Here is a 144,179-nt window from a genome sequence, read left to right on the forward strand (position 1 = left end):
TTTTGTATTGGCTTGTCCCTTTAGTGACCAGAGGCAAAATCTATTTTCACTTTAAAGGCCTGCAGCTGGACCTTTGAGGAAAACTTAATAGTAATATAATTATTTTTCAAAATTGGATTTTGGATAAGCTAAAGAAATGATAATATTCATTAAAGCCAAATTTTGATACATATATATACTGTAAAAAGTTGATTTGAAAAAGTTTGACGTTTCCAGTCTGAACGATTATTAACATTAGCCTAATAGAAGCTGTACCCTATTAGTGATTTCCCTCATCTGAGGTTCCGTGACGATTTGAACCTGTGTTTTGAAGTTTGTCGGAAATACACAATATTGGTATCAGCGAACCGCAAATGATCCATTTAGTATATCCTGGTGTTTTCGCTACGCTACGAGCAAGAGCACTCCTTTTATAAACACTTTTCTGATCTACCCACGGCATTCATCTTAGATCATGGCCGCCATTTTGTGTTTCTTGCCCTCACATACGCAATAACCTCTGATCATTTCATTTCGATTAAGGACACATAGTCTTAGCCGGAGATTCACCTCTTTCATGACACGTGCACCTTAAACCAGATCACGCTGTAGCTGCATGACTCGACAAAGGCTGTCTCCTCTGCCCGAGGCCAGTCCTGCCAAACTGGTCTTCGTGTCCATTGTCCTGATCATGATTAGGCGGCCGAAGCCGGTAGCCTTGCCCATTTACAACCCACAAACATCCCTTATCCCACTTTTCTATCTTCCACACCTGGCTCTGTTTCTTTCTTTCTGAATCTTTATTAGGGGGAGGTAACAAACTTTACGATGAGGCGGTCCGGGTCCTGAATACAATATTGACAGGGAATTGTGACGAACTAGTGGGAACCCCTCTTCATAGATGTTTTGTATCAGATTTTATCAACGGATCCTGTGCACGCCAAATATTTATTGTCTATGACACAAAGGTTTTGGGAATGTACCAACATGTGAAGAATTCGCCTGAAGGCCAAAAACTAGTATATAAGGAGCAACCCGCTTTGTACAATTTGAACAGGCTCCTAGTTACTGCCCGTGTGTAGTATCTGTGACTTCTGTGTCCCTGCAGTAATAAACCTTTGGTCTTTGACGCCACCATCGAGAAGCCCGTGTTTCTGTTCATTTGTGCACCAAGGCAGGTGGAACTCCGGGGTCTTTGGGTGTTGTTCCCTGACACCTCTGGACGGAACCAAAAAGTCCAGAACTCCAATTGGCGCCCAACGTGGGGCGACGTCATTCGGTACCGGTCCAAAAGCCTGAAGAGTTCGAGAAGCTTCGTGTGAAGATTCCTGAGGGAGGCGCCCCACTTCATCGATCCCGGCATATCGCAAAAGTGGCCCGAAGTTCTCTTCCACGAGGGTTTCCCGTTCAGGACGGCTGCAGTGGGCCGTCGCCTTGACCGTCGCCCTGTCTTGGACCCGAGGTGCAGTCCTTAGTACGGCGAAACGTGACGGGTTTCTCCTTGGTGACGTCTTCAGTGACTCAGTTAAGTATTTAGTGATAGCTAGCTGGTTACTTTGTGAGGATTGTTAAAATCCTTGATCGGTTCTTGGTTTGGTTTGGTTTTGTAAGATTATCACTGGTTGTTCTAGTTACGATAATCTATTTGGTTTAGTTTGGGTATCGATACATCAGTTTGCTTTGGTAGGCCTAAGTTCTTAGTTCGAGTGCACATATTTGTTCCGTGTTTTGTTTGTTTTGTGTTCCGGACTGAAAATGGTAAGTCGGAAAATGTTGTCTTGTTTTAGTTGCAACAGTGATTCACGATTGGAGGACTCATGTCTGGTTCCTCCGATTGGGACTCCCCTATATGATTTATATTGTAAGCATGGCGTGGGTCCTATATCTTATAATGAGGTATGGGTCCGTTACTGTAAGAAGGATGGTGTCCTTAGTTGGCCACTGCATGGTAGTTTTGAACCCGAGATTCTCGACAACTTAGAAGCGAAATTGTTTAGGAAGAAAGCCCGGCCGGCAATGTTTGATTCTTTCCGTTACTGGCGAAAAGAATCCAAACAGAGAGAAATGAAAAGGTTGAAGAAAGAGCAGAAAGAGCAAGAAGAGTTGACTTTAGAGCAAGCGGCTAAACAGTTGCAGGCTAACGAGTGTGAGAAGGCCATAGATGTAGCAATTAGAGAGCATAACTTAGCGATTGACAAGTGCTATCCTGCCTTGCCATCGAAAATGGCTAAGATACTGGAGGATTCCGAAAACGATCCTCTGTTATCTTACCTGTTACGGTCACCTCCACCGTACGCACAAGGTGCTACGGCTCCACTTGTCCCGAATGTTCAATTGCCGGTTGCTGGTCAACCTGGTGTTCCTGCTCCTGTCCCTCAGAATCAAGCTCCCGTACCTCCTGTGATGAATGTGAATGTTCCTACAGCTCCTCCTCTTCCTACACTGCCAGCCTCTATACCTACATCTGTACCTACTATTCCACAAACTATTTTTCTCGATACTCCTACTGTTCCGTTATCTATTCCTACCTCTACTGCGTTCTCTACGTCTGCGAGTGTACTAACTCCACTTTCTGTTCGTCGAAGAATCACTGATTCTGTTACTAATATACTGTCTCCTTTATATAAAACTTTAATTAAGACTCCTACTCCTGATTCAGTTCAGAGACGTAGTCAGCTTCCAAGTACTGAGGAACGGGGAATTTTAGATTCCACGGCTCTCAGATGGATTTCGAAGAGTAGAAGATATAGTACGAGAGATGTGTTAGACACATTTATGCAGTGGGGGGAACCAACACAACGGTACGTCTTTGATGAGATGTGCTCGTTGTTACGTGAAGAAATAGAAGAAGATGATGTTGAATCAGATTTGGAAGATTTAATTAAAATACAGAAAGAATTTGCTGCTGGAATGATAGTGGGTGAGAATATAAAAGAAGCGATGGAACTTATTTTAAGTTTTAGGAATGATCCATCTCTTCGTTCACCGAGAGACTTAGAAAAAGGTAAAATGAAGCTAAGTCGCCAATATCCTATGAGGGAGGTTCCTCCAATCTGGCGCGAAGCAATACAACGTGATGATAATGCTGGTATTGCAGCTGCTCCAGCACAGTTCCAACGAGTGTGGATACACATTCCATGGAAGCGAGCTGAAGTGTTAGCGGTGAAACAGGCCTTGCCAGATCCACGTAAGAATCCTGCTGGATATTACAAGGAGTTAACACAGACAGTGGAGGCTTGTATAATGAACCTAGCCGACATCGATATGTTGTTTGGTAATGTAGTTCCACAACCAGTGTGGGCTAAAATTCGTAGAGAGGATCATCAAGCTGCTTTAGGTGGTGATTGGGCAGCTATCACTGCAGCAGATGGTCAGCAAATAGGTGGTGCAAAACCTGAACCCTTAATTGCTAATCTTCCAGGTAGAATAATTGATCTAATGAAGACTCTGATGCCAGCATTGCGTGTAAATTGGGACAAGCTGTCAGCATGCAGGCAGAAGAAAGACGAAAGTGTCTCCGACTTCTTCACGAGGTTTGAAGAGACTTTTGTAGATCATAGTGGTCAGGACATGAGTACAGAAGGAGGGCAAAGACTGTTTGTCGATAAATTTGTGCATAATTTGTTACCTGAATTATGTAATAAACTGAAAGATTCAGAGAGTGCATGGGCTGTGTCCACAACAGCGCAAATACTTGCAACTGCACAGTACTACGAAAATAGGGATAAAGAGGAAAAGGAAAAATCAGAGAAGAAAACTAAAGATTTAAAAACTAAAGTTCTTTTGCAACAGGCGTATCCGCCTCGCACGAATCAATCTAATACGCAGCAAGGTTCGTACCAAAGGACAGATTATAGCTCATCAAGACCTCAATACCAGTGGAACCAGTGTGCATACTGTAAGAAAGAGGGTCACTATAAAAATGAATGTCCGATCTTAGCGCAAAATAATGCAGCAGCAGCTCAGAGAGGTCGTGGTGGTTTTGTGCAGAATTCTAGAGGTCGAGGATGAGGTGCTATGCCTCCACAAACGAATGATCGTCCCTCCAACCACTTTGATCAACGAAATGGACAATCTACTCAGCAGAATAGATCTCAACAATATCTTGTTGAAGACTATTGTGAAGTGGATGAGGGATTTCAACAAAATGGGTACTAGGACAGCCATGGACAGAGAGAGGGAGTAGTATCAGTTCCAGTGGATCAGAGTGGGCCTTATGTCGCAGTAGCAACATCAGGTGTAGTCGAACTGTTTCTGTTGGATACTGGTGCCGCAAAAAGTTCTATCATTCATGCGAAACTCCCTGGCGCACCTTTGTCCGGCTCAACAAATGTTTCTGTAGGTTTTTCAGGCGCCCCTGTTTACAACCCGATATCTGGTCCTTTGTCTATTTCTGTTGGACCATGCCAATTGAAAGCACCCCTGATTTTGACGACAGGTTGTAATGAAAATCTGCTTGGTTTAGATTTGTTAAAACGACTATATGCGACATTGTACTGTTCTCCGGGAGGAGTACAGCTTACATTGGGTAAAAATATCACTTCTCCGATGTACTTGTCAATGGACGCACTCCCGCCAGAGCTACGCTCACTCCCTGATTCTCTTTGGGCGACTGGTCCTAATGATGTAGGTCTCCTAGAAATACCACCGTATGTAGTGACTTTGAAAGCGAATGTAAAATTTCCAAGAATTCCTCAATATAAAATATCTAGTGAAGGAGAGCGTGCACTTTTATTGATTGTGCAAGATTTGATTAAGAAAGGTGTGGTTGAGGAAACTAGAGGAAATGTCTGTAACAGTCCTGTATTGCCGATTCTGAAAAGAACTGATCCTACAAAACCTCCAGTTTATAGGTTTGTCATAGACCTTAGAGAAGTTAATAAGATTGTGGTCCCGCAGTTTCCTGTAGTGCCAGACATTACTGCCTTGTTAACATTGATTCCTGCTACAGCCACATGGTTCTCAGTTATTGACTTAAAGAATGCCTTTTTCAGCATTCCGATAGCAGAAGAAAGCAGGGATATTTTCGGCTTCTGTCTAGGAGGTCGCAGTTTCAGATTTAAACGCGCTCCACAAGGCTATTGTGAGAGTCCATCCATTTATAGCCAAGCATTAAAAAGCCAGTTAGATTCTTTTGTCCTTCCTCCAGGTTCTGCCCTAGTACAGTACGTAGACGATCTTTTAGTGGCTGCCGATGACAAGGAAACTTGCAAAGCAGCTACAATTTCCCTATTACATCATTTGTCTAATTTGAATCACAAGGTATCTCCTTCCAAAATGCAATATTGCTGCCAAGAAGTGACCTACCTAGGTCATCTCTTGTCAAAGGAGGGAAGGAAGTTGACCCCAGAAAGAATAAAAGCAATTACACAGATGAGTGTTCCACGCACACAGAGAGAGGTACGTGCCTTTCTAGGTATTACCTCTTACTGTAGGCATTGGATCCCAAATTTTTCTCTTTTAGCGAAACCATTGGTAGCTTTGACTGGGAAAAATGTTCCGAGTCCAGTGCCATGGTCTGATGAATGTCAAGAGAGTTTTTCTGAATTACGAAAAGCTTTGTGTTCAGCTCCTGTATTGGGTACACCTGATTACAGTAAGCCATTCACGCTCTACGTTCACGAGAGAGAAGGTTGCGCGTTGAGTGTTCTGACACAGAAGTTTGGTGATAAACAACGCCCTTGTGCGTATTTTTCATCAACATTAGATCCGGTAGCCAGAGCGTTGCCTAGTTGTTTGAGAGCTACAGCGGCAGCTGCGGCTTCTGTAGTGTAGTTTACTTTCACAGTATGTAGAGAATAGAGAGACGGGCGTTTATCAATAAAGGGTTAACATTTATTGAACAGTCTTTCTTCTCATACAAGAGAAATGTATTGCCACAATTGCAATAACTGTTATTATGAAAAGTACGTACAGTAAGATAAGAATAGCGAAATAGAACTGTAAAAGCATTGATATGGTTTCTTAGCCATACAATGGTTTAAAAGTAATAAAACATATATACAGTCATATATACATTAGGCTAACATACTCAACTGGTGCTTCTAACTAAGCCTACCCCAGTGTGCCTGACCTAAGCCTAACACGTGAGAAGGGGGAGTAAGTAAGTAGCTTAAGTTAAGTTGGTTTTGCCAAGGTTTGTTTCAAGAATTCTCGTCTAAGGGTTTAGTCAACACCATACCTCTGAATAGAATGATGGAGGATTGGTATCTCCTTCAGGGGTCTCTCTCGATATCCCAGTCACCCGCGAGGGTAAACTGGAAGCGCCGGGACTGGATTTCTCTGCACGAGAAAGGCAGCGGCTTCTCTCAGCGCGTCTGGAGGAAGGAGGGGTGACAGCGTCCGCGGGCAGCTGGGCTGGATGTCTTCGCAGAGGACGGCTGCACGGCTCCTCAAGCGTACTGCACCATAGTTCGCGCTGTAGCGGCGATAATGGTAATCAGTAGCTTCACCACCACAGGATAGCAGGCTGCAGCGACAGGCAACGCTCAACAGCAGTTAGCTTCGCTCTCACAGCTCACAGCTTCGTATTGCTTAAGGCAACGTTGGTAATATTTATACCTGACAGGTGCCGGGTTTGACGCAAGTTTGCTGGACATAAGACGTCAATTAAAGATGTCACTAGGAAGTGGCAGCTATCAGTTGCTCATTAGAGTTCCATTACTAATCAAAACATAGCAAGCGGGGATTTCCAGGTTTGCTAAGTTTTTATCTTGTTGAAGAACTCGGAGTGTTATCTAGGAATATCAGATAGTGACTGCTGCTCTGTCATTGCACTAATTGGTCGCAAAGGAAGTAGCAGAGAGTCATGCTGGAATGTGGCTCTGTGGCTCTGCTCGTGTGAGGCCAGAGATGACTTTACAGAAAATCGCACTTGAACGGTTATGCCAATATAGGGAATAAATGGATTTATAGCCGAATAGGGGCATAAGGTCACAGTATCGATCAGGAACCTAGATAAGCACATGACACCCACTCCACGAATTCATGTCCATCAAAATTACTAAAACTAAGCAATTAGATGCATGTGTAACATTGTGTAACATAGCCCACCCCAAAATACATAAATGCATTCGAAATAGGCGTACTTGTAATACATGGAATTTAGGTACTGTACGTTTTTTAAAGCATAGTAATCATTCAAAAGGTATTGCATATGAAGTCAATGAACGATTATGCAAAAGAATTACACATGAAGTATCTCTGACAGAAGAAATGCGAGATAAATCATCACATAAAAATGCATTGTAATAATATGTGTGCTAGAGGCTGGTGTTATGTTATTATGTCTCTAGATGTGTTTAGAAATAGAAGTGTGAAGCTTCTGTTCTCTAAGAATAGTTTTTACGTTAAGCAAAGAATTGTTCGTGCCAAAAAGAGAGGGTCAATATTTTTTAAAAAATTGTCCAATTCAAAGAAAAATCAGTTTACCAAAGCTCCTGGCAGTTTTATGTTGATCAAAACTGAAGGCCGAATTCAGAGTTCATGGGAACGCTGTGTGTCGGAAAGCTTCTCAAAAGTTATTGTTTCTCTGTGGGTGAGAACATCGTATCAGACAGGCTCGCAAAGAATTGGTCTACAAAATCAGGTGATAGTTCAACCAAATTAGATAGCGCTGAAACTTGGCAGGTGTGAGAATGATTGCTGTCATCGAATGCAGGATCAGCAATGCTCACAGAACGTTGTACCTGGATGATGTTGCTTTTGTCACTCGCTCCACTGTTACCACTTGGCTGTAGTACAGGAGTCTCCACGAATGCCGTCATCAGGATTGGTAGCCGCTGGGGACAACACAATGCGTGAGCCGTTATTGGACTTAGCAAAGTATCGACGTCCATTGGTACTGCTGATGGAAGTGAAAGACAGATGTCCAACACGCATTCCTCGCCGCAAAGCATACACCGTAGCACAGGTAAAATGCAATTTTGCCATATCGGTCTGAATGAAAGGAACCAGGTCATGTTTAGATCTCTCAGCCTGGCCAATCCGAGGACGTTAGTTATCCTGTCCCTGTAGCGCATTGCTAGGATTGTTTCTTCCATTCCCATGGGAGCTATGTCTGAGCCGAGGCTTGCCATAACGTAGCAGAAGGGTCAAAAATAGAATCCCTGCGATGAGTCCAAAAAATAGTGGGATACCACCAAAGATGGAGTGCACAAAATTTGGAAAGATTCCCAAAATTGCCTGGAAGGGTGTTAGCAGTCCCGTAAAGACTGTCTTAAATATGCCTGGGATGCTTGTAGCACTAGACATGTTAAGGAGTTGGTCGAGCATTTGTACGAAATGCACGGGGCAATTTGTTGATAAAAGGTCATGGACTTCAGTAGCTGTCCTTGCAACTATAAGATCATACGTCTCTTTAGATGACGTTATAGGCACTGTTGTCTGTAAAAGCACAGATTTCATTTTGCTTAATGTATCAATTCGTATAGAATAGAGATTCAGACGAGGCCAGAGGGGAGTCACTGTGTCTGGAGGCCCGCTCGGGAACAATGCTTGCATACAGCATTTGACCATGGACGTTACTTCTACTAGATAACTTAGTCCGGGCGCGAGGCCACAGCACCTGTGATCCGTTCTTAGAATGTAACTCCCGTTTGCGAGTTGCATAAAGAAGGGCTCTATCTGAGTTGCAGGTGTGACTAGCTGGTGGCATGAAAGGTTGTTTGAATTACCATCACATGCTCCGTGTAAATTAATACCCTGACACAAAAGTATACCGCTTAGTGAGTGTTTACAGTTGTCACCACTAAGAAATACATTTTTGTCGCTGTCACTATAGCAAGAATGAGTGTATGGTAATTTCCATTCGGATTTAACATATCCCTTACCCAATTGTTCATACTGGCCAGCAGGTATGTATTCAAGGCATTTATGAAATCGGAAAGTTGTTATCGGAATTGTGATAATTCCGTGTATTATCCATTCAATGACAGGGCTCTCTGACATTGTCAATGATAATCTCTCGAGTTTCTCGATGCTCAAAATTGTATAGTCTGCTCCTTTCTGTGCCAAACTGATCTGTTTATTAGTAAGGTTAAAAATGGAAAATAATGACGTTGTGTTTATCAGACGCCAAGGCACATAGCCTGAACGAAGATTTTGCAGCGTCCAGCCTAGTTCTATAATAGAGCGTAATTGAGACTGGCCATGTTGTAACATTAGCAAATCTCTGTCTATCACATCAAAGGCAGAGGATACAATATTGTCCAAAGAATATATTCTGGAAGACAGAGTCATTAACCCATTGTCTACCACAGAAAGTGATTTTTCCAAATTAATACGATCAATTTCTCGTATCTTTTCAGCTGTTTCAATTTGCTTTACTTTCCAAGCCTCGTTGTAAGCAGCATAGATACTGGTCGCTATGAAACGCTTTTGACGCTGTTTGCGTGGTCCAAGAATGAAATCGCGCAAATCAGCACCATCTTTTAACAAAGACAAGTGTTGCTTAATTTCAGCCAGTGTGGATGAAGTTAGCCATTCTAGGCAGAGTTTACCTACACTGTATGTGGTTATAATTCCTGGATGTTGTCTCTGGGAATATCTAGGGTCTAATCTGGTTATTTTTAAACCCTGTGTTTTGTTCAGGAATCTATCTTGACAGCTATTTGTGTCTGTAGGCCAGATTAACCACTTTTTCCAATCAGGATGTGTTCTGTTGAAATGTAAAATGTGTGACACGTCTAACTCATTATCTGCAGTTGTATTCTCAGCTATTGGCTTTGGTATAGACGGTGTTTTCATTTCTTTGTTCTTAGCTAGGCCAAGACAAGATGTTTGGTGTACAGTGTCATTTAAAAATAACATTTGTTCTGGTATCATGCAGGTTCTAAACAGTGCTTCTATGCCTTGCACCTGCCAATCTTTTGTACCTCAAATTGATTTTGTTTCAATATTATTTTTCCAATAATCAAAACCAAATGTCATCATTTTGTCATAAAATGCTTCTGAATATATCAATTTAGAATTTGTCAGCATTGTTTTCATGCCTGTTTTATCTAACAGTTTATAATAAAACGTTTCTGCATCACTGGTGTTAAACCCTGAAAAATATTTGAATTTCTCAAAAAATGCTTTAGAACTGCTTTTAGGTGGTGTAGAACAATGTTCCCATTGATTATACATAAAAACATTTCTAGGCTGTGCAGATTTATGCAAGTAATGATCCCCATAGTGGGTATAACAGAATAACTGCTCATAACTAGATGAACCTTGTAAATAATCATGATCTGTGAATCTAGCTGACATTACTAAATCAGACATCATGTCATTAATACTGTTAAAGTCCCAATCATCAGAGAATGTACTAGGTGTAACAAAGTCACTTAAGGAAACCTTTAGTTGATGAGGATACTTCAGGATTTCGACCGGACCATAGATCTCATAGTCTGTTTTCTCCCATACTACCCCACCAGGTATTGGAATTGCTGTGACATTTACTGTTGACAGTTCTCTTTTCTTCACGTGGGATGATCTGTGTGGTTTCAGGACTAGGTTGATGTTCTGACTTGCTGTGTCCATTGTAATATATTTTCCTTCAATGAATTTTCCCAAACACAGTACCATGATGAGCCAAAGCAGGAGGAAAAATACACCTAGACCGAACCAGAACTCTAGCCAAGGGGAAACGAGGTAGATTTCCTTCAGTTGATAAAAGAGTTCAGTTGCTTTTTCTTTAAAAGACTTTTTTGTTTCTGGCATCACTTCGGGGTCGTTAAAATCTTCAGAGAAGTTGTCGAAGTTGATGAAATAACCAGAGGCAGTTCTGTCAATTGATGGTATTGTTCTTTCAATCTGTCTCTCGGTAGCACTTTCTGATGCCACATTATTGTAGACTGGTGTTGTTTCTTGACGAACTGTTTCAATCTGTGTTTCAAGAGGCACGAGTTCCATGGCATTATTGCATAGTCCTTCATTGTGCACTGCAGGCTGATCGAATGTGATTAGTCTTTCAGTTTGAACCTCTTGGATTGTTGCAAGTTTGGGTATTCTGTTGTTTCTTGGGAGTCCACTGGGCCTACTGTTGATTATAGGCCACATGCTTGTGGTTTTACCAGATCGATAGACACGACTCTGTTCTCCTTTTTACCAGCAAGGGGCGGTAGCACAACTGATCTTGTTCCGGTGACTGCTAAGACAGGTACTGCTTTTCTGTAAGAAGGCCCAAATTCCTTCTTAACCGCGATCTTTTCTCTGACTAGATCCCCAATCTTTGGAATCCAGACAGGCCTTGCTGGGGCTGTTGCGGGTGGTGCCTCGTCAGTGGTATTTGGCTGTTGCTTTAACTTTATGTTGCTTAATGATTTTCTTGTTTCATTCAGTTCCTGTAAAACAGCCAAACGGTCTTTTACTTCAAACTGCTTTGTTTCTTTTTGTACCACTGACATCTGACTATCGAGGTCCTGAACGTTCATTCTTATTCCGAACAATAGTTCGTATGGGCTGAAACCTTGTAGAGAATTTCTTGGCATGTTGTTAAGACTAGTCTGGACACTTATTAAATGTTTGACCCACCCAGCGCCTGAACCTAATACCTTCGCTGTTATAGATTGCTTTATGTCCCGGTTTTTTCTTTCTACCACACTTGTGCGACGGACAAGAATACCACAACCCAATTCCCATGCTAGCCATGGCCTCCTTATAGGCTCGAGAGCTGAAAGCAGGACCCTGGTCAGAATGGAACGTGGTAATTGCGTATGTGCCGATATGGACTCGCTAATCTTTTATAACCGTTCTAGCGTCAGCCGAGCGCTGGGGACCTCATTTTTTTAAGTGCTTTTCGTCTTAATGGTGTACACTGGGACGCGCTTCTCTTCTTTGATTGCGCAGATAGACCGCCTTATGCTGTCTAGAAGGGATCCTGAAACTACACTTGCCTGTTCATTACTGCGATCTCGGTTGCAGTTTTCACATTTTTTAGCAAAACATTGAATATCTATACTCATTCCTGGCCACCAGTACTCTGATTGCATTTCTTTCAGAGAGGCTTTGATTGTTTGGTGTTTCAGACCCAACCCCATGTGTGCTTCCAGTAAGAGGAAGCCCCTCCTGCTCCTGTTTGGAATTACTCTATCCCCCACTCCAGGGATTCGAGCAAAAGGAACGGAGTTTGCATCGATTATGTATGCATAATTGAGTGGATAGTTTACGGGTAGTGCTGCACAGTCGCCTTTTACGGTCGTTTTTACTGCCAGCATGGTTTCCCCGTCTATATACTTATCTGTACGCTTTTCTGTGGCTACGGAAGCCGGGTTAGTTGCTTCCGCGGTGGCTGTATTAGCCAATGAATTCCCTGCAACGTGAACGCCATCACGTTGAAGACTCTGTGCGTGAATCACGTGAGTCTTTTGTAGTTCTTTACTTAAAAGAGCTACCTCGTTCCAGAGCAATTTATGCTTTATTGTGGCACCTGTGTCATCTTTGTAGTCGTTTTCGATCCAACTCTGCAGTTTGTTGTTGTAAGAATTGACGCAAAAATGAGAATCGCACACTATAAGTGTGGGGAATTCGCGTTCTGCATTTTCGAGCGCCATCTTTAAAGATCTGATTTCAGTTCTCTGAACCGAACAGTTTCTTACAGATTCAGTTTTTGTTACTTTCGGTCTGAATTTACCGCACAGCCAACGACCTTTAATGATCGCACATGCTGCATTGTAGGATTTACTCTCTACGTTGAAATGCTGTACAAAGCTATCTGTATAGATTATACATGCGTATTGTGGGAGAGGCAGGATTTCGATTGGCAGAGGATATTCTTCTTCATATTCTAAATCATTCAGTTCTTCGTATTGCGGGGCGAAATAGTATTTCACGTCTTCCGCTCCAAGAGAATCTATGCACTGTATCCATTTTGGATCCAGTGACACTGTAGGCAGGTTTACTGGGCTGAATAGCGCCTCGAAGGCGGATTCCGCTGTAAGGATATTAATCCGTTTGCCGTGTGCTAGTTCTCGTTCATTTGCTAATGCGATTTGCACTGCGTTCACAGTTCTTTCTGTGCGACTGAATGCTTTTTCTGCTTGTGTGTACAAGTGAGATTTAATTGAAATTGGTACCTTTTCTCCCTCATTAGAGGTTAGGTACGTGAATCCGCATCTTCCTGGGATGACTCGGATTACAAGATCGATCGTGTTGTCACGTGTATCTAATTTTGTTTTTGCTAACATGTCTGTTTGCAGTGATCTCAAAATTTCTGTGTGTTTTTGAGTCCAATTGATTTGTTTTAAATCAGGTTTTATTAGTTCGTAGAGAGGTTTAACCCTCTCTGCGTAATTTAGAATGTAAGTTCTTCCGAAATTCAGAAAACCTAGTATTGATTGTAAATTCTTCAGCGTTTTTGGAGCTTGGAGTACAGCGCACTTTTCTAAGAAGTTGTCCGCTAGGCTTTTTCCTTCACTTGATAATTCGTACCCTAAAAACAGTACTGTCAGATGGGCAATTCGGGACTTTTTAAAGTTGAATTTGTAACCCTCTGCTGCGAACCCAAGTATAATGGTGTTCACTCTTTTCAAGTGAGTATCCAAGTCGTCGTCTGTGAGATAAATATCATCTACGTAAGACAATGCTTCATCATCATAGATTTGTAGTAACTCTGTTACCCTAGCTGAGAATAGTCCTGGGCTGTTCTTGAACCCCTGTGGGAGTCGACAGAATTTTTTCTGTGACCCAAATGCGGAGAAAGCGGTCAAGTATCTGCTTTCTGGTGCAATGTTTTGACAAAAGAAACCATTAGAAATGTCTAATGTCGTTTTGTATTTTTTCCTAACTATGTTATTCATTAGGGCTGCACTATGCGAGTTTTGTACTGCAAAAGTTTTGCAACATGTATTAAGGTGTCTGTAGTCCAAAACTAGACGATATGAATTGTCTGGCTTGGAGACAGGAAACAAAGGATTGTTCATTTGAGAGGTGCATGTTTCAATCACCCCCTGGTACTCAAGTTGATCTAAGATCTCCCTGACCTGTTTTTTAGCTTCTTGCTTTATGGGATACTGCCGTTGGGCAGTTGGTTCACTTTTTAGTTGGATTTTGTGAGGAGGTGAATCCTCATCCCATCCTACATGATTTTTATACAATGCAGGTGCCTGGGCTACAGCCCATTTCCTTGCATATGTGTATTTTTTGTGAATCGGTATGTGATTCGAGAAGGCAGGCATAATCACTTCTTCGCCACGAGGGCACTCCCTGACAAACTCCGGGGGCCAATCTTTTTCAGCTAACAGAATATCATAGCCTTTTGAGAGCTTATCCCAAAATAGACCCTTAATTTTCCTAGTCTTATCACCCTCTATACGCAATGTTATTTCGTATATTTTATGGGGCTCGCTAAGCCTGGCGTCGGCAGTTTCAACCTGAATGTATTCATTTGTGTCCACTGTCTCCAGATGACTCATCAAGATCTTGCGCGCTATACTGATTTCTGCTGCACTGTCCAACATTGTCAATGCCCACTCCCCGTTTTTCAACTGTGTCCTCAGTATTCTCGGCATGGTTGATTACTCTAATACTGGCTACCTTCTTTTTCTGAAATTGAGATTTCTTATTTTGAGCAGGTTCCTTGTCTTTGGACTTGGTGTGCTCTCCTGGGTCTGACCGTCCTCTTCTTTCCGAATTCTGTGGAAAAGATCGAGAGGGACGTGTATCAATACTTTGATATCTATCAGGTTTTTTTATATTATCCCTATTTCTAAGGTTATATCTTTTCTCAGAGGGCTCCCGTTGGGGAGACTGGCGTTCTCGAGTCGGAGTTCTCTCCCTCCGTCGAGGAGACCTTCCTCTGGACTGGAAAACTTTTTCCTTGGGAGTGGATTGTTTATTTCCATCCCAGCTCTTTTTAGGAGTGTTTAAATTATTTTTAATAAATAATTTTTCTGGATTTTCGAGCAGTTGGGGCTTAACTGGTTTCCCACCCAAGCTGTCTCTACCTAATTCTTCATAGCATTTTTCTATGATTTTGGCAAGCTCAACAGGATCTTTTATATCTGTTTCCCTCAACTTCTGGCGAATCGCCACAGATGCTGCTTCTCCCTTTACGTTGGCTAATAATATAGCCGTGACCTGCTTGAAGTCTTTCAGTAATTTCATACCTAGATTTAAAGCTGGTTCTGGACCGAATTCATTTTGAATCTGTTTTAGCACGTCTGGTATTACCGCCATAGACGGAACACCGTGTGTTTTTGTGTAAATGGAAGCAAAGACTGTACCCCAAGTGTCGCAGTCCTCCACGTGTGGTGCGATTCCCATAGGAAGGCAGATGGTCAAGATTCTGTGTTTCTCAATAGGGGTAGTATCAGGAAATACTGCCTCTATTTGAGTGATTTTCTGGGCTAACCAGAAAGGAATTTGTTCCCGTTTTACGGGTGTTTTACCAAGACATGACTGTATGTTCTGTGGTGTAATTTTATTTGTGTTCCCCTGATGAGGGGTCAGCTGTGGAGTATTAACAGCTGGCTGGACTGTTGCAGTCCGCATTACATATTGGACTAATTGCCTATGTATTTTTATTAATGTGTTTAGCTGTACTAACAGCTCTTCTCTAGACATTTTTACAATGTCAGGATGTGGTGTGTAGCTGGCTAGAACCGGCCACGTGGCTCCTGGTCTACCTAGTGGACCGAGCCTGGTTATGTGATCATTGTGTTTTAGGGCGCCATTAAACCAGAGCAGATGCTCTTGAAATTTAAGTGGGATTTCAATCTCCTCGAAAGGAGCGTACTCTCCCTGAGGTTCCTCTATCTTGTAATAGTGAAACTCTTTTGTTATAGCGTTTACCGCTGGAAAGTTTATCCATGAATAGAATACCTCTGTCTGCCGATACTCGTGAGCCTCTATCACGAAAATTACTGTACCACCTTGAGGTGTCAGTCCGTTTTCTATAAGTTTTAACGTTATAGATCTTCTTAAGTGGACCGGGATGATAATAGCATCCGGGTCTGTGTATTCGGGACCTTGCTGAGTCGCATCTGCTGCGGCCCCAGAGGTTCCGTTTTCTGGCATTGTAAAAATGCGAGGTTTGCAGAGTAGGTCTCCAAGGAGAAAAAGATTAGGTGCACAATATTTTGGAACACTGTATCCTTCAACGTTGAATAAACCAGAGCTTTACATAGGAATCTCTTCCTACTAAGGTCGGGCGGATTTTAACCTTTCACCCACTCCAGACGTCTATTGGAGTATTTAAGGGAGAAAGGGGTGTGAAATATGCACGACTGAGTTACTCTACAAGTCTTGCGTTAGTTTATCGCCTTACCAAACGTTAGGGCGCCATGTAGTGTAGTTTACTTTCACAGTATGTAGAGAATAGAGAGACGGGCGTTTATCAATAAAGGGTTAACATTTATTGAACAGTCTTTCTTCTCATACAAGAGAAATGTATTGCCACAATTGCAATAACTGTTATTATGAAAAGTACGTACAGTAAGATAAGAATAGCGAAATAGAACTGTAAAAGCATTGATATGGTTTCTTAGCCATACAATGGTTTAAAAGTAATAAAACATATATACAGTCATATATACATTAGGCTAACATACTCAACTGGTGCTTCTAACTAAGCCTACCCCAGTGTGCCTGACCTAAGCCTAACACGTGAGAAGGGGGAGTAAGTAAGTAGCTTAAGTTAAGTTGGTTTTGCCAAGGTTTGTTTCAAGAATTCTCGTCTAAGGGTTTAGTCAACACCATACCTCTGAATAGAATGATGGAGGATTGGTATCTCCTTCAGGGGTCTCTCTCGATATCCCAGTCACCCGCGAGGGTAAACTGGAAGCGCCGGGACTGGATTTCTCTGCACGAGAAAGGCAGCGGCTTCTCTCAGCGCGTCTGGAGGAAGGAGGGGTGACAGCGTCCGCGGGCAGCTGGGCTGGATGTCTTCGCAGAGGACGGCTGCACGGCTCCTCAAGCGTACTGCACCATAGTTCGCGCTGTAGCGGCGATAATGGTAATCAGTAGCTTCACCACCACAGGATAGCAGGCTGCAGCGACAGGCAACGCTCAACAGCAGTTAGCTTCGCTCTCACAGCTCACAGCTTCGTATTGCTTAAGGCAACGTTGGTAATATTTATACCTGACAGGTGCCGGGTTTGACGCAAGTTTGCTGGACATAAGACGTCAATTAAAGATGTCACTAGGAAGTGGCAGCTATCAGTTGCTCATTAGAGTTCCATTACTAATCAAAACATAGCAAGCGGGGATTTCCAGGTTTGCTAAGTTTTTATCTTGTTGAAGAACTCGGAGTGTTATCTAGGAATATCAGATAGTGACTGCTGCTCTGTCATTGCACTAATTGGTCGCAAAGGAAGTAGCAGAGAGTCATGCTGGAATGTGGCTCTGTGGCTCTGCTCGTGTGAGGCCAGAGATGACTTTACAGAAAATCGCACTTGAACGGTTATGCCAATATAGGGAATAAATGGATTTATAGCCGAATAGGGGCATAAGGTCACAGTATCGATCAGGAACCTAGATAAGCACATGACACTTCCATTCGACAATCTGCTGGTTTGGTGATGAACAACATGCTAGTGGTTATGGTTCCTCATGCAGTGGATACACTCATGAACCGAACGAAGACACAACACCTTACTAGTGCGAGATTATCTGGTTACGAGCTGACATTACTAGCGAGTCATATTCAGATCAAAAGATGTAATGTATTGAATCCAGCAACACTGTTGCCGACTGATCGAGAGTCGAGTGATTCCGAGCCACATGATTGCTGTTTCAAAACGGAGGAAGAGACAAAAGGACGCATTGACTTGAAAGATACTCCGTTATCCGATCCGGATGGTACGCTGTATGTGGACGGGTCATGTTTTAAATTGGAGAATGGTGATGTGACTGCTGCTTATGCAGTAACGACTTTGAAGACGATTGTGGAGACTGCAAGAGTGAGTCAGAATTCTGCCCAAGCTGCAGAATTAATAGCCCTAACGAGAGCGTGTGTTTTAGCTGAGGGAAAGAGAGTGAATGTGTTTACAGACAGTCAGTACGCATTTGGCGTGGCCCATAGTTTTGGCCGGTTGTGGAGAGAAAGAGGTTTCATTACGTCCCATGGGACTAAGATCCAACATGGTCAGCTAGTTAATGACTTGTTGGAATCTCTAACCTTGCCGACTGAAGTTGCGATTGTGAAGTGCAGTGCTCATAAAGCAATCACGGATGATGTTGGACGTGGGAATGCTTTTGCTGATGAAATTGCTAAACAGACAGCTAGAGACACGATGAGCAGAATGTATGTTGCTACGTCTGCAAGATGGATTGCTGAGTCTGGAATGTGTGAGGATACTATGGAAAGTGTGAAAGAGATTCAGAAAGAAGCAACTGAGGAAGAGAAACGTGTATGGAGAGAAAGTACGGGCAAGTTGGACTCGAATGGATGTTGGATTGATTTGACAGAACAGCAGCGTTGGATGTTGCCCGATGCGTATGTGCTTGCAGTAGTGACGATGGCGCATGGAGTAGCACATATAAGTTCTTAAGGGATATGTAAGATGTTAGCTCCGGTCTGGAAAAATGAGGGAATCAGTAAATGTGCAGAGAGAGTGGTGAAAAATTGCATGGTGTGCTTGATGCATAATCCTGGCAAGGGAACTCCAACTCCAGCTGGTCATTTCGCTCCTCCTTCCTGCCCCTTTGAAGTGATTCAGTTAGACTTCATTCACATGGAGCGCTGCAATAATTTGAAGTATGTCCTGGTGGTAGTTTGTGCTTTTTCCAGGTGGATCGAAGCATATCCACTAAAGGACAACACTGCCCTATCGACTGCCAAAATTCTTCTCAAAGAATTTTTCCCTAGATTTGGAATGCCACGGATTGTATGGTCAGATAACGGAAGTGAGTTTATAGGGAAAGTTATGCAGAGTGTGTGTGCCGGCCTAGGACTGAAACAGAAATTTCACAGTGCAAACCATCCCCAGTCTGCTGGTTTAGTCGAGGGTTACAATGGCACCCTCAAGCTGAAAATAGCTAAAATACAAGCATCCACAGGTTTAGCCTGGCCAGACGCACTTCCTTTGGCCTTGTTATCAACGAGAGCAACGGTACATTCTAGAATAGGGCTTAGTCCGTACGAAATAGTCTTTGGTCGCCCGGCAAATATCTGGGGTGTGCCAAGGCCTAAAGAATTTTGCTCCATAGAATACCCTATGTTGATAGACTACCTTTACGACTTGACTGCTAAATTGAGTCTTATTCATCAACAGGTTTTCGATGCTTTGCCAAAACCTCCGGAGAGTCCAGGACATCAGCTGAAACCGGGAGACTTCGTTGTCATCAAGAACTTCGCGAGGACGAAGAACCTTCAGCCGAGATTTGTGGGGCCTTTCCAAATCTTACTGGCAACGAGGACAGCAGTTCGTGTAGCTGGCCGCAAGCACTGGGTACACGCATCACATGTTAAGCGTGTCCCTTTGCCGCTCCCTTACGACGACTGGGTGAAGAAGGGAATTGGTGCCTCCGAATCTGAAAGCACACCGAAGTTCATCTCTTTCAGCGATGCCGAATTGATTACTGACGCTTCAAAACCTGACTCTCCTCCTGAAAAGACTCCTTTGAACACTGAACATTTGTCTCCAGCATCAGAAGAAACTTTGCTACCTGCGAACTTAAACACTGAAACAGCTGCTAGTGATACACTATTTTCCGATCAGACAGTACCAGCGAAGCAGAAATATAACCTAAGAAGCCGTAAAATGGACAAATAAAGCAGGCAACTGCATATTGTGATTTTGATATATTGAACTTTTGCCTTTCAGCCAGGAAGTTTGCTATTGTTTATTGTTTTTAAAATTGCCTTGCCGTCTGGGTAGCCGTAGGGTCGTGGCTGTGTACCTAGTTTGAATCTGCAGGGGTCTGACACAAGGTCGATCTTTCTGTTGGTTCTGGGAACTCCCAGGGCTGATAGAGGCATTTTCATCTACGTACACATCATCAGTGGTCGCGAGCGGATTGTAGAAGATGGAGCTTCCTGCGCTGCAACGAGAAAATGTGATTTATGTTCGCAGAAACAGACTTAATAGAATTCTTCATAGCAAATGCTTTTTGATGCAATGTGCCATTACATTCTTGATTATTTTAGCAACATTGGTGGGTGGAATCGTCTTTAGTATAAATTTGATTTTTGTGCCAGTTACTACAGTACCTCCCCTTAATCCTGCCACTTCTACTGTTTCTTCTATACACTCTTTTCACTCGTTTCCGGAACATGAGCAAGCCCGACGCTCAGAATTCACCAACAACACTTTTGTACAGCTCTTGCACCAACACCAACTGGTAGTTAACACTACAAACTGCTGGGTGTGTGGCTTGATACCCCACACTATGGATAAAGGTATTCCCTATCTGGTTTTGCCTTTCAGCTACAATGGATCATTTCAGGCCCTCCAAACCATCTTTGCTTATGCCCTTGAAACCTACCCTCCACGTCCACCACGTTCCACTAAATATAACTCTGCCAACAAAGCCTTAGTCCAGGGAATTATTGACATGGTCAAGGACGTCAATAATACTCCATCATACCCTAGAGACGAATTGCGAGTATATTTAAGTTGGAATACTTCAGAGTATCGCCTTAGTTTAGGAGAAAGCAAGCGTAAAAGCTCAACTCCAATCTGGGTCGTACCTCACCGAGGTCAGGTCTGTTTGCAAGGTAATGGGAGAAATCCGAAAGCTCAGCTAGGGAGGAGTGAGTGCGTAGAGACTTATGTGTTTCCGGCTAACTCTTCCCCTGCCTTTCTTACTGCTAGGGGTACCTACTTCATTTGTCGAGACAGAGCTTATACATGGTTGCCTGCCGACTTTTCAGGATCATGTTATATTGCTCGATTGTTGCCTCCGACATACACTGCTTCATCTGATTACCACAGAACCAGAGTAGCGAGAGGTGTCTTCAGCAAGGAGGATACCGCTGGTCAGGAAGCTGGAGACTTCTTCAAAGGCTTCCTTCCGTTCTGGGGACCTATGGCCAATAGTAGAAACATACGTCAGCTAACACGGGTAGTTGAATCTACTATTACCGAAACTGCTGGTGCCCTTAGCAACTTGACAGCTGAGCTTCAGGCGGATAGGCTCATGACGTTGCAGAACCGTATGGTTCTAGACGTTATACTTGCAGATCGAGGTGGGGTATGCAGAATGATCCAATCGAGCTGCTGTGTCTTTATTCCTAATAATGCTCCAACAGTCTATGAGGCGATCTCTAAGCTACACAAGATTTCCGACTCCATACATGTAGACAAGGGAAACTGGTCCTTCATGGAGTGGTTTTGGACTCTGATATCAGCGTGGGGATGGAAGGTTCTGATGGTTATTGGTGTCATCCTAGTATTCCTATTCTCATGTTGTCTGATTATCCAGTGTGGTCCTGCTCTGTGTAGTCTTTGTGCTGCAACTTGTTTTAGGAAACCACCTGCGTTTGGAGAAAAGACACGAGAAAGGATGATGATACAACAGCATGTCACTGACCTGATGAGCATAGAATTAGATTCTGACATAGACTGAGTAATTGCCTATGTAAGGGCAAAAGGAGGGTCTGAGGTTTCGTGACGATTTGAACCCGTGTTTTGAAGTTTGTCGGAAATACACAATATTGGTATCAGCGAACCGCAAATGATCCATTTAGTATATCCTGGTGTTTTCGCTACGCTACGAGCAAGAGCACTCCTTTTATAAACACTTTTCTGATCTACCCACGGCATTCATCTTAGATCATGGCCGCCATTTTGTGTTTCTTGCCCTCACATACGCAATAACCTCTGATCATTTCATTTCGATTAAGGACACATAGTCTTAGCCGGAGATTCACCTCTTTCATGACACGTGCACCTTAAACCAGATCACGCTGTAGCTGCATGACTCGACAAAGGCTGTCTCCTCTGCCCGAGGCCAGTCCTGCCAAACTGGTCTTCGTGTCCATTGTCCTGATCATGATTAGGCGGCCGAAGCCGGTAGCCTTGCCCATTTACAACCCACAAACATCCCTTATCCCACTTTTCTATCTTCCACACCTGGCTCTGTTTCTTTCTTTCTGAATCTTTATTAGGGGGAGGTAACAAACTTTACGATGAGGCGGTCCGGGTCCTGAATACAATATTGACAGGGAATTGTGACGAACTAGTGGGAACCCCTCTTCATAGATGTTTTGTATCAGATTTTATCAACGGATCCTGTGCACGCCAAATATTTATTGTCTATGACACAAAGGTTTTGGGAATGTACCAACATGTGAAGAATTCGCCTGAAGGCCAAAAACTAGTATATAAGGAGCAACCCGCTTTGTACAATTTGAACAGGCTCCTAGTTACTGCCCGTGTGTAGTATCTGTGACTTCTGTGTCCCTGCAGTAATAAACCTTTGGTCTTTGACGCCACCATCGAGAAGCCCGTGTTTCTGTTCATTTGTGCACCAAGGCAGGTGGAACTCCGGGGTCTTTGGGTGTTGTTCCCTGACACCTCTGGACGGAACCAAAAAGTCCAGAACTCCACATTGAGACATGATGCCAGAGAAGAATTGTTTTGGGCCTTTATCATTAGGATCTGAGTGTGAAGTCTGTAACTCATCTCAGCTCATGAAGGGCAGTTTTGGGAGGGTTCATGAACTTAATTAACTTCTAAAGGAACAGAGCGAGGCCTGCCTATTCATTGTTACGTGGCTATGGAGATCTGAGGGCAAACAGCCTTTTGATCCGACGGTTCAGTGTAGGCAGCTTAGCACCATCCTAGTGTTAAGGGGATGTGTTTCCAGAATGACTATGTTGTGTATCAGTAGCGAAAGGTGACTGCCCCTTTTGCTACACACAGCCTTGGCTGACCCACTTTACACACTTTTCTTGAAGCTAAACCTGTCTGCGCTGTGCTATTGCTGGCAGGGTTTAAGTCCAGGATACTTTATTGAAATTGTTTGTTGGATCGGACAAGATTTTGAACTTATTTCATGGGAAGGGTTCACATCCTCCCCAACTAAAGAAATACCTTGTTTTCTTAGAACACTTAACCTCCCATGCTTTGAGTGCATTTTTTGGTACAATTTAGAATGGACTTATCAGAAAATTAAATAGCCAATCAGTGAGTTCCAATGTACAGCACACGTCTCAGAGGGTAGCAATGGTGCTCTGCTTGTGTTTTGTAGTGGTGCAGCACACCAACCCCGATAAGCCAGGAAAATCAGTCATGTAGAGATGGGTAACCACAACAAAATGGAATCAATTTGTGCAATTTATTTTCCTTAATAGCTATTATGTCAGTTGCTGTGCAGCACAGCATGTTTTCCTTCTATTCATATAGTTTAAAACTTTTTTTCCTTCAATAACCAGTTTTTATTATTTCATATGAATGATTGTTTTACTTTTTCTGTTTTATTTCTTAATTTCATAACCTGTTTTTTTAATAAAGGCATAACATCACACAGGACAGCAGAAGTCTTCCTACGCCTCTGATGTGTATGACATTTTGATGAGAAGAGATATTAGCCCAGTGTTTAAAACCCTTTAGTTAAAATGATAGAAATATGGCATTTTCACTTCCTTCTCAGGAGGATGGATTGCTACAAAACCTACATTTATGAGCATTTTGATATTCAGTAGAACAGGACATCGGGCAGTAAAACTGAAAACGGACAGATTTATTAGGAATATCAGCAAACATTATTTGCTACAGAGAGTGCATGACAGTGGCAGAGTAATTCAGATAAAGTGGAAGAAATGCGAAGCACGCGTATGGTATTTCCAATATTTAGGGAAGAAAATAATGTTCATAAGGAGATATTGTTAGAGAGGATGGTGGTGTTTACATAGCTTTGAATGATCTAAGAGAACATTTTCCTGTGCCCTTATATATTCATCTTGCCCTTGAGCGACGTGGTTCTCGTCTTTATACAGCTGGAATATTTTAAGTAAAATAGTGTACTCCATGATACCTCTTCGCTTAATTCAATACACGCCTGCTGAAATACAGACAGAACCACAGCCTAAGAATCTGATATATAAATGATATTCATTTGCACTGATGAATGCCTCACTTTATCATGTGTGGCAGTTTAGAAATTTTAGCAGACTTAAATAAAATATGTACCTAACAAGAAAATGGAAGGAAGCACTCTGTTAGATCTGGGGGTCCCTAGTTGGCAGAGGTAGGTACCAATGTCCAAATTGGGACCCTTGATTCTAGTCAGGGTAAGGAGGATACACTCTTTAGATAATCCCTGCTCACCCCCTTGGTAGCTTGGCACAAGCAGTCAGGCTTATCAAAGGCAATGTGTAAAGTATTTGTACCAACACTCACAGTAACACAATGAAAACACCACAAATGGACTCCACAACAGTTTAGAAAAACAGAGTATTTAATCTAAACTAAACAAGACCAAATCGACAAAAATACAACATACACAGTTCAAGAATATGGTTCTTAAGGTTGCGTTAAAATAATCCACAGTTGCGTCACTTTTTAGCCAACAGTACCTTTAGATGCGACAAAAGTTCCTAGTAAAAGAGGCATCGTTGGAAAACAAGTGATGTGTCACTCCTGAGAACCTGGAGAGTCCAGGCGACAACCCCGCTGGACGCAGCGGGCGTGTTGCGATGAATCTGGTCTGTATGGGGAGGGAGGCGATCCCTTATATGGATTTCAGTGCGCAGGACTCGAAGGAAGCGTCTCGCAAAAGGTACGATGCGATGATCTTCGGGACGGCGACGATCTCAGGTGCGGCAGTGATGCGCAGCGCAGCGTCGATCTTCTCCCCTTGAGGCCTGTCGAAGCAATGCGCCGACTTTCGCAGCGATGTGATTCGGTCCGCAAGTAGGCGGTGCGACAATATCACCCAGTGACAACAGGCTCTGGGACGATACTCGCAGCAATGGTACGTTTCCCGCACCGGAGCGTTGTGTTCTGCAAGCAAAAGATGTGCGGGTTCTTGCAGCGGCAACAGGCGCTGCAACGATCTCGATCTTCGCGGCGGCGGGAATTTCCTTGCACTGACGGGGATGCTCTCGGCAAGCGAGCGGTGCATGAAACTTTGCAGAATGTCTTTAGTATCTTCTTTTCCAGCTTCCTAAACAGAGGTACAGCTTCCAGAGGAACCACAACTGGCCCAAACTCTAAAGATATGGAACATTGCAGGTTTGGGGCAGAAATTATTGGACCATGATTGGCAAAAATATATTTTTTCTTTTAACCGGATGTATGACGTTACAACGCATACTTTTACCACGCATGCCTTTACAATGCGGAATTTACAACAAATACCTTTACAACGCATAGTGCTTTGGGGTGCTGGATAGTGAATAATTTAATTTACTATTCCAACTCCAGTCCCTGTGGACACTAGGGAAGGTGTTGGATAGTAAATTAAACGTATTCCCTATCCTAGAGCGTTGTAAAGGCACTGCGTTGTAAAAGTTGCGTCGTAAAGGATGTTTCCCCTTTTAACCTAGCCTGTCTGCAAGAGACTTGGGCAGTGGGTCCGGTTAATATAGATGGCTATCGGTCATACTGCACCCTTGAAATTTGGTAAACCGGCCGATAGGGCGAATGGTGGGATTGTCACATTATTAGAGGACACCCTGCGATTTGAGGTTTTAACCTTTCTTAACAAATGTCAATATTTTAATATTTTACTACTTAAAGGCCCGGAAGGTAGCACCATATTACTGATAAATGTTTATAATAACCTATTTGGGGGATGAAATGTAGAAATTTGCTGCTAAAATGGAGGAACATATGAGTAGGATAATTGGTACATGTAACAAAGATTCAACAGTATTGTGGGTGGGTGATTTTAATGTGAACCACTGCTCTCTACTATCAGCCTCTACATGTCGCTTAGCAGACAAGGAAGGAGGTGGGAATGGACGAATTTACTATAACCAATAAGGCAATTCCCTGAACAAACTTACTATTATTAAAGATTTGGAGATTATGAACCCCCGGTCGGAATCCACTGGCTTCCTGTGTGACACCTTTCGTTCTACCCTAAATAGCACAGTAATCGATTTTATAATAGCCTCGGCTACATTGGTAGGAGGTTTCAGCAACAGAAATGTTTTAGTGATCATGCAGCCTTAACTTCGAATATGAAATGGCGAGGTATTCATGGTTCCAACTTTTCAAAAGCCTGTTATTGCGAAGAAGAATTGGGATAACCCTCAAGTGGGAGGGTATTGACAAGACTGTTTTTATTTCCCAGGTTGTATCTAGCAGAAGAAAGGAAACAGTAATTTGTTTAGCTCCAAATTTGGACCAACAGCCTACTATAGAGGCCTTTAAAGCTATTCTGCTAGAAGTGAAAAGGGATCTCTTGAAGAGTGGCGGGTCACATAAAACCATAGGACCAAAATATATTGATCACAATTGCACTAAAGCACTTTCCCACCTACAACAATCTCTTAAGTGTGTCTCAAGAAATCACGCCCTAGTGAAACAGGCCAGGTTGGATATTTTATGGCCAGGAAGAATAACCTAAAGATATTGAAAGAAGAGGCTTGGGAAAAATTATTGCAAGCTACAGTTACAAACATTATGAGGGACTTCTGGTCAACAATGAATGCGCCATTTTTAAAATCGAACTCCGACCCCAACTTGGATACACATGTAGATGAGGACTCATGGGTGGAGCATTTTAGTATAATATTTTATAGATTGAGAGTGGGTCCTGAAGCGATGCTAGAAGAGCCTATCTCACCATCTAATATCACCCTTACTTTTAATAATACGGAGATCGGGACAGCTTTGACTCAATGCTCCAGCAATAAGACACTGGGTATAGATGATACACCTTTAGATTTTTACACAGATTGCCCTGATCTTTGGGGCCCTCTGTTTACTAACACATTCAATGCCATAACCAAGGAGGGACCCCCGGCCTTATTTAATTCCAATCTACAAAAAAGGGGATAATCTTGATCCCAGAATCTATAGGCCAATCTCCCTCCTTGACAGCAAGGTCAAACTCATGGGAAGAGTCCTATTAAATAGATTGGCGGCATGCGCCCTGGAAAATAATACCATGATCCCGGCACAATATGGGTTTAGAAAAGGTAGAGGTACCCCAGTTCAGTGTCTGAACCTGAGTATGCTTATAGCGAAGTACACCCATGTTAAGCAAGGCAATCTACACCTGGCCTTCATGGACCTTGGCGCAGCCTTTGACTGTGTCACATCTATGTAGGATCTTGAGGAAAATGGGGGTAGACCAGGAAATAATCACCTTCGTAAGACAGCTGTATGCGAGTAGCAAAGCATGTGTAAGGTATGGCAAACAGGGTGAGTGCACCAAGTGGTTCCCAGCTACTAGAGGCGTTCGCCAAGGGTGCCTTTTCATACCTTTTTTGTTTTCACCTTATACTAATGGGGTGGAGTCTCGACTGCTTGATTCGGCCATAGATGTATGTAGAATAAATAAGATGCCATTCCAATTTTATTATATGCAGATTATGCAGATTTAATTGCGCTCATGGGGAGGTCGCTCCAGAAACTGTTGAATAATTATGTGGAATTTATGAAAAGTCTGGATCTCCATACAAATGAATTAAAGTCATTTAATTGCAGGGAAAAAGCAGAAAAATCCCCCCACTTCTTTTTTCATCACAGACCGTAAAGTGGTGCAGGCAGACCTATTTTCCTATATAGGGGTGACCTTTGACCATCACGCATCTTGGCTGAATATGGTGGGAAATCGTGGGATTATGCTTGAACAAAGTAGGAATGCAATTTGTTCCTTTTCGAAAAAATTGGGAACGAGATATCCAGCTATTTTAAGGAATGTCTATGTGGCCAAATCTAGTGCAGTAGCTACTTACCGTGCTGGAGTATGGGGCCATGTGAATGTAAAGGGGATAGAAAAAATAGATGATAGCTTCTGGAAATCTATGATGAGTCTTCCTATTAGCTGTTCCAATTTTAAATTGCATCAAGAGCTAAATATCCCCTATATAACGGATCAGATCAAGATAGCCCCTAGTCTTCTCTGGCACTCCGTATGGTCCAGAGATACCTTGGCCCTCACTCAAGAAATTATAACTAATTGTCTAGGCCTAGAACACGCTGAGAATACTCAGTAGTTAAAGTATGTGAAAAGTACCTTACATACTCTAGATTTTGGGAGTCTGTTTGAATCACCGGGAAATTGTCTATCGGTTTAAAAAAAAAGTTTTTAAAACCTGTTTTTTAGCCTCTGCCAGTGATGCGAGAATGGATGCCCTCCATAATAAACCGAGAATAAGGAAATATCCGGAGGGCCCACTGCTGGTTGAAGGGATAACGTCCTATCTGGAGTTTTTTACAAGCCTGCGGCACAGATTTATTCTGTTAAAATGTCACCTTAATTATATTTTGTGTATGTTGGGTCACCCTAATGGTATTTATTCTAGTAATCATCTCCCTGCTGCCCATGTGATGATTTCTCGCATCAAACTGACATTTTACTGTAATCTTCGAAAAAGGTTCTTAATTCCTCTTTTACGTAAGCTCGATTTTAGACAATGTCGCACTGCCTTATATTTTTTACAAATGTTGCCTGATCCTCATACCTGTTTCTGTGTCGCTTCTTTTTTATGTGCTTCTTTACGAACTAGGAAAATGATCATTTGCTGATATGAATTGTTTTGTTTTTAGATTGTTTAACTGTGATGCATGTGTGTAACTTTTATGATTAATATTGTATTAATCAAATAAAGTAAATTTTGATTTGATTTGACTCACTCTAAAGAAAGTAAATTTTTATAGAAAGATTTTCTTGATACGAGAATCAAGTAAAAAGCAGTGCTACTCACAGAAAGCCAGTATCTGGCTTTAAGATGTATTTATTGCTGTCAAATCTCAGGCAGCCAATATGGACCAGCCTCATACACTGTGTCTGTATTATCTCAAGACACACTAAAGAAGGAATGCTCTCTGCAGTGACTCAGCTTATTTTATACGAACTATAATAACATTTTAACCTGATTTCACAAAGTTGCTGATCTATGGCACATTCGAGGCATAATAGGACACTTGAATTTCATTTCTCCTTCTAAGAAATTGGTTATTAGTCGACAACAAGCACCAAACCTCTGAATCACCTTGACAGACAATTCTACTTAGCCTGTGGGCCAGAGTAACATTATATACTATAGGGATAGTAGAAACTAACATAGTACTGCATACAATATGGACACTGAGCTGAAACAAACTTCAACCATCATTTTCCTCTTAGTCGCTTTCAAAATCAAGGCATGGATACGAATCTGTACCCTAAATGGCATTCAACATCAAAGCAGGAACTTGGATCTGCACAGCTACTTCACTATTCACTACACAAACGAGGAAGACAAATATTTCGGGCACACATGCTTCTGTAGAAATTTGATGGCATTATTAAAGTTTGGGGCTGGCTAAAAGTAAAGAAAGGCAATTAGTGACATTTTCAGCTAATTAACGATCTCAAAGAGGAGAGAGCATATTTTGGTCATTATAGTGCTCGCAGGCAAGGTACTAATGCAAAGAGTACTTGAGGACAAAGAAAGAACGGGCCATCTGCTCGGTGGGCATAACATTGTTTTCTCATCGTAAAGTAGAAATTACAGTCTTCTACAAAATCCATAGCGCTACCAGAATGATAGTATTTCAGTTTCATCACCCGGAGGATGGAGTGCCCGGTGAGCAGATGCCCATCCATCTACTCGGAGGTAAATAGTACATTAGGGAAGAAGAGGCATTTATGACTGTATTTATTGTGAAGGCTTCACTAGAGCGGTCACACAGAAGGTGTTATTGCCATTCGCATAAAACGTGGCTTTTCAGCTCCTTCTAACTTGATTAAATGTACCTTTTTAAAGCTAGAACTTGCCACAACAGCAAATTTCCCTAACTCCACGCCAAGTGTGATGTCAGGGTTTGTCACGAAAATGAGGTGTTTAGTTGTTTGGAAATTAGGTGCATCGAAACACCCGGGAACCGAGCTAGAATCATCCTCGCAGCAGCTTAAAATTTCAGGACGGCGCAAAATGGGTTCAGACCATGAATGGTAAGTCGGCTAAAAAAAAAAAATAACTCCGCCATTTCGTACTAATGCACCCCAGGCAAAAGACGACACTGTCAAACAGTTATACTGAAAATATGTGTTTTTGTTTCAACTATCTCCAATCAGAAGGACGTTTGTCCAACAGACTGAGAATAAAACAGTCAAATGCATATCAAAGGACGCTGTAAAAAATGGAACAGGCCCAGCTGTGTGTGACAAAAAGCAGTACTGCATTGCGCAAATTATAAAAACTGTGCTTGTGGCTTACCAATGATGCCATAGCAAAGTCCACTCAAAAACAGGATAAGTACACTCCACAGCCTTCCACTATGGTGTAAAGGTAAGCCAGTAGTAATTTCCATAGGGCAAGGGCAAGGCTGATGCTTCTTGCATGCTTGCCGCCACCTCAGCCGTCTCAGTGTGTTCTTTTGTAATCTATGTTGGACCAGTTTAGCTGTGTCTCTTTGGGCTTGCTTCTGTTTTTCCCTGCCCTTTTTCTTCCTGTAGTAATATAATATGTGAGCCTGCATCTCCTGCCAAGGTACCTGAATAGGACGTTCCTGTGCAATTTCCTTCAGAGAAACAGTCACAGAAGGTCAAACCACATGTGTGTTTTCATGTAATGTGTAGGAATCTCCTGCAGACAATTGCTTGCACCCTCGTTTGGGCCAGATGTGATTTGACGTTAGGTTTTGAGACAATTATCAGGCTATGTATGGGTTTCTTGCACTCTCCTACTCCAAACAAACACTGTTGGCTGTTGGCAGTGCAAAGCAGTTTCAATGCTTGTAGTGGGGCAAGTGTCTGCACTAAACTCTTGCACAATTAATCTACACAGCCATTTGTGCTGCTTATTGCCGCCGAAATACAACATGCTTATGATTGATTGATTTCATATATAATTCATACAAGTCAAAATTGACCTTTACAGGTTATAAATTGTGAAAAAGGGCATTTAATGTGTAAAACATGACAGAACTTCAATTGTTAGGGGCATCTGTAAATTGTATTAACCAACAATTAAAAATCATGAAAAGTTGAACAGTAATCCAGATGGTGCAGTATTCATAAAGTGAAAAATCCTATACATGGTTTAAACAGATCCAACAAAAATCTAATGTTCCTAATTAATCCCATATAGGAATTCAGCTATTGGCAGTTGTTAGAACTGGGGGTTTCTAGTTGGCAGAGGTAGGTACCACTGTCCAAATAGGGACCCTTGCTTCTAGTCAGGGTAAGGAGGAAACACTCTTCAGATAACCCCTGCTCACCCCCTTAGTAGCTTGGCATAAGCAGTCAGGCTTATCAAAGGCAATGTGCTAAGTATTTGTACAAACACTCACAGTAACACAGTGAAAACACCACAAACTGACTTCACAACAGTTTAGAAAAATAAAGGTATTTAATCTAAACTACACAAGACCAAAATGACAAAAATCCAACATACACAGTTCAAGAATATAGTTTCAAATGAGTTCCTAAGGTTGCGTTAAAATAAACCACAGTTGCGTCACGTTTTAGCCATCAGTACCTTTGTTTTTTTTTTTTTTTTTTTTTTTTTAATTTTTTTTTTTTCTTCACCATAACAGGGCACATTGAGCCTTACACGTATTACAATTTATCCATTACAATACTTTTTAAATTATATTATTTAAACCCCATCCTTGAGTATTACCATACCAATAATACATTCAACTAAAAAGAAGAAAGAAAGCAAATACAGGGAAGTCTGATAAAAACAATAACAGTAGATACAACATCATCCCACCCCCACACCTAGTTGTCCTTTCTTTGCAACTCTTTCCATTTACATAATGGCTCCCAAATTCTTCTCCCCAGTCGTCTTCCACTCCTCCCTTTTCGAGCATAAATTTTTTCCTCTATGTTGTATGCATACAGGGTATTTGCCAACCAGCATTGCAATTTCGGAGGGTTTTTATCTAGCCAAGCCCTAGCTATTGTTAGTCTGTAGACAGCCATTATTACAAACAGAAATTCAGCATATTGATCCTGTTCCCCTTCAGTCACACCTAACATAATCCAGGCTGGTGTAAGAGATATCACAATACCCAATGATCTTGCCAAAAACCCCTCAATCTCATTAATCAATGTTTGTAATTGGGGACATGTTGCGAAAATATGTACACTATCTGCTTCCAGCGCATTGCATCTGGGACAGTTAATTCCTGTATTCCCCCCCCATTTTGCAATCCTTGCAGGCGTGAAGTACAAAAAATATAGTGTTTTGTAATGCTGTGACTGCAGCGGGGCAGCACATAATACTGTACATCCTAAATTCAAGGAATCATAAAACAAATTACTTTCAACTCCTAATTTATCCGCCCATTTCTTACTAAATTTATCTAAGTCATCTTGCTTTTCTTTCACCAGTGTTGCGTAAAAGGACTTGATAGAGCAATCCCCCATCAGCTTTATTTTCTCCATTATTTCTATTTTATTAAAGCCTGCTGGTCCTCCCACTTTGTTTTTAAAAAAAACTTCTAATCTGCAAATATTTGAAAAATCCCCTATTATGTATGCCATATGCGTCTCTTAGCTCTGAAAATTGCTTAAAACCATCCTGTGAGAATAGATCGCCTATTTGCGTGATCCCCCTTAAAGCCCACTCTGCCATTGTATGATCTGCAAAAATTTCCTCTGGGAGTGACCTATTGTTGATCAATGAGACATACCTATTGTACCTCCCCATCTTGACTTTCTTTAAGAATGCATTCCACACCGTGACTGCCGCCTTGACAGTTTTAAACCTAGTTCTCTTAAAGTAACTATAATCTGTACATTTTAAAAAACAATTGCAAGCATTTACCCCTAGTGCGACAGCATAAACCTCTGTAGACATCTTATGCATTCTTACATCATCAGTATTGCCTCCAATAAGACCTTGAATATACTGCAGAACAGTAGCCATATAATATAAACGGAAATCTGGTGCACCCCAACCCCCTTTTTCTCTAGGGAGTGTCATGTACCTATAGGCCCTCTGGGTCTTACCGTGTGCCCATATAAACCTGTTACATATAGCCTCTATACCATTAAACCAGCTGGCTTCAATCAACAAAGGTACAGCCCTGAACACATACAAAAATTTGGGTAAAATCATCATTTTGATAATGTTTGTGCAGCCAACTAATGTCAGGTGCAAATTGTTCATTTTTTCCAGATCTTTTTTAACTTGAGCTATCAATTGATCCATGTTCTTTTCCACAATCTTACCTATTTCTGCTGTAATTTGTACCCCTAAATAAGTTGCCATATCCGTCACTCTAACATCATTACAAATTACCCACTGATTTTTGACAATCTGAGTTTTAGTAATGTTCAAACTGTATCCTGAAAACTGACCAAACTTCTCAGCTTCATCTTCAATTGCCCTAATGGCAACTGTAGGTTCTGCGGTCAGGATGGCGACGTCATCCGCGTAAGCTAATGATTTAAGTCTGCAACCATTGAGAACTAACGGTGGTATCTGCTCATTACTTTCCAACTTTCGTATATAGGGGTCAAGATATAGAGCGAAGAGCAGGGGAGAAGAGGGACAGCCCTGCCTTGTACCTCTCTGGATGTTAACTGCTGCCGAATAACCTCTATTGATTCTTATCTTGGCCGTCGGGTTTATATATAATGTCTGCAGTGCCTTTATAAATCCTGGTCCTATACCGTGCCAACTCAAAACATCCCATAAATATCTCCAAGAGACCCTATCGAACGCTTTTTCGGCGTCAAGAAACACCGCTGCCATTGGGTCTTCTAGAATGCTTGCTACATCAAATGCCGTGATTACTTGTCTAGTATGCTGGGTTGTTCTCTTACTTGGAATAAATCCATGCTGAGAAGAGATAACCAATGATTCGATTACCCTAGATAGCCTTTTTGCCAGAATTTTGGAGAACACCTTAACATCAGCATTCATTAAAGTAATGGGACGATAGGAGCCCGGGGCATCTACGGGTTTGCCCTTTTTTGGAATAACAATAATATCTGCGCCTCCCCAGGATTGTGGAGCAGACTCACCCATTTGCGCTAGCAGCATCACATTAAACATTTCTGCTAGTAAGGAGGATTGGAAGACTTTATAAAATTATATCGGAATCTGGTCCGGACCAGCAGTCTTCCCGGACGGCAGCTCCCTCAAAGCCTCAATCAGTTCATCCACCTGAAATTTCTCTTCCAGCTCTTTTCTGTCTGCCTCTGTCAGTACTGAGGGCTCTATCTCACTCAAATATGCCCTTATGTCCTCCTCTCTTTCATACCCATCTGATGTATAAAGCTCCGTGTAAAACTGTCTGAAAACCTCTCTAATCTGTTCTGCATCCTTAACCTTAGTTCCCTGACAGTTTTTGATCTCTTTGATATCAGCCATCCCATCTCTTTGCCTAGCTCGTACAGCCAATATGTGACCAACTCTTTCGCTAAGATCATACGCCTTTTCTTTATTTACTATATATTTCTCAACGGTCTTTTTTGCCATCCCATCCATAACTTCAGCTTTGAGGGCAACTATCTTCAATAATATCTGCTCAATTGGAGAATGTGTATGTATAGCCATCATAAGTTCTTCCTCTGCCTCTCTAATTAATTTGTTATCTTTCTCCGCTTTTTCCTTCTCCATTCTTTGAGCACTGATAACATAGCTCAGGGTTTCTCCTCTTATTCTTGCTTTAAAAGCATCCCACACAATCCCTGGTGTTGAAGTACCTCTATTAATCTCCCAAAATTCCTTAATCCATTTACTCATTCTCTCCCTATAAGGTTGATCCTGGAGCAGCGTTCTGTCAAAAGTCCATTGTCTCAGTTCTTTATTTCTCCTTTGCCCAATTATTACAGTTAACACTAACGGGCTGTGATCTGATATGATCCTTGGTTCTCTTTCTATTCTTGCTCTATCTATCAGACCTCTCGTGATTAAAAAATAATCCAACCTGACCAGTGTCTGATGAGGAGCTGAAAAGAAAGTACTCCCATCTAGGTTCGGATGACAATTTAACCATGGATCTTCTAGCGAGTTATTCCTTGCCATATCTGCTAAGGCTCTGTAAGTTCTTCTTTTTCTCCCCATATATTTCCTACCAGGATCTAAAAAACTACTATCTGCGTCATGAATATTCAGATCACCGCATAAAATTATGGGCTCCGGCCATTGCGCGAGTTCCGCGTCTAAAAATTGAAAAATATCTGGATCATCTCCTGTAGATCCATAGACCGAAACAAGCGTGATAGTTTCTCCCCTAAACATTAATTCTGCTATAACCCATCTGCCCCACTGATCCTCCAACTTCCTCTTGACCAGTGTATCCTGTCTCTTGCCCAGAATCGCCACCCCTCTCGTCTTTGTATTCTGATTAGTTTTTGTTAAAACATTAAAGCCAAGTTGATCCAATAAATAAGCCTTGGTACCTTCAATGTGTGTTTCCTGAAGGCACACTAGATCAGGTTTTAGCGATTTTAGCAAAGAAGCAGTTTTTAACCTCTTATTTAGCTCATTAAGTCCACAAATATTTATTGAAACTATTCTACAGGTCATTATATTTCATAGTTTTTCCTACTTCCTGTATACACCTATACCGGCAGCATTTAGTGATTTTCTTTGTTTTCTTCCCCATATTTTTTCTTGCTATTCTATTATATAACTTGCTCCATACATCTGTTTTAACTCTTTTACCTTCACCATGTTTGTGCCCAAAATCTACGTGTTTGTTTCCCCCCCCCCCACCACCCTCTCCTTCTCCCCCCCTTACCCCCCCTCCCTTTAAGAGCCCCCCCCCCCCCTCCCTTTGCTACAGGCAAATAGGCCAATCCTGGCCTATGTGTAGCCCCTGTAGTCTGCAGAATCGCTACTCTCTCCTATCCTGTTCTCACCTCTGTCGGGCATTGCTATATACATTTTGTTTAATATTACCATCTTACGAGGTCTTTGGTGGGCTTCTTACAGGGGTTCTAGGTGGGGTTCTGGTTCTGCTCTCCTTTCCTTTATCAAGTTCCGTGATTTCTGCTAGATATTCCGATGCTTTTATCTCAGACGTAAACATTCTGGTATAACCTTTCCTTATTACTTTCAACCTTGAAGGAAACAACAAATAAGCTTCCGCACCTTGTTTTTGGAAGGGACCTATCATCTGTCTTAACTTCCACCTTCTTTCCACGGTAACATGGCAGAAATCTGGCCTAGAGAAAAAAGTGTTACCGTCAGCTGTCTTTCTTGAATCAGGCCTAGCCTTATCAATTATTTCCTGTCTTGCTAAAAAATTACCTAGGAAGACCAGCATTGCTCTTGGTCGCTCATTCTCATGTCCCCCCCGGTTTTTCTTAATGAACAGCGGATATCTATGGGCTCTCTGCACTTCAACATCCCAGTGCCATTTTGACTCTGGAAAAGCTTCTTCCAATATCTTAACCACATATCCTCTGGGGTCCTGCCCCTCCCTTCCTTCCTCCAGTCCCAAAAGTCTCACATTGTTTCTCCTTTGGCGATTTTCAAAACTTTCTAACTTCCATTGGAGGTCTTCCACCACCTTCTCTTGATCCGCTTTGAAAGTCTGCCATTCTGTCACCTCGTTCCACCCTGCTTGTCCTTTCCTCAACTTGCGAAACTCTCCCCTCGACCTCTTCCTGCTTTCTGCTTACTCTTCTTAACGAAGCTTGAAGTTTTTTTGTGTCTCTTTTTGCTCTTCGACTTTCCACTCTTGCCTCAGTCTGCATCTGTTTCAGAGTCCCAAACAGCATTTCAAGAGTTACGTTTTGAGGTTTCTGCCTTCCGTCCTTTTCCCCTTCTTCCTGTCCGTTTTCCTGATAGGTCTCTGAGGTAGCAGAATAGTCCCATGATAATTTCTTACTCATGCTACTCCTTGATCCTCTTCCATTTCTTTTACCACCAACTCCCTTTTTCTTTTTAGTCTCTAGTTCCCTGGAGCCCTTACTTGTATCCGAATCAGAAGTCTGCTCAGTGCAACTCCCCTCCTCATCAGTTTCCTGTTCACTGACATCTGTAGTATCTGAACCCTCATTAACTGAAAAGAACTCAGGGGAACCTCCCCTCGTGTTTCTATCTATATTTTTGCAATTTTTGCCAATGTCCCGATCAAACTGTAGCCCTTGCTGCTCCCTTAGGCTCTGGGTGCTACCCCATCTCGGTTCAGAGCACTGCATAGATTTGTTATGTGGCCCTATCTCCACGCTTAATAGAGCGTCTAACATCTGCAGGTTATTATGCCTTTCTAGCTGTTCTGAGGCATTGTCCTCGTAGCCGACGCTCTTTGCAACCCCCTTGCTCACCTTCATGGCTTCTGTGTTCTGCACCGCTTGAATCAAGCCGTCTCCCGCAGTATCGAGTGGTTGCTCAGCAACCAAGTCTTTGACGCTTGCGTCCTCGCGGTCTGCTGCTGCTGACTCGGCTTCCCCGTTCAACTCCCTTCTGTCTTGCAAGGCTCCCGAATCCGTCTGCGATATCGCCGCCTTTCCGCACACCGCTTCACTTTGATGGGACTCGATCGGCTGGAGCTCTATCAACGGGACCGCCGGGGACGCTTTCGAGCTGAAAGATTCCGGTAAGGTTGCCTGCCGCATCTGATCCTTTGCAATCACCGTGTGTGCACGAGGGGTCTTTCCTTCTGAGTCCATTAATGATTCTTTTGCAGTCTTGATCACTGCTGACCGGGTCTCTGGTCTCGCTTCAGTCCTTTTCTCCTGTCTTTCGGATTTCTTCAACAATGCGCTCTTTGAAGACCGGTTAGGAAGTTCCATTTGTTTTTTCGTAGATAAGACTTTTGGAACTGCCCCCTCTCTTACTGCTGCTGCTGAGCCTTTAATCGGCCCTACAGTTGTTGGTTTATCTCTGTCCACCTTGGTTCTTTGGGACATCTTGAGGGGTTCTTTAGCGCCACTCAGTAGACTTCTCCAATAATTAAGCCAGCTTTTCACCGTCTTTGCTGTGAATCTCCTCAACCAGTCTGGGTTAAGTGCTTCTGCCGTACCATGATATATCAGGTTAACCAGAACCCACATCCCTGAATTCACCAGTCCTTCCACATCCTAGGATAGGAGAGAGAGAAAAAGCGACTTCTCTCTACAGAGCTACGGCGGCCATCTTACCTCCCAGCCAATAGTACCTTTGGATGCGACAAAAGTTCCAAGTGAAAGCTGTAGCGGTGAAAAGCAAGTGATGATTCACTCCTGAGACCCTGGGGAGGCGATGCGACAACCCCGCTGGACGTAGCGGGCGTGTTGTGGTGGAGTAGTGTGGCTCACTGGTTAGAGGCGGCAGACCCGAGAGCAGAGGACGGCCCGGGACCAGGGTTCGATTCCCGGCGCGGCAAGTTTCTGGACCAGGGTCAGCGGACTCGATAATTCTCTCGCCTCGGTGCCCACTCTGATCAGCGATCACACTCGGCAACTCTGGGCATTAGCTTGCCTCATCTTCACTAACGGCCCCACCAGACCGCCGGGGATGCCTGGTCTCACCCTGGAGATACCCATTAAGGGACCATCTCTCAGGGAAGCCAGGAAGGGTTTCGCAGCGGTCGAAGCGCCTTGGAACCCTACAGGTAAGTAGTGCGCTATATAAATGCCAATACATTTACATTTACATTTACTCCGGTCTCTAAGGGGAGGGATGCGATACCTTGTGTGGATTCCGGTGCACAGGTTTAGTTGAAAGCGGCTCGCCAACGGTACGATGCGATGATCTTCGGGGCGGCGATGATCTCCGGTGCGTCGACGATGCGGGGTGCAGCATCGATCTTCTACTTTCGTGGCCCCTTGTGGCGATGGCTCTGCGACGACTCTCGCAGTGACTAATGCGGTCTGCAAGCAGGGGGTGCGACAATCTCACCCAGTGACTACAGGCTCTGTGATGATACTCGCAGCGATGGAAATCTTCCCGCACCGAACTGGTGCGTCCCGCAAACTAAGGATGCGATGACTCTAGCAGCGGCAATAGGCGCTGCGACGATCTCGGCCTTCGTAGCAACGGGAATTTCCTCGCACTGACGGGGATGTGCTCCGCAAGCGAGCGATGCGTTAAAACTTGCAGAAAGTCTTTAAAATCTTGTTTGCCAGCTTCCCAACACAGGTACAACTTCCAGAGGCACCACAACTGGCCCCCCAAGCACTCTAGGAAGGACAAATCTCACTCAGCAGAGTTCAGGAGGGAGCCAGCTCTTCTTCAGGCCGTTGGAGATTCCTTCAAGCAAGGGAACACAGCACAAAGCAAAGTCCTTCCCCTCTCCTTCTTGGCAGCAAAGCAACAGCAGGTCAGTCCAGCAAAGCAACAGCAGGAAAGTTTTCCTTCTTCAGTCTTCCAGCTCTATTCAGGCCCAGGTGCTATCCCCCCCCACCACTCAAGATGCAGATGCAGTCATTCAGCCTAGGGCTGACTCAGCCAGCCTCCTGGGGGTTCCCCAGCCCCTGTCACTCTCAAACCAGATAGTCAATTCACAAACAGGCCAAGGCACACAGAAAGTTCAGACAAGAGAACAGCAACTTTCTAAAAGTGCTGTTCTCAAACACAGGATTTACAAACCACCTTTCCCAAAAGTTGTGTTATTAAATTCTGAGTTCAGGGTTACTAGATTTGTATGTTCCACCTTGCTCCTATGGGAAGATATGCTGGTAGCCACTGTAGCAGCATTCCCAATGATAGCCTATGGGCAAGGTAGCCTTACAATAGTGAAAAACGAAAATGGCTGTCATTCACTACCAGAGCATGTCACCTGCACTAGTACATGCTCTACCTTTCACATACACTGCACCCTGTCCAAGGGGGTACCTTGGGCATTCCATAGGAGTGACCAATATGTACAGAAAGGAAAGGGTTAGGCCTGGTCAGTGGGGACACTGACCAGGAGGACATGGCAGTTCACAGTCTGCACACAGGCACTGCGGTGGCAGGCCTGAGACACCATTTTAGGGCTACTCATGTGGGTGGCACAATCAGTGCTGCAGGCCCACTATTAGCATTTGTATCACCAGCCCTGGCACACTCAGTGCACTTTTACTAGGGACTTCTTGGTGATACAAATATGCCAATCATGGATAACCAATCACAATACCAATGTACACAGGGAGCACTTGCACTTTGACACTGATCAGCAGTGGCGAAGTGCCCAAAGCATCTAAACCCAGCAAAAACTAAATCCAGCACAGCATCAAAAATACAGGAGGCAGAGGCAGAAAGACTGGGGAAGCCACACCAAAGATGCCAGATCTAACAGCAGTGATCTTCACAACATTCAAGAAACAATCAAAGGTGAAGTGGTGACATTTCAACCCCCAAGAAAAAACTCAGCAAGCCTATTAGGGCAGTATAGTCTAAACACTTAAAAATGAGCAAAAGATGTGCATATTAGTGCTGTATGACTTTATCTAGCAAAAGACACACACTTGATTTGCATATGGCCAGATCTAAACTGGGGTGGCATGGTGAGCAAAAGAATGATGAATTGAACACAGATCTTGACTGGGTTTGAATGTTTTGATTTGTTCTGCATTCCGGCCATCTATTGTGTTTCTTTTGCTTTCTCGCCCTAAGTGTGCTGGGTATGCCCAGACTTGGGTCCCATGCTCTCCATGCCACTGGAGTCAAGCTATCCTGGCTGATGAGGGCTGAAAGCATTCCTAGGATGCTTGTTTCCAATCCAGGGAGGACCTGGCCGGGCAGTTCGTGCTGGACTGATCCCATTGGGTGCAGGGTCAAGACTGATTTGCATATGTCTGGGGCCAAACTAGAATGGCATGGTGAGCAAACAAATGATGGATTTAGGCCCAGATCTCTGTACTGGGGTGCATGTATGACATTCTTCTGCATTCTGTCCATCAATTGTTCTTTTTGCATTTGTCACCCCGAGTGGGACAAGTATGCCCAGTCGTGGGTCGCGTGCTCACCATTCCACTGGAGTCAAGCTATCCTGGCTGATGAGGACTAAAAGTCCGAAACTGGTCCTAGAATGCTTGTTTCCAGTCCACGGAGGACCTGGCCTGGCAGTTTGGGCTGGACTGTTCCCATTGGGCGCAGGGTCAAGACTACTTTGCATATGTCTCGGTCCAAACTGGAATGGCATGGTGAGCAAAAAAACAATGGATTTAGGCCCAGATCTCTGCACTGCGGTGAATGTATGACATTGTTCTACATTCTGTCCATCAATTGTTCTTTTTGCGTATGACTTACCTATGCACATGTTGCTTGAATATGTATTTACCTTTGAAGAAATGAAAGACAAGAGGTGTTTGGCAAAAACAGGAATAGTTGTTTAATTAAACTCAGTGGCTTGGAGATCAGGTAACAGAGTCGGGGTCTGAAGACTGTCTGAAAGCGCATTAGTTTCGGCCCTCATTTTATACTTTACAATAAGCATTATAAAGTGATTCATGCATTCCTTTGGCAACACAAATGTGTGCCTGGTCATGGTGCCATAGTTCGGGGGTTTGATAAGTGCAGGTGGGCCTCATCCTTGTGTGAACATACTGCAAGGCAAGTGGGTTGGTGTCCAGATGTACGGTATAAAGAGTGCTTGATTACTGCATGTAATGTGCATGATGTGTTCTGATTGGCTTTGATGTTCTAAACTCAGTATGGCATCTAACTTTGTGGTGTTTTTGAGAATGCGCACCCTCCAGCCAAATGTGTTTTATTGGGGCCAATCTCCTGAGACCATTGTGGTGTTGCTGTCTATCTGTTGGATCGAGCTTGGTTTTCTGTCTAAGGGTTACATGTTCCCCGACCTGTAATCTATCAATCAGTTGCTTCAAGCCTGGGTCGCAGGGCCTGCCTAACCACATATTTCTGACTCTGGTTGAGAGGGGAGGTCACATCGGGTAAACTTAACTGAGAGGCAAGTTAGTTTTTATATGTACATATATCATTGTGTACATTACCATCATATTGTCCAATAGTAACATACATAATAGGCTTAATGCGGGCCAATATTCAATTTGTAATATTATGAAGCATGAGTTTGAAAAATAAGAATTTAATACACATGTTGAGTCTGTGAACAAAAAGTGATAATACTCATGTAAGCACTCCTGTAACTGAATGGATCACTGATTACACATGTCATCATACATGCCCTGCCCCAGGTAGCCATTACTGGTGAGACTGGGAGGATGCATAATAACACTTAAAAAGAATAGTGAGTCAATTACTTGTAACCACCAAGCAGGATTGTCTGTATTAAGGATGTTGTTCTGGTGATGAGTAAACAACGTGTCACATTTTAAATAACCAAAACAGGAACTCCACTGAGAAAATGACTATGCGGTCTGAAGAACAAAGAAATTGCCATTGCTAAGCTGTAGTAGAAAGAAATATCAACCTAGTATCAATGTGCCAGTAAAATATCAACTCAAACGGGTCCACAATCAGGATAAAAAGGCAGAGCTGAGCTCTCAGAGCAGAAAAACAAAGCTTATCAAATAATACATTTAGATGATACAACAACATTGTATCAATCAAGCAGGACGAAATGTCCCTAGACACGAGCAGCTGCACTGACAAGCAACAACCCCTCGAGTCACCCCGCCATGCTGGCAGAGTGAGATGGGGACACAAACCCAAAAAAAAAAAATTCTCAACATTAGTCAAGTTTCCGAATTCTGCATAATTTCAACGTGTCTTGTTGATCTCTGACTTAGAAGTCATATGTCTTAGTCTGAATGTAAACGGGTCTGAAACAAATCCAGGACTCATTTGTAATGAACATGCTCAGAGAGAGTTTTCTGCACAGTATTGGTGGGCCTGGGAATGAGGCCATGAACTAAAATTATAACAATGGCAGAAATGTATATATCCCCAAAAGCTTCATTTAGTTCATATACAGGCATCTAATAGTAAACTAAATATGCAACAATAGAAGATCACTTGTATTCTCACTAGATATAGTGTACAAGAGGATACTAGACTGAGTAAATCACAATAATCTTTATGTAGAAGATTATACAATGAGAAACATGTAAACCTAAATAAATTCTAGATTAAAATGAACACTGTAAAACCACACAGTGCTAATTTTTGAAATAACAGTCCATGGGGGGGGGGGGGGCGTGGTCTTGGCGCCACTCAAGATGGGCGCTTAGTCTGGAGGATCCACCGAGTCGGGACATCCTTCAATGATTATCTGCGCTGTTTCATCCCTAAACAGGACCTGAAGCTCTTCACTATATGTCGGAATACTGGTGGAATGTGAGGTACCCATCTCCGACCTTTTAACATGCCACATTTCTTCAATATTTGACATCGCGCATTCCGGTCAATGTCCGCCGCCATTTTGCATATGCTCCGTGACTGACTATGAGTTGCGGAGCCTGCGCTTCTTCTCAGCTGTATTTTCCCACAAGCGCTTCATCTGCCTTCTGATGTTTGTCACATTTTCTCACCCTGAAGCCTAGTGTTCGCTGCTTTTTACATGAAAAGCAATTCTAAGCAGCATTTTCTTCAGTTTGCATTGACCAGCATTTTATAACACTGGCTGACAGGAAATTGCACAATATATGTGGCTTTTGCTGGTTTCTCCTCTCCACTTGGCTGGGCAACCATTCTGCTTTTTTCAACAGTTTGCCTTCCTTTTTCTTTATTTCCTCTGTTGGTCTAAATTAAAGACTGATAATGTATGCATAACCATTGGAGCCAAATTCTGCTTTTTTTTTTCTTTTGCAACTTTGTCACTGAACCAGTTGATATGGATGATTTCCTGCTCTCTTCAAGGTAACTACCGGAATGCTGCAGTCACCATTATAGGATTTTGTTGGTTTGCTGTGTGCTTTTGCGATTAAACCTTGTCAGGTTGGCTCTGCAAGTTTTTCTTTGGAGCACTCTCAGTTTTATGATGCTCTGCTAGTTTGGCAGTTCTTCTTGACTTGCTTTCTGATGCGCAATCCCTGGAGCCCTTTTAATCTTTTTCCTTAATTTCAGCTCTCCATTTTCTGCCCTCATTAACTGTTCTAACATATGGGCAGGTTGCGCAAACCAACATATTTCTTTGTTTCTTCCCCGAAAATTCAGGCTCCAACTTCGTCTGCCTCCTCTTTGCCTGTTGTGACTGTTCCAATGGCTGGCGCTGCACCGAATCGTTCTTCTTCCACTCAATCCACTTCTTCTAAGTCCTCTCCTCCTCTTGCATCTTCCAAACGCCTAAAACAGGATCCTCCATCTCCGGACAAACCTTTGTCTCCTATTTTCATGGAACTTTTGTTGAAAATACCAACAATTAAATGCAACTTCTGAAGGAAAAATGGACTTCTATGGATAATAGATTCAACTCTGTGGAGCAACAAGTCTTGGACCTACATTCTCATGCCCAGCGAATTTCTTCCTTGGAGAAGTCGGTCCTCGCCCTCCAGCAACACACTGAGGACTTGGAAAATAAAAATAGGAGGAGCAATCACCACATTTATGGTCTTCCTGAATCTTTGGAAGGGATGATCCTGTCACATTTTTCACCTCTTTCCTTCAAAGTTACTAGATATGCCTCCTACAACTTCTTTAATGATTCAAAGAGCTCACAGACTTGGTCCACACACTTCCACTTCACCGAAACCACGTGGAGTCATTATCCTTTTCCTGAAATTCACGGATCTTCCTTCAGTCCTCTCAGCAGCTAGATCCAAACGTCAAGTTTCCTGGTTGGGCCAAAGAGTATTTCTCTCTCAAGACGTCTCCAACGCTACTGCATCCAAACGGAAATAATTTCTCAGTTTGTGTTAGACCTGACATCATTGGCTTGAGTCTCTCCTCCATTTTTTTCTGTTTGCCTCTACTGTGTTACGATGTTTTGCTGGTATATGCTTTGGGTGCCGTGTCACTGCTGATCAGTGCCATAGCGCAAGTGCTCCCTCTGTTAAAATGATGTATCTATTGTATCCATGTTTGGCTTATTTGGTTTACTGTCAGTCCCTAGTCTAGTGCACCAGGAGTGCCAGGGCTTGTAAATACAAATGCCGCTCGTGGGCTTGCAGCACGTGTTGTGCCACCCACAGGAGCGGCCTTGTAAACGAATGTCTACGGGTCGGTCATTGCGAGACCCACGTGCAGTCCTGCACTGTCACGTCGGCTGCGCAGGTATACCTACTTGCCAGCCCCTCCAACCTTCCCTTAACTTCATGTTAGTCACCCCTATGGTAGGCCCATGGGCAGGGTGCATTGTAAGTGTAAGGTAGGACAAGCCTGACCAAGTTGGCATGTCCTGATAGTGAAGTGCCGCCATCTTAGGGCTTCACTATTGTGAGGTAGCCTGCTCTCCGTTGGATAGAATGGGCCGCCGGGATTATTAACGCTATAATCCTAGCTGGCTCGGGGAGCATGGTGCAATGTCGAGTTTGGTATCCCTGAACTCAGGGTTTAATTACGCATCCGTTGGTGTGGATGGTCTTTGGACTCTGGGTTCGAAAATAGCACTTTTAGAAAGTGTCTATTTTCTTGTCTAACCATATCTGGTCTCTGCAGGTCTTGCGTGTGTGTGACAGGAGCTGGGTGGCTCCAAGAGGTCTGGATGAGTCAGTGTGGGATGAGTGGGACATTACGTTGAGAGTAGGGGGAGAGTAGTTGTTGATAGCCTGCCTTGCCTGATACAATGCTGGCTCCACCTCCTGCCGAGCGACTGATGGCTCTGTACCTGCCATGGACGATCCTAGCCCCACCTCCTGCCAGGAGGGCGATAGCTCTGCTCCTGCCAGTGTCAATGCTGGCTCCACCTCCTGCGGGGCGTCTGAGGACCCGGCCCGGCTCAATGAATAGGCCAGGTGCTACTGCCTAGCTCCACCCACCACAGACCCAGGATGTTGGGAAATCCCCGGCATAGACAAAGGGATCAAAGACGAAAAGGGGTATAAGAAGAGGACCCCTGAACTAGGAAATCAGATCACTTCTGACAAGGAACCCTGTAACCAAGGACAAGAAGCCCGCTGATCTAAAGGACTGCTTACCCCTTCTGCCAGTGTGCTGTTGTTGGGGGAATCCTGCAGCGCTTCTTTATTTTTGCCAAGGAACCAGGAGAGAGGAACTGTGTGTGTACTCTCACGCTTGCTAAGAAAATCTCCAAGGACTGGAAGAGTGCCAGTCTCCTGCCGAAGTCACAGGGCTAAAGGACTTCACCTGCTACAAAGTGCTATCTGCTGGAAGTGTGAATCCAGCATCTCTGAAAGAACCAGCAACCACGACGATCGGACGCTGGGCCCAACCGACGCCAGCAGCAACGCCAGTGAGTAGGAGTACGGCTCTAACTCCAGAGGACCTCGTGTCTGCCCCGCTGCTGATCGCATCAACCGTGTGCCCTTCGACGCCGTGAGCGCTGCTCACTCTGTGCAACTGCATCATCGACAACGCCTGCTGAGGCCTGATCGACACCGGAGACGCGACGCCGGATTGCTCGACGCCGCTGATCATCGTGTGCTTCATTTTCCTAAGGTACTGTGTGGTTGGGGGTCCGTGTGACTCCAGGCCCGACGCAGCGCTCCTCGCGGTCGACGCCGAACCTGTGGATTATCTCTGCCCAGCGTTGTGTAGCTCCCGTGTGAGTTACCCTGTTGCTAAAGAACTGTGTTTCCAAGAAGAAGATTTGCTTGATATAAAAGACTCTTGTGCTAAAGAAGAAACTACCTTTGAACTATCCTTTTTCCTTCCCGAACGTATTTATTCCGATTGTGTACAGTTTTGCCGTTATTTTGGTCTTGTGCTAAGCCTTATATAAAAATACTTATTTTTATAATACTACGGTGTCGTGTCCATTTGTAGTGTATTCACTGTATTACTGTATGTGGTCATAATTGCTTAACACACAGCCTCTGAGATAAGCCTGTTCTGCTCTGCCAAGCTACCAAGGGGGTGAGCAGGGGTTATCGAAGGGTGTGATCCCCTTGCCCTGACTAGAAAAGGAGTGTCCCTATTTGTCAGAAGTGTATACCTCTGCCAACTAGAGACAGCCGGTTCTAACATTGGATGCAGCGGTGAGGATTTGGACCTTGCATTTATGACCCATGTACAGTGATTAGTGTGCGCTACGTAGTGAAAGCAGACCATAACGCAGTCACAATCTGATTCGGAAGGATCCTATTTTTGTTCTCCGCTTTCCTGAAACTTGATTTTCTGAACACTGCCAGTTTAACCTTGAGTGACAACGGAGTCACTGCCCCTGCTATCGTTGTTGTGGAGGAGTTCGAGAGGAGTAAGCTAAAGAAATACAAGAAAGATGAGCTGAAACACTTTTGCAACCAGTTTGAAGTTCCTACCACCGGCCTCTCGAGAAAAGATGATTTTTATAAAGCATTGCAGGCCTTGTGGGAGTCCAGAAATCCCTCTGATGTGGTGGTGGTACCCACAGAGGAAGGGGATGAGGAGGTGCCAGTGAATGGACCTGTGCCCTCTCCCGGAAGCAGTGTTTCCTCCAAAGGTCTTTCCCCTGAAGAAAGAGAAGAAAGGGCGAAAGAGCGAGCTTACAACATGGAGATGGCAAGGCTAAAGATAAATGGGCAGTTGGAGTTAGAAAATGCAAGAGGTAGAAGGGAAGCTGATTTAGAGATCAAAAAGTTGGAGTTTGAACGAGAGAAGTTAGCTTTGGAGCGTGAAGCCAGGTTGAGGGAACTGGATATCCAAGCTAAAAAGTTAGAGTTGAATCCCTCTGGTGGCAGCATTCCATCCGAGCCTGCAGAAAGTAAGTTTTACTTCCCGAAAGATGTGATCAAAGATTGCAATAAGAATGAAGATATTGGTCAATGGTTTAAAGCATATGAGTTAGCATTGTTGGCCCACCAGGTCCCTGAGAAGAATTGGGGAGCGGGGTTGTGGGGTCGCTTTGTGAATGAGGGAAGAGATACCCTGTTAGACATGCCTGTTGTGGATAGGATGTCGTATGCTCATATGAAAGATGCTTTAATGTTGCGATATGGTTTAACCCCCGAGCAGTACAGACAAGCTTTTAGAGAATGTAAGAAGTTGCCTGGTACGACGTGGGTTGAATATGTGTCTTATTTTTGCAGAGCCATGGATGGTTGGGTAAAGGGCAGCAAAGTGGAAAGTTATGAAGCTCTCTATGATTTGTTTGCGTGGGAGCACTTGTCTAATAACTGTTTTCCAGAGCTGCGCCAGCACCTGATTGATAGCAAGATATCTAACCCTAGAAAACTTGCTGAGGAGGCGGACCGCTGGGTCAGTACCAGGGTCCACAAGGGTCCAGTGGGAGACTCAGCCAAAGGTGGGCAGGGTCCCCAGCAGAAGAGTGGGGGGGACAAGGGTAAACAGAAGGAGTCTCAGAAAGGGCCCCAAAGTAATCCCCAAGGGAACCAAGGGAAGGGTTCCCAGCCTCCCCCTGAGAAGAAGTCAGGGGCCCCGACGGGTAAACCTGTTCATAGGGGCCCCCTAACCTGCTACGGTTGTGGGCAGGTGGGACACCGGTTTTATGACCCCCAGTGTCCCAAGAAGGATTCGAATGCACCGCCGCTTGCACCCCCTCGTCAGTTGGCAAGTGTAGCCTTGGGAGGGGAGGAGATGGTTGTCCATGGTGGGAGGGGTCCCGCAGAAATGTCCCTGGTCTCGCTAGGAGACATGCAAATGGTCCCTCCACCCCCTCTGCCTCGTAACACTAGTAAATATAGGCAGTGGGTGACCATTAATGGCCATAGAGTGGAAGCTCTCAGAGACACCGGAGCGAGTGTGACAGCTGTCAAGTGTCACTTGGTGTCCAGAGAGCAGGTGGTTCCCCACGCATTCTACCCCGTGATAGCTGCCGATAACTCCCAGAAAGAGTGTGAGGTGGCTCAGGTTTCCTTTGAATGGGGGGGAGTTTCAGGTACTCTTCAAGTTGCTGTGAGGCCCGCCATGCCTGTCGACTGTCTCCTGGGCAATGATTTGGAAGACTCCCCTTGGGCTAAGGTGGAGAGAGCGGCGCACTTGAAAATGTTGGGTGTGCCAGAGTGGGTGTGTGCAACCACTCGATCCATGACAGCGAGTAAGGGTGTTGATGGGGTCCCGGAGCCTGAAAGTACGGCCCAGGACCCAGCTGTGAAGAGAAGAGGCAGGAGGCGCGGGAAACCGGCCCCCGTTGTTCCCGTGGTCCAGAAGGAGGTAGACCCTGAGGGGGATGCCCTGGAGCCCACCGGGGAACAAATTGCCGAACTGGGAGATCTGCCCGAGCTGACCCACTGGCAGCAGGATGGTGGTCCCTCCAGGGAGGAATTCTGTGCGGAACAGAAAGAGTGCCCTTCTCTTGTGGGCATGAGGCAGCAGGCCTCAGCCCAATCCTCAGGTGATCAGTCAGGGTCACATTTTGTGTACTGGGAGAACGACCTCCTATATAGCGAGCCTAAGGCTGCTGAGCCTGGGTCAGCCCGTGTGCTGGTGGTACCCCAGCGCTTCAGAGCCTTCCTACTGGGTTTGGCTCATGACGTACCGTTAGCTGGACATCTGGGGCAGGACAAGACCTATGACAGGCTTGTCACCCATTTTTATTGGCCTCAGATGCGTAGGGATGTAGACATCCATTGCAAGACTTGTCGCACTTGCCAGGCAAGCGGGAAAAGCGGAAGGAAGCAGAAGGCTCCCCTCCAACCTTTTCCGGTGGTCAGCACCCCCTTTGACCGGGTGGGTATTGACATTGTTGGGCCCCTGGACCCCAAGACAGCCATGGGCAACAGGTTCATCCTGGTCTTGGTGGACCATGCCACAAGGTACCCGGAAGCCATCCCTCTCAGGACAGTGACGGCCCCCGTGGTGGGACGGGCACTGATGGGTGTTTTCTCCCGGGTGGGGTTCCCCAGAGAGGTGGTGTCCGACCGAGGCACCAACTTCATTTCGAACTATATGAAGTCTCTGTGGAAGGAGTGTGGGGTAACCTACAAGTTCACCACTCCTTACCACCCTCAAGGAAATGGGCTGGTTCAGAGATTCAACCGGACCCTGAAAGGCATGATTATGGGTCTTGAAGAACCAATGAGGCGGAAATGGGACGTCGTCTTGCCATGCCTGTTGTTTGCTTACCGTGAGGTGCCGCAGAAGGCTCTAGGGTTCAGCCCCTTTGAGCTCTTATACGGTCACCCGGTAAGAGGACCTTTGAGTCTGGTCAAGGAAGGCTGGGAGCAATCTCCCAGGAAACCTCCCCAGGATGTATACAGCTACATGCTGGCCTTTCGGAACCAGACTCGGCGCTTTAGAGAACTTGCTCAGGCAAATCTGGAGGCCAGCCAGGAGGAGATGAAGCGATGGTACGACCGGAATGCCACTCTGGTAGAGCTTCAGCCTGGTCAGGAAGTGTGGGTCATGTCCCCTGTGGAACCTTGTGCGCTCAAGGACAGGTGGACTGGACCGTTTAAGGTTGTGGAGAAGAAGAGCGATGTCACCTACTTGGTGGACTTGAAATCTCCCAGGAACCCCTTGCGGGTCCTGCATGTCAACCGTTTGAAGCCCCACTTAGAAAGGTCCGAAGTGGGCATGCTCTTAGCTACAGATGATGGAACGGAGGAGGAGAGTGAGCCTCTTCCCGACCTCCTATATGCTAAGGAGCAAGACGGGTCAGTGGATGGTGTGGTCCTCTCTGACACACTGACCCTTGAGCAGAGACAGGATTGTCGCCACCTGTTGGGACAATTCCCGGATCTGTTTTCCTTGGTTCCGGGTGTCACGCATTGGTGTGTCCATGACGTTGACACCGGAGACAGCCCTCCTGTGAAGCACAAGGCTTACAGGGTGACTGACAAGGTCCGAGCGTACATTAAGGAGGAGGTCTCCAAAATGTTCGCGTTGGGGGTGATTGAGTCCTCTAGCAGTCCTTGGGCCAGCCCAGTGGTCTTGGTCCCGAAGGCTGCAGCGCCTGGTGCTTCACCAGAACTCCGGTTCTGCGTGCACTACCGAGGGCTCAATTCAGTCACGAAGACTGACGCGCACCCCATCCCCAGAGCTGATGAGCTCATCGATCGGTTGGGGGCTGCCCGGTACCTTAGTACGTTTGACTTAACGTCTGGGTACTGGCAGATCGCCTTGACTGATGGGGCAAAAGAGAGGTCAGCATTCTCCACACCAGATGGGCTATACCAGTTCCGGGTGATGCCCTTTGGGATGAAGAATGCCCCTGCCACCTTCCAGAGGTTGGTCAACCAGGTCTTGGCTGGACTGGAGGAATTCAGCGCCGCCTACCTGGATGACATCGCAGTGTTCAGCGCCAGCTGGGAGGAACACTTGCGCCACCTCCAGGAAGTGTTGTTGGCCCTGCGCGGAGCAGGCCTCACAATCAAGGCCAGTAAGTGCCAGATTGGGCTGGGTTCTGTGGTGTACTTGGGGCACCAAGTAGGGAGCGGTAAGGTGGCCCCCCTGCAACCCAAGATTGATACCATCCTGGCTTGGGCACCGCCCAAAACCCAAACACAGGTGAGAGCCTTCTTAGGACTCACGGGTTATTACAGGAGGTTTGTCAAGGATTACGGTAACATTGTGCACCCCTTGACTTCGCTGACTTCCAGGAAGCAGCCACGAAACGTGATCTGGACTGATGCCTGTCAAACGGCCTTTGACACCCTGAAAACTGCAATGTGCACAGCACCTATACTCCAAGCACCCGACTTTTCGAAAGAATTCATTGTTCAGACGGACGCTTCAGAGCATGGCGTGGGGGCTGTTCTAGCTCAGGTGAATGAAGAGGGCCGAGACTTGCCTGTAGCCTTCATCAGTAGGAGGTTACTTCCCAGGGAAACGAGGTGGAGTGCGATAGAGAGAGAAGCATTTGCTGTGGTCTGGGCGCTGAAGAAGCTAAGACCCTACCTGTTTGGGACTCACTTCCGGGTTCAGACAGACCACAGGCCCCTCAGATGGTTAATGCAAATGAGGGGTGAGAATCCAAAACTGTTGAGGTGGTCCATTGCTCTACAGGGGATGGACTTTACGGTGGAACACCGCCCTGGTACAGATCACGCCAATGCTGATGGTCTGTCCAGATTTTTCCGCCTTAGTGATGAGGACTCCCTAGGTTAAGGGTAGTTCTCCCCACATTTCAGCTGGAGGGGACACGTGTTAGACCTGACATCATTGGCTTGAGTCTCTCCTCCATTTTTTTCTGTTTGCCTCTACTGTGTTACGATGTTTTGCTGGTATATGCTTTGGGCGCCGTGTCACTGCTGATCAGTGCCATAGCGCAAGTGCTCCCTCTGTTAAAATGATGTATCTATTGTATCCATGTTTGGCTTATTTGGTTTACTGTCAGTCCCTAGTCTAGTGCACCAGGAGTGCCAGGGCTTGTAAATACAAATGCCGCTCGTGGGCTTGCAGCACGTGTTGTGCCACCCACAGGAGCGGCCTTGTAAACGAATGTCTACGGGTCGGTCATTGCGAGACCCACGTGCAGTCCTGCACTGTCACGTCGGCTGCGCAGGTATACCTACTTGCCAGCCCCTCCAACCTTCCCTTAACTTCATGTTAGTCACCCCTATGGTAGGCCCATGGGCAGGGTGCATTGTAAGTGTAAGGTAGGACAAGCCTGACCAAGTTGGCATGTCCTGATAGTGAAGTGCCGCCATCTTAGGGCTTCACTATTGCGAGGTAGCCTGCTCTCCGTTGGATAGAATGGGCCGCCGGGATTATTAACGCTATAATCCTAGCTGGCTCGGGGAGCATGGTGCAATGTCGAGTTTGGTATCCCTGAACTCGGGGTTTAATTACGCATCCGTTGGTGTGGATGGTCTTTGGACTCTGGGTTCGAAAATAGCACTTTTAGAAAGTGTCTATTTTCTTGTCTAACCATATCTGGTCTCTGCTGGTCTTGCGTGTGTGTGACAGGAGCTGGGTGGCTCCAAGAGGTCTGGATGAGTCAGTGTGGGATGAGTGGGACATTACGTTGAGAGTAGGGGGAGAGTAGTTGTTGATAGCCTGCCTTGCCTGATACAATGCTGGCTCCACCTCCTGCCGAGCGACTGATGGCTCTGTACCTGCCATGGACGATCCTAGCCCCACCTCCTGCCAGGAGGGCGATAGCTCTGCTCCTGCCAGTGTCAATGCTGGCTCCACCTCCTGCGGGGCGTCTGAGGACCCGGCCCGGCTCAATGAATAGGCCAGGTGCTACTGCCTAGCTCCACCCACCACAGACCCAGGATGTTGGGAAATCCCCGGCATAGACAAAGGGATCAAAGACGGAAAGGGGTATAAGAAGAGGACCCCTGAACTAGGAAATCAGATCACTTCTGACAAGGAACCCTGTAACCAAGGACAAGAAGCCCGCTGATCTAAAGGACTGCTTACCCCTTCTGCCAGTGTGCTGTTGTTGGGGGAATCCTGCAGCGCTTCTTTATTTTTGCCAAGGAACCAGGAGAGAGGAACTGTGTGTGTACTCTCACGCTTGCTAAGAAAATCTCCAAGGACTGGAAGAGTGCCAGTCTCCTGCCGAAGTCACAGGGCTAAAGGACTTCACCTGCTACAAAGTGCTATCTGCTGGAAGTGTGAATCCAGCATCTCTGAAAGAACCAGCAACCACGACGATCGGACGCTGGGCCCAACCGACGCCAGCAGCAACGCCAGTGAGTAGGAGTACGGCTCTAACTCCAGAGGACCTCGTGTCTGCCCCGCTGCTGATCGCATCAACCGTGTGCCCTTCGACGCCGTGAGCGCTGCTCACTCTGTGCAACTGCATCATCGACAACGCCTGCTGAGGACTGATCGACACCGGAGACGTGACGCCGGATTGCTCGACGCCGCTGATCATCGTGTGCTTCATTTTCCTAAGGTACTGTGTGGTTGGGGGTCCGTGTGACTCCAGGCCCGACGCAGCGCTCCTCGCGGTCGACGCCGAACCTGTGGATTATCTCTGCCCAGCGTTGTGTAGCTCCCGTGTGAGTTACCCTGTTGCTAAAGAACTATGTTTCCAAGAAGAAGATTTGCTTGATATAAAAGACTCTTGTGCTAAAGAAGAAACTACCTTTGAACTATCCTTTTTCCTTCCCGAACGTATTTATTCCGATTGTGTATAGTTTTGCCGTTATTTTGGTCTTGTGCTAAGCCTTATATAAAAATACTTATTTTTATAATACTACGGTGTCGTGTCCATTTGTAGTGTATTCACTGTATTACTGTATGTGGTCATAATTGCTTAACACACAGCCTCTGAGATAAGCCTGTTCTGCTCTGCCAAGCTACCAAGGGGGTGAGCAGGGGTTATCGAAGGGTGTGATCCCCTTGCCCTGACTAGAAAAGGAGTGTCCCTATTTGTCAGAAGTGTATACCTCTGCCAACTAGAGACAGCCGGTTCTAACAGTTTGCATGCACCATTGCATTCTCTTGGAGCTCGATATTGTTTATTCCATCCCTGCATTTTTAAAGTTACTCATCAAAATCGAACATGGACTTTTCAAGACCGAGGAGAACTTAAGAACTTTATTCAAATTCAATCCAATAGTGGCATGGATACTTCTGCTCCTCCTACTGTCTGATTGATTTGTCTTCTATTTGTTTTTTGGTTTTTCTATGGTGTTACAGAAATGTTTCTATTGTTCTTCATTAAGTTTGGTTTATATATGGTTGCTCTTTAATTTGTTACAATAATAATGTTGTTTCTTTCCTTGTTATATCATTTATCGTATATGTCTTTATCATTCCTTCCTTAATATTTAATTGTCTTTTCTTCTTTATGTACCTTCATACAGGTTCCGGTTTTGTCTTTTCCCACTCCCATGCAGTTTTTTCTCCTCCGATCCCCTTGTCCTGGTTTGGGTTGGACTTCCTCCCTTCGGGCGACTTGTCTTGTTGGGTGTCGCCATTGCCCCTGCTCCTTTTTGTGTCTCCCCCTCAGGTATGGTATGCTCAGTCGTCCTTCTGGATATGTACTGTCTTCTGTCTTCTCTCATTTTCCTATTCTCCCTATTTCTCTCTTCTATCCTTCCCTTCGCTTCTCCCCTTTCTCTTGTCACTATTTGCCTTCTTCCCTTTTTCTTATTTCTCCTTTCTACCTTTAGCCTTATTTTGACTTTTTTACTTATGTTCCTTTCTGTCATTCTATTTTCTTATTTTCTTCTTTATGTAGCTTATTACTCCCTTTTCTTCTCTCTCTTATTCTTTTCTCTTCTCGGCAATATTTTGTTTATGTTCTTTTTTGCATTCTTAAGATGTTATATTTCTTGCTTCTACTTGTTTCTTTTTTCAATTTTATGATGTATACATATAGTTTTGCATTCTTTATTATAATTGACCTCCTACTCTTCAACATTTAGAGTTATTTCTTGGAACGTAAAAGGTTTTGTTAACCCCAATAAACGGCAGAGAGTTCTCTCCCACCTAGCTTCTTATACCCCTGATATTGTCCTTCTTCAAGAGACTCACCTTAATGACCTTGAATCCCTTAAATTAAAACGGAACTGGGTTGGTACTGTTCTTTTCTCTCCCTCTAATAATAAGAAGAATTGAGTTTCCATCCTTGTTCATAAAACGTTGAATTGTAAGGTTTTGTCAGAAGAAAGGGATGCAGATGGCAGATGGATTCTCGTTAATTTACTAATTAACTCAATTCCCTTAACTGTTTTTAATGTTTATGGCCCTACCCAACCTGATTGTTTGTTTTGGCCTTTAATTACGAGTAAATGTATGCAACATAAAAATGACTCATTCCTGTTAGGTGGAGATTGTAAGGAAATTATTGATCCATTTTTTGACCGTAAATCCATGGTTCGATTTATTCATCACAAGTCTCATAAACAATTTCTGGATACCATTTCGCAAACACATCTCATTGACTCCTGGAGACTCTCCCACCCAGACACTTTGGACTATTCTTTCTTTTCTCCTCGGCACTCGTCTTTTTCTTGTCTGGACTATATTTTTCTCTCTCAATCTTTATCTCAGAACTTACTTTCTTCTTCAATTAAACCTATAGTAATTTCTGACCATGCTCCTATTGTGACAGACCTTGATTTGCTCCCGCTGCACCCCAAATCGTCTCGTTGGCGTTTCAATTATACTCTCCTCTCCGATCCTAACTTCTCCTCCCTATTTTGCTCTTTTACTAATGATTTCTTTCAACTTAATTCTGACCCTGATATGCCTCCATATATTCTCTGGGATTCCTATAAAGCTACCGCAAGGGGCTTTATCATTGATTTTGTTTCCAAGAAGAAGAAGCAGTTCCTTCAGAAACGTAAACTTTCTCTAACTCATATCAAACACATAGAACACCAATTTTACTCCTTTTCAAATAAATGTATGTCATCAGAACTTCTTTGTGCTAAAATTGATTTTAATAAATTCACAACTGATAATGCATCTTCTATTCTTCTTCGCAGTAGTGCCCGTTATTATGGTGGCCTCCATAAATCGGGTAAACTTTTAGCTAACTATCTTAAGTCTCATAGAGAACGCACTTGCATAGACTCCATTTACTCTCCTGACAATATTCTTTTACATAAAGATAAAGAGGTACTTGATCAATTCCAATTGTTCTATCAACAACTCTATACTCCTGAATCTCTTCCTTCTTCCTCCCTGATTCAATCTTACTTTGAGAAATTACCCAAACCTGTTACTTCCTCTCTCAATTTTCCTGCTCTTGAACTTGATCTTTCATTACAAGAACTTTCTACAGCTTCATCTTCTCTTACTAAAAGGAAAACACCAGGTCCTGATGGCTTTCCTGTTGAGTTTTATTTACATTTTATGGATCTTTTATTACCCAAACTTCTTTCACTTTTCCAGTCATTTTATTCTTCTGGCAAGGCTGAAGGTACGTTTCAAGACGCTAACCTTTGTTTGATTCCAAAAGATGGCCGTGATCCCAAATATTGCAAGAATTACCATTCAATCTCGTTAGTTAACTTCGATTATAAACTTTTTGCGAAATGACTTGCCTTATGCTTAGATCCTGTTCTGCCGCATCTTATTGGTAAGGAACAGTGCGGTTTTGTTGAAGGTAGGCTTACCTCTGACAATTCCCGACTCTTTCTCATTGTTCTGAATAAAGCCTCCTCCCTTTCCATTCCCTTAGCTGCTATCTCTGTTGATGCAGAGAAAGCCTTTGATAGAGTAGTTTGCTTCATTACACTGGCATGGTTGTGGTCCCAAATTTATCTCCCTTGTTTCTTTGCTTTACTCTGCTTCCAAAGCTTCAGTCCTTGTGAATGGTCAACTTTCTTCCTCCATCACCCTCCAAAGAGGTGTACGTCAGGGTTGCCCTCTTTCTCCGCTCCTCTTTATTCTCGCACTTGAACCATTTCTCACTTCCATTTGGATTAATTAGTCTATCTCTGGCTTCCCCTACAGTGACGATCACTTAAAGTTCTCTGCATACGCTGATGATATCTCCAATCCAGAATTGTCTCTTCCCCCCCTACTACCTGAATTTGCTGCCTTTTCCTCTGTCTCGGGCTATAAGATTAATTCGGACAAGACTGAAATTCTTCCCCTTACTAATAGTTGTCTCCCACATATGTTTTCCTTAACTGGCTACGTCTGGAATAACACAAAAATCAAATATCTTGGAAGTTTATTTTCCAAATCTATTTCTTCCTCTATTACACTTAATATGTCTGCAGTTTTATCCCGTATTGAGAAATTATTTTCCTCATGGAATCCCCTTTTCCTTTCCTGGTGGGGTTGGCTTAATTCTATAAAAATTATGATTGCCCCTATACTTATTTATACTCTTTCTATGTTACCTGTTCATATCCCTGCTCTTTATTTTAAATGTATTGACTCTTCTCTTTCCACATTTCTCTGGAAAGGTAAAGAATCTAGAATATCTTTGCTCTCTCATCGTAGACCCAAACCGAACGGTGGTGTTAATTGTCCAGACTTTCGTCTTTATCTCAGATCTTTTTCTCTGCGACAAGCCTCCCGTTGGCTCTCCTCCGACGCTTCCCTCTTTTCTCCTCTTTGGCTTGTTATTGAACGAACTTTGATGCTACCCTTTTCTTTTAAAGAAATTTTAAGATTTTCTACTAAATCTCCTTATCGTTCTCTTCCGCTGTTTAAACATACGTCTTCTCTTTTACAACCTTTGCTCTTTTGGGATAACATTTCACGGGAATCCTTTCTACCACTCCAATTTGGTATAACTCCCTTATCCTGCTTAATAATAGACCCATTTGTTGGACTTCTTGGAGATCGAAAGGTATTATCTGGGTTAGTCACCTTTTTGATGGAGTTTCGCCCTGCTCTTTCCCTCAATTTCAGCTTTTGTTCCGTTGCCCTCACTCTTTCTTACACAAATTTACTATTCTCATGGAAATAATTCTTGATCGTTATTACTCTCTTCCTTCTGTGGCTTCCTTACCTTTTCAATCTCCTCTCCTTCTTCTTCTCTCTACCATTCCTAAAGCGTCCTCTATTTATAAATTATTTTCTTCTCCCAACCCTGAACGTATCAAATCCAAAGTGGAAATTTCTTGGGAACATGATTTTAACTGTACATGGTCTGTTACTCTCTGGGACAAGTTTTGGTCTAGATCTTTGAAAATTTCTCGCTCTGCCTCTCTCACTCAATCTTTATTTTTTCTATATCATAGACTTTATCTCTCTCCTCTCTCTTTATCGCGGTTCTCTTCTTCCTCTGATTCTAAATGCTGGACCTGTGGTTCTTTTAATGCTGATCTTTTTCATCTATGCTTTCTCTGTCCTCCTGTATCTTCCTTTTGGAACAAACTATGGTCTTGTTTCACTAATATTTTCACACTTTCTATTAATTGGACAAACATTCACTTCTTTCTGGGTAGTCTCTCAGATTCTTTAGATCTTTACATGGTCTTTTTGATCTCATGCTGGCACTTGCATTCCAACACATTTTTCCAACTCGAAATCTCTCTCAAACATCTCAGTACAGCATTGGTGGAACTCTTTATGCCATTTTCACAGACTTGATGTTGCCTTCGCTTCCTCCTGTAAACCACATCGTATTGGTTACCATTGACCACATATTTAGACCAATTAGCCCATCCATTCCCCAATCGTACCACCTCAGAGAACTTTAAACCTCCTTGAAGGACTTATGCTCTCCCCTTACTTATTCATTTGATGTTTTATTGAAGTTTTTCTTCTTTTTTATTGCCTTTTAATTGTGTATACTGTTATTTGATTGATTGTTTCTGCTCATAATTTGAATTTCCGCTATTCTTTACAACATTATTATTCTGTTGTAGCATTACTTCCTTGTCTATCCTTCCCTCCCCTCCCTTATAACCTTAAAATCCCATAAAATGCTTTTATTCTTCTATTATGACATTAGTAATGACAATAATTCAGATTTTGTTCATATATTTTGATTTCCTGCTGATGTCTATTGTTGTTTACCCTCAATCACTGTTGCTGGAATTTAGGACAGTGACTCGGATGCTAACCCCACCCCTTCTCCTGTAATGAACTCCAGAATCTGAAGTAACTGTACAGGTGGGAAGGGAGAAGGAAGGCAAAGAGACAGGAAACACTCCACCACCGTCTCAGCCTTCTGACATCAGGACTGACTGACTGACTGGGAACCTTCGTGATCCTGGAAAATAATGTACAGGTAATCTAAATATATTTATGTAAAATAGTATACAATATCTTAGGAGTCTCAGACTAAACTCGGGAGGCAGTTTTTCTTTTAAGAAGAATCAGTTCATAGTGCTGCTACCTGCATGAATAGCTAGTTCCTAAAATAAATAACATTCGGTTTTGACCTTGATGTAAAGGGGCAACACTTCCATGAACAGGCATTATCACCCATTAAACTTTACGACATTTCCTGCAGACACATTGAATGCAGTCTGAGTATTCAAACAGGGCTCTTTTCAAGTGATAATGCATCTGCTTTGCCTTTATAAGAAGGAACTGGCCCCATGGATGCCTAAATAAGCCAAGTATCAGACCTAGAAGGCATCTGTGCTGCAACATCAGGTACCCAATGCAGAGATGGCCAAATCTTACAGCTCCTAGGCCATGGAGGTCAGCAACATTCTGAATGATTTCCAGCCTGTTTAGAAGTAATTTAGGCAATCCGTGATAACGGTGCTGCCATATCCAATCCTAGATCCCATAATCTATTTATGTATTTATTTAGGATTCTTATGAAACACTCAAACAATTGTCTTTTTTTCTTCAACTTTCTTGAAAGTTAAAACAGCCAACCAGCCATGAATGCGGTAAACACAGAAGTCAGGTGCCCATGCCTGACTGTGGGCGGGGCCTGCCGCAGTGACGGAGCTGGAGCCTCGCGGGCTCCGTTTCCGCATTCTCCGTGCCTCAAAGGGGGAGACACGAGTACCTGGGGATCGTTGGGCCCAGAAAGAGACCGGGGACAGATCTGGAGAGGTCCCATGAGTGGGGCTTGCCGAGGCACATTGTTGGTGCCCCCCCCACCTACAGCAAGCTGGAAGAGTCAAGAAGAGCTCCGGTGAGTGGGGATGGCACGTGGAGCAGTGTCGGGCCTCGCAAAGCAGTGGTGGTGCCAAGCGAACGGAACCGGGAAGAGCCCAGTGAATGGGGCTCCCTGAGGTACTGGTAGTGCAAGTGCAAACTATTTTTGGGCGCAGTGTTGTGCCGTGAGCACACCAGAAGGGTCCCAGTTAAGGGGATCTTCAGGCTCAGTTGGGGTCAGTGCTCATTTTACCACATCTGCACCGCAAGAGCACAGGCAGCTGCAAACGAAGGGGCACCGTTTTTGGTGATAATAAGGAAGGGATGAGTTGCACCCCCCTGCACCCAGTGCACTACGCACACTGCTTTTGCTGCCAAGGCAGCCAGAGGGCCGTGGAAGGTCCTATCATTGAGAGCACTGACTTTTGGGACAGAGGGCATTTGAGCCCCAGTGACCAGGGGTCATTTTTATGGTGATGCCTAATGCGATTGCATAATGTGGTTATGCTGAAGGTGATGTATGCACCTGGGGAGTGTTACTACGGTGCACTCCTAAATGTGACATATGCATTATATGTTTTATACCTAATGTGATGCAGACATAATGCGTTTATCTTGCTAGAGAAAATGCTGAGTACAGTAATTTACCAGTAGTTGCTGGTTGTGTTATTTCTACTACTTGTGGTTCTAACGGTTCTGACAGTGGTCCGATTGGCACTGTCATGTATATAATCCCCTGTGAATTTCTACCTGGTGCCAGTTGGCACAATGCATATTTTGTGATTTTGATTCCGATGTGTTTATGATAATACAAAGTCAATTTGTTTATATAAGCTTGTGTGGATTCTCTTTTGTAATGTGCCTAGTGTGTTGCTACGGTGTGTGTGTGTTGAGCAAACACTTTAAACATTGCCTCTGGCTACCAAGGGGGTTAGCAGGGGTTATCTTCGGCATGAAAATCCCTTGCCCTGACTAGAGTGGTGGTTTCTGACTGGCTTAGGTGCATGCTCTAGCCAAACAAAAATCCCATTTCTAACAGGTATGCTGAAGTTGATGACGGTGTGGGCAGACCAGGTGATTGGTGTGGGCTAGTCAACTGTTATGTTGCTGAAATTGGTGGCAATGGGGACCAGTAGGTTCCATTGCCGTGTGTGGGGCCTTTACTTGCTGGGTAAATCCAAGGTTGGACATGTTCTTGGGGAGGTTGGTGCTGTTGGGATAGGCAAGGTCCTCCAGGTGGTAGTTGAGGGTCACTGATGTGGATGAAGGAGCTGGAGCTGAAGAACAGTGAACCACAAATGATGCTGCCAAAGTTAGTACGTGGTCTGGGCAGCGATAGACAAGGGTGCTGCTCAGGGTGTAGTTGGTGAGGATGAGAAATTTGAAGCTGTAGTGTTCCATGTTGCTGATCGTGCTGTGTGGTGGAGGAGCATTGAATTGATTCTGTGAAGATGATAACACTTTTGCCTCTGGGTCTGGGCCTCTGGGTCTTGTAATCTTGTATCTGGGGGGATTGTCATGGTGATGATGGAGGCTGACGAGGGAATCAACAATGTTTTGGTCAGGAATAACACATCCAGTGAGCAATCATGTAGCCGATCCAACATTTTGGTGGTGTGTTCAGTAAGGGAGAACAAGTTGGGGAGTATGTAGGACAGGGAGGGTTGTGGTGTAGGGGGTAGGTGTGTGGTTGTGTGTGTTGTGTGTTTGTGTCTGTTACGTATTTAGAGTGTGTGAGATTCATGGGCTGAGGTGGGTGCAGGAGGGTGTGGTGAAATGGTAGGTTGTGCAGAAGAAGTCACCTTCCGTGAGACAGGGCAGCAACGCTCTGAGATGGAACTGTGGCTCAGGGCTTGGAGGGTCGCATTGGGGAGACAGTTAGGAAGAGGGCTAGGGGTTCTGAAGCAGGAAGCTGGTGGGGCACCGTCCTGCACAGATGGGCTTGCCTTTGGTGCACTAGTGGTGTGCCCACTGCATATCCACACTACAGCCTCCATTAAGTGAAGACAGTTTTGGTGGAAAACCAGTGATGTTACTTCCTGTGCGGATGAATAATGGAAAATCCTTTGACTATAAGGTGATGAAAGGAATGCTTGAATTAATGTCAGCAGCTAACAATCTCTCAGGCCACATTCCAATCCATCGTTTTGGAATGTGTGTTTTGGAATCAATGCCACCTCAATTTGGACCACATTTATGCAAATCAGTTTTGACCCAGCCCGATATTCCAAGCGTGGTCCTCCTTGAGCCAGAATACAAGCAACCTAGGGCTGGGCTCGCACTGATAATGGCTTATCAGCCAGGTTTAACTTGTTTACAGTGGCACAGTGAGCACAGGACTCGCACCTGGGCATACTAGTCACATTAGGGCATCAAATGCAGCAACAACAAGGTGATGGATTGAATGCTTGAATCGATCTCAGCAGCTGGCAATCACTCAGGTCACATCCCAATCCATCGTTTTTCACTCTGCATGCCACCTCAATATGGACCCAGCGACATGCAAATTATTCTAGACCCTGCTCCTGATGGGTACAGTCCAGCCCGAATTGCCAAACTGGGTCCTCACTGAACTAAATACAAGCAACCTAGGACCGGTTTTGCCCATCTTCCATATAACACACAGATGGAATGTGATGAACTAGCTGAGATGGGTACATAGGTGTATGCACATGAAGTTGCCTATTCTCTCTGTTCTCAAGGCTCTGGGGTACTCGCCAACGATTTATAGTAGACAGTAGGTTTCTGCCCTCCAACATTCAGAGGAGGGTTTTACTCTAGATGTACATGCTATTACCTACCATGACAAAATGAGTACTGCATAAGATATTTTGTCTTGAGCTTGTCTTTAGATTTTAAAGTTCTGTACTTATGGACCTAACTAGATACCGCAATCTTACTTCTATCACTGTTCACCCATTCCCATCGGAGGGTGACTAAAGGGAGGTATTGCCCACTTTACTTTATAGGGCTCATTTCCCATGGAAATATGGTAAGATAGGACTTGTATTCTATCTTTTTTTTCAGCAAACTTTTATTTACAGTATAGGTAACCAACCATGTGCATTGCAGTGTTTCATTTAATTGCTACACTAATTGGAATATCGTGACTGCGATAGTCCAAGAACTCACCAAGATGTTTCAATCTTCTATATATACCCACATACAAATCTCGCCGTGGAGAATCCTTGTAGCTCCGGAGAGGGTGACTGACCTTTTCCACTGTAGAGCTCTTTTCAATCAATGAATAAATTATAGACATTCAGATTTAGCGATTAGTCAATGGTTAGAGGTTGGTGAATGTTTCAAAAGCCTTTATTTATATGAAGGTTAGAATCTCTTATTTTCTTCTGTTAGTTTAGTAGGTTTACAGAAATATAAAAGTAGATTGGTTAGAAGTCAGCAATAGAAAATTTACAGCATTCAAAAGAAACCCAGTAAACTAACTAAGGGACATAATCTAAACCCATAAATAATTCCTTTGGATAAGAGCATAGAAGTATATTGGGATCCTGAAGAGAAGGATTTGTAAATGCGGGGACATAGATTCAAACACAAGGATATGATGGACAGAGCGTTGAAACTTTTCAGACACTCACCCTCATTCACAGATCTGGGTTGAATCCTTTATCGTTCTTTAGCTCACCTCGCCACCCCAGTTCAGACACAGCTATATGCAAATCAGTCTTGACCCTGTACCTCATGGGAACAGTCCAGCACGAACTGCCAAGCCATGTCTTTCCTGATCCGCAAATAAGCCTCCTGGAATCAGTTTCGGGCTAACAGCCCTCATCAGCCAGGCTAGCTTAAATCTAGTGGCAAAGTGAGCAAGGGACCCACGTCTGGGCAAACCCTGCCAACATAGGGTAAACAAAGCAAACACAAGGAGATGATGGACGGTGCACAGAAATGTTTCAGATACTCACCTCCAGTCACAGATCTGGGTTGAATCCATCATCGTTTTTTAGTTCACTTCACCACCCCAGTTCAGACACAGCTATATGCAAATCAGTCTTGACCCTGTGACTCATGGGAACAGTCCAGCCCGAACTGCCAAGCCATGTCTTCTCTGGACCGGAAAGAAGCATCCTGGGACCGGTTTCATGCGAACAGCACTCATCAGCCAGGCTTGCTTGAATCCAGTGGCAAAGGGAGCAAGATACCCTTGTTTGGGCATACCCTGCTAACTTAGGGCAAACAAAGCAAACACAAGGAGATGATGGACGTAGCACTGAAACTTTTCAGGCACTCACCCCCAGTCACAGATCTTGGTTGAATCCATCATTGTTCTTTAGCTCACAATGCCAGCCAGTTCAGACACAGCTAAATGCACATCAGTCTTAACCCTGTTCCTCATGGGAACAGTCCAGCCCAAACTGCCAAGCCATGTCTTCCCTGGACCAGAAACAAGCATCGGGGGCCCGGTTTTGGGCTATTGCCCTCATCAGCCAGGCTAGCTTGAACCAGTGGCAAAGTGAGTCTGGACATACTCTGCCAACTCAGGGCAAACAAAGCAAACACAAGGAGATGATGGACGTAGCACTGAAACGTTTCAGACACTCACCCGAGTCACAGATCTGCGTTGAATCCATCAACATTATTCAGCTCCCTTTGCCACCCCAGTTCATACACAACTATATGCAAATCTGTCTTGACCCTGTGCCTCAAGGTAACAGTCCAGCCCGAACAGCCAAGCCATGTCTTTACAGGACCAGAAACAAGAATCCTTGCACCGGTTTTGGGCAAACAGCCCTCATCAGCCAGGCTAGCTTGAATCCAGTGGCAAGCGAGCATGGGACCCACGTCTGGGCATACCCTGCCAACTTAGGGCGAACAAAGCAAGCACAAGGAGATGATGGACGTAGCACTGGCTGCCTGATTACCTTTCCATACCCTTGCTTTTTTCTTATGCTTTTGAACTTGCCTGCTGAATGATTTGGAGCTGTGTGTGCAGTTTTGCCATTTATATCTGGAAAAATAAACCTTTTTGGCATGTCTAAACAATCCTTTTTAATACATATAAGTTACCCCTAGGAGAGGCTCCCAAAATCCCTTAGGGCACGGTTCATTGTATTTACAAAGTTGGACATGTACATTTAAGTCTTACGTGTCCTGGTTCTGAAAGACTCAAATTCATTTTTCACTATTGCAAGGTCTAACGGTCCCGTTGGATAACATTGGGTTACCTTATTGCATTTAATAATTGATAAGATTTGATTGGGAACAGTTAGGAAAGTCAAGTTTGATATCTGAAGTATTGTAACTTAAATCCCTCTTCAATGCTTATGTTGGACTTTTGATTCACAATTTTTGTCCAGAGCAGTCACCTACCACACTTGCTCTTCAATTGCACTGGCTCAGTTCACACACAAAGGACTTCAAACTAGCCTATTGTATCGTAGACAGACTGGGGCTAGGGCAGGGAGACAGGAACTTCCAGACACCTCTTTAGGGGAAAAACAGAATAAGTTTCTCCCACTTCACAGCTGGCACCAGCTTGCAAAATCAGCCACATATATTCAGACCTGTAGATACTACAGAAAAGATGTTCTTGAGGCATGCCCTGCTTGCTAAATAGAAAGACTAAATAGAAAGACTGAACCTGCACCCTTCATCCTAGGCTGAAGTAACTGTGGTTCGGATATGAATTTGCCTGAAAGAAATGAAAAGACAAGAGGAGTTTTGCAAGCCAGGAGCATGATGGTTCAATTAAAGGCAGCAGCCCGGATAGTCTTGACAGGATGCGCCTGAAGAAAGTCTCTTGGTGAATAAAGTTTGGCTGACATTATATACATCTCATAAGGTACAATAAAGCAATTTAATGTCATAAATGTAACAACTTTGGACATCTGATAAGGACACAGATGGCTCTCAACCTCGATGGGAGCTGGTGTGGCCCAGTGTGTAGGTGCCCAGATGGCCATCATCAGGTGTGCATGATCACCATGTGCGGTGTTTATATCGTGTTCTGATTGGTGGAGAGTTCCATTCTACATGTATCTAGTTTTGTGGTATTTTGGGGGAACATGAGCCTTTGGCCAAATGTACTTTATTAGGGCCAATTTCCTCGTACCTGTTTGTGATGTAACTATCTATCTGTGGAAGTGATCTGGGTTTTCCCTGGGTGCACGTTTGTCTTTGGGCTAAATGGGACCCCACCTGTTACCTGTAATTCATTAGGAATGGGTGTGGGTTGCAGGATATGCTTGACCACATATCTATGACTCAGGGTTGATGGGGAGGTCACCTTGGGTAAATCCTACAGCAATGATTCAAGTTCATTGGAACTCCTGAAAATATTATGGTAATCACTGGTATCATTTGTTTCGAAAATTTCAACATTGTGCATACAGTTGTAATTGCATACATTGGCATTGTCTTTACTGATATGGACACAGTTATGCTTGCCTAGGTTATAGCATACATCAACATTTTTCTACTGGTTACATCATTGTCAGTCGTGCATGGATTATGGCATACACTGACATCATTATTGCTGGCATCGACACTGTTGTGTGGGTGTAGATTATGGCATACATTAACATTGCTTTTATGGTTATTGACATTGGTATGTAGGCAGATGATATGACATACGTTGACATTGCATTTATTGGTATTGATATTGTCAGGGCTTGACAAATCATGTTATTCATTAACATTGTATTTACCCATTACAAATTGACTCCAAGGGCCAGTTGACTTACCTCCTGTTAGCGCTATAGGAACATAAAAAGCTCCGAAGGCCTCCCTGCATCTGCGCAACTGACTTTCCCACAGGCTCTGCACCTGGATCGGCAACTGGATCTGCCTGAAACCCTGCTAGTCTCTGCTGGAGTGAGTTCCTGTTCCCCAATAGGTACCTCCCAGGTCGTGGCCTCCTCCACCATAAACTGGACTCTTTGCACCAGACTTTGAGAAGGTTACTTTTACAGCGGGACTAACCTGGTCCCTATATCCGGCCCAACACTTATTTTCTGTGTATACCAGTCAGCCTTATGGTGGTCTTCACCCACACATTTTTTGTGCTTGCCTGGCTGATTATGTTTAGTTGTTTTGGGGACTCTGGCCACTCTACTACTGCTAACCAGTGCATGTGCTCTCTCTCTCTGGACATGGTTTGATTCACTTACCTACAACTGGCATATTTAATTTACTTAGAAGCCCCTAGTACGGTGCACTACATGTGCCCAGGGCCTGTCAATTAAAAACTACTACTGGGTCTCCAGCATGGATTGTGCAACCTACTTAAGTAGGACTGCAAAAACATGTCTCAGGCCTGCCATGGCAGAGCCTGTGGGTGCAGTTTACACTGCCATGCCGATTTGGCATTTATATACCCTTTGGTATCAAACAAAAAAGGGGGAAGAGCGAGGAAAGATAAGGGGATGTCCTCATCCCCTAGTTTAATGCACAAAGAATGTGGACGTACAAACTAGATGAGAAAAAGGTTTTGGACTGTGTGGGGGATCGACCTTTGGCCCTGTCACCAGGCAGGTCGCTCCCCCACGCCACCACACAGCCCTCCTGTGTGCCCTGAGCCGCTGCTGCCGCTCAATATGGTTTGTGCCTGAGTGATTTACATCAGCTGTGCTCCCTGTACTTGTGCCCCTCTGTGCCTATCTTTGCATTGTGTATCCCCCGTTCTGTGCCCCCACCTGTCTAGTAAGAATTGTTGTTGTTGCTGTACTCTTGTGCCCCTCTGTTCCCACTTTTCCCTTGTGTATCCGGCTGTGTGCCCGCTCGTCCCTTTCCATGCTTTTTCCCGGCGCTGCGTCCCCTGCGGCCCAACCCCCCTGTGCTCCCATTCGCCACCCCTCTCCCGCCTCCCAGCTGCTCCTCCCTCACACTCCCCGTCATATGGAGGCCACGCTGTGGTGAGGAGAGCGACCTTTGACCATGTGATCAGGCAGGTTGCTCCCCCACGCCCCCACACAGCCCTCCTGTGTGCCCTGAGCCGCTGCTGTCGCTCAATCTGGTTTGTGTCTGAGTGATTTACATTTGCTGGGCTCCCTGTACATGTGCCCCTCTGTGCCTCTCTTTGTCTTGTGTATCCCCCGCTCTGAGCCCCCACCTGTTTAGTTAGCATTGTTGTTGTTGCTGTACTCTTGTGCCCCCCTGTGCCCACTTTTGCCTTCTGTATCCTGCTGTGTGCTCGGTCATCCCCGTCCACGCTCTTTCCCGCTGCAGTGTCCCCTGCGGCCCGCCCCCGTGCTCCCATTCGCCGCCCCGCTCTCACCTCCCAGCTGCTCCTCCCTCCCACTTCCCCTCATATGGAGGCTGCGAGCAGCGGGCGCCAGTAGGGTGGCGGGCAGGGTGGGGCGGTGCAATAGGCAGGCCAAGCAATTGTTCCGCCTAGTAGAGGATTGGTACCAAATAGTAGGACCTCTGTTTTTTCAGGATTCACTGTAGGGCATTAGCCCTCAGCCATACCATCACAGCTGATACGCAGGCAGTAACGTTGGTAATTTTTCCTGACTTATTATTATTTTAGGTCAGCAGCGGTGTGTGTCGTCCACATATGAGACAACACAGATGGCAAAGGAATCTATGAGATGTGCTAATGGTATATAGACATTAAAAAGTGTGGGGCTCAGGGCAGAGCCCTTAGGCATGCCATACTTAAGTTATTTGGCATCAGAATAATACAGCTTAAGCCAAACTACCTGTTCCCTATCTTCAAAAAAAGCCCTTAACCAAAACCTTGCGTACTCCTATCTGGGAAAGACAATGAAGCTGGGTCTCTTGAGAGATTTTGTCAAATGCCGCAGAGAGGTCTAATAAAAATTAGCGCTGCATTTTGACCTGTGTCCAGAGTGAACTTGATGGAATCAGTGATTTCCATCAAAGCAGACTCTGTATTGCGCTGGGCTCTAAAGACAGATTGAGATTGGTGTAGGAGATTGTTCCTGGCAAGGACATTAGTTAGTTGGTTATTCATCACTTTTTCAATGGCTTTAGCTGCCCAAGGAAACAGAGAAATGAGTTGGACGTTAGTTAGATTATCAGGGTCTGTGTACATTTTTTTTGTAGTGGGATCATGTTTCCTTTTTCCAAGCTGAGGGAACTCTCCCAGAGTGTAAGGAATGGTAAGCAGTTCATGGAATGTAGACCCTAGGCAGTCTCCTAAGAGGTTCACGACTTGAGGAGGAAGTAGGTCACAGGGCAAGCCAGATTTGCAATCAGTAATTAGTTTTCCTATGTCCTTGATTAAGGGGGTGTGAATTGCTTGAGTTTGGCTTGGATATGCGGTGTGGGGTGTTTAGTGACCTTAATTGAGTCACTCACTATAGGGGTCTGTATAACCATGAGCCCGGTACTCCCGTAGAGCCACCTGAATTCGCAACCCAGGTTTCTGCGGTCGTATTTACTATCAAGGAGATTACTGCTGGGATAGAGGGTCTGACCAAAAACAAAGCCCGGGCCCTGACGGAATCCCCCCCGACCTGTTTCTGAGCAGCATAGAACTCTGGGCCCCTCTAATGACCAGGGTCATAAACACTGCCATTACCTGTGGTCTGCCACCGTCCTGGTCCAAAGCCATAATTGTGCCGATTTTTAAGAAGGGCAATAGGGACGATCCCAAGTGCTATCGCCCTATCTCCCTGATTGATGTATCGGCTAAACTCCTGGGTAGGGCGATCCTCAACAGACTGTCCGAGTGGACCGAAGAAAACAACATCTTCTCGGACACCCAATATGGATTTAGGACAGGGAGATCCACCAGTGATCAATGCCTGAACCTTTATATGCTGACTGCCAAATATACCATGGCCAGCGATGAATCGATCTATATGGGATTCATGGACTTGGCAGCGACATTTGGTCACGTCAACAGGGAGAAACTATGGAACATGATGTCCAGTATGGGGATAGAGAGTGGCCTAATTAACATTCTTAGGGAACTGCATAGTGACACTACGGCTAGGGTTCGATTTAACAGGGAGGGGGGCCTGACCGACCCTTTTCCCTGCATGAGTGGAGTCCGGCAAGGCTGCATTCTCGCCCCTTTTTTGTTCTCCCTTTACATTAACAATTTGGAACAGTATCTGTTAGGTTTAAAGACAGATTGCCCAAGGGTGGGGTCGCGTCATATTCCTGTTCTGCTTTATGCAGATGACGCGGTCCTGATTGCACGCACACCCAGGAGCTTACAAATCTTGATCGACGGATTTGTAAAGTTTATGGGGGCCCTAGATCTTTCTGTCAACCTGGGCAAATCCTATGTGCTCCTGGCTGGTAAAAAAACATCCTCTAAATTCACTTACACAATAGGAAGCCACATAGTAGAAGAGGTTAAAACGTTCCCTTATCTAGGTGTAACTTTTGATGGGGCCTTACAGTTTAACCCCCTGGTGGATGAGCATTGTAGTAAAATGATCGCTTCTAACGGGGCAATAGCAAGTTATGGCAGGAGGTTAGGTAGATGGAGCCCGGAACAGGTGATGAACCTGTACAGCTCTGTATCATGCTCTAAAGTAATCTATGGGGCAGAAGTATGGGGCTTTGTTAACACTTTTAGAATCCAACGGGAAGAAAATAAATATCTAAAATCCATCCTGAGGGTACCCCCAAGTACTGCTGGCTCTATAGCACACAGGGAACTAGGGAGGCCACACCTAGATGATCTGGTAAAACTCAGGCCAATTGTGGCCTGGTTAAAAATCTGGGTTAATCCTGATGCGTCTCTTAGCAGAGAAATTTTATCGGACTGTTTAGAGAGGGACAAATGTATGCGTATTCCCTGGCTCAATTATGTAAAGGATGCCCTAGAGGAAATAGGCTTTGGGCATCTCTTCACTAACCCTGAAACAATTACAGCCCAGCACAAGATGCAAGTAAGGAAATCTTTCCTAGAGTTGAAAAGTCAACGCAGAGCAGAGGCTGAAGGGCTTAAAAAGACTGTGAGGGCCCACAACATGGTGAAGAGCGTTGAGGGAATGGAGCCATACTTGTACCTGATGCATAACGCACAGGATAGATTCTTGATGTGCCGTTTTAGACTGAACCTACTCCCTTTTATGTTGGCTTCACCAGCAGGATTTGCAACAACAATTGAACAGAAGGGATCCTGCGGCTGCGACAATAGGTCTCCGCAGGATTCCCTTCACTTTGTTTTACTCTGTCCTTTTTTTACAATGCCCAGGTGCAGATTTCTTGTAGATGTTTTAAAAAAAGCTAAACTGGAACATGCAAGAGAGGCATTAGTCTTTTTACAAAAAGCTTCGGACCCCTTAACACTGTGTAGTATAATGAATTTTATTAAGGTAGCGCTCCGTCTAAGACTAACTAGGGGAGATGAATGAAATGTTTCTGATTTACCTTTTTAAAAGGATATATTCCTTTGTCTGCGTTCCATGTTATACTAATATTTTTGTATAAGGATCTTGAAAATGTTTAATGACTTTTTATTCTAGTAAATATGTGTATGCTTTTATGGTGATTTTTAACCACCGAATAAAGATTCTTTGAATTGAATTGAATTGAGTCACTGACTTGTGCTACTAAAGTACAGGACACCATCTTATGGTTTATATGGTTAATGCCGAGGGCTTGTATGTACTGACCTTTGCTAGAGGCACTGTATTCTTTCTGCCAGGCGCTTACATGTTTCTTTTAAGATTTTCTCTCCTCAGCGAGTTCCATAGTGAACCAAGCAGCAGAAGGATTGACTCGGTCTGTCCTATTGGTGGCTGTGGGTGCAGCTGTAGAAGTGGCCTCAAAGAGCCAGTTGTTGATCCTATTTACATTAGCCACTGTGTCACCTATTAGAGTGGGCATGGTGCCAACAAGAGTTTCCTTTAATAGAGGAACACTGATGATATTCCAAGTACGATCCGTTAAACAGACAGCGACATGCTCTCCCTGACTGATTTGCCGGGGCCCAGGATCAAGAAAATTATAACAATAAGTAACCAAACTTGCTAGGACAAAAGAGGTGTGTTTAAGGGGAGCAGTGGCTTGAAGATCAATCAGCCTCTAACCCTATCAGGCTTTAAATTTTTGTTATGCCTTTGTATGGCCTAATTGAGAGTGTAGACTTATCCATTTTGCTTGCTTTAATATGCCTTAACAGTTTGTTAGAGGCCTTCGTTTAGACTACACTAAAGATTTTACAACTTACGAAATTAAATCTGCAAAGTCAGGTGATAAAAGCAATAAGATTTAGTTGCGGACAATGGTGGCCCAGTTAGGATACTGTTATCAATGCATACATGAAGCACAATTCAGTCTCCCAGGCCCAGTGTGGCTAGAGCTCCTTTAAAATACAGACAGCAGGAAGTGAGTTTGAAACTGTTTACAACTTTATTGCTGAATGAGCAGCCTCCCAGCCAGTTTAAGAAAAACACAGTGTCAGTGGCAACACTCTACCAAATAGAAATAAAAGTAACTTGAGCTTCATGTGGATTTTCAAGCAGCAAAGTCGGGCTGATGTGGTGAACCACACTACTCCATAGCTGTTGCGAGTCTCGACCCTTTCGCTTCACAGGCTTGGTCTCTCTTCATGAGGATGCTGGCTGGAGAAACGTAGCGAATGCTGTGAATGCACAAGCATAAAGACGCCAACTACAAGTACTACTTTTCGGGCACTCAGAGGAGGAGGACTTGAGGCAAAAACAGAGGGGTGGATTTACAAACATTTTGCGCTGACTTAGTGTCACAAAAGTGACACTAACCAGTGCATTTTTTTTTCTTTCTAATTTAAGTTCCAGTGCAAAACTTTTTTTGTCCTGGAAAGTATCCTAAAAATAACGCAAAACACTGCTTCATGTTACTTAGCACCAAAGGAACATTACATGTGTTGTACATGGATGTTACCATGCAACCACCCACGCCTTTTAACTAAAACCCCATCTACAAACAATTGTAGATAGTGTTTGACACTAAAAGATAATGACACTTCAAACGAGGCATTAACAGGAGAAATGTTTTTCATTTCTCGTTTCTTTTCTGACTTGCACTGTGTGACATACATACATAGTTTGAAAAGTTGTGTGTCTGGTGAACGGCAGATGAATTCAGGGCCAGCCCTAGGCAGAGGGGAGGAGCGAGCCATATATCTGTAGATATTGTGCTCTGCTGCACCCTTACTGTCATGCAACACAGCACAGCCTCTTTGGGGCTGCGTTGCGTGTCTTTTTTGAAAATTTGGCACATAGTTTTATACAAGCATTAAAAATGCAATAGGTCCCGCCTTTTATTAAGTTAAAGCTTTTTGCTTTGCTGTACAATACCATTAGCAAAGCAAATGGCTTTAACTTAATCAAAGGCGAGACCTATTGCATTTTCAATGCTTGTTGGTATATGTACGGTATCTTCAGGTCTGGCTGGTTGACTGTCTCGTCATCAGCCAGTAGTTGATTGCACTTGTACTTGGCCATTGTTTGCCTGTCGAGCCTCTACAAGGCCTGCTTCTGAGTGGTTAACATTCATTTTGAGCAGCTCTGATGTTTGACTTCTATGGTGTTACCCAGAAGTATAGATGTGCATTATTTAGATATCTGCAGGGGCGTAGCTTCCAATAATGCAGCAGGTGCAGTGGCAGCGAGAAACAGAGACTTTTAGGGCCCACAGAACTAGGGCTTTAGGTGGGGTGAAACAACTGGGAGGTCTCTCAAAGGGGTGTGGCCATTGTAATTAGGGGGTGTGGCTTAAACACAGATACGCTAAAGGTCTGTGCTTAGCACAGTGTGCTGCCAGACAGGTATTTTTCTACTTCTGTTATTGCATCAAGATATATGATACATAAGTAACATCATACTTACAACAAGTCAGGACTATTGGCTTTGCCAATGGTTGTTAGTTGCAGAAGAGAAATACGCAACAACTATGGCTTTGTTGTATAGAATATTGAAAATGCTTCATTTGTAAAATGAGGCTGTTAAAGAACTATATCGAGTCTCTTTATGGCGACAGAACGACCACACTTGATCTGCCTTGCTCGAATAACACTCGTCATTTAAAATGGGGAAAACTTGTCGAGAGCCCAGAAACATTGACAGCAATCAACGAAGATCTGATTAGCACCTTAGCCAGCCTTGAGGCTGGAAGACAACAGAATGTAGACTTTCTGGGCGAAATCACTGTAATCCATAATACTTTTTTCTCAAGGCTACGCACCGATTTTGTTAGACGAACCTCAAGTGTAAAAACCACTGCCAGATGCAGGTTTCTTGGTTCAATGAGCCTTGTACAGTGGCACGGGATAGATTAGGGATTGAGCTGAAATTAAGGAACCCCAAGAGAGTCCGAGAGGCACGTAATAACTATAGAAGGGTCCAGGCTTTAGCAAAAAAAGAGTTTGATGAGAATAGGTGCAGGACTTAAAAGCGGCATGTACAAATATAGACACTAAATAATTTTGGAAACTTGTCAAATGGGGCAATGGGGGCCATCCAGAACGCCCACAGAATCATGTTGATAAACATCAGTGGGTGAACTTTTTTAAACCCCAGTATGCCAGCATGGAAGATAGTGTGAGGGCATTTGAGGTATCTGAGTTCATATTTTTTAAAGATGCTCCCTTCCTACTGGCAGACACAGAGAGAGCGCTGGGAGCTGTATCCGAGGATAAAGCTCCAGGCATTGATGGAATACCCGCGTATATTTTTTTAAATAACAAATCTAATTGGGTGAAGTATATCACCATTCTGGCTAATGCCGTTGCTCAAGGCGCCTAAGTCCCAATTTCATGGAAAGGGGCCGAAATTGTACCCATCTTTAAAAAAGGAGACAAGTCGAGGCCAGAAAATTACAGGCCCATAAGCTTGATAGACTGTCTACAAAAGGTTGTGGGCCGCATGGTTTTGCATATTGTCCAGGTGTGGATAGATGAGCATTCAATCTTGTCACCCTTCCAGGCAGGCTTTCGGGCAAAAACAAGTACAATGGACCAGATTTTTCGTTTTATAACGCTATATTGGCGCACCGTGGTCCTGGGGAAAGGGTCACTTTAATTCGCTTTAGTTGACCATAGGTCAGCTTTTGACCTAGTTCCTCGTAGTAAACTTTAGTCTGTGCTATCTGAGCTGGGGATGACAGCAGATGTATTAACATTAACCCCTTCGAGGCTATTGACGAGCTGGGCTCGTCATCGCGCTTACCTGTCCTGCGCGGATGACAAGGCCAGCTCGTCACGTAACGCGGTAATTTTGAATTTGCCGCGCACAGCGGGAAAAGCCGCCGCAGCGATGCGGTTAATTAGACGTTTGCACAAAGATAACTTTGCTCATATAAGATGGCTGATCAGGGCAGTGCCACAGATTCATTTCCCATGGGCAGAGGAGTCCGCCAAGGATGCGTTCTAGCGCCAACACTATTTTCCCTTTATATCAATGGCATAGTGGACTCCTTTATAATTGTAGCTACAGATGCCCCAGTGGTGGCCGGTATCAGTACACCCATTTTATTATTTGCTGACAACACTCTCATTTTATTTAAAACCCCCTCAACGTGCCCTGGAATGCTTTAACTATTTCTGTATATCACGGGACCTTGAAGTCAATAACAACAAAACTAAATATATGTCTTTTAACCAGCACAGATCATTCAGGGGTGGTATAACAATGAATAATGCCCCCCTGGAATAGTTTAAGCCTTTTGTATACCTGGACATCACTTTACAAAAAGACATGGGATGATAGGGTCAACTGGACATGTCTGCTCTAAAATTCTACCAAAACGCGGGTGCTTTTAATACCCAGCACAGGCTGTCATACACCAAACCCATAAGCCCGGTCATACAAACATATGAGTCAAAAATTTTGAGTTCCACGCTGTATGGGGCAGAGTTGTGGGCCTTTGAGAATCTTAGGTCGATCTCTGTCCTAGAAACAAAGTTTTTAAGGAAAATCATAGACAGCCCACAAAGTACCCCCTCAGGCCCCTTGTTGTATGACCTTGGTATGAAATCCGTAGTGGACCTGGCTAGACTTCACCCAATTTTATATATTGGCGGAGGCTATGGACCACAAAGGAACTCGAACACTATGCGTCAGGCATTAGGGATATAATCTTGTCAGATACCCAACACAGAATTAAATGGTTTCGGGAAATTAAGTCCCTCCTCCAAATGATGGGTATGAATGCCCTATGGACAGATCCTGTCAATGCCTTCTTTCCCTCTAAAGAAGTACTAAAGGCAAAATACTGGGAAATGGTATTCTGTAACATGTATCGCAGCCAATCCTCTTCAATATTAATGGGTACATTCATTGAATTTAAACCGACCTCCCCGTTTTGAAGAATACCGGGACATTATCAAAAAACCCTTTAACCGGAAATTATACTTCCAGCTTAGGGCAGGTACTTTGCCTACTAGATCCTTCACTGTAAAGTGGGGCAAAGTTAAATGTGATAAATGCCCCTTTTGCCCAGAGCAATTCGAAACAGTAGCACATGTCCTATTAGCTTGCCCCGCATATACCCTCCCTCGGCGTGCATGGCTAAGACCGATATGTAAATCACTGGGTCTTAGAAATTGTGCCCTGGCAATGAGAGTACTTTGCTTTGATTCCATACCATCTATCGCCATAGCAATGGCCACATTCCTTAGCTAGTTATGGAGTAGATGTATGCACCACGTTGGTGGACTCTCAAGCTGAGTAATACTCAAATCCTTTTTGCACATATTAAACACCCCAATTAACTACTTTGTATTACAATTAGAACTTGGTAAATATATTTTTTAACTAAATGGTTTTTATATCTATTCTCCATTTGGTATATGCATATTATATTTTTTTAACAATTTATAAATCTAAGGTTTTTATTGTATATCGATCTCTTTTTTGCTATTATATGTATGTGCTTTAAGACTTAATTGTCGTAATCAAGCTTTGATTGATTGAAATACGCAACAACTATGGCTTTGTTGTATAGAATATTGAAAAGGCTTCATTTCTAAAATGAGGCTGCGACAGAACTATATCGAGTCTCTTCAACGTTACATGAAAGGGTGGTGCTGCTGTAGAGTTAAGATGTTTTTTTCACCCTCAGGCTGAGAGCAAACATGGACAGCCCAATAGTGACCCGTCCGAGCACCTGCTCGGGACCCGGCCCACTTAGAACGCTGCACAGAACCCTGATTATTGCTGTATTTCAATGTTCAGCCAGCGACCAGGGGGGCACATTTCCTTTAACTATTTCTATGTGCAGCAAGCAGTGACATGGAGTAGAATTGCAGAGGTGTCCTAGGGCCAGCTGTTCCTAAAAATAGGCGTTCCTCTCGGGGATCGTTTGAGAGGTTCTTCCCACTTGTGGCTGTTGCAGGTTCTGCTCTGCACCATGTCGAAAGTCTGCAGAATCGAGCGTCTGTTTACAGGATGTAAGGTGCACCTGTCTTGCTGTTGGGCATGTCCCACTTCAATGGCTGACGGGACACCAGTGCCCTTTACTGTGCCCTAACATGGCCTATCCAGGCCTCCATACTCTGTTGATGATTGTCAAACCTGTTCTGTTGTGAAGTGCTCTAAAGCCCATGGGCCAAGTTTGCGCTATAAAAAAAGCAAACTGCTGCCAGCAGGCAGTGGGCCTGGGAGTCTCCTCACTGAGGCACAGCTGGGCCAGGCACCAGGAAGCCCCCACCCCATCTCCCAGGCCTGCTTTGCAGGCCTCCAGTTTGTGCCAGAGCCCCTGAGGCCCAAGACATCAATACTGTCTGCGAGAGACCACAGCCCAGCGCAGTCACTGCTCACCTAGGTGTGAAATGTGGCAGCTCCCTGCAGCCTGGGTATGAGGGTGCAGGGCCTCTAGTCCCTGGATTCACACAGATTCTGGCAAACAACTGGCAGGGGTGCAGGGGCTCAGCACACAGGAGCAGGGAGGGCTGCCCTGTCACAGCCAGCATGACGTGGGCAGACAAGGCCTGTCTGAGAATGTTTTACATATATATCCCACTGACCTATCACTAAAATGCCCCCGACCCATACCCCCTTTCAAAGAAATAACAAAAACTATGAAAGTGCTGGATTTCTGTTTTGAGTTTAAACAGGTTGGTTGGATTTTGCTCCACAGCATAGGACATCAGTGCGCATAACACAAATTCAAATTACCTTCATTGTCATGCCAAGTTATAACAGCCCCAAGTGTGCAGAAGTGTCTTGTGTGACACGCATGCACACTTCACTGTACATCACATCCCGCAAGAGACCGATGCTGATGCTGTGAGCATGCACATCTGCTGTCTGGGTGCAAGCTGAGATCTCCAGAGAAGACACGCGTCAGCGCGCACATTGGCTGTCCAGTTTATTGCACATCTCCTGTCCCCCTTCGGACTCAAAACCCACAACATGATGCGCTGCATTGCTAGGCGAGACCTAAAAAAGGACTTGGCATTGCAGTAAGAAGAAAATCCATACATATCTCTCTCAATTGTTAAGATCCACTGCATCCACGCACAGCCTGCTGTCAGGCCCATTGAGTGTTTTCAGGTGTTCTGGAACCTTTTGGTGGTGATGGAGGTGTTCAAAATGTGTTTGAGTACTTTGCTTATTAGGGAGACACCCATATTGTATTTGTATGGTGGGCAGGAGTCCATCCCTGCCTGCAGAAGCTGGTTCTCATTATGTTGGCTATGTCTTCCATGCTATTTATTTCCCAGATAGTGAGGGTGTTTTCATGATTGTTCATGTGAAGGCTAGAGGTGAATAAGCATTGGTTTAGTTCAGGGCCAAAATCTTTTTAGATGGTTTTGATTTTATTTCAGAAAAATTCCTAAAGCTTATCACACAATTCTCGCGAGTGGGTGATACAATTTGTGGTGGAAGCTGGTGAGGTAAAATCTTTGAATGTGAAGATATCTTTAGAGCTATTGGAGCTAATGGTGGTAGCAGCTTAGCGCTACTTTGTAGGTGTCCTTGTTATTTTCATGGTGGCTTATTCTCAATCTTCTTTCCACTTGTTTGCAGTGTTGTTTGGTGGAGCAGGGTTCCTCAGTGTACCAGCTTGCTTGTTTCGGAGTTCTCCTTTATGTGTTGTGTTTGCGGGGTGCCTAGGAGTCAGCACACTTATCCACTCATTGAGCTGTTTGATATTGCTCTTCAGGTTGCCGGTGAAGTTGCACTGGTTCATGCACAGGGTGTGGAGCCAGTTGGCTTTTGAGTAACCCCAGGCATCGTACTCCTCTCTGCCAGTGGAGTCTTACCAACTCCGTGCTCCACTGGGAGCGCACAGTTGCCGCAAAACTCCGACTCTGGTGTGGGCGGAGTAGGAGGCCAGCCCCCTTACAATTTTTTTTAAAACACTTACTTTCTGTTCTGTCTGCCCTACTCCTCGTCTTGGTGTCTCACTTCTTCTGTCGTCCTCCTCCTTGCGTCACTGTACGTATTACGACTTGCATGAAATGCGAGGAGGAGGGGAGGCAAAACAGAAGGTAAGTGGAGTTTTAAAAAATATTTTAAAGTCTTTTGTGGGCATGGGGTGGAGCGTAGCTCTGCGTAGTTCTACTGAGTTTTTTTTTTACTCCATGGAACTACGCAGAACACCACATCGCCTACTCAGCTCAGGGTTACTTTAGAGATGCTCCAGCTTCATCTGGCCATGTTCCTGGTGGTGGGTTTTGTCTGGTGAGGTATGTTGAATTGGAAGTGGGTAATGGCATAAGCCTAAGCATAAAACTTTATTTTTATCACAATAGATCAAAAAAGTATACACAATTAAACAAACACAATGGACATATACATAAAAATAACATTTTAAATGTGTTGATAAATAAAACATATTAGTTAAAAAACACAATAAAAGGCAGGGTATTCATTACACAATCCCTACTCAAAATCACAGATAATACCTACATCTATAAGATAGAAAAAATCTCAGCACAGCACCACACACACTTTAAAAATTTGTATAGAAGGTGTCTAACAATCTGTGTGAGTTTTGCTTGCTTAATCCAAAAAGCCTTAAGAAACATAGAAACACAAAAAAATACATTCTGGAAGGTATTAATCTGCAATATTCTAGACCTTTCCCGGAGCACCCTACAACCCAAGTTTTTGCACTGAGGAACAATCCATTTTGCAGGTATATGTTTATAAAGAGGGCAAAAGAACAAAACATGATTGGACGTTTCAGAACACTCCTCACAACCTGGACACAAATCACCTCTTCAACCCGTTTCCTGATGCAATCAGCAGGTAAATGACTTTATGGGTAGGGTACCATACCTTCATTGAAGATAAAGTTTCTGTGCCATTGGGGAGGACAATTTCATTGATGGTGTCTTCATAGCGATACCAAAGGGGATGATGGACAGAACGTTTGAGGAAATCAAACACTCACCCCCAGTCAACTGATCTGGGTTTAATCCATCATCATTCTTTGGCTCACTCCACCACCCCAGTTCAGATATTGCCATATGCAAATAAGTCTGACCCTGTGCCTCATGGGAACCGTTCAGCCCGAACTGCAAAGGCATGTATTCCCTGGACCGGAAACAAGCATCCTGGGACGGGTTTCTGGCTATTCAGCCATCATCAGCCAGGCTAGCTTGAATCCAGTGGCAAAGTGAGCAAGGGACCCATGTCTGGACATACCCTGCCAACTTAGGACGAACAAAGCGATACCAAAGGGGATGATGCACGGAACGTTTGAGCAAATCAAACACTCACACCAGTCAACTGATCTGTGTTTAATCCATCATCATTCTTTAGCTCAATCCACCACCCCAGTTCAGACATGGCCATATGCAAATCAGTCTGACCCTGTGCCTCATAGGAACAGTCCAGCCCGAACTGCCAAGCCATATCTTCCCTGGACAGGAAACAAGCATCTGGGACTGGTTTCTGGCTATTCAGCTGTCATCAGCCATGCTAGCTTGAATCCAGTGGCAACGTGAGCAAGGGACCCACGTCTAGGCATACCCTGCCAACTTAGGGCGAACAAAGCGATACCAAAGGGGATGATGGACGGAACAATAGAGCAAATCTAACACTCATCCCCAGTCAACTGATCTTGGTTTAATCCATCATCATTCTTTATCTCACTCCACCACCCCAGTTCAGACATGGCCATATGCAAATCAGTCTGGAGTACGAGGCCAGCCCCCCTGCAACATTTTTTTAAAACTCTTTCTGTTCTGCCTGCCCTCCTCCTCGCTGTAGTATCTCCCTTCTTCTGTCATCCTCCTCCTTGCGTCCCTGTACGTATTACGTCTGGCATGAAATGCAAGGAGGAGGGCAGGCAGAACAGAAGGTAAGTGGGGTTTTAAAACATTTTTTTAACTCTTATGTGGGCCTGGGGTGGAGCGGAGCTCCGCGTAGTTCCACTGAGTTTCTTTTTTACTCCATGGAACTACACGGAGCACCTCCTCGCATACTCTGCCCAGGGTTACTTTTGAGATGCTCCTGCTGCATCTGGCCAGGCTCCTGGTGGTGGGTTTTGTTTGGTGAGGTATGTTGAATTGGAAGTGGGTGATGGCATAAGCCTAAGCATAAAACTTTATTTTGATCACAATAGATCTTAAAGTATACACAATCAAACAAACACAATGGACATATACATGAAAAAATAACATTTTAAATGTGTTGATAAATAAAACATATTAATTAAAAAAACACAAGAAAAGGCACTGGTATTCATTACACAATGACTGCTAAAAATCACAGATAATACCTACATCTATAAGATAGAAAATATCTCAGCACAGCACCACACACACTTTAAAAATTCCTATAAAATGTGTCTAACAATCTGTGTGAGTTTTGCCCGCTTAATCCAAAAAGCCTTAAGAAACATAGCCACACAAAAAACTACAATCTGACTGGTATTACTCTGCAATATTCTAGACCTTTCCCGGAGCACCATACAACCCAGGTTTTTGCAGAGAGGAACAATCCATTTTGCAGGTATATGTTTATAAATAGGGCAAAAGAACAAAACATGATTGGACATTTCAAAACACTCCACACAACCTGGACACAAATAACTGCTTTAACCCATTTCCTGACGGCAGGTAAATGACTTTATGGGTAGGGTACCATACCTTAATTATAGATAAGCTTTCCGTGCCATTAGGGGGACAATATCATGGATGGTGTCTTCATAGGCAGCGATTGGTTTCCGTTCAATAAAGGGTTCAGATAGAGACCCCTTGCACTGCCCAACATTATTAACTGCCACATTTTCCCAAAAGGTCCCTTTCTACTGGCCTTGTCAATCAAGCACATGCTTTTAGGAGTGGTCCAATATTCCTCCAGTTTCAATGTATATAATTAGGTCCTTCATAGCAAAGGGCCATGGTATTTTCTATACATACTGTGGGACTGTTAGAAATGGGATCTCTGGTTGGCTTAGTATTGCGGCAAAGCCAGGCAGAGACCACCACTCTAGTCAGGGCAAGGGAGTTGCACTCCAAAGATAACCCCTTCTCAGCCCCTTGGTAGCTTGGCACAAGCAGTAAGGCTGATCCCGGAGGCAATGTGTAAAGCATTTGCGCACGCACCCACCAGCAACAAAATCCCAGGCCCCCTACAAAAGGAACTCCACACAAGGTTATATCTTAAATAGCCTTTGTATTCTCAAAACACATCAGATAGTAATCACACAATATACATTGTGCCAACTGGCACGGGGCAATATTTACAAGGGATTATTTACACATGACAGGGCCACGTGGGCCACTTTCAGAATTATCACAGAGTGAACTTGGTAAAGAAATAGGAAAAGAATATATATGAACTAAGAACACAGCCAGTAATCACTGGCAGACACTATAGTCAGCGTCAACCTGTAATATAGATCATAACAGGCACAGTATCCCACAATTCTAAATCAATTAGACCCTAACCACCTAAGTAAAAATGACACTAGGGGCGTAAATCACACAGGGAAGTATAATCTCCCTAACACAAATAACCTCATAGTCATAAACCATATTTTAGAGGTATCAAAATAGGGTGCACAACATATACTATACACAATACATTTCCTAGTACCCAAAAAGAATTTAGCACATAAATCACATTAGGGCCTGGCGCCCTATAAATGGAACAACCCCCCTGGCCAACTGGCCAATCCACAAAGGGGCTCAAACCCCCTACGTCCATATAGTCAGGGCTGCTGCCTAAGCAGCGAAAGTCAAGGTTGTGCCACTGCGCAAAACCTAAACGTTGCAGCTGTCCACTACTTGCTGGGCAGCTGAAAACAATAGCAGTGCGGCCTAAACGATGCAGCTGGCACTATGTGCTGCGCAGGTGTGGGAGGCCGGGCACCTCTGTGCCATTTCGGTCCCTCCCAGGGACTATCAGAATTGTGCCTAAACGGTGCAGCTGCACACTAATTTCTGGGCATCTGTAAATGATAGTCCAAATGTGGGATGGGCCCTAACTGGTCATGAGAATAAATGTCTGTGCCCCGTGTGGGAGCCATCTGGGCTGTAAGACAACCACTGCAGGGCGGTGGAGCCATCTGGCTCTGAACAGAATCATGGCCCCCAAGGAGCGCTCTGGCTCTGGAAATAATGCAGAAATGATGGGCCCCTCTGTGCCAGCCATAACATAAGGGTGCCATCGTTGGAGTCCTCGGGCTCAGAAAATAACTGACACTGCCCCAGGTCCACTCTTGCCCTCTAAGTAAAAGAACTGCCCAATCGTTGGAGTGCAATGGCTCTGGGGGAACACTGCCCCCTGGGACCTCAGGACCCCCACGAGGCCCTTGAAACAAGAGATGATCATCGGTGGAGCGGCCCGCATCTGCGAGTCTGCTCATACAATTAAAAAGGATCTTGTGCCGCTCTGGGGCGACCCACTCTCCTGGCAGGACCGCTTAAACTCTGCCTGTCCCCACCCAGACTCCCTTGCTGAACTCACCGGGTGGGGGAGGGGCAGAGGCAGGACTCCTCGGTCGGCGGTGGCACACGGGGGATCTCCATACTCATGGGAGCCCCGCCATGTCAGTGTGCTGTTTCACCTGGTCCCCCATCTCGGGACCGGGACTTAGAGTGGAGCCCACGAGGCTCGGTGCAGCTTCTCCCTGTCCGGGGAGAGAAGCGGTAGTGGAGCCCGCGAGACTCCTGTTTGAATTGTCAGCCCCGCCCACAATCGGGCTTCGGGTACTCCTCTCGGGCTGCGGTGGTGCAACGCCGGACACAATGAAGGGTAGGCTCCCTCTCGGTCAGAAATACATCACTGGGTGGGCACCCGCTTAAATAAAATGGCAAGCTGACATAGCAAGTCGCAGGGTGGGTACCCGCGTGACATAAACGATCCCATAAGCGGGGTGGCACCCGCAAGGTACAAGGAGGAGGGGAGAATCCCTACGAGGGGGATTCCCTCGGTAAGGGCTACAGCGCCGCGCTGCTCAGCCCCCAGGCTGTCCCTCGCTGGGGGAAGTTCCACAAACAGAATAACGTGCTCCCAATGCGCTGGGACAGGCAAAAGGTCCTCAGAGAAAAAAGAAGGGGTCCTCGGACAAAGCAGGAGGGCCCCAAGGAAATAGAGTCTCTAAGGCATCCAGGGGCTGGGAAGGGCCCAGGGAGGCAAGCCTTCCCCTGGGCCCCAGCAGCAGCACACCCCTGGTAGATTCCAATCCAAGACAAGAACATTTTACATGGGGTCACAGCCCCTTTTTATACACACATTTCCTTTGTCTCCAAAGATGCAGGCAAGGGGAGAACCAGATGCAACTGGTTCTGGAGCACTTTGTTGTGCTCAGCCCCTCTCCCTATTCACAGGACAGGCCAGAGACATCAGACACACCACAGGGGGTGGAGCCAGCATTGTGGAGGGAAGGCCCAGCCCTATTCAGGTCCCAGGTGCAACTCCTCCCTCCAATCTACATGCAGATCTCCCCGTTCACCACCGGACAGACCCATCCTGACTCCTGGAGCCCCGCACCCCAGCCAGCTCCTGTCAATCACAAGCCCGACAGTCAATTCACATTCACTGCACACAGAAATGCCAACTTCTAAAGGTGGCACTTCTACACTAGTCACAATAAATCTCATGAGTTCGCACATACCAAACTCGCCCCTGCACTCCTCTCACATCAGGAACTACCATGGACACTCATATCCCCCATGCATTCCTATGGGAGGGCAGGCCAATCTCACCACATACACTCAGAGAGTGCACGCACTTTACACTGGGCCACAGTGCTAAGGTGTGCAGAGACCATAAATAACTACCACTAAGTCAAATTAAAAGGCAAAAAGTTCATGGGTGAACCTGCCAAAAGGGCCAAGTCCAACAGGGACCGAAAGATCTTTAATACCCTCGCAATAAGACTCAAGAGTAGGTGTTGTCCAATACCTATACCAAAAAGTCAGCATCCTGCATTATATCTTGTTGTCAATTTTCTTTTGGGCCAAATGTAACTATAAAGGGGTCAATGGTATACTTACTGAGAGATTTAATAGGGTTCTTAAAAACCTTTTCTCCACTATGGATAGGCCCTCGATATGAACATAGCCCAACAGCTCTGTGTAGTTGAGAACCGCCCTAGGGCCTTCAAATTATAGATTCCCAGTGCTGGAGTCACCCGTTTTAATGTTGTTTACTATGGATTTTCCCTAAATATTATGTGTCTTGAATCAAAGATTGGTGGGCTTTTTCCTCCTGTGGTGCCCAGCATAGATTCTTGGTCAATTTGATCCCCAGGTACTCAAAACTGGGAACCACATCTAAATTTGTATAACCCATTAACATCCTCTTCTTGTAGAGAGTCTTTGTGGTAAAAGTCATGAATTTGGTCTTGGAGCTATTGAGCTCCAAACCCTGATCCACACAAAACATTTGGAAAGAATTCAAAAGTTGTTGCAGACCCTGTAGCGATTTAGAAATTTCCGAGGTATCATCCGCAAAGAGAAGTGCGGGAACTCCCTGCCTACCTATCTTAGGCGCATCCCACCAATCTTGGTCTAAAAAGGCAATTATGCAATTTATGTATAAAGTATAAAGGATGGGCACCATAATTCCCCCATGCCGGACCCCCCGATCAAACAATATTGATTGGGTTGATCAAGGCCGCATCCTGCCCCCACCTAACCTGAGCAAGTGTATCAGCATAAAACCTCACAAAGATGTGCAGCAGGGGGGGCGTTCATAATCTGGCTCAAGGCACTAGATCAAAAGTTACACGAAGATCGACAAAGACAAAATAAAGCTTGCCCTTGCATATGATCACCTCTCTCCAGTGCAAACATACAAAGCAGAAAATCTGATCCACTGTGCTCACATTTTGCTTAAAGCCTGCCTGTCAATCCGTGAATATGCTCTCGTCCCTAATCCACTCATGTACGCAAGGCAGTACCTGCTTGCAGTTTTTTTGGTAGGGAATCAATCAGACTTGTTGGCTGCTAATTGGCTGAGTTAGCCCTGTCCTTTTTTTTGTGGTAACAATATCTGCTAGTTTCCAGGAAGACGGAGTATCCATACCAGCCAGAATTGTGTTGGAGAGCAGATTAATGTATGGCACACAAATCTCTTGATTTACCCTGTATAGATCATTAGGCAGTCTATCTGGCCTCGTGGCGCAACCAGGGATAGAGAACTATACAGATAATAGCATTTCAGTACGTGTAAAGGACATATTGGCAGCCTTGGAGGTGAAGCTGGGTTGAATAACCTTAGAATTGCCCTCATTAATGTCACATTTAAGAGAGTAACGCTGTTCAAAACAGGTCATCCAGTCTTGTGGCTGGATGCAAAAGTCAAGGGTTGATTTACAACCATTAAGGCAGCCACCTGCTGTCTTCCATAAAGACTAGTTATCTTTATTGGATAGCGCTACATGCAATTGGGACTAAAGGAAGTACTCCCATTCTCTCTTCACTTTAGATGTCACTTGCTGTTTCCTATACGTAACTATATCAGGCTGATTTTATGGCATGACACCGAGGCCAACGTTATGCAAATCTCCTTTATTGCCACAGCTCAGCAGTAACAATGAAGAGAATATAGAACTCAAAAAACATTCCAATACAGTATTTAGGGCGTGAGCATACATCCATCTTCCTACTTTGTTGCTGCTGCTCACAGAGATAAGTACCCTCATTTCATTTGTGCTTACTTTGTGATGTATATATGGACATTTATATTTGTCCTTGTGAATAATGCTTGTACTTATTTATTTCTCGCATGACTTGGTCCTATTGACCCTACCGTCCGTTTACTTTCTTATCCATAGATCCTATATCTTTTCTCTTTGTGAACCATCTCTCTTTGAAGACCTTCTTATGAGGACTTTACTTGTATATTTCTCTATTTTCGTATTCTAATTCCCCTTCCTTTTTCTGGGCCTCTGTTTGCTCTTAGACCCTTCTTGGGCCCCTGTTTGTCTTTAAAATTGAATGCGACCGCTAGGTGTTGCTTGGCAATACTCTGAACCCGAGCCAGACCGGCCTTTTGAACCGCGTCTCCGTCTCAACTGCCACACACCGACCCGGTCCTTCTTTTTCTGCTTCACCATTGCTTCCCCGGCTCCTCCAAACACAGCAGCAGTGTTGCTTCCTCACCACGTTGCGCGATTGCATGTGTTTTCTCACCTACCGCGATGCACTTTTCTATTGCCCATCGCGGGGGAGATGCCGTAAAGGAAATGCCATTAGCAGCAACAGCGCACGCAGAGGATGTGCATGGTTGCGATATCAACAGCAGTCATTGCTTGACAGTTGCTGCTGTTTATTCAACGTGATGCGATGAGTTGTCTTCGTCCACAAACCAAATTTAACCCCTATTTATCTACTTTATACTGATTACTGATAATTTATTTAATTACTCATTTATATTCCCCTACAATGTTTCTAAACCCAGACTCCAACCTTGAAGGTAAGCTTGGATCAATGGTCTCTAAGGTCATGGATAACGCTATAGACTCTTTTAATGAGACAATCAATAAATAATTTGAAATGGCCCTCTACCAGTACTAAGGCCCCAAAGAAAAGAGCTGCAACAGAACTGCCTGCAAATACAAATACAAAGTCTAAAAAAAGTGGGAAGACATGATTCACGCTTATTAGGCGGTGAGGAGATTGATGCCTCGGGCACCACAGAAGGGCGACAGATAAACTCTGAACCCCCTATTGACATCAACAGTGAAGAGAACGATGATGCAGAAATTGATCTCTCTTGCTCATCAAATTTTGATTCAAAAGATGAGAATCCAGGTGACAGAGCATTGGGAAGCTCTGAGGAGGCAAGTAAGGTCCGCGAACACGCAGAAATTCCGTGAACACGCGGAATTGCGTGTTCGCAATGCTTTTTTCCTGTTTGCAATTGCTGTTGGCGTGCTCGACGCGAAAAAGCAAAAAATTTCGCGAAGTTGCGGAACCCGGAATTTTGGTCAATTTTGTTTTCTTCTCAGAACACGAAATTATCCAAATTCCGCAAACTCTGCAAGCGATTGATTTAATTTTAAAGAGTGGACTACAACGCAAGTGGATTTTAAAGAACAACTAGTCTACGTCTTGTCCACTTGTACATCTCTTGATGAATTTTCACTGTTTTTAAGAAACTGTACCCTATAAATTGAAAATTTGATATAAAAAGATATTTCATACAATCTACTTTCCTGTGTAGCTTTTTCTATTGCGAGTTGTTACCGCTTACATGAATAATAATGTGTTGAATCAGATGGATAACAGGCTTTAATTGATTTAAGTTGGTCCCAACTTTTTCTCAGTTAAGATTGATCAACCTCCTGTTATATTAATAATTTACAAAAAAATTCTCTTGTAAGCAATTTTTCTATAACATCCTTCTATGGAGGCCAATCTTTCTTCCCACAAAGGCAGAGAAACCGTACAAGACCATTCCGGGTAGAGAGAAGAAACAGAGGTTTCTCCAGAGGTAATAACCTTGAAAGACCCTTTAGATACCCCTATAAAGGTGTGAGGGAGACTAGCCCTTTTCTTTGGGAATTGGACTATAACTCAAGACCCATGGGTTCTAGATACAGTCAAGGGTTACAAAATAGAGTTTGTATATACTCCCATCCAAACCAAAAGACCTCAGGAAATAACCTTTTCTCAGGAACAGAAGAAACTAGTCTCACAAGAAGTGAAAGAACTGTTAGCCAAAGGGACAATAAAAGAGAGCTCGCAAAGAGGTTTTGTAAGCAACATATTCTTAGTGAAAAAGAAAGACAAAGGACAGAGGCCTGTCAAAAATCTGAAAAGTTAAAACAAATGGGTAGCATACCACCACTTCAAAATGGAGGGAATACACACTGGCTAACTTTTCTAGATATAAAAGATGCCTAACTGACAATCCTGATTTGGCAACCACACAGGAAATTCCTCCAATTTACATTGGGAGGAAAACTTTGGGAATTTTGCACCCTCCCCTCCGGCCTTTCTTCAGCCCCTTGGTGTTTCACCAAGTTAATTTGACCTGTAGTAGCATGACTAAGGGAAAGAGGCGTAAGGTTAATTATTTATCCGGACGATATCCTTATAATGGGTCAGTCCAAAGCAATGGTAGCTCATCACACGGATCTTACTATCCGCCTACTTCAACATCTAGGCTTCATAATAAACACAAAGAAATCTTGTATAATACCAAGCCAAGAAACACAATTTTTAGATTTTGTGGTCAACACTCTGAAATCGGAATTGAAATTACCAAAGGAAAAACTTCGGAGGGAGCTCAGAAAGATACTATTATTGGAATTCTTTCCTTTGAAACTTTTGGCAAGGATCCTGGGTCTTCATTCTTCAACTATCCAAGCAATCCAACCCCTACATTACAGGGCCCTTTAGAGACTGAAAGCAAAAGCTCTCAGGACCAATCTCTCCTACTCTCAATTGATTTGCCTAGATCAGGATTCCAAGAAGGAACTGACTTGGTGGCTCAAGAACGTGGAAGCCTGTAATGGCAGGGCAATCTTTGGGGAAGCCCCAGAGTTAGTAATAGAATCAGACACGAGCCTAGAAAGTTGTGGTGCCACATGTGGGGAGACATCAATAGTGGGTCGTTGGACACAACTCTAGAAGGATCTTCACATCAATTGCTTGGAACTCCTGGCGGGTTTCTTTGCAGTTCAAAGTTTCACTCAGAATTCTGTGAAATGCTCCATTATGCTGCACATGGACAATGTTTCTGCAGTGAAATACATCAACAAGATGGGGGACCCCACTCCAAAGGTCTTACGGAAATAGCAAAAACATTCTGGAACTATTGTTTGAACAAGGGGCTCTCTGTTACAGCAGAGCACATTCCTGGTTTGAACAATGGCGTAGCGGATTAGTTCTTAAGGAATTTCAGGGATTCCAGCAACTGGAAACTAGACAGAGGAGTATTCACAGCAATTCGAGAGAAATGGGACCCGTTCGGCACAGATCTCTTCACGGACAGGTTGAACACTCAGTTGAAGAGCTTTTTCAGCTGGAAGTCAGATCCTCAAGTTTCGGGGGTGAATGCCTTCCTCCAGGACTGGCGGGGCTTAAAACCATATGCCTTCCCGCCGTTTGTCATGCTTCCACGCCTTCTCTTGCATGCCCATCATTACGTGCAGATCATGGTAGTGATAACCACTCTTTGGAGTTTGCAGGCATGTTTCCCTGTCATTCTCGAGATGTCTGTAGACTTCCCAATCCTCATACCACCATTCAGAGGAATACTTCTGGGTCCAGAGGGCGAATCTCATCCTCTCATAGTCAAGTCAAGTCAAGTCATAAAATTTGTATAGCGCACTACATACCCAGAGGGTTTCAAGGCGTTTAGGAAGGAGAGGAGGATTATTTGTCAAATATCCACGTTTTAAGCTGCTTTCTGAACGCTAGGTGGTTCTGGGTGAGGCGAAGGTAAGCGGGGAGTGAGTTCCATGTTTTAGCAGCCAGGTATGAAAAGGATCTGCCTCCCATGGTGGTCTTGTTGATGCGAGGTACAGTGGCGAGGGCTTGGCTGGAAGAACGTAGCTGGCGGGAGGGGGTGTAGAAGGACAGTCGAGAGTTGAGGCAATCTGGTCCGATGTCGTAGAGTGATTTGTGTGCGTGGGTAAGCAGTCGGAAGGTGATCCTCTTATTGACGGGTAGCCAGTGGAGGTCTTTAAGGTGACCAGAGATGTGTTCGTTGCGTGGGATGTCTAGTATGATCCTGGCTGAGGCGTTCTGGATTCGTTGGAGTTTCTTCTGGAGTTTGGCGGTGGTACCTGCGTAGAGGGTGTTTCCGTAGTCCAGTCGGCTCATGACCAGAGCGTGGGTGACTGTTTTCCTTGTTTCGGAGGGGATCCAGCGAAATGTTTTTCTGAGCATGCGGAGAATGTTGAAGCAGGAAGAGGATACGGCGTTGACTTGTCTGTTCATTGAGAGTGAAGAATCCAGGATAACGCCTAGGTTCCGTGCGTGGTCTGTCGGGATGGGTGCTTTTCCGAGGGCTTCCGGCCACCAGGAGTTGTCCCAAGCAGAGGGGGATGTACCTAAGATGAGGACTTCTGTTTTGTCTGAGTTCAGTTTCAGACGGCTTTGTTTCATCCATTCGGCAACTTCTTTCATTCCTTCGTGTAGGTTAGTTTTGGCGGTGTTGGGGTCTTTGGTGAGTGATAGGATCAGTTGGGTGTCATCTGCGTAGGAGATGATGTTGAGGTTGTGTTGGCGTGCGATGGCCGCGAGGGGGCTCATGTATACGTTGAAGAGGGTGGGACTGAGTGAGGATCCTTGTGGTACGCCACAGATGACTTCAGTGGCCTCGGACTTGAATGGTGGGAGGCGGACTCTTTGTGTTCTTCCGGAGAGGAAGGAGGTGATCCAATCAAGTGCTTTTCCTTGTATTCCGATGTTTCTGAGGCGCTGAAGAAGGGTGCTGTGGCAGACTGTATCGAATGCAGCAGATAGGTCGAGGAGGATGAGGGCGACTGTGTCTCCATTGTCCAGTAGAGTTCGAATGTCGTCAGTTGCTGCGATGAGGGCGGTCTCAGTGCTGTGTTTTGCTCTGAATCCCGATTGTGAGGGGTCGAGGGATTTGTTGGCTTCGAGGAAAGCGGCGAGCTGGTTGTTGACGGCTTTCTCGATGACTTTGGCCGGGAATGGAAGAAGCGAGATGGGGCGGTAATTTTTGAGTTCGGTGGGGTCCGCTGTTGGTTTTTTCAGAAGGGCGGTGAGTTCAGCGTGTTTCCAGTTTTCTGGGAAGGTAGCGGAGTTGAAGGAGCAGTTGATGACGTCTCGGAGGTGCGGTGCTATGACGTAGTCTGCTTTGTTGAAGATGTGGTGAGGGCATGGGTCTGTGGGGGATCCTGAGTGGATGGAGTTCATCAGGCGGATGGTGTCCTCAGTGGAAATTGGATTCCAGGCGTGAAGGGTGTTCACGGGGGGAAGATGGTCAGCAGATGGTAGGGTGGGTTGGTTTCCGGGTAGGTTGTCAAAGCTGTTGTGGATGTCTGCAATCTTGTTGTGGAAAAAAGAGGCTAGGGAGTCACAGAGGGTTTGGGAGGGGGTGATGTCGTTGGAGTTGGCCGAGGGATTGGAGAATTCCTTGACGATGTTGAAAAGTTCCTTGCTGTTGTGGGCGTTGTTGTCAAGTCGGTCCTTGAATGCTGTTTTCTTGGCTTTTCGGATCAGTTGGTGGTGAGTGCGGGTGGCGCTTTTGAAGGCGTCCTTGGTGCTGGTGGTTGGGTCTTTTTTCCAGGCCTTTTCTAGGGAGCGGCAGAGTTTCTTGGACTTCTTGAGATCATCGTTGAACCATGAGGCTTTCTTGCTGCCAGGTTTTCTTTGACGTTTTTTCAGTGGTGCTAAGGTGTCGGCGGTGTTGGATAACCATAGGGTGAGGTTGGTGGCGGCTTCGTTGGCGTTAGAAGAGAGGGCTGGGGAGTTTCGAAGGAGCGTTGCGGAGATTTGGTCCGTGGTGATTTTGTTCCAGTTTCTTTGCAGGGTAGGTTGGGGGTGGTTGATGGGTTTCGGCTTGTTGTAGGTGAAGTGAACGCAGCTGTGGTCGGTCCAGAGGAGGTCCGTAGTGTGGCTGAAGGAGACATGGTTGCTGGATGTGAAGATGGGGTCGAGTGTGTGACCTGCGATGTGGGTGGGGGAAGTGACTAGTTGTTTAAGTCCGAGGTTGGCGAGGTTGTCCACGAGGGTGGCGGTGTTGTGGTCGTTGATCTTTTCGAGGTGAAAGTTGAGGTCTCCCAGAAGGATGTAGTCTTTGGAGGGGAGCGCATGAGGAGTGATGAAGTCCGTGATGTCTTCACTAAATTTTGCGCCGGGTCCTGGTGGTCTGTAGAGGAGGGTGCCTCTGAGTGTGGTCTTGGGGTCGATGCGGATCTGGAAGTGAAGGTGTTCGGAGTTGGCGAGGTTGGCGTCAGAGCTGGTAGAGATTCGGATGGAATTCTTATGGACGATAGCGATTCCTCCTCCTGTGTGGCCGGTACGGTCCTTGCGAGTGATCTTATAGTCTTCCGGGATGGCAATGGTGATGTCTGGGGCGGAGGAAGCGTTCATCCATGTTTCTGTTAGGAAGGCGACGTCTGGAGAGATCGTGTCTAGTAGATTCCATAGGTCAATGGCGTGCCTGTGGACTGATCGGGTGTTGAGAAGGATGCATTGTAGGTGGTTGGGGTCGGGAATCTGTGGTGTGGTCGTGGCGGAGATGTTGTCGGTGCTGCTGAATTTGCAGGAGTAGCAGGAGAAAGGTCCATGGGTTTGGCCAGGGGTGGCTAGGACGCAGTTGGGAGCGCGACCGGGGTTAAGGGCTAGGAGGGTGGCGGCATCGTAGGTAATGCGGGGGGGCTGGGAGGGACGGGGGACAGGGGGTCTGGCGCTGGGCGCGGTCCAGGCGCGGACGGGCGTAGACGGGCTTACTTTTGGCGCACCTTCGGCGCGGGTTGGGCGCGAACGCTGCGCGCGGGAACTACTGTCATATATGGATAGTGGAGGGGGAGGGGCGAGGGCGTCTCAGCTGGGAGGCGGGGCGGGCACACGAGGACGACGACCACAACAAATAAACAAAATGGAGGGGGAGGGGGGGAACAGAGCGGAGCACAACGCGCAAACCACGATAAAACAGCAGAAACTATCACAACACAGCGCCAATGAGTCCAATAGCAACTGGGCACAAGCAGGCAAGACAAAAAGCAACTTTGCAGGCAATGAGCGGAGCGCTGAAGGCTGATGCGCAGATCGCGTTAAACACAGCACAGTCAAATAAAATACAGCGACAAAGATATTTAGCGCTAGCTAGGCACAGGCAGGCAGGTGAAAAGCAGCTTGTGAGGCAATGCAGCGCTACGATACCAGGTCTCAGCAGAGGCACTGGGAGCGACCACTCGGCTCGTCAGAGAGGAGCGAGTCACGGTGAGCGAAGGGTGAGGAGCGCTACTTCTGGTCAGTGGGAGGGCGTCTCAGCTGGGAGGCGGGGCGGGCACACGAGGACGACGACCACAACAAATAAACAAAATGGAGGCGGAGGGGGGGAACAGAGCGGAGCACAACGCGCAAACCACGATAAAACAGCAGAAACTATCACAACACAGCGCCAATGAGTCCAATAGCAACTGGGCACAAGCAGGCAAGACAAAAAGCAACTTTGCAGGCAATGAGCGGAGCGCTGAAGGCTGATGCGCAGATCGCGTTAAACACAGCACAGTCAAATAAAATACAGCGACAAAGATATTTAGCGCTAGCTAGGCACAGGCAGGCAGGTGAAAAGCAGCTTGTGAGGCAATGCAGCGCTACGATACCAGGTCTCAGCAGAGGCACTGGGAGCGACCACTCGGCTCGTCAGAGAGGAGCGACCAAGGCCTATTAGTTTTGATTGCATGGAAGATTTCAGGGGACAATGGGAAATCCCAGGACTTTCGCAAGATGCTTTCCAGCTTATATCTGAGTCTTGTGCATTTGGAACAAGAAAGGCATATCGACTGGCGTGGAATAAACAGGCTCGCTGCTGTATTTAACAACACTACGATCCCGTTTCAACTGTTTTAGTTCACGTAATCGGAACTCTTCGCCTCTGGCCTATCTTACAGAACAGTTAATGTCTATAGATCAGTGATAGCTGCGGGTCAATCCTTAGTTGATGGTGTCTCGGTGGGACAAAACCTTCTGACAAAGAAAATTATGAGAAGTATGCGGTTTCTTAATCCTCCAACTCCTAAATATATGGCCTTGTGGGACGTAAGAAATGTTTCACAAGTTTTATCCTCTTGGGGTGATAACTTTAACCTCGCTCCTAAACGTATCTCTTATAAGCTTACTGACTTACTTTGCTTATTTTCTTTTAGATGAATGTCTGATGTTAAGGCTTTAGACATTACTAACAGAGCTTATCAGCCTGAAGGAGTTTGTTTTTATCTTAAAAAGGACAAAAACAATGTCATCTTCAATCTTCTACCCTTCCTTCTCTTTGAATGAAAGTCTATGTGTTGTCAAGTACGTAAAATAGTATGAAAAAAGGACTGCCCACTTGAGAGGTATTGAAACTCAACTTCTGATCTCTCACAGATCCCCTCATAAAGCTGTACCATCCCCCACGCTTGCAAGATTGGTGAAAGAAGTGATGAATGAGAGTGGTGTGGATGTGTCTATCTTCGGTGCACATTCCCCAGAGGTGCTTCAGCTTCTAAAGCCTTTATGTTAGGTGGAGGGCTCCAAGATATTCTTAGAGCCGCTGACTGCTCAAATGAAAGTATGTTTAAGGAATTTTATTTTAGACCTATCAATAATTTGATTGATAATGTACTTATTTCACTTTAAACTTGCATACTGATGGCCTCAGTGTCATAACCAAAAGGGAGAAGCGTAGAGGTACTGATAGAATCACCCTCCAAAGCAAGACTTTTTTAACCACAGAGATTCTATCAAGAAAAAGTGAAAAAGTGATAATTTTTATAATTTTTACCGTTTCTGAAAGGGTGCTAGGCTCTCTCTTACACATGGAAAGATGGGAGCACAATGTGCTTTTTAAAATACCCCTCACACTCTAAAAAAACAAGTAGAGTCATGCTTCATCATAGGGGTCTTCCCGCCCCTATAACGGGACGGGGCGTGCTACGACCAGACGAAATACGCGGGAGCACTAAGATGTGACAGAGGCTATGTGTAGGTGTATAGGTATCAGTGAAAGTGTAGGGACCTAACACTAGTGAGTGTGCAAAAAGTGAAAAAATGGAAAAAGTTTAATAATTCCCTGGCTTAGTAGAAAAAAACAATTTTATTAGCTTCTCTAGCTGGGAACATTAAGAAGGGGTTGTGTGGTAGAGCATTAGCTGCTACCTAGTCGACATGTTTCGTAAGCAGTCCCCTACTGCTTAATCATCAGGACCAAAAAACGATCCCTACTGTTGTTACTCAGTTCTAACAAGTAGTGCCTACTGTCCTATAAACAACCAACAAAAATAAGTTGGCTGTTTAGGCTTCAGGGCATGAGTTGGCCCAGGGGAAGCAGAAAAAATTGACCTGATGTGGTCTCTGTAAAAGAAAAGGAAGAGAAAATCAACATAAATGCATGAATAGGCATTATTATCTGAGTGGTAAATACAAACAGACACATATTTCATATTGTTGGGAAGAAACCGCATTATAAATTTTTAGAAAGCGGTTGGGTTCCTACATGAGATTCAACATGTAGTCATGTGTCTCTCGACATCAACTGCCCGTCGTTAGAGACAACAATGGTACCGTTTTATGGGGTCCACTGTCCTTGCATCACACACACACAACATTCGTAACTCCATGCACTTACAACAGACTAACAATCTGAAAGGGGAGGGGGACCTCCGTTGTGACGTTTCTGAAATAGTCAGGTTATCGGTAACATACTTATCTCAATAGTTATCGTCGCCTCATGAGTTTGCAGGCGAAGGGTATTCTGCGCAGTTACTACAAAAGACAAAGTCTCGTTTTAGGTGGTTTCAAAAAACAGCGAGATGTTTTGCGCGTTTTTACCCCAGCGACCCGTTTTTTGAGACTTGAGGTCAAAGTCTATTACTCACATTTCTGCCAGAGAAAGAAATCATTATTTCTACCCCCGTGCTCCTCCGAGGATAGCCGGGCTCGAGTGGCTGTGTGTTTATAAATGGCCCTTGCACTTCCGCGTTAGTTGCACGCAAGGGTGCCGCCCTCCATGTAACGCTAGAGCGTTAACTGATAAAGATGGCCGCCTGTTTGTGGCGCGGCGAGAGTGTGAATGCGGAAGTCTTTTCACTGTTTCTACTCGAAGTAGCATTTAGAAGATTATTGGGTAAAATTTTTTAAAAAAAGGTTCCTAATACATGAAAAATCATACCGTATATTTTGAAGTATCTGGGAAAGAATTTTTCGCTAGTAGAATCCTCGTGATGGAAATGGCAGTACCGGGGGGTGGAAATTGGATGATGGGCTTGATACCTACAGTTGGCTCCAGGGTATATCGTCATTTAACCCATGTTTATGTGATTGGATACGGAAAACCCATCTCTGTTCCTTTTCCAGCAAGAATCTTTCATTGCTTACCAGTTCTATTACTGTCCATATGATTTCCTCTGGTTTGTGATTCATTTCGAGGAAATGGTTGGTCAGTTTTGTGCTGGATTTCCTGCATTTGATCGTGCTCTTGTGTTCGCCTATCCTGACCTTGACTGCCCTGCTTGTCATACCTACATATTCCAGTTGGCAAGGGCAGGTGATCAAATATACAACATTTACACTGTTGCAGTTGCTAAGAGCTCTCTGTTCCCAGACGGTGCCATTGTTGAAGGTTATTTTTTTGCTTTTTTTGGTCAGACCACAAACCCTGCATCCTCCACACGGATAGTGACCCTGAACAAAGTTGGGGTCTCTTTGTGTGTTATTATTGGATTTCGGTCTTGTATGGACCAATACATCCCTCAAGCTCTTTGCTCTTTTGTGCGCAAACATTGGTTTTGGTATCTGTAACCCTCCACTGTTCAAAATTCTCCAATTCTTATTAATGATCTTGGTCACTAAGTTGGAGCTAGTGTTGTATGTTGTCACACAAATTGGACGTTTCTCTTCCTCTTTGGCTGTTTTTTCTTCCAACAGGCTTTCACTGCAGTTATACCTTGCTCGTGTGTAGGCCTGGTTGATAACACGGTCAGGGTACATTCGTGCTTTTAGTTTCTTTTTGAGGTCATTTGATTGAGTTCTGAAGGTCTCAATCTCTGTACAATTCCTGCGTAGGCGCAGGAACTGACCATATGGGAGATTGTCCCGCAGATGCTTGGGGTGAAAACTGTTATACATAAGGAGACAATTCTTAGAGGTACTTTTAAAATGGGTCGTGGTCACCAGTCTACCATCTTTGGGAAAAATGTTCAGGTCCAGGAAAACCAAGTTACTTCTGGAGACTGTGCTAGTGAACCTTAGGAAATCGTCCTGTAGATTGAGCCAGGTTAGAAACTGTTCAGAGCCCTTTTCATCTCCATCCCAGATGATAAGGATATCATCGATATATCGTTTCCATAGCTTTATGTTGAGTCTGAAGGGGTTGTTGGGGTTCAGTATTTTTGTTACCTCTAGGTGGTGTACGTACAGTCCAGCTATACTGGGGGCAAATGTACTTCCCATGCTGGTCCCATGCTTTTGTATATACAAGGTGCCTTCGTATTCAAAGAAGTTTTCCTTCAAAGCAACTTCAAAATATACGGTATGATTTTTCATGTATTAGGAACCTTTTTTTAAAATGTTTTACCCAATAATCTTCTAAATGCTACTTCGAGTAGAAACAGTGAAAAGACTTCCGCATTCACACTCTCGCCGCGCCACAAACAGGCGGCCATCTTTATCAGTTAACGCTCTAGCGTTACATGGAGTGCGGCACCCTTGCGTGCAACTAACGCGGAAGTGCAAGGGCCATTTATAAACACACAGCCACTCGAGCCCGGCTATCCTCGGAGGAGCACGGGGGTAGGAATAATGATTTCTTTCTCTGGCAGAAATGTGAGTAATAGACTTTGACCTCAAGTCTCAAAAAACGGGTCGCTGGGGTAAAAACGCGCAAAACATCTCGCTGTTTTTTTAAACCACCTAAAACGAGACTTTGTCTTTTGTAGTAACTGCGCAGAATACCCTTCGCCTGCAAACTCATGAGGCGACGATAACTATTGAGATAAGTATGTTACCGATAACCTGACTATTTCAGAAACGTCACAACGGAGGTCCCCCTCCCCTTTCAGATTGTTAGTCTGTTGTAAGTGCATGGAGTTACGAATGTTGTGTGTGTGTGATGCAAGGACAGTGGACCCCATAAAACGGTACCATTGTTGTCTCTAACGACGGGCAGTTGATGTCGAGAGACACATGACTACATGTTGAATCTCATGTAGGAACCCAACCGCTTTCTAAAAATTTATAATGCGGTTTCTTCCCAACAATATGAAATATGTGTCTGTTTGTATTTACCACTCAGATAATAATGCCTATTCATGCATTTATGTTGGTTTTCTCTTCCTTTTCTTTTACAGAGACCACATCAGGTCAATTTTTTCTGCTTCCCCTGGGCCAACTCATGCCCTGAAGCCTAAACAACCAACTTATTTTTGTTGGTTGTTTATAGGACAGTAGGCACTACTTGTTAGAACTGAGTAACAACAGTAGGGATCGTTTTTTGGTCCTGATGAGTAAGCAGTAGGGGACTGCTTACGAAACATGTCGACTAGGTAGCAGCTAATGCTCTACCACACAACCCCTTCTTAATGTTCCCAGCTAGAGAAGCTAATAAAATTGTTTTTTTCTACTAAGCCAGGGAATTTTTAAACTTTTTCCATTTTTTTCACTTTTTGCACACTCACTAGTGTTAGGTCCCTACACTTTCACTGATACCTATACACCTACACATAGCCTCTGTCACATCTTAGTGCTCCCGCGTATTTCGTCTGTTCGTAGCACGCCCCGTCCCGTTATAGGGGCGGGAAGACCCCTATGATGAAGCATGACTCTACTTGGTTTTTTAGAGTGTGAGGGGTATTTTAAAAAGCACATTGTGCTCCCATCTTTCCATGTGTAAGAGAGAGCCTAGCACCCTTTCAGAAACGGTAAAAATTATAAAAATTATCACTTTTTCACTTTTTCTTGATAGAATCTCTGTAGTTAAAAAAGGCCTCAGTGTCATGCCATAAAATGTAGATTTTTCACAGCCTGGTGGGCATAAAATCTGGATTTTATTAAGGCCACGGAGGCTAAGATTATCCTACCTCTTATTAACCCGCACTGGGTTTATTCCTTTTGACCTATTTTGTCTCCTTTTCTTTCAGAATAAGTCACCTTTGGATTTCGATTGCTTTAAGAAAATTCTTATTGTCATTTCAAAGTTATGTTCCGTGTTCGCAGCACTGGTCTAACAAAGAAGGAAGATGGATGTGTGCTCACAACCTATATACTATATTGGAATTTTGTTTGAGTTCTATATTCTCTTCATTGTTACTGCTGAGCCGTGGCAATAAAGGATATTTGCATAATCTTAGCCTCCTTGTCCTTAAAAAAATGCAGATTTTATGCCCACCAGGCTGTGAAAAATCTAAATTTTTTGACTTAATAGCTGCAATGAGCTTACTCTTGGCTTTCCTACATGCACATTTATACCAACTTCTAGAGTTGGGCACATTATTCCCCCTGCACCTATGTTTTCCTAAAACCTCTCTAACATCTCTAACGTGCGCTGTTAGTTTCTCATGGTTATTTGCAAAGATCGCGAGTCTAGGAGCAAGTGAAGGCTTAGATAGAGTCTCATGTGACAGTGACAGAAGTGGGTGATAGCATGACCTGTCCAGGTGAGAGGCGTGGTTGTGGTGATTTTTTATGGCATTGAAAGTGATGAAGACTAGATCGAGAGGAGAGTTTGTCTGGCAGAGTGAGTAGAACCATTGATGTGCTGCGTCAGCCCAAGGTTTCCAAGGCTTTTAAGGAGTGTGATAGAACTAGGCCTGGGCAGTAAATTCTGTTCCGCTCACGGAATTTGCGGAATTTTGGTAATTTTGCGTTCCGTGGAGAACGCGAAATTGCCCAAAAATCTGCGTTTTCCGGCTTCACGAAATTTTTGCTTGTTCGCATTATCAAAATGAGTTTTCACAAGATATTTCCCCCCGAGCACGCAAACAGAAATTGCGAACAAGAAAAAAGTATTGTGAACAAGCAATTCTGCGTGTTCGCAATTACACAAATTCCACCCACCCCTAGATAGAACCAGGGTTGTTCCTGACTTCCAGGTGAAAGTTGACATCTCCTAGTAGGATGTAGTCTTTAGAGTCGATGGTGAGAGGAGCTCAGAAATCTGCAAAGTTATTGGCGAAAGGAGCTTGTGGTCCCAGTGGTCATTAGAGGATATACTTTGCTGCAAGGTTGATGTATAGGTGCTCCATAAAGCGTGCTCTCTGTGGTTGTAGTGCAATTTATGGTTTCTTTGAAGATTAATGCAATTTCTCCTCCTGATTTGTATTGGCGATCTTGTATCTTGCTGGGATGGCTGTGGTGATGACTGGTGCTGACTTGGCTGTAAGCCATGTTTCTGTAAGGAATAGGAAATCTAGGTGCCATTGTTCAGAATGTCCCAGATTTCTGTGGTATGTTCGCTAAGCGAGTGGGTGTTGAGGAACATGCACAATAGTTTATTAGTGGAAGCTGGAAGTGGGCTGTGTGTAGGTTGTGAGGGTATGGATTGTGTAGGCATGTTGGGTGTAGTGTATCACGCAAAGTGGCAGTGCCTGCAAGCAAATACTCCTAATGTGTTGCATGATGTGGCATCAGTGAGGGGGATGGGCATCCCAAGTTAAGTGACCAGATGAATGCTGTAGAGTAGTGTAGGGGGACAGAATAATCAGGATTTGTGGCCCTGACATGGTCCAGGTGCGGAAGGGCATTGCTGACACCATTAAATAGGTCCTGGGGGAGTGCAGAGGGCAATGAGCAGGGCTTATCAGAGCCACAAGAAGGAACAGGTAAGGAGCGGGGGTAAGAGGGGTGTTGGAGGTGGGAGGCAGGAAATGAAGCGTGGCAAGGAGGCACAGAAGGTACCAAGAGGCAAAAAGTCAGAAAAAGGTGGGAGAGCATAGAGTAAAAAGGCAAAATGACCTAAGGGTGTAAAAGAACAAAAATGCACAAAGGAAAAAGAGAAAGGAGAGAAAAAGTCAGAAAGAAAAAAATTAAAGACTGAATGGCAAGAATGACAAAAGTCACAAAAAACAAAGGAAAAAGTGAAAGGTAAAAGTGGAACGAGTGCAACGATTGAAAGGCAAAACAGTGAAGAGAGAATGAAAGGTAGACAGACAAAGGAGAAAGGCACAGAGGCATGAGTGAGAAAGAAAATGAAAGCATGAGCCGAAGAAGAAGCTGGAGCCTAATGACGCAGGAGCCTAGTCATACAGGGGCCTAGACTGCCAGGAGGACTGGTCACCAGGTAAGCCCAAGGAGAGCAAAACCTGTGCACCAATATTCCAATATTCTTAAGATGCAGGCATACAATTTGGGGAAAATTTACAAACATTTTGCACTGGGTTTGTATCACAAAAGTGCTGCACACATACGCAAAATGTTCCCTTTTACTTTCAAGTGCGAAGCTTGTTTTGTGCTAGAACATTGTCTGAAGGTGACGTAGTGCAAAGCTGTACCTTGTGTTACTCTGCATCAAGGGGACATTCCATGAGTGTTATAGGGGCATTCAGTTGCAACCACCCATGGATTTTCATCCAAAACCCTATCTACTAACAATAGTAGAAAGGGATTTGCACTTAAAAATAGTGCAGGAGAAAAGCTTTTATTTCTCCAAACGTTTCCCATTTTGTATGTGTGGTGCACTGTACAGAACATTTCCAATGTAGGATAAGATTTAAAATTAGTTTGAGGATAATGAATTATACTGGACATGTATCATACCAGTACAAAACCTATGCTGCACTCATGCAGACACCTTTGTGCTACAGTGCAAAGGTGTGTGAATGGTATTTGGCAGCTCCATTGTGCGCCAGCGCTAGGGAGAGACAAGGATAGTGTCTTATCTTACTAGACATGGTGCTTTCCTGCTTTCTTCCTCTCATTCAATGCAACTTGGAATTCTGCTCTGTTTTGTTGGAGAGATCTGTTATTCTGAGCTGCGGTTGCTTTTTCAACAATACTTGACGCTGGTGGGCACATTATATTTTTTATTCCTTTCTGATGAGACTGTAGCTGAATTAGATCCCTGCAAGACTGCCGGAAAGGAACATTTAAAAAATCTTAGAAATTCACTGAAAAAACATAGGTTTTGGGGGTGTTATAGTTAGCTGGACATTTCACTCGTACAAAACCATTGAAATTACAACAAGTTTCACATACACTGCCTTTTATATTTCTGCTTTGTTGGACATGTATCATTGAGAATTATATTTACTCATCACCACACCCATAAAGATATTTACTCACCCAAGTCTTTCCACGTGCAGTATTAAAGTCATATACCTACTAAATGAACAATTTACACATTTTTGAACAGTCACACACCTCCCATCCAAACACAAATTCATTCACTATCCAATACAGATACTCACTTAACTAATTAATAGTAGTATCGACTTTCAGCTAGAAACCAACTTATGTAGTATTTTACACAACAAGAGATACAGTGAAACAGACATTCACACAGTTTAATCACTATCCCATATATTTAGTGAGACACTTTAAATTAGTCACTTAGACAGTCAATCACAGTGCTACTAAATGCTCCATCTAGACACTTATACATCCACTCATTCTTCAATGCAGATTGGTATATATATATATAATACATATTTAAATATCGAACCAAACCACATTCACTGGATGATGTCATCAGTGAAGTCATCAGTGATGTCATTTGAGATGTCATCAGTGATGTCATCAGTGATGTCACTGACCATGTCATGAATGATGTAATATGTGACATCATCAGCAGTTGCTTGTGGGCGCGTGAGTTATAGTTAGTACAACTAACTAAAACTGAGGAATTTAAATGGTTTTGTACAAATGAAATATCCAGCTAACTATAACACCCCTAAAACCTGTGTTTTTTTCAGTGAATCTCTAAGGTTTTTTAAATGCTAATTCCTAACTATAACATGTCTTAAACCTATGTTTTTTTCAGTGAATTTCAAAGGTCTTTTTAAATGATAATATTTTAATATATTTATTGTTGTATTTTTTATATTTTTTAATCTTTTTATTTTTAGATGTTATTTTTTAAATTGCATTACACATATTTTTTAATTTTTATTGTTTTATATTGTTTAAAATATACTCAAATTATTTTCCTTTTTTTTGGAGTCGCACACCCAACGCGCACCCTGCTCGTTCACTGCGTGGGAACGTGTCCGCCATTTTAGGATTGGTGTGTAGGATTCAAGTAAGGTGTGTCATGAGTACGACTTTTCGAACGTGGACGCTGTGCGACTTGTACGTGACTCCTGGCGCATATGCGAGATGTACGTATTACGCGACGTGAGGGACGTGCGGTAGCATGACATCATATGCATGTCAGACGCGGTGGGTGTGGAACTCCCGCGAAATTTAATGTTCAAAAACGTATATATATTTAATATAAATATTAAGACAAGACATTATCTGAGGTAATCATAAAAATAGTATTCTTTAACTTTCAGCGAGCTGGGTGCGCACATCCTACGCGTACCCCATGTGGCCACAAAAAAAGAGATTTGATTGATTCGTTAGACTTCCTATTCAAAGTAATGAAGGACCACACCCATTTCAATCACTCTTGTTAGACCTTTTCTTAGAGAAAGACCTGCTGAAAAGAACTGCTCTTTTTTGCTCATTGCAGACCTGATTGACCTCATAATTTTCAAAATGGCTACAAATCCACCTTCTTCTTCAGATTCTGAAGAGTCTACCACTGAGGAATTTGTTTCAGAACCTCTCCCTCCAGAGAGGTATTCATCTATTGTGTTGACGTTTTTCACATTTATACCTGGACTAAAAAAGGTGAATGCGACAAAGGTAACATGCAAAATCTGCAAGGCCTTCCTCTCTAGAGGAGACCCCAACAAAAAATACTTGTGTGGGACAGTGAGTATGAGGAAGCATTTGCAGACATGCCATCCTGTCAACTATGCACGAGAAGAGATGAGAAGGCTATATCAAAATGCTTCTGCACCACCAGCTGTTCCAGGCACATCTGGGACGGCACCGTCAACTTTAAGTTCACCACCAGATATACGTCCCCAATTTGTACGAGTCAGGATGAGTCGCGTAAAATGCGGGCGTCTCATGTTTTATGGAGAGCAATCAGTGGACCTTGTTTGTCGGGCTATCGACAACCACCATTGTTAGTTTTTTTTTTCTCCTCATAGTTTTTGGTTCTGTTTGTCATGTTTTCCTGTTTAAAAAAATAAATAAATAAATCGTTTCACCCCCCCTCAAAAATACAAAGCTACAAAATAAAAAAAAAAGTTATTTTCAGAACTACCTACTCTTGTTAAAAAAAGAGCTACACTTGTATGCTAGTGTGTGAAAGTTTAGATGTATGTATGTGTAATGCATAATTGACTAAAAAAATGCATTTGTGATGTGTGGTAAATGCATAATTGCAGAACTATAAGGAAATGCTGCAGCGTGGCACTGTAAACTATTTAGCTACAGCATGCTGTGGTACTTCCAAAGCACAGGATGCAACGTTTGTACATAAATATGTTGCAAGTCTGAGAAGTGAAAATAATTCTCCTTGCTGTGCTTTCCTACACCAATTGGAGGATGGTGCAGCATTCACAAACATGGCCAGATTTATAATTTGTGATAAAACTGGACATATGTCTTGTTCTATAACTGTTCTGTGCAAACACACACAGCAAAACCTATAGATCGCCTTTTTAACGGAAAGTGCTGTGTATAATGAGATTATATTGACATGGAAAAAGAAAAGGTATACAGAATGCCTTTTTCTCTCCTTATAAATAAGAAAGAGTGTTAATGGCTAGGCCAATTCATATTATAGGAGTACATTTCTGTACTGCTAACAGAGAACAACATACACTTATAAGTACTTATGTTTTACGAAACTTATAGCACATATTTATATATGACTGAAGAGGAGGGATGGGGCCCACTGTCACATGTGGAAAAACACTTTGTCATGTGCTTTAAGTTAAATAATTTTATTTCTTACAATTCAAAAATTAACAGGACCTACACGACCACAATATGTCTCTATTGTGTACTATACCATGTATCTTGCAGACAGGTGTTCTGAAGCTGTCTCCTATTTGATACCTGTGAAATTCTCTGGCACAAATCTAGTCCATCAATCTTACTTTTTTCAACTGTGTGCAAACACAGTCCATTGTGTATTTTAACCCCTTCAGTGCTGGTGACAAAGCCAGCTCGTCGTGGGCGCTACCTGCGCTGCGCGCATGACGAGCTGGCTTTGTCACATAACGTGGGTTTTTCGAATTTTCAGCGCGCAGTGGGAAAACCCACTAGCGCGCATGCGGTTAAGACTTACTTAAACTTACCTCAGAAGAATACAAATAAAAAATGCTACACATTTTATTCAGTTGTTTTTTATAATGTAAAATATAGTAAATTCCATATTTTAGAATTAGGATCTGTAAAAGAAAAGAAAAAATAGTTATAATATGTAATAATACATTTTTAACAGCACAGCATAATTTTAACATTTTACAAAGTAATTTCTTTGCCTTTTTTGCTGTTCTCAGAATATATTGAATTTCACTAGAAACAGTGATTTCAATCATGCTCATCACATAGCAGCGGGCAAAAAAAACAATCAATTAATTGTTTAAACAAAAACAACAATCCATCCCCAATAAAATAGCGGATGATACAAATCACACATATATAAAATGTTTACTGCTAAGAACATTTTATAAATTAAATTTATAAATGTATGATTTAGACTTTAGGGTAGTGCAGTGGTGTTTGGGTAGTGTAGGAGGTCGTACTGGAGTAGGTTTAAGGTTTAGAGTACAGCAATGGTGTTTTGGTAGTGTAGGGGATCGTGCTGGGGTAGTGTTTTAGTGTTTAGGGTAGTGCAGCGGTGTTTGGGTAGTGTAAAGGGTCGTGCTGGGGTAGGTTTAAGGTTTAGGGTGGTGCAGTGGTGTTTGGGTAGTGTAGGGAGACGTGCTGGGGTAGTGTTTTAGGGTTTAGGGTAGTGCAGTTGTGTTTGTGTAGTGTAGGGGGTCGTGCTGGGATAGTGTTTTAGGGTAGTGCACTAGTGTTTGGGTAGTGTAGGGGGTCATGCTGGGGTAGTGATTTAGGGTTTAAGGTAGTGCAGCGGTATTTATGTAGTGTAGGGGGTCGTGCTGGGGGTAGATTTAGAGTTTAGGGTAGTGCGTTGGTGTTTGTGTAGTGTAGAGGGTCCTGCTGAGGTACTTTTTTAGGGTACTACAGTGGTGTTTGGGTAGTGTAAGGGGTTGTGCTAGGGTAGGTTTAAGGTTTAGGCTAGTGCAATGGTATTTGGGTAGTGTAGGAGGTCATGCTGGGGTATTGTTTTAGGGTTTAGGGTAGTGCAGTAGTATTTGGGTAGTGTAGGAGGCTGTGCTGGGGTAGTGTTTTACGGTTTAGGGTAGTGCAGTGGTATTTGGGTAGTGTAGGGGGTCATGCTGGAGGTAGTATCACTGCAAGAGTACATGTACTTATATGTCTGCAAACACATCAACCAAACAAATCATTCTCTCTCAATTTTCCCAAATGGACACTGACTCACAGTGTGATTCTAGACAAATAACAATATTTCTTATAATTGGAGTATATAGATATTGACTAGGGAAATCTAGGCCTGAAACACAAGTGTGATGGTGATTACACCACTACTTGCATAGTGTATAACAGGTTCAAGCACTGCCTGCCCTAAAGCCTGGCTCACTGCAACAGTACATGTACTTATATGTCTGCAAACAGATCAACCAACCAAATTATTCTCTCTCAATTTTCCCAAATGGACACTGATTCAGAGTGTGATTCTAGACAAATAACAATCAGGCATATGCATTAAAGTAAATACCGGGAGCAAATGGGGAGATTCTCAGAATCTGCCCCTTTGCTCCCGGTATTTTTGCATTTGGAATGCATCATCCCAAATGCAAAAATCCCAATTTAAGAAATCTCTAAATTGAGATTCCTTAAATTGCGATTGCATTTAAGGAATTCCAAATTGAGATTCCTTAAATGCAATGCATGAAAGTAAAAAAAATAGCGAATTCGCTAATAGGGGGAGCAAATTAACATGAAGTTGGACTTGCTAAAACTTTGAAAAAAGTACTTTTGTGCATTTTTCAAAGTTTCATGTTGCGCACACACATGCCGTTTGGGCATCTGTGTGTGCAACATATGTGCATAGATCAATTTCAGGGGTGCAACGGGGTGTCATTTTGAAACCCTTGCACCCTTGAAATTGCATGAGCAATTTGCGAGTACCTACTGGTACCAATACATTCCTATGGGCTGAATGGGACTGCATTCCTTAATTGCGACTCGCAATTTGCGAGTAGCAATTAAGGAATGTTTAGGAATCGCTATTTTAATAGTGATTCCTACATGCATAGGCTTTTGCTATTCCTAAATAGCGATTCCTTAAAAATCGCTATTTAGGAATAGCAAAAGGCTACGTTGATGCATCTGCCAGAATATTTCTTATAAATGGAGTGTATAGATACTGACTGGGGAAATGTAGGCCTGAAACACAAGTGTGAAGGTGATTACACTACTACTTGCATAGTGTATAGGAGTTTTAAGCACTGCATGCCCTCAATCCTGGCTCACTGCAACAGTACATGTACTTATGTGTCTGCAAACACAACAAGCATCCATTCCACATATTTCATTACTGCATTTTACTATTAAAGCTAAACTCATATTGCAAATACATAACCAATGACTATTTTCTAATTCTACCAAAATGTCAGAACACAATACGTTTTTAATCAATTAAATGTCAGCAAGCACATGAAGTACCAAAATGCTTATCTTAGACTGATTCCTAAAAGCACACAGAATCACTCTGTGATTCTAGACAAGTAACACTATTCCTTTGCATTTTACTAAAACGCATTTACTAGTCTACAAAACATAAGGTGACTGTACACATTGCACAAAATGTTCTACTACACATTAGTATAGAGTGCTTCCGTCAGAATGATTTCTAAATGCACACAAGACTCACTGTGTGATTCTAGACAAACAACACTATCCCTTGCATTTTACCAAAACACATTTCATAGTCTACAAGGAGTACAGCATTTTAATGTAGAAACTTGACTCATTTTGCAAATACATAAAACATGACTAGTTTCTAATTCTACCAAAAAACATGAGAACAGCACAGTTATCTATCTACAAACACATAAAATAAACAAATGCTTATCTAAGAATGGTTTCTTAATGCACACACTCATAATAAGATTCTAGAAAAAAAGTAGTTCCTGCACTTTAGCAGGTGAAACACATTAGTCTGATTAAAATCTAAATGCACCACATACATCCACTCACAAATTAATAACTCACCTTTCAGATTGTTTTGTAGACTAGTATGTCAGTCACACACCAGATTTTCTTATACAGAATCTCTGTTCTGTACACCTGTCAGGAAAACCAAAGAATGGCAAAGTTTCCCCTCTCATTTTCCACAGATATACATGTAATCATCAAATCATATCGTTTCCCACATTAATTCAAAAGCAAACACACATTTCTATTGGTTACACAATTCAACCCTTTCCAAATGATATAAATATGAACCCTACCCCCAATCTGCCTGCAGCCTGTTACCATAGAAATAGTTCATGGAACACTTAACTGAGCACACAGGTCAAAAGTTCATCACACAATGTTGCTAATCAAAACAGCAAGTGTGCTTGATTTTTCAAGATATCAGCTTATCCTATGTAATGTTCCTTTCAATCAGATTTTGTTAATCAATAAGATTCATGCTTTTCAGAAATAGGGGGAGATTTCAGAGTTTGCCTGTTCTGACCATTCCTTTACAGCTTTAGCTTCAACATCAACCCCCCCCCCTTAGCGAGGTCAAATATTTCTTCCAGGCTTCCTGTCTGATACTTTAACTAGAAGATCCTCCACCAACTGAATCTGATCCAAGAACAAATTAGTGCTGGTTTCAACAAGATATTTAAATAGAGTACCATAAGAATTCATTAAGATAAAATCATTAGTCAATAATTGGCGCATATCTACTATAGACACCCTGTTACCGTCCTCGCATAAAATCAGAGATTTTAACAAACCCCGCTTCCGCCCATTTTACGGCCAGATATCTGGGTTGTCTAACACCTTTGAAGGAAAGAATTTCATCTAACAGGGAAGCAGAGTTGATTGCAGGTATGGAATATTTTTTAAAGAATGCCTGCCTTCTTTTGAAAAGCCATTGCAAGCTCTGATAGCGGACCGGTTTTGAAGATCTAAACATTAACAGGGGAGAGTGAATTTGGCTATCCTGACACATAAGATTAATAAAACAATTAATAAAAAAATGTATTTGTGGTGTGGGTTTAAACCTCGATAAATATTGTGCAAAATACGCATTATAGTAGCTTTTAAGATAGGGAAGTGCTAAACCACTCGGATCCAAGTCTTCATATAAAGTGCTAAGTGCAAGGCGTGGGTCTTTCTTTGCCCATATAAAGGCTGTAAACATTGACTCGAGCTGAGAAAAAAAGGAATTTGATAAAGTGCACGGAATTGAAGCAAACAAAAAATTGAATAACGGTAAAAAAGACATCTTTATCAGGGCCACTCATCCCATAATAGACAATGGGAGTAAATTCCATCGGGAGAACAACCCTTTAACTTTAACTTTCTTTATTAGGGGATCAAAGTTTAATTTATATAAATCATCAATTAGATTTAAGAAGAATATTCCCAAATATCTCTTTGGAATAGAATTATCAGAGCCCCGAATATCGGGGTGTAGATTAATAGGGTCACTCCCACATAGAATATCCTCCGTCTTGACCTTGTTAATGCGGTATCCCACTAAAGTTTCAAAGTCCTCAAACTAGTTGAAGACCTTGGATTGCACCTCAACTGAGGGCTTAATTAAAAGCATGATGTCATCAGCATACTGCTTTATTTTGGGCATTGCTGAAATTGGAGGACGAATATCGACACAATTAAGGATGGCTGTTGCTAAGGTTTCAATAAAGAACGCGATGATAAAGGGCAACCTTGCCTCGTGCCTCGCTTAATTTTGATAGATCCTACCACTTCCGAATTGATGATTATATTGGCCATCGCATTTGCATATAGGCTCTAAATTAAAAGTATCAATGACCTTGGGATGTTAAAAGAGTGTAAGATTGAAAATAAAGTCTCCCAGACCCCAAGGTCAAAGGCCTTTTCTGCATCTAATAAAATGAGATCCGGAATCTTCTGACCCTCAAAATAATCCAGGGCTTCTGCAAGAAAGTGGGTGTTAGTGGCCAATTGTCTTCCAGCTAAAAACCCATTCTGGTCGGGGTGGATCAACTGTGCTGCGAATGTATTGAACCTACAAGATAAAAGTTTTGTGACTATTTTGTAGTCCGAGTTCAGCAGCGTAATCGGACCATAGGAGCTGTGATACATCTTATCCTTACCTTTCTTTGGGAAACTTACAATGTTCCCCTGCCTAAAAGATTCCGGAACAGGCCCTCCTTTTAATAAAGAATCAATCAGGATTAAAAAAAAATCTGAAAGTGCTCCAAAAAAGACCTTAAAAAATTCTACGGGTAGTCCATCTGGACCACAGGCCTTGCCATTCGCCAAGCCTTTTACAACTTCCTCCAGTTCTAACAAGGAGAAAGGGCTCACCATAGATTGATTATCTATTTCAGACAGGGTTGAGGATGGATTTTCTTGTAGGAATTTAGTAAGCAGTTGGTCATCAACCCTTTGTGATTTACCATAGATAGAGTCATAATGTTCCATCATGATGTCCCCTATTCTCCATGGGTCTTCTGTGGGTGCTGCAGTCAGAGGGCATTTTAATGTTTTAATTTGAATTGCTGCGGCCTGCTGTTTGGCCTGCCACACCAATAGCCTACCAGTGAAATTACTCTCTTCATAAACCTTCTGTTGAAAGCATTGAAAAAAGATCTCACTTTGGATGTTATAGGCAGAGCAGAGCTCACGTTTGGCCCGATCAAGAAATGTTTTATTAGAAGCAGTAGGAACTTTCAAAAATCTCTTGTTGAGGGTATGGATCTTATCTTCGACCTCTAACTTCTCCAGCCTAACCTTCTTGGACATGGCTACATCTTTACCTATTAATCACCCCGCACAAATGCTTAAAGTGGATCCCAAACTATATGTGGTGCAGCAGACATAGTGTTCTGATTCAAAAATTGTCTAATCTCCAAATCCATGGATTTTACCCAGTCTTTATCATTTAAATACTGCTTATTAAAAGCCCACAGTTTTGGGAGTCACAATCCTTCCCCAAGATGGATTTCCAATGTCAGCATTGCGTGGTCTGAGAATGCATTAAAAAAAAATTTGTTGCAAGAACTCTAAACCCCTGGGAGATAAAAAAAAAATCAATACGGGAGGAGGAGCAGAATCAACCAGATCCATATGTGTATTTCCTTTGAGATGGAAACGCTAAACGCCATGGATCATATAGGTTCAGTACAGATTCATAATTTTTTTTTTTTTTTTTGGTGTAAGACGTTTATTTAGTACTGTCAAACGTACACAGCGTCACGCCTACAACCCTGAGGCTGGCCGCTATCTGTACATATCAGGTAATTACAAAGCATCCAAAGTAATTGTTCATATGCAAACTTACAGTTGAGAACGAAATATCTTGACAGTACGCTTATACAATTCAATCAAATCAATGCGTCTCACTTTTTATAGTTTTTTGTTTTTGTTACATGTTCGTTAACCTTCAACTCGTGCGGTATTCAATCTACTCGTGAGATGTCTTTTCAACCATCTGCGATGGGCCCTGCAATATCACGGTGCATGACACTCAACACACTGCAAAAGTGCTAAGCAAGCTGCGATAAGCCATGACATTTTGAATAAATGACAATCCGATATGACATACATCTAGCTGTCTATAAACAGATATCCTTGGCCCTGGGGGGGGGGGCGCTGTAGGATAGAAGGGGGGGTATCAATGCCAGGAACCGTGAGCCCACCTACCCACATCCCTCCCGTAATCTGTGATCGCAAGAACTTGCAAAGGTATAACAGTAATGGAAAATGTAGATAGTTAATCCTCGGCTCCCTCTGCAGATACCTCCAGCAGATAACATTGCAGAGGAGACCAGATATCGGTAGGTCTGGAGGCCACCGGCAACAGCTCAGAGTAGGTATGCATTTGGTCCTGACAGTATACCAAGTCTCTCAGCCATTCCTTAAACTTGGGGGCTCTCCCCCTTCCCCATCTGCACGCAACCCTACGTTTAGCCAATAGCATAGCCAGTGCTACATATTTACGGTGGGCTGCCTGAAGTGGTTCTACATAGCCCAGCAGCGCCAACATCGGAGATGGTTCCACCAACGTATGTACCATTTTAGAAATGGCCGTAAAAACTTGTTCCCAGTAGTGGTGAATTTGAGCACAACCCCATGCAAGGTGTAAGAAATCTGCCCCCGGAACCCCACACCTATCACAATTATCAGTGTCTCTCAGCTGGAATCTGTGCAGTCGCGCCGGTGTGTGATAAAGCCTGTGTAGAAATTTATAATGAATGATCCTATATCTACTACTAGATGATATGCGTTCCGTCTGCTGCAAACAGAAATCCCATTGCCTATCCGTGATAGTCACGGCCAACTCCTGATCCCACTTCTTCCTGGCCGGCAAATCAGTATAGTCTACATTGGCACGGACAGATTTGTATAGCGTGGACACTAGTCTGCTGGGGTTGTCATTCAAAAGGATATGTTGTAACGGGGTCAGGACAGGTGGTTCGTGTGGAAAGTCAGGAGTAACCGCCTGCAGTCCGTGCCGGAGCCTGACATAATAAAAAATATCTAGTGGTGTCGGATGGATCCCTACATAGAGCTGCTCCCTAGAGCGGAATGTGCCATTATGGTACAGGTCCCCCCATGTAATGACATGTATCTTCTTCAGAAGTTTCTGAAAGCCTGATTCTTGTAAAAGCTGCATTTTTGGGTGATATACCAACGGCAATAGTGGGGCATATAACAGCCCGATGTCAAGCTTCGAGCCGATATACTGCCATGCAGTGACAGTGCTTAGTGCAGTGTTAGGTGTTTTATCCCTAACCTCCACAGTGGAATAAAGTGCACCCTCAATCAGTGTTGGGTGTGCCAGCCAGTGTTCCGCTGCCAATTGGGGCATATATCTAGGTTGCCGTATCCAAAAATAAGCAAAATGGGCCTGAGCTGCACGGTAGTAAAGTTCAAAATCAGGGATTCCAAAGCCCACCTGTGAGTAGGGTCGAATGAGAATCTCCCATTTGAGTCTCGGCGATTTCCCGCCCCACACTAGTCGAATTAGTTCAGTACGCAACAATCAAAAGAAAAAGCCTCCCGGGTGGAATGGTATGTTTAAGAAGAGATATAGTAATTGAGGGAGTATTACCATCTTAATTAGTGACGCTCTACCAGCCATGGACAGTGATAGGGTTATCCATCTAGAGACGTTATCACTGATTTTACTCATTACAGTGCCATAGTTAGCATGCATCAATGCTTCTCTGTCTTTTTCAATACGTATCCCCAAATATTTAAAGTCTCCCTCGCACCAGGCAAGTGGGTAGTCCAATGCAAACCTATGCGTTGAAGCGGTAAGAGGGAATATACATGATTTGTTCCAGTTTATTTAGATACCAGAGAGGACCCCAAATCGTATAAATTCTCTAAGGATAGGATTCAAGTTCTCGCAAGGGTGTCGAACATAGAGCGTGATATCGTCGGCATACATTGAGATCAGAATCTGCAGTTGAAAGCACCGCAGCGCACTATCACGGTGATGTTGGCGCAGCTTGGCAGCAAGGGGCTCGGTGGCTATGGCAAACAGGAGCGGGGAGAGGGGGCAGCCCTGCCTAGTACCTCTAGAGATCCGAAATTCCGAGGACAGTTTGCCGTTAATGAGGACCTTGGCCACCGGGTCCGTATACAATAATTTAATCCAGGATATGAAGATCACGGGAAATCCCATACAACCGAGCACCCGGAAGACATAGTCGCATTCCAATGAATCGAACGCTTTCGTGGCGTCCAGGAAAATAGCAGCCATTGGTAAATCTTCGTGGACTGTATCATATACTGAAAAAAAAGTGCGGAGGTTATGCGACGTTGCCCTACCCGGGACAAAACCTGCCTGATCTGGGAGTATCAGGTCAGGTAAAAGGAGACCAATTCGCGTGGCTATTAATTTGACCAGAATTTTCACGTCGCAATTCAATAGCGATAATGGTCTGTATGAATCGCATCTGTTAGCAGGCTTCCCAGGTTTAAGAAGGGACGTTATAAGGGCAATTTGCATGGATGCAGGTAGGTGACCAACCTCCAGAGCATCTTCATATACTTCGCGCAAAACTGGGGCCATGAAGTCTATATATGTCTTGTAAAATTCAATAGGAATGCCATCCAGTCCAGCGGCCTTACCCGAACTCATGTGCATGATGGCCTCCCGTACCTCATCTAGTTCAAACGGGGCGCTGAGAAACGCTCGCTGCGAATCACTCAGCCATCCCAGCGACACATCTGCCAGGTAGTCATCGAGTGTTAAGTCGCCCGCCCGGGTAGAGGAATATAGGGCACTGTAATGTCCCACAAATTCATTTAATATGTGTGTGGTGTCCCTGAAGAGAACCCCTTCCGCAGTCTCTAATTCAATAATGACAGTAGGTGAACGCATAAGTTTAATCGTCGCAGCTAAGGCCTTCCCCGGTCTTTCGCCCTCCCCGTATCTTCTAGCCACCCAGTGTTTATTCCTGAATTTCACCTCCCGTGCGGCTTCATCGGAGTATTCCGACAGCTTATCTCGTATTACCGCAAGCGAGTCACTCCCAGGGCTATCCCGAAGAGTATTTTCTGCATCTCTAAGTTCTGACTCCAGAGCTTTCAACCTATTCCTTATATTCTTAAGCACTCCAGATCCTTTTGAAATGCAAAGTCCCCTGAGTGTGACTTTGAACGCATCCCAAATGGTTTCAACGTCATTCACCGAATCTTTGTTACGCTTGAAAAAATCCACACATTCGACTCTAAGTTCTTCCTGAAATTCAGTGTCAAGCAGCATCGTGGGCTGCATACGCCATGCCGCAATAGGGGGACCTAATTCATTTCCACGCAACGTAATGAGTACAGGGGAGTGGTCTGAATATGTTCTGGGGAGATGCGCTGAGTGCTGCAGTGATGTATAAAGCTGTGATGTCAAAAGTATATAGTCCAGTCTGGCCCATGACTTCGCCTGAGCAGTAAAGTGTGTACCCCCTCCTTTGGTCCCATGCATAGACCTCCATGCATCTAGTAGATTATTATCCTCAATCGTGGCACTAAGAGTCTCCCTCCCTTTAGTATAGTGGTGGGGGGCAGGATGTGACCTGTCCAAAGTAGGATTTAGGGTAACATTGAAGTCCCCTCCCCAAATAAGGTGCTGTGGCCCTGTTTCCAAAATTGCCGCCCACAGGTCAGTAAAGTATCGTGGGTCATCTACGTTGGGCCCGTAGCAGCAGGCTAGTGTCACAGCCATGCCCCCCTACCTCCCCCACATCAAGCAAAATCTCCCCTGTGTGTCAGTCTTAGAGCCCGCTAAAAATGAAAGGGTGTGTTTCTCTTTACCAAAATAGCTGTGCCCCGTGCGTATGACGAATAGGAGGAGAATACAGTATGTGAGGCCCATTTTTTCCCAAAGGAGTGTAACCAATGTAGTTTGAAATGTGTCTCCTGGAGTAAAGCAATATGAACCTGATGACGATCAAGATAGCCCAGTATTTGCCTCCTCTTCTTCGGATCACCCAACCCACTCACATTCCACGTGAGTATATTCAAGGCAGTGTCACCCATGCGTGCAGGTGGAAAGATGAGTCAGGGGCCGCGGCTCATACCATGGTAATTCCAGTACCAGCAAACCACATGTTGCTTCCAAGTTGTGGACGCACCATTCCCCCAGTGGGACCAGAGGGCCAGTCCTATGGGAAGTGTCATCACCCTTCATAGCGCAGTGCTGTAATATAGAGCTTCCAATGCGCACCCCAGACCCACTCACAGGCTGGTCGTAACCAAAAACATCCAATCCTGAGTGTAAAAGAAGTTCTTTGATACCTATTGCACATGTAACGAACATAAACCAAACAGTCCCCCCGATTATGCATCCATCCCACCCATCCCCAACAATCCCCAACAGGCACATAGTGTGCACAAAAGTAACAGCAGTAAGCTCCGACCATCTGCCCAACGGCGTTCCACGCACTTTTTCACACAGGGTCCAAGTCCTGCTACTTGTGCCCATCTTATGCAAGCTCCTTTGCCCGCCACCCCCCTCCCACTGAAGCATCCCCAACTTGCCAGTACCTCGGACCCACCCCCCACCCAGAGTTTGATTCAAACATTTAAACAGGAACAGAAATAGTACCAAGTGCCATGGGGTACACCCATCGGGGGTCATCTGAGGTGCACTACCAACCACCCCCATTTCTCCCGCTCCGTGCAAGCAAGCTCCTTATGTCTCTGTCCGGAGGGGAGGGGAAGAGGGGGGGGTGGGAGCCTGGCATACATTACCACCTGTAGTCCGTACCCGTCCGTGGTACCCCTTGAAATCGGCTCTGTGTCCACAGTCAGCAAAGGCACCGAGTCGTGCCGTGAGTCAGGGATCGTGTCTCAATGGTGCATATACATTCAGGTAGCAAAGTGCAGCAGTGTTCCTACTCGGAGCTGGAGTCATACTGGTATTCAGCACCTGCAGCCGGTCTCCCCCGTTTTGGCAATGTTTTGATGTAGTCCTCGACCTGTTGTGGGTTGATAAAAAAGTGTTGCGTGCCTTGATGGGTCACCCGCAGTTTGGCCGGGTACAGAAGAGCATAATCAATTTGCAGGTCTCTGAGTTTTTTCTTAACTACAAGAAATTTCCGTCGTTGCTCCTGCACCACTGGGGTAAAATCCGGATAAATAGAAAAAGTCACTCCATCATGCGTGAGGTTCTGATTTGCCCGGGCCGCTCGCAGTGCTGCATCCCGATCTCTATAGTTGAGCAAGCGCGCTATGATGGGTCGTGGAGCGGCACCAGGTTTAGGTCTGGGTCCAAGCGATCGATGAGCGCGCTCCACAATGAATTGGTTGGAGAAGGCCTCCGCTCCGACCGCCGCAACAAGTATCTTTTCGATATATAGCTCCATCTTCCCTGTGTTGGTCGTCTCTGGTATGCCAGTGACGCGAATGTTGTTTCGTCGGCTCCTCGCTTCCAACTCCTCATTTTTGCGGCAATGACCCGCAGCACATTATCCATTCGTGACAGTGTCGAGGTATGAGATGCTGTGGTGTCATCATTGTCAGAAATGCGGCAATCTACTTCGGTAATGCGTTCTTCGTGGATATCCATTTTTTGGACTATGCCGTCCATTCTAGCTGAGAGTCTGTCGACCTTGTCCACGACAGTGGCAAAGCCCTGGCGCATTTCTTGTAGCATGGTAGCAATGTCTGGCATCGCCTGAGCTGGCGCAGAGACTTCAGCAGAGGGGCTCCGAGGCTGTCCGCTATCCACTGTATTGCGAGTGCCTTTTTTCTGCGTTGCGGGTTCAAATTGCAGCTTGGTCTGCCTATTATCCAGCTTTCCCATGGCGCCACGTGGAGAAGGGTGCCCTGTCCTAAATTAGTGCAGATCTTGCTGGTCGCAGCCGGTAGCGGAGAACCTCCCTCGCCGCTAAGCACCCCCACTCCACAACGGCGTTGTCTGTGTCACGATGGCAGCCAGACAACAAGTGCGCAGTATTTTACGCAGCTGTGACATGCAGGGAGGGAAAGTCTCTGTTCTTGGGCGGGCGTATAGGGAGGTTACTTAGCACTTGAATTCCACTGTCATGTAGCCCGTGAATTCAGCAGGGACACCGGCTTCCTGAGACTGCCCCGAGAGTGAAAGAGTCCCCCTGCGCCAAAAGCAGCCTCACTACCGTAAGGGTTGGAGAGCCCGTGGCCCCAGTTTCTCGATAGAGCTGTGTGTTTGCAGGGCAAGGGCGAGGGTCACAACACTGTCAGGAGAATGTGTGCTGCCACAACACTGTCAGGATAACGTGTGCTGCCACTGCGCCACAGCCGAGACAACTGTGTGCAGAACGAACCCAGGGAGCACTCACATGAAAGCCCCACAGTCGGCAGTTTCTCCCACCACTATCGAGATTACTGCTCTCACTGGCGTCACAGGAGCCCTCTTCATGCACGGGCGTCAGTATCAGCGCGCGCCTGTGATGCAGCAGCAGTGCAGGGTCCGGCGTGGCGGACTCGGAGCCGACAGCGCCTCACACCTCAAGCCTCCTCACAGAGGCGGCAGTCAGAGCCCCGGAGGTCTCGAGGCAGAACAGCAGCTTACCGAACGTTTCCGCCGCTTAGTAGGCAGTCGGGTCTATCAGCAGCGGTTGTCTGTATCCCAGCTGTAAATCACCCGATGATGCAGGGGCCCAGATCCACAGTGTCCGTAGGGCCGCGGAAGGAGCCGCAGTCCGTCCCCGCAACCGTGCCCAGGAGGTCCGCCGCTTACGCTGCTCAGGCCCTCTCACCTCGTGTCATGCCTCAGTGTAGCGTAGTTGTCCGCGCCGCCACAGAGCTCCGCAGCGGCAGGGCGCCTTCAGGGTGGCACTACGACCAGCCCGATCTTCGGATGTTTGAAATCTCGAGCCGCCAAACTTTCACCGAGTGTGGAGGAACACTCACTCTTCCATCATAAGGGGTTTTGGACGGGCAGGAGCAGGTCAAAGAGGATAAAAAGGAAGGATATGAACGCCAGGCTGCTGGAGCCTCACAAGAGTGCGGCCATTCAGCTCGTGCGCCCTCTAGCGCCCCAACAGATTCATAATTTTTCTAAACTTTAAAAGATCTGGGCTTTTTCTGCCTCTTCCCCTGTACTGTGGAGTCTAGCCATGGATCCATCAAAATATTGAAATCCCCTCCTATAATTAATCTCCCCCTATATCTGGACCACTATTAACAGGTTGAATTTCAGCTCCTTAAGAGGGGCAAACTGGCGCAGGATGTTAATCTTTAGTAAATGGCTGTTGTACCGAACCCCAGCTGCCCTGGCTAAAATGTACCCCAATCAGTCTTCCCAATGTTTCCGATGTTTGAATTTTCCAGCTGCTAATTGGTCACATATCATGCTCCGCTGTCCAAAGTGGTGTACTGGGATGAGGTATTTGTGTATCTCGAAAAAGAATGTAAATTACAGTTGGAAGTAAATTATAGGTTAATTCCATTTGGCTTTGACCCGGATCTCCATTTTGAAGACTCAGTGATTAGATTTCTGTACATAGCTATGACGATTGCAAGATCACTGCTTCTTCAAAATTGGCGTTCCGACTCAATTCCATCAGCCTTGGAATGGGGGCTTAAGATGAGAAGGGTAAAGAAAAGTGAATATACCTTTGCAGCCGGAAATGGGGGACTTAATAAATTTGATAAAACATGGGGTTCAAGCTTTGATTAAAACAGAGGGAGAGGATGCAGTGGCCAGTCTGTTTGGTGGAGGGCGGGAATGAGATTTTAGACCTCGTCAATTGTTTATTTGTTTATTTATTGTTTGAATGTTTACAGGGGGCATTTTTTTATGGGATCTTTGCACTTTTATACCTGATCAACTCTTCTTGATGAAATGGATATTATGATCGTGTTTTGTTGCTCGGCTTTTCTCTATGATATAATGCTGCTTTATGTAAATGTCTATGTTTGACAAACCTTGGCTTCAATAAAAAATTAAAGGAAAAAAAAGAAATTCATGCTTTTAAAAAACAGAAACATGCACCCTTGTTTTCAATGTAGAATATTCTCAAACAACGAATCATTTCTTTTCTTTTTTCAAAATTGCATCTTATCCACTATTTTAGAAAAATCTTACTTTTCAAACTGCCATTTTATTTACAGACACCATCTGAGTGCATCCAGACCTCCCTTCAAAATGCTTAGAGTGTGGATTGTGGGACACAGCTATATTTTCTGGAGCCAAAGTTATGCAGAAAACAAAGGAATTCACAAAGACCTAGGTTTACCAAATGTAGAAATTAAATTGATTGGTCAGAGAGGGTTAAAGTGGCACCAATTGATGCTATTGGTTAAATCCTTTTTTGCATTTCCAGCATCCTGACCTCATAATTGTGCACTGTGGTTGCAATGACCTAGGAACTTTGACAGGGGTAGGTCTGGAAATGCTTATGAAGGAAACCTTTAGAGAATTGTGTTAATTTTCCCCCAAACTACCTTTGTTTATTCAAACATATGCCAAAGGCAGAAATGGAACTGGTCCAATCAATTTTGTCCACAGATTGAGAAAGCTAGGAAACGTGAATACATCTGTTTCTGCTTTTCTCCGAGACTATAGAATGGGGTCCATTTACCACAACAATCTTCGTTTCAATATGGATGTCATCTATAGGAGAGATGGTGTACAATTTGCAAATGAGGGAAAGAGAGTCTTCCTCATAAACTTTAGACTCTGCATCAGTACTTACTTGTAGGTACTAAAATCTCTCAATAAACACAAGGGGTCTTTTTAGAGCCACCTAAGAACTAAACACATAAGCTTGATGTATATCTGAAAAATATTATTTGTTCTTTGGCTTTGAGCCCCACACCCAACGTGCCAACGTTGTGCAGCAAACGCGAACAAGTCGTGCACCAAATGTGCTAGAATCGCACACCTTACGGGTTAGAAGCCGTGCATCCAACACGTGCACACCAGGGGGCCGTGCTGGGTGCACGACTCCTAATTTTACAGTTAAAAAAAATAGCCCCTATCACTAATTTATATTATCCCCGGGGACTACATGCCCCGGGTCTTTTAAAAAAAATTGGGGACCGCGGGTGTAGCCCCAATGCCCCAGGGTCCAATCCGGCTCCTGGCGTCCTTCTGGTGCCGGCATTGCTTTTCCACATGGGAAGCTGCTAACATGCAGCTCCCCGTGTGGAAACATAATCTGGTTTGGATTTTGAAAGAGAGAGCAGGTTTCCCTGCTCTCTCTTTCAAAATCCAAACTATGTTTGCTATGGGAGGGCGGGAGACTCCCGCCCTCTCATAGCAAACAGCAGTGTCCTGGGGTGGGCACCCCGGAACACTGCAGGAGCCAGCCCTGACGGTTGGTGTTCCCCAGGGCCCTCGAGAGCTCCATGTGGGGGGCCACACAGCCTCCCTCCCATAATCCATAAAGCCCCGGGGGTGGTGGTCCCCTGGGCTTGGGGGGGCCTTTGAGCCCCCCACCAAATTATACTGGGAGGGGCTTTTGAGCCCCTCCCAACAATTTATATTGTGTCCTCGGGCTGGGTGGCCCATCTGGACCGAGATTTGGCCCCCCCGAGGGGCTAATTTAAAAGAAGCTCCGTTATATTAATACATTTTTTTTACGGCAGGATCCGCGCACCCTGCGGCACTTAGAGAGTTTAAAAAAAATAATAATTTGGGGGGCCTGGGAGTCCTTCTGGGACTCCCTAAGCAGGTCTAGAGGGTCAGGGTATTTCTACCCCCCTTTATACATTTTGCTCACATATTCCACAGACTTCTTCAGCCTCGCTTCTACCGAGGCAAAAAATGGCTGCCAACAGTTCCTAGTTTCGAATGTCAACAACCACTTGACAGCCAATTAGCATTCAGCGCGTGATCGGGAGGGTGCACTCAGGCTGCGCACAGGATGCACGGATCCACTGCGGCCATAGATATATATGTACTTTTAACTGTAACTTTCTCAGTAACTACTGAACGGATTAACACCATTTAAGCAAAAGGTACAAGTCTGAACTGAGGACTACCTCTTTGCGCAATTTGGAGTAAATCCGTTCAGCAGTTCGGGCTGTAGCTGCGGCTAAAGGTCCTATGGGAAATTGCATCGGGAAAACACGTTTTGGGCCCCCCTTTTTTCTCAGCCCCGCTTGATGAATCATCCCGAAACTTTCAAGATAGAAGCGGACCAGAGCTGGCCAAAAGTTTTGAAAATTTCACGAAGATTCATCAATCATCGCCAAAGTTATTAGCAATAGAATGTTGCGGATTTCCTATGGATATTAGGTCCTAACTATAACTACCTACTGGCGATCGTTATTTAAGTCAGATAAAATTCATACAATAGGTAAAATACAGTATTTACATTAAAACTGCCATTATTCACAATAAAGCTCTTCTAGGAAGACGTATATTATTCACTGCAGCATCACAGTTTCATCCCAATCTTACTCCGTGCAAATCCTACTGCTTGTAAGTATTTAGAAATACCAGGTATTATCTATGGGGTTGTATTGTGTTTCACCACTCTTAGAGCGTCTTTATGTTTCCTGAACCCTAACTTGTTGCACAATTAGCCAATTCAATTTTTTATTACCCTGGCATATGCTGGGCAAAAGAAGAGGATGTGTGCAGTGTCTTCAGTGTGGCCTAAAGTGCATGAAATGCAAATCAACTCTCCCTGGGTTCCCAGCTTTCAGTATAGCTCTTGATTTGGAGAGTTTCATACCAAATTTTCAGGACTAAGATTCTTGCCAGATATTGCTGGATAGTGTCAAGGAACTCTTCATATCATAGGAAAGGTTTAGAATTGGGGAATTGTGTTGTTAATCTGCCCAAATATGGGTCTTGGTGGAATACGTTTAAGACATATCACCTATATACTTCCTCCAGGATATTCTTTGAACTTTATACCAGCTGCTGTGGCTCCGTCCAATATGAGAGAAGGCCAAGATCTATAAGCCATCTCTTGACATATCTAAGCCAAGGAAAGGTTAGGCATCAGTCAAAGACTAGACGTTTTTTAATGCCCTCTATATAGTCAAACAACTCTGGTGTTCTACATAACCTATTCCAATAGAGCAGTGGGCTTAATAGTGCAATTTGCCCTATCCATTTTATATTTAGGTTGTGGAACATTGGGCTAAGATGTGTTGCCAGTGGTACCCCCAGAATTCTCTCACAAACTTATTCTCCACCGATGTTAATTTCTCTATCACCATTTCCCCACAATTCTGATCCATACAGTGCAGCTGCATGTGCTTTGTATTTATAATTCTCTAGCACAGCTTTAATTTGTTTGCTTGAGGATAGGTTATACTTTTTGAGGATGGCCCCAGATCCCTGTGCAAGGGCCATTATAGAATGGTTTATCTGTGTTTATCAAGATAGCTTTCAATCAAGTATTCTGTCTAGATAGGTAAAATTTGATACATGTACTAATTTCTGGTCGCTCATCCTGATGTTCCTTTTAAAGTTCTTATGGAGATTTATGGTCATGTGTTGGTTTTTCCAATATTTCTTTTTAGGCCTTTTTCCTCACAATACATCTTAAAATCATCCATTAGGTTTTGGAAACCCTTTGCCGTGTGCAAGATCAAGATGGTGTCTTCTGCGAATAATAGTGCAGGAACGGAGTTCCCACTGAGAGTTTTTTTTAATTAATTTTTTTTTAAGGTAATTGAGCACATCATTGTTGTAAAGTGAGAACAGAGTGGGAGCGACCACACATCATTGTCTCACTTCTCCGTCTATGGGAGTTTGCTCAGTGAGCTCATCATTCACGCCCCAATGGGCTCTCGCGTAGGAATATATGATGTTACAATGCATGCAATTACAACTCATGCTTTTACATAGCAGCCTTCACATTGCAACTACCATTACATTGCATAATTTCACAAAGCATGCCGTTACAACAAATGTTTTAAAGGTACAACGCATTACATTACAATGCATACCATTACAAATGTATAATACTTTTAGGGCAACAGCAGTGTAAGTGCTGGATATTGTAGGGGTAAGAATTACTAAGTGTTGAATAGTGTAGGGGTAAAAATTACTATTACCACTCCAGTGAGTGCACCAGTAGGGAAAGTGTTGAATAGTGTAGGGGTAAAAATTCCTATTCCCATGTACCCCAAAACCCATCTCCACCCTAATGGTATGCATTGTAATGGTATGTGTTGTAGTGACGTGTTGTAATGGCTTGCATTGTAATGGCATGTGATGTAAAGGCAGTTGCGTAGTAACAGTTGCGTTGTAAAGGTACGTCGTTGCAATGACTGCATTGTAATGGATGTTTCCCCTTGTGTATTCATCATAGTGCAGCTTTGCCACCTGATCTAGGATACCTGTGGATACTCTTTGTTTTTCCAGCGAGGCCCACAGTAATCCTCTAGGTACCAGATCAAATGCTTTCCTTAGATCTACAAATGCTGTGTAAATATGGCCCCCTTCCATCTTAGTATATTTCCACCCTGGTATGGGGACAGTATATTAATATTGTCTATCTATTGTTTTAGCCTATTTAGGAGGTGTCTTGCGTACATCATTTGTACTACATCTATTAGGCTAGTTGGCGTATAATTTTCTGGCCTTTGCTTTCTCTCTTTTTCATAGATGGGGACTATTTCAGCCCCCCTCCATGAAGTTTGTATTGGTGCTTCTCAGGCTATAGCATCAGTAACCAAGTAGACATATGGGACCCACACCTCTTTTCATGTTTAAATGTTCCCAGGTAGCTTATATAACCTGGGTCTTTTCCCAGCATGATGGTTTCAATTCCTTGTCTTGTTTCTTCTGGGCTGAATTGGATTGCATGTCCTGCACTATGGTATTCGTGGATAGGTAGCTTGGGTCTGAGTGCAAGTTGGTGAAGTGTTCAATCCAGATTGCAGAACTTTTTGATCCAATATCCATAAAGGAGGTCAAAAATGCTATATCCCAAATAGTTAGTGTTAAAGCTCCCTGGGAAAATTAGTTCATTTTACAGTTTTTTAAGAGCATTCAGTCTGAACTGATCCCTCCCTCATACAATTTATGAACATATACTTCTCAGTGGAGAAATACCTTCTTCTGGAGGAAAGAACATTATCATCAATGTTGTAAAACCAAGAAAACATTTCACTAATGAGCAGCAGCAGACATTCTGCCATTACTAGAATGACATTGCAAACATGACTACAGCCCGTAGGCATTAAATCCCTTGTAAGGCAGGATGCATGGTATTTAAAAGTAGGACATCATTTTAAATATGTCCTTACAGTGACAAGGCCCTAACAGCTATTTTCATTGTAGCAGGATTAGCTATTTCATATGAAAGAATTGGGATACAATATTAAAAAGAATAATATTATCTCCACCTAGGAAACAGCAACCATGGTCCTTTTTTGAGTTTTTAAAATGTTTATTACATGCCCAATTGACTGGTAAAGTCAGATTTCTATCCAAAGACACTGTTAAAAAGTCATGTTTTACCTGCTTAAAGCCTCGAAAAGCCCATTTGCAGGAGCTTCAAGCTGTCACCCCGGAGTGAACGGACCCTTTGATGAGGTGAGAACTTACTCCCAGACCTGTGACAAAGGTCATGAGTGTAGGGAGGTCTTCTGTCCCTATGAGAGGAGGACCATCTGGACAGTGCCCAGAAACTTAATTAGCTTCAATGAGGCCTACCCATTCACAGGCAAATGTTAGCTGACTGACACCAGAGCAGGGCCCTGCTTTGTTCCCCCGGTCAGGAAGGTACCAATCCAAGTGGGAGAGAAGTTACCACCCAAAATTGATTTGTAGTGACCACTGAAGAGGGGTTTCTTTTTCTACACCTGGAAGAATTTTGTATTCCACCAGAAAAATATCTGCAATGCCTTAATATTCTTAAAATGCAGAGTTACTGCTAAATTATAATTCTGCCACTCCCATGGCAAAATTAAAAATTATTCAGTGGTTTCTAAAGTTTAGAAACCACTGCATACCACTCAGCACCCTTGCTTATTCTGCAGTGATTACTGATTTTAATCACTGTAGAGTAAGTAATGTCGCCGATTGATTTGCAGTAGTTTCTAAACTTTAGAAACAATGCATATACCACTATTTATTTATTTATTTATTTATGGGTTTCTATAGCGCTGGAATCGACTCCAACTGGAGTATCTCTGCGCTGTGATACCAAATAAGATTTCAATATATATGCAGATAAGAAGCATGGGGCTAGATTTTATCAGTAAACAGCAGAGTTTTCAGATGTTTCCTGAATTCTAGATGGTCTGTGCATAGCTTAAGGGCCAGAGGAAGTTTATTCCACAATGTGGGCCCTGCAACAGATAGTGCTTTCCCTCCGTGTCTAGTTTTTTTAACACGAGGTACTGCCAACAGAAAATTTTCGCTAGATCTCAATGATCTGGAGGGAGTGTAGGGGGTGAATTTCTGTTCCAGGTAGGTTGGGCCATGTCCGTTTAAGCATTTATGAATAATGCAACATATCTTAAACTTGGCCCTTTGTCGAATACTCAACCAATGTAGTTTGTCAAGGAGTGGTTTTGATGCTGTTCTGGGAGGGGCATTTAGGACAAGGCGAGCTGCCGTGTTCTGGACCACCTGGAGTCTATCCAGAACTCCTTCATTGGCGGAGAGGAGCAATCCGTTGCAATAGTCAATGCGACTCAGTATGAGGGCTTGCACTAGGGTTTTTCTGAAGGAATCTGGTAACAGGGGAAAGATTCTGCGCATCATGCTGATGGTGTGAAAGCATGAGCCCGCTACCATGTTGCTATGCTGTTTGAGGGAAAGGTCATGGTCGAGGCGAATCCCCAGATTTTTGACGATCTGTTTGGGCTCTGGGACAGCACCAAGATCAGACGGCCACCAGTCTGGGGTCCACAGTAGTTTGGCATCTCCAAACAGCATTACTTCCGTCTTGTTGACATTGCACTGTAGGTAGTTGGTGGACATCCACTGTGCGACGGCTTTCATGCCAGCGGAGAAGGAGTTTCTTATTTCAGTGGTGAGTTTTTGAAAGGGAAAGAGGAGCTGTGTGTCATCCGCATATGACACGGGAATGAAACCAAATTTGCGCATCACTCTTGCCAGGGGTGCCACGTAGATGTTAAAAGTGTTGGGCTCAGACAGGAGCCCTGTGGCACCCCTTTGGTAATCTCTACCTCTGTTGATCGATATTCACCCATGGTGACAGTCTGGGTGCAATCTGTAAGAAAACTCCTTAGCCAAGCAAGGGCCTTGTTCTTAATCCCTACGTTCGACAACCGGTCAATAAGGATGTTGTGTGACACGGTGTCGAACGCTGCTGACAGGTCTAAAAACACCAATATTACCGAGTAGCCTTTGTCCTGAAACATATGCAGGTCGTCAGTAACAGACAGGAGGGTGGACTCTGTACTGTGTTTCGGCCTAAACCCAGATTGGGAGTAGTCTAGGCCGCCAGCTATCTCAATGTAGCTGGATAAATGACGATTAACATATTTCTCAGTGAGCTTTCCCAAGAATGGTAACAATGAGATTGGTCTGAGATTTGATAAATCAGTCCAGGGAGTTGCGGTGTTCTTCCTGATAGGCCTAACTAAGGCCTGTTTCCACTGTTTTGGAACAGAGCCTGTACACAGGGATAAGTTGATAAGTTTTTAAATGGTGGGTGATAGAATTTCCAGCTGGGTGGGCATAAGTCTAGCTGGGATGATGTCATCAGGACTTCCGCTTTTAATCTGCATCGTGAGTAGAGACACATCTTTAGGAGTGATAGGGGGGAAGATGTCTAATGTGTGGGGGCCGCTATTAAGCTCTGAGTCCTGAAAGATGGATACTGCATTGGTAGTCAACGTATTGTTAGAGTTGACAATTTTCGCATAGATGAGATCTATTTTGTTTGAAAAAAATAGAGATATATTGTCACAAAGTAGTTGGGAAGAAGTGTCTGGACTCTCACATGCTGCAGGATTAGTAAAGGAATGCAGGACCTGGTATAAAACTCTGGGGGAATTGTCTGCAGCCGTAATAAGGGTGGTAATATGGGTTTTTCGCGCCTTTCTAATAGCTTTGTGATATATGCTTAATGCATCCCAGTACTGTCTCCTGTCTGTTACAAGATGTGTGGACCTCCATTTCTTTTCTAATTTTCTGGCTGTTTGCTTTAGATTCCTGAGCTCTTCAGAGAACCAGATCTCTTGTTTTTTGGCAGGTCGAGGTCTAAATTGTTTTAAGGGGGATATCTCATCTATGACCGTTTTGGTAGCTTTGGTGAACATATCAACAGCATTGTCGATATCTTCCGGAACCATATGGAAGGGTTGAACAAATTTCCCTGCAAAGGAGGTCTCATTAACTTTGTGCCATTGCCGCCGCACTTTAGGGATGTTGGTAGGTTTGAGGATGGTGGTTACAGGATAGGGAGTATTAAACTCAAGGATAAAATGGTCAGTCCAGCTGACTTGTGTGGGGGGAAGGCATGTGACACTGGAGAAATTAGTGATTATAAGGTCTAGGGTGTGTCCGGCCACGTGAGTTGGGCCCACATTATGTTGTTCGAGACCTAGTAGTGAGAGATCATTTAGAAATGATTGTGCTTCTTTACAATTTGTGAGTTCACTGTGTAGGTTGAAGTCACCTATTAGCAGGAATTCTTTGTCTTTGTGAACATATGGCGCAAGATTTTCAAGTAGTATGTTGATAAAGTTAATACTTGGTCCAGGAGGACGATATACCAGAGCACCCAATCTGGTTTGTTTAGTAGAATGAATTGTTTTAAAGATCAACAATTCAATATCAGGGGTGCTGAGTTCTGCCAAAACAGAGCAGTTGATGTTATTTTTATGTGCAATAGCAATTCCTCCACCTATTTTCTTAGGTCTGTCTAGTCTGATAATTTTATATCCTGAAGGAATGGCCAAAGCAATAGAGGGGGTGGAATGAGGTTTAAGCCAAGTTTCAGTAATGAAACAGTGTTCAGGCTCGTTCGTAGAAATGAGGTCCCATATTTCAGAGGTGTGCTTAGGTAAAGAGCGCACATTGCAGAGGACGTTTTTTTGGCCAGTGATTTTGGATGTTTTTAGAGAGGGTGTACAGGTTATCACACATCTCTCAGAGCTTTCTCCCTTCAGGGTAGAGAACTGGGACTTGCAATACAGGCATGCGAAAGGGCCTTCTACTATAAGTTTAGAGTCTCTATGACAGTCAACAGTCTGAAGATCCCTAATTACCTGAGCAGAATAGGTGATCCTGTTAGTGAGCGGGTCGGGCGCTGTATTTGGTGAGACCTCCATGGCCCCTGGCCACGTCCTGTAGCGGACGGGCGCAGACGGGCAGGTCTTTGGCTTGTCTTCGGCGCATCTAAGGCGCCACCCTGCGCGCAATCGCTGCGCGCTTGTTCCCGACGAGTGGCTAAATAGCCCCAGTTGCAGCAAGGCTAGAGCGCTATAGAGTATGTATGGGCGCCTAGTGATATGCAGTGGTTTCATAGCTTCAGAAAACACTGCATACACTACTTAGTGCCCTTGCATACTCTTTAGGGATTAAAAGTTTTAATCACTGCAGAGTAGGCAAAGGCACAATGGGATTTAAGCACACTATTTTCTTAGGGAAAATGCATGCTTGCATCCATTTCTGGATGTGAAAGTGCATTTTGCAGTATGAAAATAGAGGCAAATGCACATTCCTCCTGGACGAAGAATTATGTGGAATCTGACTGAATTTTAATGCAATTCCACGTAATTCCATGAATTCCATGGAATCAAACTATATGAATTCTGCCCACCCCTACTTATTTGCCTGGCCACATCTCTGGATTTGGCACAGGGATTCTGCACAAGGGAATAAGGGTTTAACCATCTTGGATTTGGACAGTGAGGGGAACCATATGAGTATTTACAATGGGGCACACAGGAACCTCTGCAAACGTGGCAAGGGTTACCCCTGGAAACTTTCTCCTAATTGGTTAGGGAGGGGCCAGGAATCACCCCCTCCCACAGGCATTGCCAGGCATAAATGTGTCAGCCCTGGGCACCCTTTTCAGAACACTACTGTATCTATGGAAGGCAGAAGAAGAAGAGCACCTACTTCTGAGACCTGTGAGGAGACCTAAAAGTCTGAACCTGCTCCAACATTTACCCAGGAAAAAGAAGTGGACTCAGTCAATTGGCAACCTCCTGTTGAGTTACAAGGTTACAACAAGCTGCTAGCAGCCTCTATCCGGAGGAGCCCAGCTAAGCAGTTCCAACTTGGTCTGACCTGGACAAAGCTTGTGGCTTCTGCTGAAATTAGTCTTCATCCCCCAATGTTGTTTCTGAGGTCCTGAAACCCTTGCCTGTGTCAAATCTTACCTTTCCTAACATGCTGAGGAACCTGGGACTTACATATATGTTGCCAAATTTTGGCTCTGAGAAAAAGCATGAGGCCAATACCAAACTGCCAACCTTATCCACTGAATATGCGTTGCTGCTGGATCTGAGTTTGCCAAGTCTTCAATGCCGTAATCCTTTGATGGTGAACCATTTCAGCCACAACCTGCAGCCTAGCCCTGTGTTGCAAAGAGGGCCAGACTTTCCGTAGAGGGCATCGGGCATTTTCCCTGGAGGCTGGACGAGTGGGGACTGGTTTTGAAGCAGTGTGGGGGGAGGGGCAGTGTTTTTACTGGGGGCTGATTTTGCAGAGGTGTAGCTGATCCAGCAGAAGGCCAAGGTTGAACTCTTCACCAAACCAAGTATTTCAATGTAGCCCAACTCAATACCTAACTAATTTTCACGAATCAACGCTCTTTCCTCTGGTCGATGGGCCATTAGTTGAGTTAGTTGATGGTGATATTAACTATTTAACTAATTCTCAGTTCTCAAGAAATAACCACATACTCGGGTAAAATTCATAAGTTTTATTAAGATTTCAATCATAAATTTGAATGCACATTTACAGATTCACAGTGCAAGCACCGTCATTCTTATCATGTGAGAGAAAAATTCATTTAGCAAGAACATTCATTAACACAGAAATCATTCAACAAATCAAAATTCAAAAGAGTGGATAGATGTAGAGACAAGAGGCATATAGATAAAATACATTTGCAAAGACGGGCAAATTTAAGACAAAATGATAATTACCTAAAGAATTACTGAAAACCATCCCTCTGGCCAAAGGACTGGTAGAGGTCCCCCAAATCAAGATCAGGAGACGAAGACTATAGGATCAGGCCAGGATAGATACTTACTAGACTTCTCTATAAACCTGATGCACCAGGGCGCATCCCTCTCTAACACTCTCTCCCTCCTCGATGTTCTTTTGGAATCTTCGAATCTAATCAGGCTGTCATTTGGATCATGAATCTTTCCAGTCTGCTCTCTCTTCTTTTCTTCTAGCAGCACTCGCCTCTCTCTCTCTCTCTCTTAGCATTTTGTCTACCTTGCTAACTTAAGTCACTCTTGGTATAGTCTTTATTTCTACATGTCCCACCCTCAAAAGTTGCAAGTATTGATGAAATACTGAATATGATTGGCCAGGGGAGTTTTCATCACACCATGCTGACATATTCATTTTTATTAATATTCTTATTGCCTGCAAACCCTTCCCCTGAGCTCATTCAATATTTTTAATTCTCATACATGTATTGTTGCAATATTTTAAACATTTTATATAAGCTCCATTGACAAAGGATTCTCATCTCTGTTTTCCCATGTCTTCTGTCCTTGCTCTTTGGCAGTCATTCATCTCTTGTGGTCATCGGGTCACATTGCAAATCCATTGAGCATGCGTGGCTCACATTTCATCCAGCGCCATTTTCTCTTGTTCATGCTTGGGGTGGGCGGAATTTGCGTAGTCGCACTGCGCAAACCTCAGCGAAATGGTAAAACATCTCCACGAGCACGCAAAAGTTCTGCAAATACATGGAATCGCTTGTTCTGCCAGTTTGCGATGCTTGCATGCTCGGGGACAAATATCTTGCAAACACGCATTTTGTAAGCGTGAGCAAGCGAAGTAAACCGTGGATCACGGAAGTTTTGGCAATTCTGCATACTCCGCAGAAAGCAAAATTACCCAAGTTACGCAAATTTCGCGATCGGAGCAGAATTTACCGCCCAGGCCTAGTTCATGCATGAGAGCAGGCCCAAATGTGCACTATCAATAAAAGAATCATAAACAGATGTTAATTTTGCAAATATATAGTTCTCACTGTTCACCACCCACTTCTACCCTATTCCGTATAATTATTATTCTCATGAGCAAAAGCATTAATAATAGCAGCTTTCCTTTTAGCTCAAAGAAGCATATGCCAGGCATGTGACTTCTTGAGACCACATATTATTTACTCCTGCGCATGCGTGAGAGTTTTCCCCTCCCAAGCAGGCTAGTCACATGCTTTTCTACGTAATCACTGATTTGCATATGTGCAAAGGGTTTTTCAATTTTAAAGTGGGTTTTTAGTTGTGTTTCATTTTATTCCATAATAATTAAGCATGTGTTTAGCTTTTCTCCCATGTATCGATGTTTGGTGCGTATTAGCCTCGTCTTATCTATAGTTTACACAGTTAGTGAAGTTAATGAAGGATTGCTCTGAGCAAGTTTAGTTTTCTTGAATCCTTGCTCCATCAATACCCCCTCTGCTGGCACTTTTGAGCCTTCATCAAATACCCATCATTACCAAGTGTCAATTTCATTTATCAATTCTATTGTCTTCCTCTCTTTCTACAAGTCCTTCAATTATCCCTATCATGTCTAATTGTTTCTTTTTATTATACAGACTTACTTTCATTTCTTCTAACTCAATCTCTTCCCTTTTTCTCTTTCTTCTCATTCTTTTACTCTTTATTTCAGCCATTATTCTGGTTCTGGTTTTACCCTTGCAACACTTATATGTCATCACTATCATCAGGGTTACTGTTGCTACTGAGATTATAGGGATTTGTTTTTTTCCTAGATGACTACTCTCAAAAGTAGAAAACCAACTACCTATAGCTGAAATACTTTTACTTAGTCTTTCCCAAACACTGTCAACCTCCAGTTGGGTCAAATCTTCATGACTTTTTGTAATATTCCTAATATGTCCCTCAATACCTTTACTTTTGTCTTGGATATATGTACAGCAGTGCTGAATTTTCAACATGCTACAGACTCCACCCTCTTTTGCCAATAATATATCAAGGGCAAGTCGATGCTGCAAAACCGTAGATCTAATTGCATCCATTTCAGTATTAATCATCAAGAATCCTCCAGCAGTATCTGTTGATAGACGATCAACTACTGTTGACAATTTACGTATCTTATGTGAATTCAGTATGACTCCAACTGACGGTATCAGTGCACCAAATATGTCACCTACCATTTCTAAAAAACATGTTCTTTTACTTCTTTTTCGTCCATGACTTACTTCATTGATTCCATTGTTCTTATCTATGTGATAAAACTTTGGAAATACTATCCCAAAGTAACAACTGCCATACCATTGTGCAGGCAACCTATAAAAGGCATTTGTACCACACATGTAATAAATCCCTGGAAAAACAGGATCAGTTCCATCTTTTTGTCCCCATCCCCCTATTATTAGGAATGTATGTTCACATTTACTGGGACCAATGAAAATATTAATAGAATCTGTTTTTAGACAGATTTTCCCCAATTTCTACAAGTCTAGGGACATTGCAGCATGAGTCTTGCTTTTCTTATAGTCACCGTCTTGATTAGCCCATGGCGGTGGATGTGACTTCTGCTCAACAGCCTTCTTTTCGAAATCCTGTCTTCTCTCCTTTACTAAATTTAGAAAATCTTTCTCTTCATCGTGCAGAATACAAATTAGATTAATCTTATGAGCCTATGTTATGTCTATTGAGTTTGTTGTTAAACTCACCCATAAGCTCTACCTATTTACTACTAAGCACTGGGTTCATGTTTCCTCAAATAGGGATTTCTGAAAAGACAAAATCCATATTTGAATAATAATACTTCAACTTGCCTATTACATAAAACAGAATGGACACAGCACTACATGACACACCATATGTTAATGGAAGATGGTGATATATCACCCCCTCTGAGACAGACATAGGTAATTTCATGCAAACAGAACAATCACACACATCCATTGTATCGACATATTGATAAAGGAGTTTTGTAAATACATTTATTGAAGAATCACTATTTGATTTATCATGAGGATACGTGCTCTCATTCATTTGCTCTAAACTTGCAGTAGTAGTTCTCTTAGTAAATGTATTCATTTGTTCACTAGTATTTGTGTTAATTTGAATATTAGTTACCATTAGAATAGGGACCACAACAGTTAACAATAGCCACATCAACATTAGTATTGTAATACTACATAAATTACATTGAGCACATCTTCTCTTTAGGCTAGATTTCAGATGTTCAGTCATTTCTTTTTCTGCTATTTTTAGTAAATCTTAATGAATATCTAAAATTATTTTTTCTAAAAACAATTTCAGGAAAATTAGAATATATACAAAAACAATTAATGCGATCCCACGCTTTTCGCCCTTGATCCCTTTTCTTTATTTTCTTTATTTTCTTTTTTTCTTTAGTTTCTTTTCTTTTCCTATTTTATTGGTTTGTCAATTGTCACCCTTTGTGCCAATGTTTTTTCCTCGTTTAAGGTGGTCTCAATTTGCTTTCATCAGTTCTTTCTTTAGTGACACTGTCTTGTTCTTCATTCCGATCAAGATTTTCAAAGTCCCCGAGAATGACATATATCCATTCAGGAGCTTTATATTTTCTGGTTGGAACTTTCACTCTCTTGTTTTCCTTCTTAGAAAATATCTCAGTCTCTTCACTCCGCTTGGCCAGTGATCACCTTTTCTGACCCTCTTGGTTCGTACTGCCTTTTTTCCTTCTTCGCCTATTTTGAGTGCCCTCTCTTTTTTTAACTGAACTCGTTCTAGACTTTTTGATTTTTCCCTTTCTGTTGACTGGATTTGTTCTGTACCTTTCAGTTGTTCTTCTCCTTTTTCTGACTGAGCTTGATCTGGATTTTCAGCAGTGGATTCTTTTATAATTTGATCAATTAGTTCTAGTCTTTCAAGCTCTTGCTCTTCCTCAGTGTTAGACTTGGGGGTCTCTAGTTGCCACAGGTAGGTACTTGTGACAAATAGGGACCTTTACCTCTAGTGAAGGTAAGGGGGTACACTCCTAAAATAACCCCTGCTCACCCCCTTGGTACATTGGCAGGAGCAGACAGGCTAATCTCTGAGGCAATGTTTAAATCATTTGTGAACACATACAGTAATCCAGTGACAACACTACAGATGAACACCACACAAGTTTTATATTAAAAATAAGTATTCTTTATATAGATTTAACACAAGACCACAAACAACAAAAATCCACAATACTGTACTTAAAATGATAGGTTTAGCTTAGTTCTCCTTAGAACTTAAAATGTGACCCTTTGAGTCAATGTACCTTACGATGCATCACGCTTCTACAACGAAAGTGTTGCAGGGATGGATATGCGGCAAAGATCTGGTGCAAAGAAATAAAGACGTCACGTTCTTCCTGATGCGGCACGCTTCTCCGATCGGCTCGATGTGTCAGCTGCAGGGGCTACACCCTTGTTCAGTGATGCAATGACAGCGGCTTTGGTGGCGACATTCTTCTCTGACGATGCAAGATGCATCCACTTGATGCGACAACTGCAGCTGCGACACCCTTGTTCAGTAATGCAATGACAGCGGCTTTGGCAGCGACACTCTTCTCCGATGATACGAGATGCTTCCGCTTGATGCGACAACTGCAGAAGCTACACCTTTGTTCAGTGATGCGACAGCAGCAGCTCTGACGGCAGCACGCTTCTCCTTGGATGCGAGGCGTTCTTGTGATGCGGTGCAATGTGACAGCTACAGCGGCGACATCCTTAATCAGTGATGCAACGGCATTGGCTGCAACGGCGACGCGCTTCTTCCTTGCTGCGAGACGCTTCTCTTGATGCTGTGCAATGCGTCAGCTACACCCGCGACATCCACGATGCAACCGCTGCGGCTGTGACTGAGACACACTTCTTCGGGGTTGCTGGACATTTCTTCAGATGCGGTGCAATGCGTCAGCTACAGCGGCAACATCCATGATGCAATGGCAGCGGCTGCGACTGTGACACGCTTCTCCCTCTTGAGTTGCATTTCCAGCTCCTTGCAACACGCATGTTCCTCAGCAGCAGGCACTTCCAAAGAACTCTGGGGAGCTGGGGGTTGAAGTCTGTTGTCCCTGAGAATTCAGCAGGAGGCATGCTCTTCTCTCAAGCCCTTGGAGATCCTTCACAAGTTGATATAAAGCATACAATGTTCCTTTCTCCTTTCTTTGACAGTCAGCCAACCACTGCAGGCAAATCTTCCAAGCAGCACTTCAGCTTACGGATAGTCTCTCCTCAGTTTCTTCTTAACATTCCTCTCCTCAGCAAAGGTTTCTTCTTTTGTCCAAAAGTGATCAGGGTCCCAATACTTATACCCCAAAATCCTTTGTCCTCTGAGGGCCGAGGGTCCTTTGCCTAGTCCAAACCAGTTGTGTAGCACTCTGTTTACACAACTCCTTCTTTTCCTTCACAGTCCAGGGCAGAAACATCAGACCCCCCACAGGAGGTGGAGCCAGCATAGTGGAGGGATGGCACAGCCCTATTCAGGTCCCAGGTGCAACTCCTCCCTCCCAACTAGATGCAGATTCACCACTGGGCTGGCTCACCTTGTCTCCTGGAATCCCCCAGCCCCTGTCACTCAAACTCAAGACTGAAAATACACAACCTAGCAGAGGCAGGCTTGGATAGTTAGACAAGAAAATATCTACTTTCTAAAAATGGTATTTTCAAACACAGAATGTTAAAATTAACTTCCCTTAAAGTTGTATTTTATCATTCTTAATTCAGGCATACTAAACTCGAATTTCTACCATGTTCGCTGAGTCAGTTACGATTATAAGCTGGAATAATATAAGTCCCCATTCTGGCCTATGGAGAACAGGTAGCCTTGCAATAGTGAAAAACGAAAATGGCTGTAATTCACTATTAGGACATGCCACACACACCAGGGCATGTCCTACCTTATACTTACAATGCACCCTGCCCTTGGGCCTATCCTAGAGGTGTCTGCTATGAAGAAAAGGGAATGTTTAGCGACTGGCAAGTGGGTGCTTTTGCTCAGCCAGCATGGCAGTACCAGACTGCACACAGGCACTGCAATGGCAGACCTGAGCCACACTTTTACAGGTTGTTTCTGTGGGTGGCACAACCAGTGCTGCAGGCCCACTAGCAGCATTTGGTCTATAAGCCCTGGTGCACTGTACTAAGGTCTAACAAGTAAACCAAATCAGCCAATCATGGAGTCACTAAACCTTACATCAATTTACAATAGGGAGAGCATACGCACTTTAGCACTGATCAGCAAAGGTAAAGTGCCCAGAGTCATAAAACAGCCAACAAGAGGTCAGAAAAAATACAGGAGGAAGGCAGAAAGTTCTGGGATGACTCTGCAAAAAGGGCCAAGTTCAACACTCAGTCTATACAGCAGTCTCTTGAGACCCAGTAACTGGTGCCCATCCTACTTGACTTGTACTTGGTTGTTCATCATTGATGCGTTTTTCAGAGTCTGATTCTATCATTTCTTCAACTTCACAACTTTCAACTTCTGGTTCTTGTCTTTGTTCTACCATTTGCTGCTCTTGTCATTCAGGTGGACTTGGGACTTTTTGTGTATGACTGGCATGCATCCAGTTTGGTAAGCCAGCACACTCCACTGCTGTTGTGACCAACATAACTTGATGTGGTCATTTCCACCTGGGTTTTAAGCCAAATTTCCTTTTGTGCTTCTTTACTACAACCCAGTCTCCTGGACAGAAATCATGAGCTTGATTCGCTGTGTTGTGGTTGCATCTTCTCCAACCTGGTGAAACACAGATTGCACCAGATCAGCTAGTCCTTTACAATAGTCCAATACTAGATCATCAGTTATATTCATCAGTATGTTTCCAGGTACAAATGCTTGTCTCATTGCTCTTCCCATGATAACTTCATGTGGACTCAATCCCATCCTTCTGTCAGGAATGCTTCTAAGACTCATCAATACAATGGGCAAAGGCCATTTCAGTGAAGTGGATACACACTGTTAGAAATGGGATTTCTGGTTGACTAAGGCTTACGACAAAGCCAGGCAGAAACCCCCACTCTAGTCAGGGCAAGGGAGTTACACGCCAAAGATAACCCCCTGCTCACCCCCTTGGTAACTTGGCACTAGCAGTCAGGCTTATCCCAGAGGCAATGTGTAAAGCACTTGGACAACACACACACTCACAGCAGCAACACAATAGGCATACCACAAAAGAGACTCCGCACACGGTTATATAAAAAATAGCCTTTGTATTATCATAAACACATTAGAAACCTAATCACACAATTACACTGTGCCAACTGGCACGGGCAACATTCACAGGGGATTATATACAGGACTGGGGCAATTGGGCCACTGTCAGAACCATCAAAATGCAGGTAAGTAAATGGAAATATAAAACACAACCAGTAACTACTGGTACCATAATGACCTAAGCATTATATCACATTAGACATAACCTCATAAGCATAAACACTTTACGCAATATCACATTAGGCATGCACACATTATCCTAACACTCAGGAGCCTAAACACTGGAATGACCCCCAGGCCAAATGGCCTACTCAATGGGGCTCAAATGCCCTACATCCAGAATGTCAGGGCTGCCATTGCAGCAGAAACCAAACAAGCGCTGGGGCAGAGGAGTGTCTCTCACTCCTACCTCCTTCAACAATGCCCCCAAAGGAATGCTGGCCTAAACACGGCAGCTGCCCACTACTTGCTGGGCAGCTGTGAAATCAAAAAGATGGACACAGACATTCACTGTGCTCTCTGCCCCCCACTAGGACTCTAACAGAAAAGATGACCCACACGTTGCAGCTGCCAGTATCTGCTGCGCAGCTGTGGCGACAACAAACTGCCCCAGCACTCTCCATGACTCTGGCACTCAAAGCAATGCCCCACAAGAAAACAGGACGGGCACTCAACGTGCCCTCTGGAGTTCCACTCTGGGGCCCTGTAGCTTTTCCCCCACGGTGCAGCTGCCCGTGCTCTCTCAGTACAGCTGTTGCCAAAAATGTGCCCAGGCACTGCAGTGCCTTGTTAAGTCCCTTCTGGGACTTCTGACCAAGTTGCAGCCTTGCTGCAGCTGCCCGCAATCTGAGGTGCAGCTGGTAGAGAAAGCATGCACCGCCCCAACTGTGCCGTGGGAGCACAAGACCATCGCTCCCACCTCAGCCCCCACTCACCAGGGACAACTCTGCTGGGCTCCGTCTCTTTCCCGGAGCGACCAAAAGTCTCTTGTCTGACGCCTTGTCTCCCTTCCTCACAATCTGGGACTCTCGCCTCGCTTCACCTGGGGTGTGTGGCTGGCTCCTCTGGGTTCCTCTCTACTCCCCGGGACTCCTTCCAGCAGGGGCAGTCCCCGCTCCACCAGGACCTCTTCAGGAGGCTTCATGAGGGTGCAGGCTCCCACCAGCTCATGAGAGCCCTACTCGATCGCAGGCTTCCTCTGGCACTGTCCAGTGTGGGGTGGGCTTCTGCCTTGATTCTTCTTCTGGCTCGGGAGAAGCAGGCCCGTCCACAACCAGGCACGGTCCCCGACTTTCTCCGGGCCAATGTCAGCGGTTCCTTTTTGCAGTGATAATGCAGGATGGGCACCCGCTTGGAACTAATGATTTAAGTGGGGTGGGCACCCGCAAACAGTACCAAATGTGGGGTTGGTGCCCGCCATCTCCTGTCACCACAGTCGTGGTGGGCTCCCACCAGATACGCACTAATGCGGGGTGGGTACCCGCCCTTAATAATTTGTTTAAAGTGGGGTAGGTTCCTGCTAGGTGTGGCAGAATGTGGGGTGGGCTCCTGCTGGAGAAAATAGCGCAGCAGGAATACCACATGCCAGTTTTCCCTCTGGGCATGTCACAGCCCCATGCTGCCAGGCCACACGCTCTGCTCCAGTTCTCCGGGTAAATAAAATACAGTGCTTAGCCTGTCTCCCACCTGCTACAGACAGGGAGCAGGCAGCCCTCCTTTTCCATAAATGTGCAGCCAGGCAGGCCAGCATGCAGGGACCCCCATGAGATAGAAGCTGGGTCCAGCGGTGGTTCCTCCAGGCAGAGGGTCCCCTCCAAGTAAGTACAAGCACAGCACAACATCATGGGGTCACACCCCCTATATTTATTGGACATTTTCCTTTGTCTGTAGAGTACAGGACTTGGGGAACCAGTTCCAACTGGTTCAGGAGCCCTCTGTTTACCAGGCTCCTCTCCATTATTGTTAGGTGGGGGCTCGCCATCAGACACACCACAGGGGGGCAGAGCCAGCATTCACTAGGGCAGGCACAATCCTATTCAGGGACCGGAGACTTCCACTCCCACTACTCAGAATGCAGATGTCCCTATTCAGCCTAGGGCTGACTCACCCTGCCCCTTCTGGAGCCACACACACCTCCAGCTCTTGTCACTCACAAGCCTGACATGCAATTCACATCAGGCAGGCAGACACATGGCACACAGAAATGCCAATTTCTAAAAGTGACATTTCTAAAATACCCATAATAAATCTGCGCACACCATGCTGCAACATTAATTTTCACAAATTCATACATACCAGACTTGACCACACTGCGTCTCTCATATCATGAGTTACCACTGACCCACATTCATCAGGGAATCTCCATGCATTCCTATGGGAGGGCAGGCCAATCTCACTACATGTAACCCAGGGTGCATGCACTTTACACTGGACAGCAGTGCTAAAGTGCCTAGAGTCCTAAAACCACCAACACTACACAGGGATAAGGCTAGGAGCCAAGCAAAATGTTTAGGGGTGAACCTGCCGAAAGGGCAAAGTCCAGCACACACACTTTCCGTAACCTGGATTTTATTGTGCCATTGAGCTGTTTAACCACTCCAGAGGTTTCTGGTCGATAGGCACAGTGCAGTTTCTGATCCACTTTGAAAGCTTTACAAATTAATTTAATTATCCCATTGTTAAAATGAGATCCTCTATCTGATTCCAAAGTGACTGTAAATATAAACCTAGGAATGAGTTCTCTCAACAGTAGCTTGGTGACTGTGAGACTGTTCTTACTTTTCATCGGATAGGCTTCTAAACATCGAGAAAACAGACACACAATGACAAGGACGTATTTTAGACCATTGCATGGTGGCAATTCTATAAAATCAAGCAAGATTTTTTTTAATGGGCCCTCTGCCTTTCAGATTTTTCCCCAACTGACAACTGTTTTCCTACAGAGGTTATGCTGTTGACAGGTCAACACTTCTGGCAGAGACTCTCTGCAATTACCCTAAACTTAGGATTGTACCATGTCTGTCTGAAATGTCTAATCATTGCATCTCTCCCAATGTGTGTAGCTCCATGATATACCCTAGCCATTTCTGATAACAAACTATCTGACATTATTGGTCTACCATCTGGACACACCCACACTTTGTCGTCTACTCTTCTGGTGCAACCTGATTTAATCCAGATTTCCTTTTCTTTTCCATCTGCCTCGTCCTGCAACTTCCTAACTTCATCCCATGTTTCAAAAGCAGAGAAAAACATTAGTTGCCAATTGGTAACTTTTTTTTCAATCCTCCGTTCAAAGACATTGTATTTCGATCGGAGAATTATGCAACTTGGTCAGCGTATCTGTTGCCCTGTTTCACATAGTAATTTCCTGACTGATGTGCGGTACATTTGACCATTGGTGATTAGCGCCGTTTGAGCAGAGGGCGTGGAGGGTCCGAGCCAGGCACTTCCGGCAGGGAACAGCAGCGCTCTAGTTGTTGGGACGCTGGGGGGGATATAAGGCATTGGATTTTGGAGCCTTGTGTGGTAAGTGGACTGTGGCAGCGTCCCTACCGCTTTTTACTTAAGCGCATTTGCGTGTAGCTTGCATGCTTTGTGGCGCGTGAGCATTTTATCACTTTTAAACCTGCATATCATTTTTTCCTCACCTGGCTTGTGAAGCTGCTTTGCACAGCGTAATACCTGTGTCCTCCGCTTTTGCTCGGCTGAGCCTCGGTAGGCGGACAAACAGGTGCTGCTGCCTGGCAACGGAGTGCTGGACTCGCACCTCCCTCCCGCCTCGGTCTGACGCCGGTGATTAGCGCCGTTTGAGCAGAGGGCGTGGAGGGTCCGAGCCAGGCACTTCCGGCAGGGAACAGCAGCGCTCTAGTTGTTGGGACGCTGGGGGGGATATAAGGCGGATGTGCTGTCGGCTGTGCAGCGGACGAGCGCAGCGGGCGCGACGAAGGCGCGCCGGAGTTGCGCCTGAGTTAAGCCCGTCTGCGCCCGTCCGCGGCCGACTGCGGCCCAGGGCCAGTCCCCCTGCCTCTTTTTTACACCAAGTCTGCTGGAGTCGAGATGACCTACTTCTCCTTCGCAGAGAGCTGCGTGGACTTTGCGCTCACAGCATTAAGGCAGGAAACAACGTGGGCTGCAGCCACTGTAACTACACCTTCAACATAGGTAAGGCACAAACCGCATGCCAGCATACTTTGGTATGTGGTCTACTGAACGTACGCTCCCTACGCAAACACTCTCTTGATATCCATGACCTCCTTACTGGGAAACAATGGGATCTGTTTTTCCTCACGGAAACGTGGCTTGACCAAGACTCCATGCCGGAGATCATTGAGGCCATTCCAGAAGGTTACTGTCTGCAAAGGCTAGACAGGATACGGGGGAGAGGGGGCGGCATAGCCATAGTTGTTAGACAAGACTATCAATGTCAGCTAGATCGCACTATGATTGACGACAGTGAGGCGGGTGCCTTTTCCATATCTATCAATGGCTGTTTCACTCTGAAAGGCCTTCTAATCTACCACCCTCCGGGCTCCACTGCAGCCTTTATCGAAAAACTAGTGGAAGGTGTCACAGAAGCTGCACTACGCTCGGACAAATACCTGGTTTTAGGGGACCTCAACCTACACTTAGATACCTCTACGGATAGGGTGGCGAATGATCTATGCCACACGATGGCCAGCTTACAGTTCGAACAAAAGTTATTGCATCCTACCCATAAGCTGGGCCACCTTTTGGACCCAATTTTCGCAAACTGGAACCAAGTGGACGCACAAACCCCGATTCCCATCCCATGATCTGACCATTTCCTTGTCCCCTTTACCATCGAAATGCAGGGACCCCGCCCCAGTGACCCCCCCGCTGATAAACACC

The sequence above is a fragment of the Lissotriton vulgaris genome, chromosome 5 (assembly GCF_964263255.1).
Source record: "Lissotriton vulgaris chromosome 5, aLisVul1.2, whole genome shotgun sequence".
NCBI classification, from domain to species: Eukaryota; Metazoa; Chordata; class Amphibia; order Caudata; family Salamandridae; genus Lissotriton; species Lissotriton vulgaris.